The sequence below is a fragment of the Mesoplodon mirus genome (assembly GCF_964341445.2).
Source record: "Mesoplodon mirus genome assembly, chromosome: 5".
NCBI classification, from domain to species: domain Eukaryota; kingdom Metazoa; phylum Chordata; class Mammalia; order Artiodactyla; family Ziphiidae; genus Mesoplodon; species Mesoplodon mirus.
Window position 1 is genome coordinate 53,899,127 of NC_138980.1, and position 144,179 is coordinate 54,043,305.

A 144,179-nucleotide genomic window follows, 5' to 3' on the forward strand; every position below is an offset into this window, starting at 1 on the left:
TTACAGTGGAAGACAGTATTTCTCCAACATTCACATGCATAAGGATCACCTGGGAAGCCTATTTAAAAAATAACATTTCTCACCATACGATATCCCTTATACATGGACTCTACAGTACGATGCCAATGAACATATCTGCGAAACAGAAACAGACTCCCAGACATAGAAAAGAGACTTGGGGTTTTCAGTGGGGTTGGGGGCAGGGAAGGATTGGGAGTTTGGGATTAGCAGATGCAAACTACAGGGTGGATAAACAGCAGGGTCCTACTGTAGAGCACAGAGAACTATAGTCAGTATCCTGTGATAAACCATAATGGAAAAGAATAGGAAAAAGACTATACATGAAATACACAGAGAACACACATGAAACTGAATCAGAAATTAACGGAAGAAATTAACACAACAGAAATTAACACAACCTTGTAAATCGACTAGACGTCAATAAAAAAGAAGGGGGAAAAGAAAAAAAATAGAAGCCAAGGTTGGGTTCCGTTTGCGGGGAGGGAGCATGCAGAAGAGGGGCTGGCAGGCTTCTATTTCTTGCTCTGGGTGGCAGCTACAAGGGTGCTCACTTTCTTGTTACTCATTAAGCTATATATTTACGGTTTGTGCACTTTCATGAATGTGTGTTATATTTCACAATAAAAACAGTTTCTAAAACTGTAAAAAATATATATAAATATAAAAAGTTAGCCTCCCTGAAAAGAGAAAATGGGTGAGAAAATTCTCCATAACCTGGAAATGACAGTACCAATGGGACTCTGACAGGTAGCACTCTTTCTTCTTCTTCTTTTTTTTTTTTTTGCGGTATGCGGGCCTCTCACTGTTGTGGCCTCCCCTGTTGCGGAGCACACGCTCCGGACGCGCAGGACCAGCGGCCATGGCTCACGGTACCAGCCGCTCCGCGGCATATGGGATCCTCCCAGACCGGTTCACGAACCCGTATCCCCTGCATCGGCAGGCGGACTCTCAACCACTGCGCCACCAGGGAGGCCCAGGTAGCACTCTTTCTAAGCTCCTGCCAGCACTGTGCTATATACGCTGGGGGCACAGAGAACAGCAATCCCCATAGGATGCCTGCCCTCAGCAAATACATGGTCCACTTCCAGGATTTTATCCCCAGGACATCGTTCAGCAGAAGCGCCAAGATGATGGAGATTTGTAACAACAACAAGACTGGAAACCACCCAGATATTTACAAGAGCAGGAGGGTTTTCTCAACCGTTTGAGTAGAAAGACTATCTGGCCTACCCACACCTATACCCTGGCAGGGTCAGCCTGTTCCCTATGGACGTGGTGGTTGGTTTAGGGGGAGGCTGGTGAGCCTGCCCCAAGGGGGTGGGGGCTTGGAGGCTCAACAAAGGGGTGTGTGATGCGATGGTGACGGGTCACAAAGGGCTTGCGGTATAAATAGGGTCGGGTCAAGAGACTCTGGCAGAGTCCTGCAGGGAGGTGACGAGGTGCTTTCGTTCCCTCTCTCTCTCTCTCCGAGGCTCAACTTGTGGCTGGTGGCTCTGTCTTGAACGAAGAGAGCCATGAGCAGTGAGAGTTTACCTCATTACACGGCCAAGAGCTACTGTTCAGTGGGGGTGTCGAGGACCTCCATGGGGGTCCTGCAACGACAACTGTACGAGGGAGGAGAGTATGACATTTTCAAGTGCGCTCCCATGTTTGAGAGCGACTTTATCCAGGTCAGCAAGGAAGGAGAACTGATCGACCTAGACAACCGCGTCCAAACGGTGACTGTGGGCGTCGCATCCACCAGCCCCCTCTTCCCACTACCTGACGTCATGCTGCTGGCCCGAGCAAGGAAAGTCTGTGCCGGGATCACCAAGGGGAGAGGTTGCAAGCCCGTGAAGACCCTAGAGCTCACCAGGCTGCTCCCCTTGAAGTTTGTCAAGATCTCCATCCACAACCGGGAGAAACAGCAGCTGTGCCTGAGTCTTGCTACCGGCCGGACTTTCTACCTGCAGCTGTGCCCCTCTTCCGACGCACAAGAAGACCTCTTTTCCTATTGGGAAAAACTTGTCTATATCCTGAGACCACCGGTAGACAGTTACAGCAGTACCCCGATGCTCCAACCTGGAGATGCAGCGACTACAGAGGATGCCGACATCCTAGTGGTAAGCACCTACAGGGACTCAAGAACACGGGGCAGGGTGCTTTGGGAGAGCAAGGCAAAGCTGGTCCTTCATAGCCTTTGGTGCTCTCTGAGACTCGCCTGGGAAATACCTTCTACTGTTGAAAAGGGTCAGGGACACACGAGCTATCACTACAGGAGTCACCACACTGGAGAGGTTCCGAGTGCTGCACCACCTTGTCCCACGAGGCCGAATTTCAGAGACACCTTAGGTATCACCTCGGCTGCACTGGTCTCATCACTAGGGCTGTAATCCCTCCTACAGCATCCTGACTCTCTGGTCTCTGCTTGAACACTTACCCCAGCCCATGTAGTCTCAGGAGTTGGGGAACATCATTCACAGTTAGGAAGTCCTTCCTTCATTGTGTCTCCCCGGGACTCCGACATGCTGACTCAAATCAGCCCAACCCGTGGAGTCACCAAAACGTACAAGGTGTGCATCCCTTGACCCAGGAACCCCACTTCTAGGAATCTGCCCTGCAGGGAGAGAAGCACAAGGGTATAAAGTTAAAGTGTAGAGCATCATGGAGAATTGTATCAGTGCTCTCCCTGACCCTGGGACTGTTCAAGTAAAGTGGAGTGGCCGTTGGACAGGGGTGCAGTAGATGGGGTCTTGCATCCAATGGGAGCTTAGACTGGGTGATGTCAAAGGTTATTCTAAGTATAAGGCCTTGAGTTGCTCAGCTCCAGGATGAGAGAGGAGCGGACAGTTCTGAGCTCACTTTCTGTCATCTCTCTCTTACCTGTCTCTCCTCCCCTTGGCTCAGACCACAGAGCTCCACAGAGAAAGGGATCAGGATGAGGTTGGGCTTCACAAGCGTCGTGACGTGACTGGAGCCACGTCTTGGGCTTATGTGGGGGGAGAGGGAATCCATCATGCCCCCCATGGATCAACTGCAGCCCTGAAAGGCGCCGAAGGATCGGCGGCAGGGATGACCGTGGGCCTGGCGGGAGCCACCATCGAGGATCCAGGAGAAAGCGGATCCGGCCAGGCCACCGCAGGTGCTGCCCGCCTATCCCCGCAGGGCACGAACCTGGTCTCGGCGGATGTTGCCAGCACATCCTCGACGGGGGCAGATGGTCCAGAGAGCAGCACGAGCGTGGTGTTGCCAGGTGCAGTCACAACCAGCAAGCCTGCTGCTGGAAGAGCTGAAGGGAAGGTCGCAGCCCCCGTGGTCTCCACCTTGCAGAGTGAAGGCTACACGTCTGAACGGGATGGAAGCCAGAAGGTCTCCCACCCCAGGGATGAAGCCTGGAAGGAAAAAAAGGAAAGGAGGACACGTCTTCAGCGAGGAAACGTTCCCATCACCGCAGGACAGGTGAAGGTCACCACAGGACAGGAGGGGACAAGACCCAGAAAGCATCCTCCCACTGGTCCTCATGCGGCCATGAAAACTCCAAAGGTGACAAAGGAGGGGAGGACAGCTCGCAGACGGAGGAAGAGCCAGCCCGCCACCAGTTCGGGGACTCGAAGTAAGACATCCAGTGAGATCCTCTCCTTCTTTAGGCGCTTCAGTCATTCCTGATTCAGCACCAAGGCTCACACATGGCCACTGGGAGGTAGACAAAGCCCCGGTTGGCTTGCATCCTTCCCTAGAGAGGCAATTCCTACTTTCTCTAATAAAGGAAACCATACAACTCCAAAAGAAATGCTATCTTGTGTTTTCTATGTCCCCTCGCCTGGTAGTGACTTGACAGTGACTTCTGTGATGCGAATTGTGCTTTGGCCTGAGACCCCAGAATCAAAATTTTGTTGTAGAAGATATGTAGTAAGTATCATTAAGCCATTCACTAGGGCTGGAAATAGATGCACTATACAGAAATTTTCGCTGCGAGGTTGCGAATCTTTTGAAATAAGATTTAATATGTAAATAGTTTGGGGAGAAGATAAGCTGGGGGAAGTGACTGTGTGATGTGTATACTTGCGTTGCTGAATTAATTACTTAACTCATCAGGTATTTATTGGGTGTCTGTGCTGTGCCTAGCACGAGGCTATGTTATTGAAAAACGACCCTTTTCTCAGCAAAGCACTCTGGTTTGGTTATGGGCACTCTGCAGAAGGCAAGGAAATAAGCACAGAAAAAGGTTTTCGTCGCTTGCTCGAAGGTCACACGTGCATAGCCACTGCCAGAAAGAGAAGCCTGTTTTCCCCGCAAGGCTTCTCCAGGGCACGTAGGGTGGAGGGAGGACAAGTCTGCAGCCGGGGCTGAGCTTCAGGCCATAGCTGGGGTCAGAGGTTCACCTTATGAAAACAGAAACTCTCTCTGGCTTGTAAGGAAATCAAACCATTGGGAGTTATTTTACTTTGTGTAGGATAAAACAGAACACGGGGGGATCAGGGTTGTCATTGGCTCAACAAAGGGACACAATCTTTATGGTAGAAGCAGCACCAACGAGGAGTCCGGAAATCTGAGTTCCTATCATGTCTGGGCCACTGACTCTCCTGGGTCACTCTGCCTCTCTGTAATGGTACCTCTGTGGGCAGCCACGGGGTCCCCAACTGTAAAACCAATGGATTGGACCGCTGCAGTGATTCTTACCCTTGGTTGTATGTTGCGAGTTCCCTGGGGAGCTTAAAAACAAACAAAAAAAAACATTGATAGCCTGACCCCAATCCCAGAGATTCTGATGACATTTAGGTGGGGTAAGCCCTCCAGCACTGGGAGTTTTAAAAATCTCACCCAATAATTCTACTGTGCAGCAGCCAAGTTGGAAAACCACTGGGCTAGGAGGTCTGGGGGGGGGCCTCTTTCCGCCACAGTATGCCATAACTTTACAATGGAAGACAGTAGTTCTCCAACATTCACATGCATAAGGATCACCTGGGAAGCCTATTTAAAAAATAACATTTCTCACCATACGATATCCCTTATACATGGACTCTACAGTACGATGCCAATGAACATATCTGCGAAACAGAAACAGACTCCCAGACATAGAAAAGAGACTTGGGGTTTTCAGTGGGGTTGGGGGCAGGGAAGGATTGGGAGTTTGGGATTAGCAGATGCAAACTACAGGGAGGATAAACAGCAGGGTCCTACTGTAGAGCACAGAGAACTCTAGTCAGTATCCTGTGATAAACCATAATGGAAAAGAATAGGAAAAAGACTATACATGAAATACACAAAGAACACTCATGAAACTGAATCAGAAATTAACGGAAGAAATTAACACAACAGAAATTAACACAACCTTGTAAATCGACTAGACGTCAATAAAAAAGAAGGGGGAAAAGAAAAAAAATAGAAGCCAAGGTTGGGTTCCCTTTGCGGGGAGGGAGCATGCAGAAGAGGGGCTGGCAGGCTTCTATTTCTTGCTCTGGGTGGCAGCTACAAGGGTGCTCACTTTCTTGTTACTCATTAAGCTATATATTTACGGTTTGTGCACTTTCATGAATGTGTGTTATATTTCACAATAAAAACAGTTTCTAAAACTGTAAAAAATATATATAAATATAAAAAGTTAGCCTCCCTGAAAAGAGAAAATGGGTGAGAAAATTCTCCATATCCTGGAAATGACAGTACCAATGGGACTCTGACAGGTAGCACTCTTTCTAAGCTCCTGCCAGCACTGTGCTATATACGCTGGGGGCACAGAGAACAGCAATCCCCATAGGATGCCTGCCCTCAGCAAGTACACGGTCCACTTCCAGGATTTTATCCCCAGGACATTGTTCAGCAGAAGCGCCAAGATGATGGAGATTTGTAACAACAACAAGACTGGAAACCACCCAGATATTTACAAGAGCAGGAGGGTTTTCTCAACCGTTTGAGTAGAAAGACTATCCGGCCTACCCACACCTATACCCTGGCAGGGTCAGCCTGTTCCCTATGGACGTGGTGGTTGGTTTAGGGGGAGGCTGGTGAGCCTGCCCCAAGGGGGTGGGGGCTTGGAGGCTCAACAAAGGGGTGTGTGATGCGATGGTGACGGGTCACAAAGGGCTTGCGGTATAAATAGGGTCGGGTCAAGAGACTCTGGCAGAGTCCTGCAGGGAGGTGACGAGGTGCTTTCGTTCCCTCTCTCTCTCTCTCCGAGGCTCAACTTGTGGCTGGTGGCTCTGTCTTGAACGAAGAGAGCCATGAGCAGTGAGAGTTTACCTCATTACACGGCCAAGAGCTACTGTTCAGTGGGGGTGTCGAGGACCTCCATGGGGGTCCTGCAACGACAACTGTACGAGGGAGGAGAGTATGACATTTTCAAGTACGCTCCCATGTTTGAGAGCGACTTTATCCAGGTCAGCAAGGAAGGAGAACTGATCGACTTAGACAACCGCGTCCAAACGGTGACTGTGGGCGTCGCATCCACCAGCCCCCTCTTCCCACTACCTGACGTCATGCTGCTGGCCCGACCAAGGAAAGTCTGTGCCGGGATCACCAAGGGGAGAGGTTGCAAGCCCGTGAAGACCCTAGAGCTCACCAGGCTGCTCCCCTTGAAGTTTGTCAAGATCTCCATCCACAACCGGGAGAAACAGCAGCTGTGCCTGAGTCTTGCTACCGGCCGGACTTTCTACCTGCAGCTGTGCCCCTCTTCCGACGCACAAGAAGACCTCTTTTCCTATTGGGAAAAGCTTGTCTATATCCTGAGACCACCGGTAGACAGTTACAGCAGTACCCCGATGCTCCAAACTGGAGATGCAGCGACTACAGAGGATGCCGACATCCTAGTGGTAAGCACCTACAGGGACTCAAGAACACGGGGCAGGGTGCTTTGGGAGAGCAAGGCAAAGCTGGTCCTTCATAGCCTTTGGTGCTCTCTGAGACTCGCCTGGGAAATACCTTCTACTGTTGAAAAGCGTCAGGGACACACGAGCTATCACTACAGGAGTCACCACACTGGAGAGGTTCCGAGTGCTGCACCACCTTGTCCCACGAGGCTGAATTTCAGAGACACCTTAGGTATCACCTCGGCTGCACTGGTCTCATCACTAGGGCTGTAATCCCTCCTACAGCATCCTGACTGTCTGGTCTCTGCTTGAACACTTACCCCAGCCCATGTAGTCTCAGGAGTTGGGGAACATCATTCACAGTTAGGAAGTCCTTCCTTCATTGTGTCTCCCCGGGACTCCGACATGCTGACTCAAATCAGCCCAACCGGTGGAGTCACCAAAACGTACACGGTGTGCATCCCTTGACCCAGGAACCCCACTTCTAGGAATCTGCCCTGCAGGGAGAGAAGCACAAGGGTATAAAGTTAAAGTGTAGAGCATCATGGAGAATTGTATCAGTGCTCTCCCCGACCCTGGGAATGTTCAAGTAAAGTGGAGTGGCCGTTGGACAGGGGTGCAGTAGATGGGGTCTTGCATCCAATGGGAGCGTAGACTGGGTGATGTCAAAGGTTATTCTAAGTATAAGGCCTTGAGTTGCTCAGCTCCAGGATGAGAGAGGAGCGGACAGTTCTGAGCTCACTTTCTGTCATCTCTCTCTTACCTGTCTCTCCTCCCCTTGGCTCAGACCACAGAGCTCCACAGAGAAAGGGATCAGGATGAGGTTGGGCTTCACAAGCGTCGTGACGTGACTGGAGCCACGTCTTGGGCTTATGTGGGGGGAGAGGGAATCCATCATGCCCCCCATGGATCAACTGCAGCCCTGAAAGGCGCCGAAGGATCGGCGGCAGGGATGACCGTGGGCCTGGCGGGAGCCACCATCGAGGATCCAGGAGAAAGCGGATCCGGCCAGGCCACCGCAGGTGCTGCCCGCCTATCCCCGCAGGGCACGAACCTGGTCTCGGCGGATGTTGCCAGCACATCCTCGACGGGGGCAGATGGTCCAGAGAGCAGCACGAGCGTGGTGTTGCCAGGTGCAGTCACAACCAGCAAGCCTGCTGCTGGAAGAGCTGAAGGGAAGGTCGCAGCCCCCGTGGTCTCCACCTTGCAGAGTGAAGGCTACACGTCTGAACGGGATGGAAGCCAGAAGGTCTCCCACCCCAGGGATGAAGCCTGGAAGGAAAAAAAGGAAAGGAGGACACGTCTTCAGCGAGGAAACGTTCCCATCACCGCAGGACAGGTGAAGGTCACCACAGGACAGGAGGGGACAAGACCCAGAAAGCATCCTCCCACTGGTCCTCATGCGGCCATGAAAACTCCAAAGGTGACAAAGGAGGGGAGGACAGCTCGCAGACGGAGGAAGAGCCAGCCCGCCACCAGTTCGGGGACTCGAAGTAAGACATCCAGTGAGATCCTCTCCTTCTTTAGGCGCTTCAGTCATTCCTGATTCAGCACCAAGGCTCACACATGGCCACTGGGAGGTAGACAAAGCCCCGGTTGGCTTGCATCCTTCCCTAGAGAGGCAATTCCTACTTTCTCTAATAAAGGAAACCATACAACTCCAAAAGAAATGCTATCTTGTGTTTTCTATGTCCCCTCGCCTGGTAGTGACTTGACAGTGACTTCTGTGATGCGAATTGTGCTTTGGCCTGAGACCCCAGAATCAAAATTTTGTTGTAGAAGATATGTAGTAAGTATCATTAAGCCATTCACTAGGGCTGGAAATAGATGCACTATACAGAAATTTTCGCTGCGAGGTTGCGAATCTTTTGAAATAAGATTTAATATGTAAATAGTTTGGGGAGAAGATAAGCTGGGGGAAGTGACTGTGTGATGTGTATACTTGCGTTGCTGAATTAATTACTTAACTCATCAGGTATTTATTGGGTGTCTGTGCTGTGCCTAGCACGAGGCTATGTTATTGAAAAACGACCCTTTTCTCAGCAAAGCACTCTGGTTTGGTTATGGGCACTCTGCAGAAGGCAAGGAAATAAGCACAGAAAAAGGTTTTCGTCGCTTGCTCGAAGGTCACACGTGCATAGCCACTGCCAGAAAGAGAAGCCTGTTTTCCCCGCAAGGCTTCTCCAGGGCACGTAGGGTGGAGGGAGGACAAGTCTGCAGCCGGGGCTGAGCTTCAGGCCATAGCTGGGGTCAGAGGTTCACCTTATGAAAACAGAAACTCTCTCTGGCTTGTAAGGAAATCAAACCATTGGGAGTTATTTTACTTTGTGTAGGATAAAACAGAACACGGGGGGATCAGGGTTGTCATTGGCTCAACAAAGGGACACGATCTTTATGGTAGAAGCAGCACCAACGAGGAGTCCGGAAATCTGAGTTCCTATCATGTCTGGGCCACTGACTCTCCTGGGTCACTCTGCCTCTCTGTAATGGTACCTCTGTGGGCAGCCACGGGGTCCCCAACTGTAAAACCAATGGATTGGACCGCTGCAGTGATTCTTACCCTTGGTTGTATGTTGCGAGTTCCCTGGGGAGCTTAAAAACAAACAAAAAAAAACATTGATAGCCTGACCCCAATCCCAGAGATTCTGATGACATTTAGGTGGGGTAAGCCCTCCAGCACTGGGAGTTTTAAAAATCTCACCCAATAATTCTACTGTGCAGCAGCCAAGTTGGAAAACCACTGGGCTAGGAGGTCTGGGGGGGGGCCTCTTTCCGCCACAGTATGCCATAACTTTACAATGGAAGACAGTAGTTCTCCAACATTCACATGCATAAGGATCACCTGGGAAGCCTATTTAAAAAATAACATTTCTCACCATACGATATCCCTTATACATGGACTCTACAGTACGATGCCAATGAACATATCTGCGAAACAGAAACAGACTCCCAGACATAGAAAAGAGACTTGGGGTTTTCAGTGGGGTTGGGGGCAGGGAAGGATTGGGAGTTTGGGATTAGCAGATGCAAACTACAGGGAGGATAAACAGCAGGGTCCTACTGTAGAGCACAGAGAACTCTAGTCAGTATCCTGTGATAAACCATAATGGAAAAGAATAGGAAAAAGACTATACATGAAATACACAAAGAACACTCATGAAACTGAATCAGAAATTAACGGAAGAAATTAACACAACAGAAATTAACACAACCTTGTAAATCGACTAGACGTCAATAAAAAAGAAGGGGGAAAAGAAAAAAAATAGAAGCCAAGGTTGGGTTCCCTTTGCGGGGAGGGAGCATGCAGAAGAGGGGCTGGCAGGCTTCTATTTCTTGCTCTGGGTGGCAGCTACAAGGGTGCTCACTTTCTTGTTACTCATTAAGCTATATATTTACGGTTTGTGCACTTTCATGAATGTGTGTTATATTTCACAATAAAAACAGTTTCTAAAACTGTAAAAAATATATATAAATATAAAAAGTTAGCCTCCCTGAAAAGAGAAAATGGGTGAGAAAATTCTCCATATCCTGGAAATGACAGTACCAATGGGACTCTGACAGGTAGCACTCTTTCTAAGCTCCTGCCAGCACTGTGCTATATACGCTGGGGGCACAGAGAACAGCAATCCCCATAGGATGCCTGCCCTCAGCAAGTACACGGTCCACTTCCAGGATTTTATCCCCAGGACATTGTTCAGCAGAAGCGCCAAGATGATGGAGATTTGTAACAACAACAAGACTGGAAACCACCCAGATATTTACAAGAGCAGGAGGGTTTTCTCAACCGTTTGAGTAGAAAGACTATCCGGCCTACCCACACCTATACCCTGGCAGGGTCAGCCTGTTCCCTATGGACGTGGTGGTTGGTTTAGGGGGAGGCTGGTGAGCCTGCCCCAAGGGGGTGGGGGCTTGGAGGCTCAACAAAGGGGTGTGTGATGCGATGGTGACGGGTCACAAAGGGCTTGCGGTATAAATAGGGTCGGGTCAAGAGACTCTGGCAGAGTCCTGCAGGGAGGTGACGAGGTGCTTTCGTTCCCTCTCTCTCTCTCTCCGAGGCTCAACTTGTGGCTGGTGGCTCTGTCTTGAACGAAGAGAGCCATGAGCAGTGAGAGTTTACCTCATTACACGGCCAATAGCTACTGTTCAGTGGGGGTGTCGAGGACCTCCATGGGGGTCCTGCAACGACAACTGTACGAGGGAGGAGAGTATGACATTTTCAAGTACGCTCCCATGTTTGAGAGCGACTTTATCCAGGTCAGCAAGGAAGGAGAACTGATCGACTTAGACAACCGCGTCCAAACGGTGACTGTGGGCGTCGCATCCACCAGCCCCCTCTTCCCACTACCTGACGTCATGCTGCTGGCCCGACCAAGGAAAGTCTGTGCCGGGATCACCAAGGGGAGAGGTTGCAAGCCCGTGAAGACCCTAGAGCTCACCAGGCTGCTCCCCTTGAAGTTTGTCAAGATCTCCATCCACAACCGGGAGAAACAGCAGCTGTGCCTGAGTCTTGCTACCGGCCGGACTTTCTACCTGCAGCTGTGCCCCTCTTCCGACGCACAAGAAGACCTCTTTTCCTATTGGGAAAAGCTTGTCTATATCCTGAGACCACCGGTAGACAGTTACAGCAGTACCCCGATGCTCCAAACTGGAGATGCAGCGACTACAGAGGATGCCGACATCCTAGTGGTAAGCACCTACAGGGACTCAAGAACACGGGGCAGGGTGCTTTGGGAGAGCAAGGCAAAGCTGGTCCTTCATAGCCTTTGGTGCTCTCTGAGACTCGCCTGGGAAATACCTTCTACTGTTGAAAAGGGTCAGGGACACACGAGCTATCACTACAGGAGTCACCACACTGGAGAGGTTCCGAGTGCTGCACCACCTTGTCCCACGAGGCCGAATTTCAGAGACACCTTAGGTATCACCTCGGCTGCACTGGTCTCATCACTAGGGCTGTAATCCCTCCTACAGCATCCTGACTGTCTGGTCTCTGCTTGAACACTTACCCCAGCCCATGTAGTCTCAGGAGTTGGGGAACATCATTCACAGTTAGGAAGTCCTTCCTTCATTGTGTCTCCCCGGGACTCCGACATGCTGACTCAAATCAGCCCAACCGGTGGAGTCACCAAAACGTACACGGTGTGCATCCCTTGACCCAGGAACCCCACTTCTAGGAATCTGCCCTGCAGGGAGAGAAGCACAAGGGTATAAAGTTAAAGTGTAGAGCATCATGGAGAATTGTATCAGTGCTCTCCCCGACCCTGGGAATGTTCAAGTAAAGTGGAGTGGCCGTTGGACAGGGGTGCAGTAGATGGGGTCTTGCATCCAATGGGAGCTTAGACTGGGTGATGTCAAAGGTTATTCTAAGTATAAGGCCTTGAGTTGCTCAGCTCCAGGATGAGAGAGGAGCGGACAGTTCTGAGCTCACTTTCTGTCATCTCTCTCTTACCTGTCTCTCCTCCCCTTGGCTCAGACCACAGAGCTCCACAGAGAAAGGGATCAGGATGAGGTTGGGCTTCACAAGCGTCGTGACGTGACTGGAGCCACGTCTTGTGCTTATGTGGGGGGAGAGGGAATCCATCATGCCCCCCATGGATCAACTGCAGCCCTGAAAGGCGCCGAAGGATCGGCGGCAGGGATGACCGTGGGCCTGGCGGGAGCCACCATCGAGGATCCGGGAGAAAGCGGATCCGGCCAGGCCACCGCAGGTGCTGCCCGCCTATCCCCGCAGGACACGAACCTGGTCTCGGCGGATGTTGCCAGCACATCCTCGACGGGGGCAGATGGTCCAGAGAGCAGCACGAGCGTGGTGTTGCCAGGTGCAGTCACAACCAGCAAGCCTGTTGCTGGAAGAGCTGAAGGGAAGGTCGCAGCCTCCGTGGTCTCCACCTTGCAGAGTGAAGGCTACACGTCTGAACGGGATGGAAGCCAGAAGGTCTCCCACCCCAGGGATGAAGCCTGGAAGGAAAAAAAGGAAAGGAGGACACGTCTTCAGCGAGGAAACGTTCCCATCACCGCAGGACAGGTGAAGGTCACCACAGGACAGGAGGGGACAAGACCCAGAAAGCATCCTCCCACTGGTCCTCATGCGGCCATGAAAACTCCAAAGGTGACAAAGGAGGGGAGGACAGCTCGCAGACGGAGGAAGAGCCAGCCCGCCACCAGTTCGGGGACTCGAAGTAAGACATCCAGTGAGATCCTCTCCTTCTTTAGGCGCTTCAGTCATTCCTGATTCAGCACCAAGGCTCACACATGGCCACTGGGAGGTAGACAAAGCCCCGGTTGGCTTGCATCCTTCCCTAGAGAGGCAATTCCTACTTTCTCTAATAAAGGAAACCATACAACTCCAAAAGAAATGCTATCTTGTGTTTTCTATGTCCCCTCGCCTGGTAGTGACTTGACAGTGACTTCTGTGATGCGAATTGTGCTTTGGCCTGAGACCCCAGAATCAAAATTTTGTTGTAGAAGATATGTAGTAAGTATCATTAAGCCATTCACTAGGGCTGGAAATAGATGCACTATACAGAAATTTTCGCTGCGAGGTTGCGAATCTTTTGAAATAAGATTTAATATGTAAATAGTTTGGGGAGAAGATAAGCTGGGGGAAGTGACTGTGTGATGTGTATACTTGCGTTGCTGAATTAATTACTTAACTCATCAGGTATTTATTGGGTGTCTGTGCTGTGCCTAGCACGAGGCTATGTTATTGAAAAACGACCCTTTTCTCAGCAAAGCACTCTGGTTTGGTTATGGGCACTCTGCAGAAGGCAAGGAAATAAGCACAGGAAAAGGTTTTCGTCGCTTGCCCGAAGGTCACACGTGCATAGCCACTGCCAGAAAGAGAAGCCTGTTTTCCCCGCAAGGCTTCTCCAGGGCACGTAGGGTGGAGGGAGGACAAGTCTGCAGCCGGGGCTGAGCTTCAGGCCATAGCTGGGGTCAGAGGTTCACCTTATGAAAACAGAAACTCTCTCTGGCTTGTAAGGAAATCAAACCATTGGGAGTTATTTTACTTTGTGTAGGATAAAACAGAACACGGGGGGATCAGGGTTGTCATTGGCTCAACAAAGGGACACAATCTTTATGGTAGAAGCAGCACCAACGAGGAGTCCGGAAATCTGAGTTCCTATCCTGTCTGGGCCACTGACTCTCCTGGGTCACTCTGCCTCTCTGTAATGGTACCTCTGTGGGCAGCCACGGGGTCCCCAACTGTAAAACCAATGGATTGGACCGCTGCAGTGATTCTTACCCTTGGTTGTATGTTGCGTGTTCCCTGGGGAGCTTAAAAACAAACAAAAAAAAACATTGATAGCCTGACCCCAATCCCAGAGATTCTGATGACATTTAGGTGGGGTAAGCCCTCCAGCACTGGGAGTTTTAAAAATCTCACCCAATAATTCTACTGTGCAGCAGCCAAGTTGGAAAACCACTGGGCTAGGAGGTCTGGGGGGGGGCCCCTTTCCGCCCCAGTATGCCATAACTTTACAGTGGAAGACAGTAGTTCTCCAACATTCACATGCATAAGGATCACCTGGGAAGCCTATTTAAAAAATAACATTTCTCACCATACGATATCCCTTATACATGGACTCTACAGTACGATGCCAATGAACATATCTGCGAAACAGAAACAGACTCCCAGACATAGAAAAGAGACTTGGGGTTTTCAGTGGGGTTGGGGGCAGGGAAGGATTCGGAGTTTGGGATTAGCAGATGCAAACTACAGGGTGGATAAACAGCAGGGTCCTACTGTAGAGCACAGAGAACTCTAGTCAGTATCCTGTGATAAACCATAATGGAAAAGAATAGGAAAAAGACTATACATGAAATACACAAAGAACACTCATGAAACTGAATCAGAAATTAACGGAAGAAATTAACACAACAGAAATTAACACAACCTTGTAAATCGACTAGACGTCAATAAAAAAGAAGGGGGAAAAGAAAAAAAATAGAAGCCAAGGTTGGGTTCCCTTTGCGGGGAGGGAGCATGCAGAAGAGGGGCTGGCAGGCTTCTATTTCTTGCTCTGGGTGGCAGCTACAAGGGTGCTCACTTTCTTGTTACTCATTAAGCTATATATTTACGGTTTGTGCACTTTCATGAATGTGTGTTATATTTCACAATAAAAACAGTTTCTAAAACTGTAAAAAATATATATAAATATAAAAAGTTAGCCTCCCTGAAAAGAGAAAATGGGTGAGAAAATTCTCCATATCCTGGAAATGACAGTACCAATGGGACTCTGACAGGTAGCACTCTTTCTAAGCTCCTGCCAGCACTGTGCTATATACGCTGGGGGCACAGAGAACAGCAATCCCCATAGGATGCCTGCCCTCAGCAAGTACACGGTCCACTTCCAGGATTTTATCCCCAGGACATCGTTCAGCAGAAGCGCCAAGATGATGGAGATTTGTAACAACAAGACTGGAAACCACCCAGATATGTACAAGAGCAGGAGGGATTTCTCAACCGTTTGAGTAGAAAGACTATCCGGCCTACCCACACCTATACCCTGGCAGGGTCAGCCTGTTCCCTATGGACGTGGTGGTTGGTTTAGGGGGAGGCTGGTGAGCCTGCCCCAAGGGGGTGGGGGCTTGGAGGCTCAACAAAGGGGTGTGTGATGCGATGGTGACGGGTCACAAAGGGCTTGCGGTATAAATAGGGTCGGGTCAAGAGACTCTGGCAGAGTCCTGCAGGGAGGTGACGAGGTGCTTTCGTTCCCTCTCTCTCTCTCTCCGAGGCTCAACTTGTGGCTGGTGGCTCTGTCTTGAACGAAGAGAGCCATGAGCAGTGAGAGTTTACCTCATTACACGGCCAATAGCTACTGTTCAGTGGGGGTGTCGAGGACCTCCATGGGGGTCCTGCAACGACAACTGTACGAGGGAGGAGAGTATGACATTTTCAAGTACGCTCCCATGTTTGAGAGCGACTTTATCCAGGTCAGCAAGGAAGGAGAACTGATCGACCTAGACAACCGCGTCCAAACGGTGACTGTGGGCGTCGCATCCACCAGCCCCCTCTTCCCACTACCTGACGTCATGCTGCTGGCCCGACCAAGGAAAGTCTGTGCCGGGATCACCAAGGGGAGAGGTTGCAAGCCCGTGAAGACCCTAGAGCTCACCAGGCTGCTCCCCTTGAAGTTTGTCAAGATCTCCATCCACAACCGGGAGAAACAGCAGCTGTGCCTGAGTCTTGCTACCGGCCGGACTTTCTACCTGCAGCTGTGCCCCTCTTCCGACGCACAAGAAGACCTCTTTTCCTATTGGGAAAAGCTTGTCTATATCCTGAGACCACCGGTAGACAGTTACAGCAGTACCCCGATGCTCCAAACTGGAGATGCAGCGACTACAGAGGATGCCGACATCCTAGTGGTAAGCACCTACAGGGACTCAAGAACACGGGGCAGGGTGCTTTGGGAGAGCAAGGCAAAGCTGGTCCTTCATAGCCTTTGGTGCTCTCTGAGACTCGCCTGGGAAATACCTTCTACTGTTGAAAAGGGTCAGGGACACACAAGCTATCACTACAGGAGTCACCACACTGGAGAGATTCCGAGTGCTGCACCACCTTGTCCCACGAGGCCGAATTTCAGAGACACCTTAGGTATCACCTCGGCTGCACTGGTCTCATCACTAGGGCTGTAATCCCTCCTACAGCATCCTGACTGTCTGGTCTCTGCTTGAACACTTACCCCAGCCCATGTAGTCTCAGGAGTTGGGGAACATCATTCACAGTTAGGAAGTCCTTCCTTCATTGTGTCTCCCCGGGACTCCGACATGCTGACTCAAATCAGCCCAACCCGTGGAGTCACCAAAACGTACAAGGTGTGCATCCCTTGACCCAGGATCCCCACTTCTAGGAATCTGCCCTGCAGGGAGAGAAGCACAAGGGTATAAAGTTAAAGTGTAGAGCATCATGGAGAATTGTATCAGTGCTCTCCCTGACCCTGGGACTGTTCAAGTAAAGTGGAGTGGCCGTTGGACAGGGGTGCAGTAGATGGGGTCTTGCATCCAATGGGAGCTTAGACTGGGTGATGTCAAAGGTTATTCTAAGTATAAGGCCTTGAGTTGCTCAGCTCCAGGATGAGAGAGGAGCGGACAGTTCTGAGCTTACTTTCTGTCATCTCTCTCTTACCTGTCTCTCCTCCCCTTGGCTCAGACCACAGAGCTCCACAGAGAAAGGGATCAGGATGAGGTTGGGCTTCACAAGCGTCGTGACGTGACTGGAGCCACGTCTTGTGCTTATGTGGGGGGAGAGGGAATCCATCATGCCCCCCATGGATCAACTGCAGCCCTGAAAGGCGCCGAAGGATCGGCGGCAGGGATGACCGTGGGCCTGGCGGGAGCCACCATCGAGGATCCAGGAGAAAGCGGATCCGGCCAGGCCACCGCAGGTGCTGCCCGCCTATCCCCGCAGGACACGAACCTGGTCTCGGCGGATGTTGCCAGCACATCCTCGACGGGGGCAGATGGTCCAGAGAGCAGCACGAGCGTGGTGTTGCCAGGTGCAGTCACAACCAGCAAGCCTGCTGCTGGAAGAGCTGAAGGGAAGGTCGCAGCCCCCGTGGTCTCCACCTTGCAGAGTGAAGGCTACACGTCTGAACGGGATGGAAGCCAGAAGGTCTCCCAACCCAGGGATGAAGCCTGGAAGGAAAAAAAGGAAAGGAGGACACGTCTTCAGCGAGGAAACGTTCCCATCACCGCAGGACACGTGAAGGTCACCACAGGACAGGAGGGGACAAGACCCAGAAAGCATCCTCCCACTGGTCCTCATGCGGCCATGAAAACTCCAAAGGTGACAAAGGAGGGGAGGACAGCTCGCAGACGGAGGAAGAGCCAGCCCGCCACCAGTTCGGGGACTCGAAGTAAGACATCCAGTGAGATCCTCTCCTTCTTTAGGCGCTTCAGTCATTCCTGATTCAGCACCAAGGCTCACACATGGCCACTGGGAGGTAGACAAAGCCCCGGTTGGCTTGCATCCTTCCCTAGAGAGGCAATTCCTACTTTCTCTAATAAAGGAAACCATACAACTCCAAAAGAAATGCTATCTTGTGTTTTCTATGTCCCCTCGCCTGGTAGTGACTTGACAGTGACTTCTGTGATGCGAATTGTGCTTTGGCCTGAGACCCCAGAATCAAAATTTTGTTGTAGAAGATATGTAGTAAGTATCATTAAGCCATTCACTAGGGCTGGAAATAGATGCACTATACAGAAATTTTCGCTGCGAGGTTGCGAATCTTTTGAAATAAGATTTAATATGTAAATAGTTTGGGGAGAAGATAAGCTGGGGGAAGTGACTGTGTGATGTGTATACTTGCGTTGCTGAATTAATTACTTAACTCATCAGGTATTTATTGGGTGTCTGTGCTGTGCCTAGCACGAGGCTATGTTATTGAAAAACGACCCTTTTCTCAGCAAAGCACTCTGGTTTGGTTATGGGCACTCTGCAGAAGGCAAGGAAATAAGCACAGGAAAAGGTTTTCGTCGCTTGCCCGAAGGTCACACGTGCATAGCCACTGCCAGAAAGAGAAGCCTGTTTTCCCCGCAAGGCTTCTCCAGGGCACGTAGGGTGGAGGGAGGACAAGTCTGCAGCCGGGGCTGAGCTTCAGGCCATAGCTGGGGTCAGAGGTTCACCTTATGAAAACAGAAACTCTCTCTGGCTTGTAAGGAAATCAAACCATTGGGAGTTATTTTACTTTGTGTAGGATAAAACAGAACACGGGGGGATCAGGGTTGTCATTGGCTCAACAAAGGGACACAATCTTTATGGTAGAAGCAGCACCAACGAGGAGTCCGGAAATCTGAGTTCCTATCCTGTCTGGGCCACTGACTCTCCTGGGTCACTCTGCCTCTCTGTAATGGTACCTCTGTGGGCAGCCACGGGGTCCCCAACTGTAAAACCAATGGATTGGACCGCTGCAGTGATTCTTACCCTTGGTTGTATGTTGCGTGTTCCCTGGGGAGCTTAAAAACAAACAAAAAAAAACATTGATAGCCTGACCCCAATCCCAGAGATTCTGATGACATTTAGGTGGGGTAAGCCCTCCAGCACTGGGAGTTTTAAAAATCTCACCCAATAATTCTACTGTGCAGCAGCCAAGTTGGAAAACCACTGGGCTAGGAGGTCTGGGGGGGGACCTCTTTCGGCCCCAGTATGCCATAACTTTACAGTGGAAGACAGTAGTTCTCCAACATTCACATGCATAAGGATCACCTGGGAAGCCTATTTAAAAAATAACATTTCTCACCATACGATATCCCTTATACATGGACTCTACAGTACGATGCCAATGAACATATCTGCGAAACAGAAACAGACTCCCAGACATAGAAAAGAGACTTGGGGTTTTCAGTGGGGTTGGGGGCAGGGAAGGATTGGGTGTTTGGGATTAGCAGATGCAAACTACAGGGTGGATAAACAGCAGGGTCCTACTGTAGAGCACAGAGAACTCTAGTCAGTATCCTGTGATAAACCATAATGGAAAAGAATAGGAAAAAGACTATACATGAAATACACAAAGAACACTCATGAAACTGAATCAGAAATTAACGGAAGAAATTAACACAACAGAAATTAACACAACCTTGTAAATCGACTAGACGTCAATAAAAAAGAAGGGGGAAAAGAAAAAAAATAGAAGCCAAGGTTGGGTTCCCTTTGCGGGGAGGGAGCATGCAGAAGAGGGGCTGGCAGGCTTCTATTTCTTGCTCTGGGTGGCAGCTACAAGGGTGCTCACTTTCTTGTTACTCATTAAGCTATATATTTACGGTTTGTGCACTTTCATGAATGTGTGTTATATTTCACAATAAAAACAGTTTCTAAAACTGTAAAAAATATATATAAATATAAAAAGTTAGCCTCCCTGAAAAGAGAAAATTGGTGAGAAAATTCTCCATATCCTGGAAATGACAGTACCAATGGGACTCTGACAGGTAGCACTCTTTCTAAGCTCCTGCCAGCACTGTGCTATATACGCTGGGGGCACAGAGAACAGCAATCCCCATAGGATGCCTGCCCTCAGCAAGTACACGGTCCACTTCCAGGATTTTATCCCCAGGACATCATTCAGCAGAAGCGCCAAGATGATGGAGATTTGTAACAACAACAAGACTGGAAACCACCCAGATATTTACAAGAGCAGGAGGGTTTTCTCAACCGTTTGAGTAGAAAGACTATCCGGCCTACCCACACCTATACCCTGGCAGGGTCAGCCTGTTCCCTATGGACGTGGTGGTTGGTTTAGGGGGAGGCTGGTGAGCCTGCCCCAAGGGGGTGGGGGCTTGGAGGCTCAACAAAGGGGTGTGTGATGCGATGGTGACGGGTCACAAAGGGCTTGCGGTATAAATAGGGTCGGGTCAAGAGACTCTGGCAGAGTCCTGCAGGGAGGTGACGAGGTGCTTTCGTTCCCTCTCTCTCTCTCTCCGAGACTCAACTTGTGGCTGGTGGCTCTGTCTTGAACGAAGAGAGCCATGAGCAGTGAGAGTTTACCTCATTACACGGCCAATAGCTACTGTTCAGTGGGGGTGTCGAGGACCTCCATGGGGGTCCTGCAACGACAACTGTACGAGGGAGGAGAGTATGACATTTTCAAGTACGCTCCCATGTTGGAGAGCGACTTTATCCAGGTCAGCAAGGAAGGAGAACTGATCGACCTAGACAACCGCGTCCAAACGGTGACTGTGGGCGTCGCATCCACCAGCCCCCTCTTCCCACTACCTGACATCATGCTGCTGGCCCGACCAAGGAAAGTCTGTGCCGGGATCACCAAGGGGAGAGGTTGCAAGCCCGTGAAGACCCTAGAGCTCACCAGGCTGCTCCCCTTGAAGTTTGTCAAGATCTCCATCCACAACCGGGAGAAACAGCAGCTGTGCCTGAGTCTTGCTACCGGCCGGACTTTCTACCTGCAGCTGTGCCCCTCTTCCGACGCACAAGAAGACCTCTTTTCCTATTGGGAAAAGCTTGTCTATATCCTGAGACCACCGGTAGACAGTTACAGCAGTACCCCGATGCTCCAAACTGGAGATGCAGCGACTACAGAGGATGCCGACATCCTAGTGGTAAGCACCTACAGGGACTCAAGAACACGGGGCAGGGTGCTTTGGGAGAGCAAGGCAAAGCTGGTCCTTCATAGCCTTTGGTGCTCTCTGAGACTCGCCTGGGAAATACCTTCTACTGTTGAAAAGGGTCAGGGACACACAAGCTATCACTACAGGAGTCACCACACTGGAGAGATTCCGAGTGCTGCACCACCTTGTCCCACGAGGCCGAATTTCAGAGACACCTTAGGTATCACCTCGGCTGCACTGGTCTCATCACTAGGGCTGTAATCCCTCCTACAGCATCCTGACTGTCTGGTCTCTGCTTGAACACTTACCCCAGCCCATGTAGTCTCAGGAGTTGGGGAACATCATTCACAGTTAGGAAGTCCTTCCTTCATTGTGTCTCCCCGGGACTCCGACATGCTGACTCAAATCAGCCCAACCCGTGGAGTCACCAAAACGTACAAGGTGTGCATCCCTTGACCCAGGAACCCCACTTCTAGGAATCTGCCCTGCAGGGAGAGAAGCACAAGGGTATAAAGTTAAAGTGTAGAGCATCATGGAGAATTGTATCAGTGCTCTCCCTGACCCTGGGACTGTTCAAGTAAAGTGGAGTGGCCGTTTGACAGGGGTGCAGTAGATGGGGTCTTGCATCCAATGGGAGCTTAGACTGGGTGATGTCAAAGGTTATTCTAAGTATAAGGCCTTGAGTTGCTCAGCTCCAGGATGAGAGAGGAGCGGACAGTTCTGAGCTTACTTTCTGTCATCTCTCTCTTACCTGTCTCTCCTCCCCTTGGCTCAGACCACAGAGCTCCACAGAGAAAGGGATCAGGATGAGGTTGGGCTTCACAAGCGTCGTGACGTGACTGGAGCCACGTCTTGTGCTTATGTGGGGGGAGAGGGAATCCATCATGCCCCCCATGGATCAACTGCAGCCCTGAAAGGCGCCGAAGGATCGGCGGCAGGGATGACCGTGGGCCTGGCGGGAGCCACCATCGAGGATCCAGGAGAAAGCGGATCCGGCCAGGCCACCGCAGGTGCTGCCCGCCTATCCCCGCAGGACACGAACCTGGTCTCGGCGGATGTTGCCAGCACATCCTCGACGGGGGCAGATGGTCCAGAGAGCAGCACGAGCGTGGTGTTGCCAGGTGCAGTCACAACCAGCAAGCCTGCTGCTGGAAGAGCTGAAGGGAAGGTCGCAGCCCCCGTGGTCTCCACCTTGCAGAGTGAAGGCTACACGTCTGAACGGGATGGAAGCCAGAAGGTCTCCCACCCCAGGGATGAAGCCTGGAAGGAAGAAAAGGAAAGGAGGACACGTCTTCAGCGAGGAAACGTTCCCATCACCGCAGGACAGGTGAAGGTCACCACAGGACAGGAGGGGACAAGACCCAGAAAGCATCCTCCCACTGGTCCTCATGCGGCCATGAAAACTCCAAAGGTGACAAAGGAGGGGAGGACAGCTCGCAGACGGAGGAAGAGCCAGCCCGCCACCAGTTCGGGGACTCGAAGTAAGACATCCAGTGAGATCCTCTCCTTCTTTAGGCGCTTCAGTCATTCCTGATTCAGCACCAAGGCTCACACATGGCCACTGGGAGGTAGACAAAGCCCCGGTTGGCTTGCATCCTTCCCTAGAGAGGCAATTCCTACTTTCTCTAATAAAGGAAACCATACAACTCCAAAAGAAATGCTATCTTGTGTTTTCTATGTCCCCTCGCCTGGTAGTGACTTGACAGTGACTTCTGTGATGCGAATTGTGCTTTGGCCTGAGACCCCAGAATCAAAATTTTGTTGTAGAAGATATGTAGTAAGTATCATTAAGCCATTCACTAGGGCTGGAAATAGATGCACTATACAGAAATTTTCGCTGCGAGGTTGCGAATCTTTTGAAATAAGATTTAATATGTAAATAGTTTGGGGAGAAGATAAGCTGGGGGAAGTGACTGTGTGATGTGTATACTTGCGTTGCTGAATTAATTACTTAACTCATCAGGTATTTATTGGGTGTCTGTGCTGTGCCTAGCACGAGGCTATGTTATTGAAAAACGACCCTTTTCTCAGCAAAGCACTCTGGTTTGGTTATGGGCACTCTGCAGAAGGCAAGGAAATAAGCACAGGAAAAGGTTTTCGTCGCTTGCCCGAAGGTCACACGTGCATAGCCACTGCCAGAAAGAGAAGCCTGTTTTCCCCGCAAGGCTTCTCCAGGGCACGTAGGGTGGAGGGAGGACAAGTCTGCAGCCGGGGCTGAGCTTCAGGCCATAGCTGGGGTCAGAGGTTCACCTTATGAAAACAGAAACTCTCTCTGGCTTGTAAGGAAATCAAACCATTGGGAGTTATTTTACTTTGTGTAGGATAAAACAGAACACGGGGGGATCAGGGTTGTCATTGGCTCAACAAAGGGACACAATCTTTATGGTAGAAGCAGCACCAACGAGGAGTCCGGAAATCTGAGTTCCTATCCTGTCTGGGCCACTGACTCTCCTGGGTCACTCTGCCTCTCTGTAATGGTACCTCTGTGGGCAGCCACGGGGTCCCCAACTGTAAAACCAATGGATTGGACCGCTGCAGTGATTCTTACCCTTGGTTGTATGTTGCGTGTTCCCTGGGGAGCTTAAAAACAAACAAAAAAAACATTGATAGCCTGACCCCAATCCCAGAGATTCTGATGACATTTAGGTGGGGTAAGCCCTCCAGCACTGGGAGTTTTAAAAATCTCACCCAATAATTCTACTGTGCAGCAGCCAAGTTGGAAAACCACTGGGCTAGGAGGTCTGGGGGGGGACCTCTTTCGGCCCCAGTATGCCATAACTTTACAGTGGAAGACAGTAGTTCTCCAACATTCACATGCATAAGGATCACCTGGGAAGCCTATTTAAAAAATAACATTTCTCACCATACGATATCCCTTATACATGGACTCTACAGTACGATGCCAATGAACATATCTGCGAAACAGAAACAGACTCCCAGACATAGAAAAGAGACTTGGGGTTTTCAGTGGGGTTGGGGGCAGGGAAGGATTCGGAGTTTGGGATTAGCAGATGCAAACTACAGGGTGGATAAACAGCAGGGTCCTACTGTAGAGCACAGAGAACTCTAGTCAGTATCCTGTGATAAACCATAATGGAAAAGAATAGGAAAAAGACTATACATGAAATACACAAAGAACACTCATGAAACTGAATCAGAAATTAACGGAAGAAATTAACACAACAGAAATTAACACAACCTTGTAAATCGACTAGACGTCAATAAAAAAGAAGGGGGAAAAGAAAAAAAATAGAAGCCAAGGTTGGGTTCCCTTTGCGGGGAGGGAGCATGCAGAAGAGGGGCTGGCAGGCTTCTATTTCTTGCTCTGGGTGGCAGCTACAAGGGTGCTCACTTTCTTGTTACTCATTAAGCTATATATTTACGGTTTGTGCACTTTCATGAATGTGTGTTATATTTCACAATAAAAACAGTTTCTAAAACTGTAAAAAATATATATAAATATAAAAAGTTAGCCTCCCTGAAAAGAGAAAATTGGTGAGAAAATTCTCCATATCCTGGAAATGACAGTACCAATGGGACTCTGACAGGTAGCACTCTTTCTAAGCTCCTGCCAGCACTGTGCTATATACGCTGGGGGCACAGAGAACAGCAATCCCCATAGGATGCCTGCCCTCAGCAAGTACACGGTCCACTTCCAGGATTTTATCCCCAGGACATCGTTCAGCAGAAGCGCCAAGATGATGGAGATTTGTAACAACAACAAGACTGGAAACCACCCAGATATTTACAAGAGCAGGAGGGTTTTCTCAACCGTTTGAGTAGAAAGACTATCCGGCCTACCCACACCTATACCCTGGCAGGGTCAGCCTGTTCCCTATGGACGTGGTGGTTGGTTTAGGGGGAGGCTGGTGAGCCTGCCCCAAGGGGGTGGGGGCTTGGAGGCTCAACAAAGGGGTGTGTGATGCGATGGTGACGGGTCACAAAGGGCTTGCGGTATAAATAGGGTCGGGTCAAGAGACTCTGGCAGAGTCCTGCAGGGAGGTGACGAGGTGCTTTCGTTCCCTCTCTCTCTCTCTCCGAGGCTCAACTTGTGGCTGGTGGCTCTGTCTTGAACGAAGAGAGCCATGAGCAGTGAGAGTTTACCTCATTACACGGCCAATAGCTACTGTTCAGTGGGGGTGTCGAGGACCTCCATGGGGGTCCTGCAACGACAACTGTACGAGGGAGGAGAGTATGACATTTTCAAGTACGCTCCCATGTTTGAGAGCGACTTTATCCAGGTCAGCAAGGAAGGAGAACTGATCGACCTAGACAACCGCGTCCAAACGGTGACTGTGGGCGTCGCATCCACCAGCCCCCTCTTCCCACTACCTGACATCATGCTGCTGGCCCGACCAAGGAAAGTCTGTGCCGGGATCACCAAGGGGAGAGGTTGCAAGCCCGTGAAGACCCTAGAGCTCACCAGGCTGCTCCCCTTGAAGTTTGTCAAGATCTCCATCCACAACCGGGAGAAACAGCAGCTGTGCCTGAGTCTTGCTACCGGCCGGACTTTCTACCTGCAGCTGTGCCCCTCTTCCGACGCACAAGAAGACCTCTTTTCCTATTGGGAAAAGCTTGTCTATATCCTGAGACCACCGGTAGACAGTTACAGCAGTACCCCGATGCTCCAAACTGGAGATGCAGCGACTACAGAGGATGCCGACATCCTAGTGGTAAGCACCTACAGGGACTCAAGAACACGGGGCAGGGTGCTTTGGGAGAGCAAGGCAAAGCTGGTCCTTCATAGCCTTTGGTGCTCTCTGAGACTCGCCTGGGAAATACCTTCTACTGTTGAAAAGGGTCAGGGACACACAAGCTATCACTACAGGAGTCACCACACTGGAGAGATTCCGAGTGCTGCACCACCTTGTCCCACGAGGCCGAATTTCAGAGACACCTTAGGTATCACCTCGGCTGCACTGGTCTCATCACTAGGGCTGTAATCCCTCCTACAGCATCCTGACTGTCTGGTCTCTGCTTGAACACTTACCCCAGCCCATGTAGTCTCAGGAGTTGGGGAACATCATTCACAGTTAGGAAGTCCTTCCTTCATTGTGTCTCCCCGGGACTCCGACATGCTGACTCAAATCAGCCCAACCCGTGGAGTCACCAAAACGTACAAGGTGTGCATCCCTTGACCCAGGAACCCCACTTCTAGGAATCTGTCCTGCAGGGAGAGAAGCACAAGGGTATAAAGTTAAAGTGTATAGCATCATGGAGAATTGTATCAGTGCTCTCCCTGACCCTGGGACTGTTCAAGTAAAGTGGAGTGGCCGTTAGACAGGGGTGCAATAGATCGGGTCTTGCATCCAATGGGAGCTTAGACTGGGTGATGTCAAAGGTTATTCTAAGTATAAGGCCTTGAGTTGCTCAGCTCCAGGATGAGAGAGGAGCGGACAGTTCTGAGCTCACTTTCTGTCATCTCTCTCTTACCTGTCTCTCCTCCCCTTGGCTTAGACCACAGAGCTCCACAGAGAAAGGGATCAGGATGAGGTTGGGCTTCACAAGTGTCGTGACGTGACTGGAGCCACGTCTTGTGCTTATGTGGGGGGAGAGGGAATCCATCATGCCCCACATGGATCAACTGCAGCCCTGAAAGGCGCCGAAGGATCGGCGGCAGGGATGACCGTGGGCCTGGCGGGAGCCACCATCGAGGATCCAGGAGAAAGCGGATCCGGCCAGGCCACCGCAGGTGCTGCCCGCCTATCCCCGCAGGGCACGAACCTGGTCTCGGCGGATGTTGCCAGCACATCCTCGACGGGGGCAGATGGTCCAGAGAGCAGCACGAGCGTGGTGTTGCCAGGTGCAGTCACAACCAGCGAGCCTGCTGCTGGAAGAGCTGAAGGGAAGGTCGCAGCCCCCGTGGTCTCCACCTTGCAGAGTGAAGGCTACACGTCTGAACGGGATGGAAGCCAGAAGGTCTCCCACCCCAGGGATGAAGCCTGGAAGGAAAAAAAGGAAAGGAGGACACGTCTTCAGCGAGGAAACGTTCCCATCACCGCAGGACACGTGAAGGTCACCACAGGACAGGAGGGGACAAGACCCAGAAAGCATCCTCCCACTGGTCCTCATGCGGCCATGAAAACTCCAAAGGTGACAAAGGAGGGGAGGACAGCTCGCAGACGGAGGAAGAGCCAGCCCGCCACCAGTTCGGGGACTCGAAGTAAGACATCCAGTGAGATCCTCTCCTTCTTTAGGCGCTTCAGTCATTCCTGATTCAGCACCAAGGCTCACACATGGCCACTGGGAGGTAGACAAAGCCCCGGTTGGCTTGCATCCTTCCCTAGAGAGGCAATTCCTACTTTCTCTAATAAAGGAAACCATACAACTCCAAAAGAAATGCTATCTTGTGTTTTCTATGTCCCCTCGCCTGGTAGTGACTTGACAGTGACTTCTGTGATGCGAATTGTGCTTTGGCCTGAGACCCCAGAATCAAAATTTTGTTGTAGAAGATATGTAGTAAGTATCATTAAGCCATTCACTAGGGCTGGAAATAGATGCACTATACAGAAATTTTCGCTGCGAGGTTGCGAATCTTTTGAAATAAGATTTAATATGTAAATAGTTTGGGGAGAAGATAAGCTGGGGGAAGTGACTGTGTGGTGTGTATACTTGCGTTGCTGAATTAATTACTTAACTCATCAGGTATTTATTGGGTGTCTGTGCTGTGCCTAGCACGAGGCTATGTTATTGAAATACGACACTTTTCTCAGCAAAGCACTCTGGTTTGGTTATGGGCACTCTGCAGAAGGCAAGGAAATAAGCACAGAAAAAGGTTTTCGTCGCTTGCTCGAAGGTCACACGTGCATAGCCACTGCCAGAAAGAGAAGCCTGTTTTCCCCGCAAGGCTTCTCCAGGGCACGTAGGGTGGAGGGAGGACAAGTCTGCAGCCGGGGCTGAGCTTCAGGCCATAGCTGGGGTCAGAGGTTCACCTTATGAAAACAGAAACTCTCTCTGGCTTGTAAGGAAATCAAACCATTGGGAGTTATTTTACTTTGTGTAGGATAAAACAGAACACGGGGGGATCAGGGTTGTCATTGGCTCAACAAAGGCACACAATCTTTATGCTAGAAGCAGCACCAACGAGGAGTCCGGAAATCTGAGTTCCTATCCTGTCTGGGCCACTGACTCTCCTGGGTCACTCTGCCTCTCTGTAATGGTACCTCTGTGGGCAGCCACGGGGTCCCCAACTGTAAAACCAATGGATTGGACCGCTGCAGTGATTCTTACCCTTGGTTGTATGTTGCGAGTTCCCTGGGGAGCTTAAAAACAAACAAAAAAACATTGATAGCCTGACCCCAATCCCAGAGACTCTGATGACACTTAGGTGGGGTAAGCCCTCCAGCACTGGGAGTTTTAAAAATCTCACCCAATAATTCTACTGTGCAGCAGCCAAGTTGGAAAACCACTGGGCTAGGAGGTCTGGGGGGGGGGCCTCTTTCCGCCCCAGTATGCCATAACTTTACAGTGGAAGACAGTAGTTCTCCAACATTCACATGCACAAGGATCACCTGGGAAGCCTATTTAAAAAATAACATTTCTCACCATACGATATCCCTTATACATGGACTCTACAGTACGATGCCAATGAACATATCTGCGAAACAGAAACAGACTCCCAGACATAGAAAAGAGACTTGGGGTTTTCAGTGGGGTTGGGGGCAGGGAAGGATTGGGAGTTTGGGATTAGCAGATGCAAACTACAGGGTGGATAAACAGCAGGGTCCTACTGTAGAGCACAGAGAACTCTAGTCAGTATCCTGTGATAAACCATAATGGAAAAGAATAGGAAAAAGACTATACATGAAATACACAAAGAACACACATGAAACTGAATCAGAAATTAACGGAAGAAATTAACACAACAGAAATTAACACAACCTTGTAAATCGACTAGACGTCAATAAAAAAGAAGGGGGAAAAGAAAAAAAATAGAAGCCAAGGTTGGGTTCCCTTTGCGGGGAGGGAGCATGCAGAAGAGGGGCTGGCAGGCTTCTATTTCTTGCTCTGGGTGGCAGCTACAAGGGTGCTCACTTTCTTGTTACTCATTAAGCTATATATTTACGGTTTGTGCACTTTCATGAATGTGTGTTATATTTCACAATAAAAACAGTTTCTAAAACTGTAAAAAAATATATATAAATATAAAAAGTTAGCCTCCCTGAAAAGAGAAAATGGGTGAGAAAATTCTCCATATCCTGGAAATGACAGTACCAATGGGACTCTGACAGGTAGCACTCTTTCTAAGCTCCTGCCAGCACTGTGCTATATACGCTGGGGGCACAGAGAACAGCAATCCCCATAGGATGCCTGCCCTCAGCAAGTACACGGTCCACTTCCAGGATTTTATACCCAGGACATCATTCAGCAGAAGCGCCAAGATGATGGAGATTTGTAACAACATCAAGACTGGAAACCACCCAGATATTTACAAGAGCAGGAGGGTTTTCTCAACCGTTTGAGTAGAAAGACTATCCGGCCTACCCACACCTATACCCTGGCAGGGTCAGCCTGTTCCCTATGGACGTGGTGGTTGGTTTAGGGGGAGGCTGGTGAGCCTGCCCCAAGGGGGTGGGGGGTTGGAGGCTCAACAAAGGGGTGTGTGATGCGATGGTGACGGGTCACAAAGGGCTTGCGGTATAAATAGGGTCGGGTCAAGAGACTCTGGCAGAGTCCTGCAGGGAGGTGACGAGGTGCTTTCGTTCCCTCTCTCTCTCTCTCCGAGACTCAACTTGTGGCTGTTGGCTGTGTCTTGAACGAAGAGAGCCATGAGCAGTGAGAGTTTACCTCATTACACGGCCAATAGCTACTGTTCAGTGGGGGTGTCGAGGACCTCCATGGGGGTCCTGCAACGACAACTGTATGAGGGAGGAGAGTATGACATTTTCAAGTACGCTCCCATGTTTGAGAGCGACTTTATCCAGGTCAGCAAGGAAGGAGAACTGATCGACCTAGACAACCGCGTCCGAACGGTGACTGTGGGCGTCGCATCCACCAGCCCCCTCTTCCCACTACCTGACGTCATGCTGCTGGCCCGACCAAGGAAAGTCTGTGCCGGGATCACCAAGGGGAGAGGTTGCAAGCCCGTGAAGACCCTAGAGCTCACCAGGCTGCTCCCCTTGAAGTTTGTCAAGATCTCCATCCACAACCGGGAGAAACAGCAGCTGTGCCTGAGTCTTGCTACCGGCCGGACTTTCTACCTGCAGCTGTGCCCCTCTTCCGACGCACAAGAAGACCTCTTTTCCTATTGGGAAAAGCTTGTCTATATCCTGAGACCACCGGTAGACAGTTACAGCAGTACCCCGATGCTCCAAACTGGAGATGCAGCGACTACAGAGGATGCCGACTTCCTAGTGGTAAGCACCTACAGGGACTCAAGAACACGGGGCAGGGTGCTTTGGGAGAGCAGGGCAAAGCTGGTCCTTCATAGCCTTTGGTGCTCTCTGAGACTCGCCTGGGAAATACCTTCTACCGTTGAAAAGGGTCAGGGACAAACGAGCTATCACTACGGGAGTCACCACGCTGGAGAGGTTCCGAGTGCTTCTCCACCTTGTCCCACGAGGCCGAATTTCAGAGAGACCTTAGGTATCCTCTCGGCTGCACTGGTCTCATCACCAGGGCTGTAATCCCTCCTACAGCATCCTGACTCTCTGGTCTCTTCCTGAACACTTACCCCAGCCCAGGTAGTCTCAGCAGGTGGGGAACATCATTCACAGTTAGGAAGTCCTTCCTTCATTGTGTCTCCCCGGGACTCCGACATGCTGACTCAAATCAGCCCAACCCGTGGAGTCACCAAAACGTACAAGGTGTGCATCCCTTGACCCAGGAACCCCACTTCTAGGAATCTGCCCTGCAGGGAGAGAAGCACAAGGGTATAAAGTTAAAGTGTAGAGCATCATGGAGAATTGTATCAGTGCTCTCCCTGACCCTGGGACTGTTCAAGTAAAGTGGAGTGGCCGTTTGACAGGGGTGCAGTAGATGGGGTCTTGCATCCAATGGGAGCTTAGACTGGGTGATGTCAAAGGTTATTCTAAGTATAAGGCCTTGAGTTGCTCAGCTCCAGGATGAGAGAGGAGCGGACAGTTCTGAGCTTACTTTCTGTCATCTCTCTCTTACCTGTCTCTCCTCCCCTTGGCTCAGACCACAGAGCTCCACAGAGAAAGGGATCAGGATGAGGTTGGGCTTCACAAGCGTCGTGACGTGACTGGAGCCACGTCTTGTGCTTATGTGGGGGGAGAGGGAATCCATCATGCCCCCCATGGATCAACTGCAGCCCTGAAAGGCGCCGAAGGATCGGCGGCAGGGATGACCGTGGGCCTGGCGGGAGCCACCATCGAGGATCCAGGAGAAAGCGGATCCGGCCAGGCCACCGCAGGTGCTGCCCGCCTATCCCCGCAGGACACGAACCTGGTCTCGGCGGATGTTGCCAGCACATCCTCGACGGGGGCAGATGGTCCAGAGAGCAGCACGAGCGTGGTGTTGCCAGGTGCAGTCACAACCAGCAAGCCTGCTGCTGGAAGAGCTGAAGGGAAGGTCGCAGCCCCCGTGGTCTCCACCTTGCAGAGTGAAGGCTACACGTCTGAACGGGATGGAAGCCAGAAGGTCTCCCACCCCAGGGATGAAGCCTGGAAGGAAGAAAAGGAAAGGAGGACACGTCTTCAGCGAGGAAACGTTCCCATCACCGCAGGACAGGTGAAGGTCACCACAGGACAGGAGGGGACAAGACCCAGAAAGCATCCTCCCACTGGTCCTCATGCGGCCATGAAAACTCCAAAGGTGACAAAGGAGGGGAGGACAGCTCGCAGACGGAGGAAGAGCCAGCCCGCCACCAGTTCGGGGACTCGAAGTAAGACATCCAGTGAGATCCTCTCCTTCTTTAGGCGCTTCAGTCATTCCTGATTCAGCACCAAGGCTCACACATGGCCACTGGGAGGTAGACAAAGCCCCGGTTGGCTTGCATCCTTCCCTAGAGAGGCAATTCCTACTTTCTCTAATAAAGGAAACCATACAACTCCAAAAGAAATGCTATCTTGTGTTTTCTATGTCCCCTCGCCTGGTAGTGACTTGACAGTGACTTCTGTGATGCGAATTGTGCTTTGGCCTGAGACCCCAGAATCAAAATTTTGTTGTAGAAGATATGTAGTAAGTATCATTAAGCCATTCACTAGGGCTGGAAATAGATGCACTATACAGAAATTTTCGCTGCGAGGTTGCGAATCTTTTGAAATAAGATTTAATATGTAAATAGTTTGGGGAGAAGATAAGCTGGGGGAAGTGACTGTGTGATGTGTATACTTGCGTTGCTGAATTAATTACTTAACTCATCAGGTATTTATTGGGTGTCTGTGCTGTGCCTAGCACGAGGCTATGTTATTGAAAAACGACCCTTTTCTCAGCAAAGCACTCTGGTTTGGTTATGGGCACTCTGCAGAAGGCAAGGAAATAAGCACAGGAAAAGGTTTTCGTCGCTTGCCCGAAGGTCACACGTGCATAGCCACTGCCAGAAAGAGAAGCCTGTTTTCCCCGCAAGGCTTCTCCAGGGCACGTAGGGTGGAGGGAGGACAAGTCTGCAGCCGGGGCTGAGCTTCAGGCCATAGCTGGGGTCAGAGGTTCACCTTATGAAAACAGAAACTCTCTCTGGCTTGTAAGGAAATCAAACCATTGGGAGTTATTTTACTTTGTGTAGGATAAAACAGAACACGGGGGGATCAGGGTTGTCATTGGCTCAACAAAGGGACACAATCTTTATGGTAGAAGCAGCACCAACGAGGAGTCCGGAAATCTGAGTTCCTATCCTGTCTGGGCCACTGACTCTCCTGGGTCACTCTGCCTCTCTGTAATGGTACCTCTGTGGGCAGCCACGGGGTCCCCAACTGTAAAACCAATGGATTGGACCGCTGCAGTGATTCTTACCCTTGGTTGTATGTTGCGTGTTCCCTGGGGAGCTTAAAAACAAACAAAAAAAACATTGATAGCCTGACCCCAATCCCAGAGATTCTGATGACATTTAGGTGGGGTAAGCCCTCCAGCACTGGGAGTTTTAAAAATCTCACCCAATAATTCTACTGTGCAGCAGCCAAGTTGGAAAACCACTGGGCTAGGAGGTCTGGGGGGGGACCTCTTTCGGCCCCAGTATGCCATAACTTTACAGTGGAAGACAGTAGTTCTCCAACATTCACATGCATAAGGATCACCTGGGAAGCCTATTTAAAAAATAACATTTCTCACCATACGATATCCCTTATACATGGACTCTACAGTACGATGCCAATGAACATATCTGCGAAACAGAAACAGACTCCCAGACATAGAAAAGAGACTTGGGGTTTTCAGTGGGGTTGGGGGCAGGGAAGGATTGGGAGTTTGGGATTAGCAGATGCAAACTACAGGGTGGATAAACAGCAGGGTCCTACTGTAGAGCACAGAGAACTCTAGTCAGTATCCTGTGATAAACCATAATGGAAAAGAATAGGAAAAAGACTATACATGAAATACACAAAGAACACTCATGAAACTGAATCAGAAATTAACGGAAGAAATTAACACAACAGAAATTAACACAACCTTGTAAATCGACTAGACGTCAATAAAAAAGAAGGGGGAAAAGAAAAAAAATAGAAGCCAAGGTTGGGTTCCCTTTGCGGGGAGGGAGCATGCAGAAGAGGGGCTGGCAGGCTTCTATTTCTTGCTCTGGGTGGCAGCTACAAGGGTGCTCACTTTCTTGTTACTCATTAAGCTATATATTTACGGTTTGTGCACTTTCATGAATGTGTGTTATATTTCACAATAAAAACAGTTTCTAAAACTGTAAAAAATATATATAAATATAAAAAGTTAGCCTCCCTGAAAAGAGAAAATTGGTGAGAAAATTCTCCATATCCTGGAAATGACAGTACCAATGGGACTCTGACAGGTAGCACTCTTTCTAAGCTCCTGCCAGCACTGTGCTATATACGCTGGGGGCACAGAGAACAGCAATCCCCATAGGATGCCTGCCCTCAGCAAGTACACGGTCCACTTCCAGGATTTTATCCCCAGGACATCATTCAGCAGAAGCGCCAAGATGATGGAGATTTGTAACAACAACAAGACTGGAAACCACCCAGATATTTACAAGAGCAGGAGGGTTTTCTCAACCGTTTGAGTAGAAAGACTATCCGGCCTACCCACACCTATACCCTGGCAGGGTCAGCCTGTTCCCTATGGACGTGGTGGTTGGTTTAGGGGGAGGCTGGTGAGCCTGCCCCAAGGGGGTGGGGGCTTGGAGGCTCAACAAAGGGGTGTGTGATGCGATGGTGACGGGTCACAAAGGGCTTGCGGTATAAATAGGGTCGGGTCAAGAGACTCTGGCAGAGTCCTGCAGGGAGGTGACGAGGTGCTTTCGTTCCCTCTCTCTCTCTCTCCGAGACTCAACTTGTGGCTGGTGGCTCTGTCTTGAACGAAGAGAGCCATGAGCAGTGAGAGTTTACCTCATTACACGGCCAATAGCTACTGTTCAGTGGGGGTGTCGAGGACCTCCATGGGGGTCCTGCAACGACAACTGTACGAGGGAGGAGAGTATGACATTTTCAAGTACGCTCCCATGTTGGAGAGCGACTTTATCCAGGTCAGCAAGGAAGGAGAACTGATCGACCTAGACAACCGCGTCCAAACGGTGACTGTGGGCGTCGCATCCACCAGCCCCCTCTTCCCACTACCTGACATCATGCTGCTGGCCCGACCAAGGAAAGTCTGTGCCGGGATCACCAAGGGGAGAGGTTGCAAGCCCGTGAAGACCCTAGAGCTCACCAGGCTGCTCCCCTTGAAGTTTGTCAAGATCTCCATCCACAACCGGGAGAAACAGCAGCTGTGCCTGAGTCTTGCTACCGGCCGGACTTTCTACCTGCAGCTGTGCCCCTCTTCCGACGCACAAGAAGACCTCTTTTCCTATTGGGAAAAGCTTGTCTATATCCTGAGACCACCGGTAGACAGTTACAGCAGTACCCCGATGCTCCAAACTGGAGATGCAGCGACTACAGAGGATGCCGACATCCTAGTGGTAAGCACCTACAGGGACTCAAGAACACGGGGCAGGGTGCTTTGGGAGAGCAAGGCAAAGCTGGTCCTTCATAGCCTTTGGTGCTCTCTGAGACTCGCCTGGGAAATACCTTCTACTGTTGAAAAGGGTCAGGGACACACAAGCTATCACTACAGGAGTCACCACACTGGAGAGATTCCGAGTGCTGCACCACCTTGTCCCACGAGGCCGAATTTCAGAGACACCTTAGGTATCACCTCGGCTGCACTGGTCTCATCACTAGGGCTGTAATCCCTCCTACAGCATCCTGACTGTCTGGTCTCTGCTTGAACACTTACCCCAGCCCATGTAGTCTCAGGAGTTGGGGAACATCATTCACAGTTAGGAAGTCCTTCCTTCATTGTGTCTCCCCGGGACTCCGACATGCTGACTCAAATCAGCCCAACCCGTGGAGTCACCAAAACGTACAAGGTGTGCATCCCTTGACCCAGGAACCCCACTTCTAGGAATCTGCCCTGCAGGGAGAGAAGCACAAGGGTATAAAGTTAAAGTGTAGAGCATCATGGAGAATTGTATCAGTGCTCTCCCTGACCCTGGGACTGTTCAAGTAAAGTGGAGTGGCCGTTTGACAGGGGTGCAGTAGATGGGGTCTTGCATCCAATGGGAGCTTAGACTGGGTGATGTCAAAGGTTATTCTAAGTATAAGGCCTTGAGTTGCTCAGCTCCAGGATGAGAGAGGAGCGGACAGTTCTGAGCTTACTTTCTGTCATCTCTCTCTTACCTGTCTCTCCTCCCCTTGGCTCAGACCACAGAGCTCCACAGAGAAAGGGATCAGGATGAGGTTGGGCTTCACAAGCGTCGTGACGTGACTGGAGCCACGTCTTGTGCTTATGTGGGGGGAGAGGGAATCCATCATGCCCCCCATGGATCAACTGCAGCCCTGAAAGGCGCCGAAGGATCGGCGGCAGGGATGACCGTGGGCCTGGCGGGAGCCACCATCGAGGATCCAGGAGAAAGCGGATCCGGCCAGGCCACCGCAGGTGCTGCCCGCCTATCCCCGCAGGACACGAACCTGGTCTCGGCGGATGTTGCCAGCACATCCTCGACGGGGGCAGATGGTCCAGAGAGCAGCACGAGCGTGGTGTTGCCAGGTGCAGTCACAACCAGCAAGCCTGCTGCTGGAAGAGCTGAAGGGAAGGTCGCAGCCCCCGTGGTCTCCACCTTGCAGAGTGAAGGCTACACGTCTGAACGGGATGGAAGCCAGAAGGTCTCCCACCCCAGGGATGAAGCCTGGAAGGAAGAAAAGGAAAGGAGGACACGTCTTCAGCGAGGAAACGTTCCCATCACCGCAGGACAGGTGAAGGTCACCACAGGACAGGAGGGGACAAGACCCAGAAAGCATCCTCCCACTGGTCCTCATGCGGCCATGAAAACTCCAAAGGTGACAAAGGAGGGGAGGACAGCTCGCAGACGGAGGAAGAGCCAGCCCGCCACCAGTTCGGGGACTCGAAGTAAGACATCCAGTGAGATCCTCTCCTTCTTTAGGCGCTTCAGTCATTCCTGATTCAGCACCAAGGCTCACACATGGCCACTGGGAGGTAGACAAAGCCCCGGTTGGCTTGCATCCTTCCCTAGAGAGGCAATTCCTACTTTCTCTAATAAAGGAAACCATACAACTCCAAAAGAAATGCTATCTTGTGTTTTCTATGTCCCCTCGCCTGGTAGTGACTTGACAGTGACTTCTGTGATGCGAATTGTGCTTTGGCCTGAGACCCCAGAATCAAAATTTTGTTGTAGAAGATATGTAGTAAGTATCATTAAGCCATTCACTAGGGCTGGAAATAGATGCACTATACAGAAATTTTCGCTGCGAGGTTGCGAATCTTTTGAAATAAGATTTAATATGTAAATAGTTTGGGGAGAAGATAAGCTGGGGGAAGTGACTGTGTGATGTGTATACTTGCGTTGCTGAATTAATTACTTAACTCATCAGGTATTTATTGGGTGTCTGTGCTGTGCCTAGCACGAGGCTATGTTATTGAAAAACGACCCTTTTCTCAGCAAAGCACTCTGGTTTGGTTATGGGCACTCTGCAGAAGGCAAGGAACTAAGCACAGGAAAAGGTTTTCGTCGCTTGCCCGAAGGTCACACGTGCATAGCCACTGCCAGAAAGAGAAGCCTGTTTTCCCCGCAAGGCTTCTCCAGGGCACGTAGGGTGGAGGGAGGACAAGTCTGCAGCCGGGGCTGAGCTTCAGGCCATAGCTGGGGTCAGAGGTTCACCTTATGAAAACAGAAACTCTCTCTGGCTTGTAAGGAAATCAAACCATTGGGAGTTATTTTACTTTGTGTAGGATAAAACAGAACACGGGGGGATCAGGGTTGTCATTGGCTCAACAAAGGGACACAATCTTTATGGTAGAAGCAGCACCAACGAGGAGTCCGGAAATCTGAGTTCCTATCCTGTCTGGGCCACTGACTCTCCTGGGTCACTCTGCCTCTCTGTAATGGTACCTCTGTGGGCAGCCACGGGGTCCCCAACTGTAAAACCAATGGATTGGACCGCTGCAGTGATTCTTACCCTTGGTTGTATGTTGCGTGTTCCCTGGGGAGCTTAAAAACAAACAAAAAAAACATTGATAGCCTGACCCCAATCCCAGAGATTCTGATGACATTTAGGTGGGGTAAGCCCTCCAGCACTGGGAGTTTTAAAAATCTCACCCAATAATTCTACTGTGCAGCAGCCAAGTTGGAAAACCACTGGGCTAGGAGGTCTGGGGGGGGACCTCTTTCGGCCCCAGTATGCCATAACTTTACAGTGGAAGACAGTAGTTCTCCAACATTCACATGCATAAGGATCACCTGGGAAGCCTATTTAAAAAATAACATTTCTCACCATACGATATCCCTTATACATGGACTCTACAGTACGATGCCAATGAACATATCTGCGAAACAGAAACAGACTCCCAGACATAGAAAAGAGACTTGGGGTTTTCAGTGGGGTTGGGGGCAGGGAAGGATTCGGAGTTTGGGATTAGCAGATGCAAACTACAGGGTGGATAAACAGCAGGGTCCTACTGTAGAGCACAGAGAACTCTAGTCAGTATCCTGTGATAAACCATAATGGAAAAGAGTAGGAAAAAGACTATACATGAAATACACAAAGAACACTCATGAAACTGAATCAGAAATTAATGGAAGAAATTAACACAACAGAAATTAACACAACCTTGTAAATCGACTAGACGTCAATAAAAAAGAAGGGGGAAAAGAAAAAAAATAGAAGCCAAGGTTGGGTTCCCTTTGCGGGGAGGGAGCATGCAGAAGAGGGGCTGGCAGGCTTCTATTTCTTGCTCTGGGTGGCAGCTACAAGGGTGCTCACTTTCTTGTTACTCATTAAGCTATATATTTACGGTTTGTGCACTTTCATGAATGTGTGTTATATTTCACAATAAAAACAGTTTCTAAAACTGTAAAAAATATATATAAATATAAAAAGTTAGCCTCCCTGAAAAGAGAAAATTGGTGAGAAAATTCTCCATATCCTGGAAATGACAGTACCAATGGGACTCTGACAGGTAGCACTCTTTCTAAGCTCCTGCCAGCACTGTGCTATATACGCTGGGGGCACAGAGAACAGCAATCCCCATAGGATGCCTGCCCTCAGCAAGTACACGGTCCACTTCCAGGATTTTATCCCCAGGACATCGTTCAGCAGAAGCGCCAAGATGATGGAGATTTGTAACAACAACAAGACTGGAAACCACCCAGATATTTACAAGAGCAGGAGGGTTTTCTCAACCGTTTGAGTAGAAAGACTATCCGGCCTACCCACACCTATACCCTGGCAGGGTCAGCCTGTTCCCTATGGACGTGGTGGTTGGTTTAGGGGGAGGCTGGTGAGCCTGCCCCAAGGGGGTGGGGGCTTGGAGGCTCAACAAAGGGGTGTGTGATGCGATGGTGACGGGTCACAAAGGGCTTGCGGTATAAATAGGGTCGGGTCAAGAGACTCTGGCAGAGTCCTGCAGGGAGGTGACGAGGTGCTTTCGTTCCCTCTCTCTCTCTCTCCGAGGCTCAACTTGTGGCTGGTGGCTCTGTCTTGAACGAAGAGAGCCATGAGCAGTGAGAGTTTACCTCATTACACGGCCAATAGCTACTGTTCAGTGGGGGTGTCGAGGACCTCCATGGGGGTCCTGCAACGACAACTGTACGAGGGAGGAGAGTATGACATTTTCAAGTACGCTCCCATGTTTGAGAGCGACTTTATCCAGGTCAGCAAGGAAGGAGAACTGATCGACCTAGACAACCGCGTCCAAACGGTGACTGTGGGCGTCGCATCCACCAGCCCCCTCTTCCCACTACCTGACATCATGCTGCTGGCCCGACCAAGGAAAGTCTGTGCCGGGATCACCAAGGGGAGAGGTTGCAAGCCCGTGAAGACCCTAGAGCTCACCAGGCTGCTCCCCTTGAAGTTTGTCAAGATCTCCATCCACAACCGGGAGAAACAGCAGCTGTGCCTGAGTCTTGCTACCGGCCGGACTTTCTACCTGCAGCTGTGCCCCTCTTCCGACGCACAAGAAGACCTCTTTTCCTATTGGGAAAAGCTTGTCTATATCCTGAGACCACCGGTAGACAGTTACAGCAGTACCCCGATGCTCCAAACTGGAGATGCAGCGACTACAGAGGATGCCGACATCCTAGTGGTAAGCACCTACAGGGACTCAAGAACACGGGGCAGGGTGCTTTGGGAGAGCAAGGCAAAGCTGGTCCTTCATAGCCTTTGGTGCTCTCTGAGACTCGCCTGGGAAATACCTTCTACTGTTGAAAAGGGTCAGGGACACACAAGCTATCACTACAGGAGTCACCACACTGGAGAGATTCCGAGTGCTGCACCACCTTGTCCCACGAGGCCGAATTTCAGAGACACCTTAGGTATCACCTCGGCTGCACTGGTCTCATCACTAGGGCTGTAATCCCTCCTACAGCATCCTGACTGTCTGGTCTCTGCTTGAACACTTACCCCAGCCCATGTAGTCTCAGGAGTTGGGGAACATCATTCACAGTTAGGAAGTCCTTCCTTCATTGTGTCTCCCCGGGACTCCGACATGCTGACTCAAATCAGCCCAACCCGTGGAGTCACCAAAACGTACAAGGTGTGCATCCCTTGACCCAGGAACCCCACTTCTAGGAATCTGTCCTGCAGGGAGAGAAGCACAAGGGTATAAAGTTAAAGTGTATAGCATCATGGAGAATTGTATCAGTGCTCTCCCTGACCCTGGGACTGTTCAAGTAAAGTGGAGTGGCCTTTGGACAGGGGTGCAGTAGATGGGGTCTTGCATCCAATGGGAGCTTAGACTGGGTGATGTCAAAGGTTATTCTAAGTATAAGGCCTTGAGTTGCTCAGCTCCAGGATGAGAGAGGAGCGGACAGTTCTGAGCTCACTTTCTGTCATCTCTCTCTTACCTGTCTCTCCTCCCCTTGGCTTAGACCACAGAGCTCCACAGAGAAAGGGATCAGGATGAGGTTGGGCTTCACAAGTGTCGTGACGTGACTGGAGCCACGTCTTGTGCTTATGTGGGGGGAGAGGGAATCCATCATGCCCCACATGGATCAACTGCAGCCCTGAAAGGCGCCGAAGGATCGGCGGCAGGGATGACCGTGGGCCTGGCGGGAGCCACCATCGAGGATCCAGGAGAAAGCGGATCCGGCCAGGCCACCGCAGGTGCTGCCCGCCTATCCCCGCAGGGCACGAACCTGGTCTCGGCGGATGTTGCCAGCACATCCTCGACGGGGGCAGATGGTCCAGAGAGCAGCACGAGCGTGGTGTTGCCAGGTGCAGTCACAACCAGCGAGCCTGCTGCTGGAAGAGCTGAAGGGAAGGTCGCAGCCCCCGTGGTCTCCACCTTGCAGAGTGAAGGCTACACGTCTGAACGGGATGGAAGCCAGAAGGTCTCCCACCCCAGGGATGAAGCCTGGAAGGAAAAAAAGGAAAGGAGGACACGTCTTCAGCGAGGAAACGTTCCCATCACCGCAGGACACGTGAAGGTCACCACAGGACAGGAGGGGACAAGACCCAGAAAGCATCCTCCCACTGGTCCTCATGCGGCCATGAAAACTCCAAAGGTGACAAAGGAGGGGAGGACAGCTCGCAGACGGAGGAAGAGCCAGCCCGCCACCAGTTCGGGGACTCGAAGTAAGACATCCAGTGAGATCCTCTCCTTCTTTAGGCGCTTCAGTCATTCCTGATTCAGCACCAAGGCTCACACATGGCCACTGGGAGGTAGACAAAGCCCCGGTTGGCTTGCATCCTTCCCTAGAGAGGCAATTCCTACTTTCTCTAATAAAGGAAACCATACAACTCCAAAAGAAATGCTATCTTGTGTTTTCTATGTCCCCTCGCCTGGTAGTGACTTGACAGTGACTTCTGTGATGCGAATTGTGCTTTGGCCTGAGACCCCAGAATCAAAATTTTGTTGTAGAAGATATGTAGTAAGTATCATTAAGCCATTCACTAGGGCTGGAAATAGATGCACTATACAGAAATTTTCGCTGCGAGGTTGCGAATCTTTTGAAATAAGATTTAATATGTAAATAGTTTGGGGAGAAGATAAGCTGGGGGAAGTGACTGTGTGGTGTGTATACTTGCGTTGCTGAATTAATTACTTAACTCATCAGGTATTTATTGGGTGTCTGTGCTGTGCCTAGCACGAGGCTATGTTATTGAAATACGACACTTTTCTCAGCAAAGCACTCTGGTTTGGTTATGGGCACTCTGCAGAAGGCAAGGAAATAAGCACAGAAAAAGGTTTTCGTCGCTTGCTCGAAGGTCACACGTGCATAGCCACTGCCAGAAAGAGAAGCCTGTTTTCCCCGCAAGGCTTCTCCAGGGCACGTAGGGTGGAGGGAGGACAAGTCTGCAGCCGGGGCTGAGCTTCAGGCCATAGCTGGGGTCAGAGGTTCACCTTATGAAAACAGAAACTCTCTCTGGCTTGTAAGGAAATCAAACCATTGGGAGTTATTTTACTTTGTGTAGGATAAAACAGAACACGGGGGGATCAGGGTTGTCATTGGCTCAACAAAGGCACACAATCTTTATGCTAGAAGCAGCACCAACGAGGAGTCCGGAAATCTGAGTTCCTATCCTGTCTGGGCCACTGACTCTCCTGGGTCACTCTGCCTCTCTGTAATGGTACCTCTGTGGGCAGCCACGGGGTCCCCAACTGTAAAACCAATGGATTGGACCGCTGCAGTGATTCTTACCCTTGGTTGTATGTTGCGAGTTCCCTGGGGAGCTTAAAAACAAACAAAAAAACATTGATAGCCTGACCCCAATCCCAGAGACTCTGATGACACTTAGGTGGGGTAAGCCCTCCAGCACTGGGAGTTTTAAAAATCTCACCCAATAATTCTACTGTGCAGCAGCCAAGTTGGAAAACCACTGGGCTAGGAGGTCTGGGGGGGGGGCCTCTTTCCGCCCCAGTATGCCATAACTTTACAGTGGAAGACAGTAGTTCTCCAACATTCACATGCACAAGGATCACCTGGGAAGCCTATTTAAAAAATAACATTTCTCACCATACGATATCCCTTATACATGGACTCTACAGTACGATGCCAATGAACATATCTGCGAAACAGAAACAGACTCCCAGACATAGAAAAGAGACTTGGGGTTTTCAGTGGGGTTGGGGGCAGGGAAGGATTGGGAGTTTGGGATTAGCAGATGCAAACTACAGGGTGGATAAACAGCAGGGTCCTACTGTAGAGCACAGAGAACTCTAGTCAGTATCCTGTGATAAACCATAATGGAAAAGAATAGGAAAAAGACTATACATGAAATACACAAAGAACACACATGAAACTGAATCAGAAATTAACGGAAGAAATTAACACAACAGAAAGGAACACAACCTTGTAAATCGACTAGACGTCAATAAAAAAGAAGGGGGAAAAGAAAAAAAATAGAAGCCAAGGTTGGGTTCCCTTTGTGGGGAGGGAGCATGCAGAAGAGGGGCTGGCAGGCTTCTATTTCTTGCTCTGGGTGGCAGCTACAAGGGTGCTCACTTTCTTGTTACTCATTAAGCTATATATTTACGGTTTGTGCACTTTCATGAATGTGTGTTATATTTCACAATAAAAACAGTTTCTAAAACTGTAAAAAAATATATATAAATATAAAATGTTAGCCTCCCTGAAAAGAGAAAATGGGTGAGAAAATTCTCCATATCCTGGAAATGACAGTACCAATGGGACTCTGACAGGTAGCACTCTTTCTAAGCTCCTGCCAGCACTGTGCTATATACGCTGGGGGCACAGAGAACAGCAATCCCCATAGGATGCCTGCCCTCAGCAAGTACATGGTCCACTTCCAGGATTTTATCCCCAGGACATCGTTCAGCAGAAGTGCCAAGATGATGGAGATTTGTAACAACATCAAGACTGGAAACCACCCAGATATTTACAAGAGCAGGAGGGTTTTCTCAACCGTTTGAGTAGAAAGACTATCCGGCCTACCCACACCTATACCCTGGCAGGGTCAGCCTGTTCCCTATGGACGTGGTGGTTGGTTTAGGGGGAGGCTGGTGAGCCTGCCCCAAGGGGGTGGGGGCTTGGAGGCTCAACAAAGGGGTGTGTGATGCGATGGTGACGGGTCACAAAGGGCTTGCGGTATAAATAGGGTCGGGTCAAGAGACTCTGGCAGAGTCCTGCAGGGAGGTGACGAGGTGCTTTCGTTCCCTCTCTCTCTCTCTCCGAGACTCAACTTGTGGCTGGTGGCTCTGTCTTGAACGAAGAGAGCCATGAGCAGTGAGAGTTTACCTCATTACACGGCCAATAGCTACTGTTCAGTGGGGGTGTCGAGGACCTCCATGGGGGTCCTGCAACGACAACTGTATGAGGGAGGAGAGTATGACATTTTCAAGTACGCTCCCATGTTTGAGAGCGACTTTATCCAGGTCAGCAAGGAAGGAGAACTGATCGACCTAGACAACCGCGTCCGAACGGTGACTGTGGGCGTCGCATCCACCAGCCCCCTCTTCCCACTACCTGACGTCATGCTGCTGGCCCGACCAAGGAAAGTCTGTGCCGGGATCACCAAGGGGAGAGGTTGCAAGCCCGTGAAGACCCTAGAGCTCACCAGGCTGCTCCCCTTGAAGTTTGTCAAGATCTCCATCCACAACCGGGAGAAACAGCAGCTGTGCCTGAGTCTTGCTACCGGCCGGACTTTCTACCTGCAGCTGTGCCCCTCTTCCGACGCACAAGAAGACCTCTTTTCCTATTGGGAAAAGCTTGTCTATATCCTGAGACCACCGGTAGACAGTTACAGCAGTACCCCGATGCTCCAAACTGGAGATGCAGCGACTACAGAGGATGCCGACTTCCTAGTGGTAAGCACCTACAGGGACTCAAGAACACGGGGCAGGGTGCTTTGGGAGAGCAGGGCAAAGCTGGTCCTTCATAGCCTTTGGTGCTCTCTGAGACTCACCTGGGAAATACCTTCTACCGTTGAAAAGGGTCAGGGACAAACGAGCTATCACTACGGGAGTCACCACGCTGGAGAGGTTCCGAGTGCTTCTCCACCTTGTCCCACGAGGCCGAATTTCAGAGAGACCTTAGGTATCCTCTCGGCTGCACTGGTCTCATCACCAGGGCTGTAATCCCTCCTACAGCATCCTGACTCTCTGGTCTCTTCCTGAACACTTACCCCAGCCCAGGTAGTCTCAGCAGGTGGGGAACATCATTCACAGTTAGGAAGTCCTTCCTTCATTGTGTCTCCCCGGGACTCCGACATGCTGACTCAAATCAGCCCAACCCGTGGAGTCACCAAAACGTACAAGGTGTGCATCCCTTGACCCAGGAACCCCACTTCTAGGAATCTGTCCTGCAGGGAGAGAAGCACAAGGGTATAAAGTTAAAGTGTATAGCATCATGGAGAATTGTATCAGTGCTCTCCCTGACCCTGGGACTGTTCAAGTAAAGTGGAGTGGCCGTTGGACAGGGGTGCAGTAGATGGGGTCTTGCATCCAATGGGAGCTTAGACTGGGTGATGTCAAAGGTTATTCTAAGTATAAGGCCTTGAGTTGCTCAGCTCCAGGATGAGAGAGGAGCGGACAGTTCTGAGCTCACTTTCTGTCATCTCTCTCTTACCTGTCTCTCCTCCCCTTGGCTCAGACCACAGAGCTCCACAGAGAAAGGGATCAGGATGAGGTTGGGCTTCACAAGCGTCGTGACGTGACTGGAGCCACGTCTTGTGCTTATGTGGGGGGAGAGGGAATCCATCATGCCCCCCATGGATCAACTGCAGCCCTGAAAGGCGCCGAAGGATCGGCGGCAGGGATGACCGTGGGCCTGGCGGGAGCCACCATCGAGGATCCAGGAGAAAGCGGATCCGGCCAGGCCACCACAGGTGCTGCCCGCCTATCCCTGCAGGACACGAACCTGGTCTCGGCGGATGTTGCCAGCACATCCTCGACGGGGGCAGATGGTCCAGAGAGCAGCACGAGCGTGGTGTTGCCAGGTGCAGTCACAACCAGCGAGCCTGCTGCTGGAAGAGCTGAAGGGAAGGTCGCAGCCCCCGTGGTCTCCACCTTGCAGAGTGAAGGCTACACGTCTGAACGGGATGGAAGCCAGAAGGTCTCCCACCCCAGGGATGAAGCCTGGAAGGAAAAAAAGGAAAGGAGGACACGTCTTCAGCGAGGAAACGTTCCCATCACCACAGGACACGTGAAGGTCACCACAGGACAGGAGGGGACAAGACCCAGAAAGCATCCTCCCACTGGTCCTCATGCGGCCATGAAAACTCCAAAGGTGACAAAGGAGGGGAGGACAGCTCGCAGACGGAGGAAGAGCCAGCCCGCCACCAGTTCGGGGACTCGAAGTAAGACATCCAGTGAGATCCTCTCCTTCTTTAGGCGCTTCAGTCATTCCTGATTCAGCACCAAGGCTCACACATGGCCACTGGGAGGTAGACAAAGCCCCGGTTGGCTTGCATCCTTCCCTAGAGAGGCAATTCCTACTTTCTCTAATAAAGGAAACCATACAACTCCAAAAGAAATGCTATCTTGTGTTTTCTATGTCCCCTCGCCTGGTAGTGACTTGACAGTGACTTCTGTGATGCGAATTGTGCTTTGGCCTGAGACCCCAGAATCAAAATTTTGTTGTAGAAGATATGTAGTAAGTATCATTAAGCCATTCACTAGGGCTGGAAATAGATGCACTATACAGAAATTTTCGCTGCGAGGTTGCGAATCTTTTGAAATAAGATTTAATATGTAAATAGTTTGGGGAGAAGATAAGCTGGGGGAAGTGACTGTGTGGTGTGTATACTTGCGTTGCTGAATTAATTACTTAACTCATCAGGTATTTATTGGGTGTCTGTGCTGTGCCTAGCATGAGGCTATGTTATTGAAAAACGACCCTTTTCTCAGCAAAGCACTCTGGTTTGGTTATGGGCACTCTGCAGAAGGCAAGGAAATAAGCACAGAAAAAGGTTTTCGTCGCTTGCTCGAAGGTCACACGTGCATAGCCACTGCCAGAAAGAGAAGCCTGTTTTCCCCGCAAGGCTTCTCCAGGGCACGTAGGGTGGAGGGAGGACAAGTCTGCAGCCGGGGCTGAGCTTCAGGCCATAGCTGGGGTCAGAGGTTCACCTTATGAAAACAGAAACTCTCTGTGGCTTGTAAAGAAATCAAACCATTGGGAGTTATTTTACTTTGTGTAGGATAAAACAGAACACGGGGGGATCAGGGTTGTCATAGGCTCAACAAAGGGACACAATCTTTATGGTAGAAGCAGCACCAACGAGGAGTCCGGAAATCTGAGTTCCTATCCTGTCTGGGCCACTGACTCTCCTGGGTCACTCTGCCTCTCTGTAATGGTACCTCAGTGGGCAGCCACGGGGTCCCCAACTGTAAAACCAATGGATTGGACCGCTGCAGGGATTCTTACCCTTGGTTGTATGTTGCGAGTTCCCTGGGGAGCTTAAAAACAAACAAAAAAAACATTGATAGCCTGACCCCAATCCCAGAGACTCTGATGACACTTAGGTGGGTTAAGCCCTCCAGCACTGGGAGTTTTAAAAATCTCACCCAATAATTCTACTGTGCAGCAGCCAATTTGGAAATCCACTGGGCTAGGAGGTCTGGGGGAGGGGGCCTCTTTCCGCCCCAGTATGCCATAACTTTACAGTGGAAGACAGTAGTTCTCCAACATTCACATGCACAAGGATCACCTGGGAAGCCTATTTAAAAAATAACATTTCTCACCATACGATATCCCTTATACATGGACTCTACAGTACGATGCCAATGAACATATCTGCGAAACAGAAACAGACTCCCAGACATAGAAAAGAGACTTGGGGTTTTCAGTGGGGTTGGGGGCAGGGAAGGATTGGGAGTTTGGGATTAGCAGATGCAAACTACAGGGTGGATAAACAGCAGGGTCCTACTGTAGAGCACAGAGAACTCTAGTCAGTATCCTGTGATAAACCATAATGGAAAAGAATAGGAAAAAGACTATACATGAAATACACAAAGAACACACATGAAACTGAATCAGAAATTAACGGAAGAAATTAACACAACAGAAATTAACACAACCTTGTAAATCGACTAGACATCAATAAAAAAGAAGGGGGAAAAGAAAAAAAATAGAAGCCAAGGTTGGGTTCCCTTTGCGGGGAGGGAGCATGCAGAAGAGGGGCTGGCAGGCTTCTATTTCTTGCTCTGGGTGGCAGCTACAAGGGTGCTCACTTTCTTGTTACTCATTAAGCTATATATTTACGGTTTGTGCACTTTCATGAATGTGTGTTATATTTCACAATAAAAACAGTTTCTAAAACTGTAAAAAAATATATATAAATATAAAAAGTTAGCCTCCCTGAAAAGAGAAAATGGGTGAAAAAATTCTCCATATCCTGGAAATGACAGTACCAATGGGACTCTGACAGGTAGCACTCTTTCTAAGCTCCTGCCAGCACTGTGCTATATACGCTGGGGGCACAGAGAACAGCAATCCCCATAGGATGCCTGCCCTCAGCAAGTACACGGTCCACTTCCAGGATTTTATCCCCAGGACATCGTTCAGCAGAAGCGCCAAGATGATGGAGATTTGTAACAACATCAAGACTGGAAACCACCCAGATATTTACAAGAGCAGGAGGGTTTTCTCAACCGTTTGAGTAGAAAGACTATCCGGCCTACCCACACCTATACCCTGGCAGGGTCAGCCTGTTCCCTATGGACGTGGTGGTTGGTTTAGGGGGAGGCTGGTGAGCCTGCCCCAAGGGGGTGGGGGCTTGGAGGCTCAACAAAGGGGTGTGTGATGCGATGGTGACGGGTCACAAAGGGCTTGCGGTATAAATAGGGTCGGGTCAAGAGACTCTGGCAGAGTCCTGCAGGGAGGTGACGAGGTGCTTTCGTTCCCTCTCTCTCTCTCTCCGAGACTCAACTTGTGGCTGGTGGCTCTGTCTTGAACGAAGAGAGCCATGAGCAGTGAGAGTTTACCTCATTACACGGCCAATAGCTACTGTTCAGTGGGGGTGTCGAGGACCTCCATGGGGGTCCTGCAACGACAACTGTATGAGGGAGGAGAGTATGACATTTTCAAGTACGCTCCCATGTTGGAGAGCGACTTTATCCAGGTCAGCAAGGAAGGAGAACTGATCGACCTAGACAACCGCGTCCGAACGGTGACTGTGGGCGTCGCATCCACCAGCCCCCTCTTCCCACTACCTGACGTCATGCTGCTGGCCCGACCAAGGAAAGTCTGTGCCGGGATCACCAAGGGGAGAGGTTGCAAGCCCGTGAAGACCCTAGAGCTCACCAGGCTGCTCCCCTTGAAGTTTGTCAAGATCTCCATCCACAACCGGGAGAAACAGCAGCTGTGCCTGAGTCTTGCTACCGGCCGGACTTTCTACCTGCAGCTGTGCCCCTCTTCCGACGCACAAGAAGACCTCTTTTCCTATTGGGAAAAGCTTGTCTATATCCTGAGACCACCGGTAGACAGTTACAGCAGTACCCCGATGCTCCAAACTGGAGATGCAGCGACTACAGAGGATGCCGACTTCCTAGTGGTAAGCACCTACAGGGACTCAAGAACACGGGGCAGGGTGCTTTGGGAGAGCAGGGCAAAGCTGGTCCTTCATAGCCTTTGGTGCTCTCTGAGACTCGCCTGGGAAATACCTTCTACCGTTGAAAAGGGTCAGGGACAAACGAGCTATCACTACGGGAGTCACCACGCTGGAGAGGTTCCGAGTGCTTCTCCACCTTGTCCCACGAGGCCGAATTTCAGAGAGACCTTAGGTATCCTCTCGGCTGCACTGGTCTCATCACCAGGGCTGTAATCCCTCCTACAGCATCCTGACTCTCTGGTCTCTTCCTGAACACTTACCCCAGCCCAGGTAGTCTCAGCAGGTGGGGAACATCATTCACAGTTAGGAAGTCCTTCCTTCATTGTGTCTCCCCGGGACTCCGACATGCTGACTCAAATCAGCCCAACCCGTGGAGTCACCAAAACGTACAAGGTGTGCATCCCTTGACCCAGGAACCCCACTTCTAGGAATCTGTCCTGCAGGGAGAGAAGCACAAGGGTATAAAGTTAAAGTGTATAGCATCATGGAGAATTGTATCAGTGCTCACCCTGACCCTGGGACTGTTCAAGTAAAGTGGAGTGGCCTTTGGACAGGGGTGCAGTAGATGGGGTCTTGCATCCAATGGGAGCTTAGACTGGGTGATGTCAAAGGTTATTCTAAGTATAAGGCCTTGAGTTGCTCAGCTCCAGGATGAGAGAGGAGCGGACAGTTCTGAGCTCACTTTCTGTCATCTCTCTCTTACCTGTCTCTCCTCCCCTTGGCTCAGACCACAGAGCTCCACAGAGAAAGGGATCAGGATGAGGTTGGGCTTCACAAGCGTCGTGACGTGACTGGAGCCACGTCTTGTGCTTATGTGGGGGGAGAGGGAATCCATCATGCCCCCCATGGATCAACTGCAGCCCTGAAAGGCGCCGAAGGATCGGCGGCAGGGATGACCGTGGGCCTGGCGGGAGCCACCATCGAGGATCCAGGAGAAAGCGGATCCGGCCAGGCCACCACAGGTGCTGCCCGCCTATCCCTGCAGGACACGAACCTGGTCTCGGCGGATGTTGCCAGCACATCCTCGACGGGGGCAGATGGTCCAGAGAGCAGCACGAGCGTGGTGTTGCCAGGTGCAGTCACAACCAGCGAGCCTGCTGCTGGAAGAGCTGAAGGGAAGGTCGCAGCCCCCGTGGTCTCCACCTTGCAGAGTGAAGGCTACACGTCTGAACGGGATGGAAGCCAGAAGGTCTCCCACCCCAGGGATGAAGCCTGGAAGGAAAAAAAGGAAAGGAGGACACGTCTTCAGCGAGGAAACGTTCCCATCACCACAGGACACGTAAAGGTCACCACAGGACAGGAGGGGACAAGACCCAGAAAGCATCCTCCCACTGGTCCTCATGTGGCCATGAAAACTCCAAAGGTGACAAAGGAGGGGAGGACAGCTCGCAGACGGAGGAAGAGCCAGCCCGCCACCAGTTCGGGGACTCGAAGTAAGACATCCAGTGAGATCCTCTCCTTCTTTAGGCGCTTCAGTCATTCCTGATTCAGCACCAAGGCTCACACATGGCCACTGGGAGGTAGACAAAGCCCCGGTTGGCTTGCATCCTTCCCTAGAGAGGCAATTCCTACTTTCTCTAATAAAGGAAACCATACAACTCCAAAAGAAATGCTATCTTGTGTTTTCTATGTCCCCTCGCCTGGTAGTGACTTGACAGTGACTTCTGTGATGCGAATTGTGCTTTGGCCTGAGACCCCAGAATCAAAATTTTGTTGTAGAAGATATGTAGTAAGTATCATTAAGCCATTCACTAGGGCTGGAAATAGATGCACTATACAGAAATTTTCGCTGCGAGGTTGCGAATCTTTTGAAATAAGATTTAATATGTAAATAGTTTGGGGAGAAGATAAGCTGGGGGAAGTGACTGTGTGGTGTGTATACTTGCATTGCTGAATTAATTACTTAACTCATCAGGTATTTATTGGGTGTCTGTGCTGTGCCTAGCATGAGGCTATGTTATTGAAAAACGACCCTTTTCTCAGCAAAGCACTCTGGTTTGGTTATGGGCACTCTGCAGAAGGCAAGGAAATAAGCACAGAAAAAGGTTTTCGTCGCTTGCTCGAAGGTCACACGTGCATAGCCACTGCCAGAAAGAGAAGCCTGTTTTCCCCGCAAGGCTTCTCCAGGGCACGTAGGGTGGAGGGAGGACAAGTCTGCAGCCGGGGCTGAGCTTCAGGCCATAGCTGGGGTCAGAGGTTCACCTTATGAAAACAGAAACTCTCTGTGGCTTTTAAAGAAATCAAACCATTGGGAGTTATTTTACTTTGTGTAGGATAAAACAGAACACGGGGGGATCAGGGTTGTCATAGGCTCAACAAAGGGACACAATCTTTATGGTAGAAGCAGCACCAACGAGGAGTCCGGAAATCTGAGTTCCTATCCTGTCTGGGCCACTGACTCTCCTGGGTCACTCTGCCTCTCTGTAATGGTACCTCAGTGGGCAGCCACGGGGTCCCCAACTGTAAAACCAATGGATTGGACCGCTGCAGTGATTCTTACCCTTGGTTGTATGTTGCGAGTTCCCTGGGGAGCTTAAAAACAAACAAAAAAAACATTGATAGCCTGACCCCAATCCCAGAGACTCTGATGACACTTAGGTGGGGTAAGCCCTCCAGCACTGGGAGTTTTAAAAATCTCACCCAATAATTCTACTGTGCAGCAGCCAAGTTGGAAATCCACTGGGCTAGGAGGTCTGGGGGAGGGGGCCTCTTTCCGCCCCAGTATGCCATAACTTTACAGTGGAAGACAGTAGTTCTCCAACATTCACATGCACAAGGATCACCTGGGAAGCCTATTTAAAAAATAACATTTCTCACCATACGATATCCCTTATACATGGACTCTACAGTACGATGCCAATGAACATATCTGCGAAACAGAAACAGACTCCCAGACATAGAAAAGAGACTTGGGGTTTTCAGTGGGGTTGGGGGCAGGGAAGGATTGGGAGTTTGGGATTAGCAGATGCAAACTACAGGGTGGATAAACAGCAGGGTCCTACTGTAGAGCACAGAGAACTCTAGTCAGTATTCTGTGATAAACCATAATGGAAAAGAATAGGAAAAAGACTATACATGAAATACACAAAGAACACACATGAAACTGAATCAGAAATTAACGGAAGAAATTAACACAACAGAAATTAACACAACCTTGTAAATCTACTAGACGTCAATAAAAAAGAAGGGGGAAAAGAAAAAAAATAGAAGCCAAGGTTGGGTTCCCTTTGCGGGGAGGGAGCATGCAGAAGAGGGGCTGGCAGGCTTCTATTTCTTGCTCTGGGTGGCAGCTACAAGGGTGCTCACTTTCTTGTTACTCATTAAGCTATATATTTACGGTTTGTGCACTTTCATGAATGTGTGTTATATTTCACAATAAAAACAGTTTCTAAAACTGTAAAAAAATATATATAAATATAAAAAGTTAGCCTCCCTGAAAAGAGAAAATGGGTGAGAAAATTCTCCATATCCTGGAAATGACAGTACCAATGGGACTCTGACAGGTAGCACTCTTTCTAAGCTCCTGCCAGCACTGTGCTATATACGCTGGGGGCACAGAGAACAGCAATCCCCATAGGATGCCTGCCCTCAGCAAGTACACGGTCCACTTCCAGGATTTTATCCCCAGGACATCGTTCAGCAGAAGCGCCAAGATGATGGAGATTTGTAACAACATCAAGACTGGAAACCACCCAGATATTTACAAGAGCAGGAGGGTTTTCTCAACCGTTTGAGTAGAAAGACTATCCGGCCTACCCACACCTATACCCTGGCAGGGTCAGCCTGTTCCCTATGGACGTGGTGGTTGGTTTAGGGGGAGGCTGGTGAGCCTGCCCCAAGGGGGTGGGGGCTTGGAGGCTCAACAAAGGGGTGTGTGATGCGATGGTGACGGGTCACAAAGGGCTTGCGGTATAAATAGGGTCGGGTCAAGAGACTCTGGCAGAGTCCTGCAGGGAGGTGACGAGGTGCTTTCGTTCCCTCTCTCTCTCTCTCCGAGACTCAACTTGTGGCTGGTGGCTCTGTCTTGAACGAAGAGAGCCATGAGCAGTGAGAGTTTACCTCATTACACGGCCAATAGCTACTGTTCAGTGGGGGTGTCGAGGACCTCCATGGGGGTCCTGCAACGACAACTGTATGAGGGAGGAGAGTATGACATTTTCAAGTACGCTCCCATGTTGGAGAGCGACTTTATCCAGGTCAGCAAGGAAGGAGAACTGATCGACCTAGACAACCGCGTCCGAACGGTGACTGTGGGCGTCGCATCCACCAGCCCCCTCTTCCCACTACCTGACGTCATGCTGCTGGCCCGACCAAGGAAAGTCTGTGCCGGGATCACCAAGGGGAGAGGTTGCAAGCCCGTGAAGACCCTAGAGCTCACCAGGCTGCTCCCCTTGAAGTTTGTCAAGATCTCCATCCACAACCGGGAGAAACAGCAGCTGTGCCTGAGTCTTGCTACCGGCCGGACTTTCTACCTGCAGCTGTGCCCCTCTTCCGACGCACAAGAAGACCTCTTTTCCTATTGGGAAAAGCTTGTCTATATCCTGAGACCACCGGTAGACAGTTACAGCAGTACCCCGATGCTCCAAACTGGAGATGCAGCGACTACAGAGGATGCCGACATCCTAGTGGTAAGCACCTACAGGGACTCAAGAACACGGGGCAGGGTGCTTTGGGAGAGCAGGGCAAAGCTGGTCCTTCATAGCCTTTGGTGCTCTCTGAGACTCGCCTGGGAAATACCTTCTACCGTTGAAAAGGGTCAGGGACAAACGAGCTATCACTACGGGAGTCACCACGCTGGAGAGGTTCCGAGTGCTTCTCCACCTTGTCCCACGAGGCCGAATTTCAGAGAGACCTTAGGTATCCTCTCGGCTGCACTGGTCTCATCACCAGGGCTGTAATCCCTCCTACAGCATCCTGACTCTCTGGTCTCTTCCTGAACACTTACCCCAGCCCAGGTAGTCTCAGCAGGTGGGGAACATCATTCACAGTTAGGAAGTCCTTCCTTCATTGTGTCTCCCCGGGACTCCGACATGCTGACTCAAATCAGCCCAACCCGTGGAGTCACCAAAACGTACAAGGTGTGCATCCCTTGACCCAGGAACCCCACTTCTAGGAATCTGCCCTGCAGGGAGAGAAGCACAAGGGTATAAAGTTAAAGTGTAGAGCATCATGGAGAATTGTATCAGTGCTCTCCCTGACCCTGGGACTGTTCAAGTAAAGTGGAGTGGCCGTTGGACAGGGGTGCAGTAGATGGGGTCTTGCATCCAATGGGAGCTTAGACTGGGTGATGTCAAAGGTTATTCTAAGTATAAGGCCTTGAGTTGCTCAGCTCCAGGATGAGAGAGGAGCGGACAGTTCTGAGCTCACTTTCTGTCATCTCTCTCTTACCTGTCTCTCCTCCCCTTGGCTTACACCACAGAGCTCCACAGAGAAAGGGATCAGGATGAGGTTGGGCTTCACAAGCGTCGTGACGTGACTGGAGCCACGTCTTGTGCATATGTGGGGGGGAGAGGGAATCCATCATGCCCCCCATGGATCAACTGCAGCCCTGAAAGGCGCCGAAGGATCGGCGGCAGGGATGACCGTGGGCCTGGTGGGAGCCACCATCGAGGATCCAGGAGAAAGCGGATCCGGCCAGGCCACCGCAGGTGCTGCCCGCCTATCCCCGCAGGGCACGAACCTGGTCTCGGCGGATGTTGCCAGCACATCCTCGACGGGGGCAGATGGTCCAGAGAGCAGCACGAGCGTGGTGTTGCCAGGTGCAGTCACAATCAGCGAGCCTGCTGCTGGAAGAGCTGAAGGGAAGGTCGCAGCCCCCGTGGTCTCCACCTTGCAGAGTGAAGGCTACACGTCTGAACGGGATGGAAGCCAGAAGGTCTCCCACCCCAGGGATGAAGCCTGGAAGGAAAAAAAGGAAAGGAGGACACGTCTTCAGCGAGGAAACGTTCCCATCACCGCAGGACACGTGAAGGTCACCACAGGACAGGAGGGGACAAGACCCAGAAAGCATCCTCCCACTGGTCCTCATGCGGCCATGAAAACTCCAAAGGTGACAAAGGAGGGGAGGACAGCTCGCAGACGGAGGAAGAGCCAGCCCGCCACCAGTTCGGGGACTCGAAGTAAGACATCCAGTGAGATCCTCTCCTTCTTTAGGCGCTTCAGTCATTCCTGATTCAGCACCAAGGCTCACGCATGGCCACTGGGAGGTAGACAAAGCCCCGGTTGGCTTGCATCCTTCCCTAGAGAGGCAATTCCTACTTTCTCTAATAAAGGAAACCATACAACTCCAAAAGAAATGCTATCTTGTGTTTTCTATGTCCCCTCGCCTGGTAGTGACTTGACAGTGACTTCTGTGATGCGAATTGTGCTTTGGCCTGAGACCCCAGAATCAAAATTTTGTTGTAGAAGATATGTAGTAAGTATCATTAAGCCATTCACTAGGGCTGGAAATAGATGCACTATACAGAAATTTTCGCTGCGAGGTTGCGAATCTTTTGAAATAAGATTTAATATGTAAATAGTTTGGGGAGAAGATAAGCTGGGGGAAGTGACTGTGTGGTGTGTATACTTGCATTGCTGAATTAATTACTTAACTCATCAGGTATTTATTGGGTGTCTGTGCTGTGCCTAGCATGAGGCTATGTTATTGAAAAACGACCCTTTTCTCAGCAAAGCACTCTGGTTTGGTTATGGGCACTCTGCAGAAGGCAAGGAAATAAGCACAGAAAAAGGTTTTCGTCGCTTGCTCGAAGGTCACACGTGCATAGCCACTGCCAGAAAGAGAAGCCTGTTTTCCCCGCAAGGCTTCTCCAGGGCACGTAGGGTGGAGGGAGGACAAGTCTGCAGCCGGGGCTGAGCTTCAGGCCATAGCTGGGGTCAGAGGTTCACCTTATGAAAACAGAAACTCTCTGTGGCTTGTAAAGAAATCAAACCATTGGGAGTTATTTTACTTTGTGTAGGATAAAACAGAACACGGGGGGATCAGGGTTGTCATAGGCTCAACAAAGGGACACAATCTTTATGGTAGAAGCAGCACCAACGAGGAGTCCGGAAATCTGAGTTCCTATCCTGTCTGGGCCACTGACTCTCCTGGGTCACTCTGCCTCTCTGTAATGGTACCTCAGTGGGCAGCCACGGGGTCCCCAACTGTAAAACCAATGGATTGGACCGCTGCAGTGATTCTTACCCTTGGTTGTATGTTGCGAGTTCCCTGGGGAGCTTAAAAACAAACAAAAAAAACATTGATAGCCTGACCCCAATCCCAGAGACTCTGATGACACTTAGGTGGGGTAAGCCCTCCAGCACTGGGAGTTTTAAAAATCTCACCCAATAATTCTACTGTGCAGCAGCCAAGTTGGAAATCCACTGGGCTAGGAGGTCTGGGGGAGGGGGCCTCTTTCCGCCCCAGTATGCCATAACTTTACAGTGGAAGACAGTAGTTCTCCAACATTCACATGCACAAGGATCACCTGGGAAGCCTATTTAAAAAATAACATTTCTCACCATACGATATCCCTTATACATGGACTCTACAGTACGATGCCAATGAACATATCTGCGAAACAGAAACAGACTCCCAGACATAGAAAAGAGACTTGGGGTTTTCAGTGGGGTTGGGGGCAGGGAAGGATTGGGAGTTTGGGATTAGCAGATGCAAACTACAGGGTGGATAAACAGCAGGGTCCTACTGTAGAGCACAGAGAACTCTAGTCAGTATCCTGTGATAAACCATAATGGAAAAGAATAGGAAAAAGACTATACATGAAATACACAAAGAACACACATGAAACTGAATCAGAAATTAACGGAAGAAATTAACACAACAGAAATTAACACAACCTTGTAAATCGACTACACGTCAATAAAAAAGAAGGGGGAAAAGAAAAAAAATAGAAGCCAAGGTTGGGTTCCCTTTGCGGGGAGGGAGCATGCAGAAGAGGGGCTGGCAGGCTTCTATTTCTTGCTCTGGGTGGCAGCTACAAGGGTGCTCACTTTCTTGTTACTCATTAAGCTATATATTTACGGTTTGTGCACTTTCATGAATGTGTGTTATATTTCACAATAAAAACAGTTTCTAAAACTGTAAAAAAATATATATAAATATAAAATGTTAGCCTCCCTGAAAAGAGAAAATGGGTGAGAAAATTCTCCATATCCTGGAAATGACAGTACCAATGGGACTCTGACAGGTAGCACTCTTTCTAAGCTCCTGCCAGCACTGTGCTATATACGCTGGGGGCACAGAGAACAGCAATCCCCATAGGATGCCTGCCCTCAGCAAGTACACGGTCCACTTCCAGGATTTTATCCCCAGGACATCGTTCAGCAGAAGCGCCAAGATGATGGAGATTTGTAACAACATCAAGACTGGAAACCACCCAGATATTTACAAGAGCAGGAGGGTTTTCTCAACCGTTTGAGTAGAAAGACTATCCGGCCTACCCACACCTATACCCTGGCAGGGTCAGCCTGTTCCCTATGGACGTGGTGGTTGGTTTAGGGGGAGGCTGGTGAGCCTGCCCCAAGGGGGTGGGGGCTTGGAGGCTCAACAAAGGGGTGTGTGATGCGATGGTGACGGGTCACAAAGGGCTTGCGGTATAAATAGGGTCGGGTCAAGAGACTCTGGCAGAGTCCTGCAGGGAGGTGACGAGGTGCTTTCGTTCCCTCTCTCTCTCTCTCCGAGACTCAACTTGTGGCTGGTGGCTCTGTCTTGAACGAAGAGAGCCATGAGCAGTGAGAGTTTACCTCATTACACGGCCAATAGCTACTGTTCAGTGGGGGTGTCGAGGACCTCCATGGGGGTCCTGCAACGACAACTGTATGAGGGAGGAGAGTATGACATTTTCAAGTACGCTCCCATGTTGGAGAGCGACTTTATCCAGGTCAGCAAGGAAGGAGAACTGATCGACCTAGACAACCGCGTCCGAACGGTGACTGTGGGCGTCGCATCCACCAGCCCCCTCTTCCCACTACCTGACGTCATGCTGCTGGCCCGACCAAGGAAAGTCTGTGCCGGGATCACCAAGGGGAGAGGTTGCAAGCCCGTGAAGACCCTAGAGCTCACCAGGCTGCTCCCCTTGAAGTTTGTCAAGATCTCCATCCACAACCGGGAGAAACAGCAGCTGTGCCTGAGTCTTGCTACCGGCCGGACTTTCTACCTGCAGCTGTGCCCCTCTTCCGACGCACAAGAAGACCTCTTTTCCTATTGGGAAAAGCTTGTCTATATCCTGAGACCACCGGTAGACAGTTACAGCAGTACCCCGATGCTCCAAACTGGAGATGCAGCGACTACAGAGGATGCCGACATCCTAGTGGTAAGCACCTACAGGGACTCAAGAACACGGGGCAGGGTGCTTTGGGAGAGCAGGGCAAAGCTGGTCCTTCATAGCCTTTGGTGCTCTCTGAGACTCGCCTGGGAAATACCTTCTACCGTTGAAAAGGGTCAGGGACAAACGAGCTATCACTACGGGAGTCACCACGCTGGAGAGGTTCCGAGTGCTTCTCCACCTTGTCCCACGAGGCCGAATTTCAGAGAGACCTTAGGTATCCTCTCGGCTGCACTGGTCTCATCACCAGGGCTGTAATCCCTCCTACAGCATCCTGACTCTCTGGTCTCTTCCTGAACACTTACCCCAGCCCAGGTAGTCTCAGCAGGTGGGGAACATCATTCACAGTTAGGAAGTCCTTCCTTCATTGTGTCTCCCCGGGACTCCGACATGCTGACTCAAATCAGCCCAACCCGTGGAGTCACCAAAACGTACAAGGTGTGCATCCCTTGACCCAGGAACCCCACTTCTAGGAATCTGCCCTGCAGGGAGAGAAGCACAAGGGTATAAAGTTAAAGTGTAGAGCATCATGGAGAATTGTATCAGTGCTCTCCCTGACCCTGGGACTGTTCAAGTAAAGTGGAGTGGCCGTTGGACAGGGGTGCAGTAGATGGGGTCTTGCATCCAATGGGAGCTTAGACTGGGTGATGTCAAAGGTTATTCTAAGTATAAGGCCTTGAGTTGCTCAGCTCCAGGATGAGAGAGGAGCGGACAGTTCTGAGCTCACTTTCTGTCATCTCTCTCTTACCTGTCTCTCCTCCCCTTGGCTTACACCACAGAGCTCCACAGAGAAAGGGATCAGGATGAGGTTGGGCTTCACAAGCGTCGTGACGTGACTGGAGCCACGTCTTGTGCATATGTGGGGGGGAGAGGGAATCCATCATGCCCCCCATGGATCAACTGCAGCCCTGAAAGGCGCCGAAGGATCGGCGGCAGGGATGACCGTGGGCCTGGTGGGAGCCACCATCGAGGATCCAGGAGAAAGCGGATCCGGCCAGGCCACCGCAGGTGCTGCCCGCCTATCCCCGCAGGGCACGAACCTGGTCTCGGCGGATGTTGCCAGCACATCCTCGACGGGGGCAGATGGTCCAGAGAGCAGCACGAGCGTGGTGTTGCCAGGTGCAGTCACAATCAGCGAGCCTGCTGCTGGAAGAGCTGAAGGGAAGGTCGCAGCCCCCGTGGTCTCCACCTTGCAGAGTGAAGGCTACACGTCTGAACGGGATGGAAGCCAGAAGGTCTCCCACCCCAGGGATGAAGCCTGGAAGGAAAAAAAGGAAAGGAGGACACGTCTTCAGCGAGGAAACGTTCCCATCACCGCAGGACACGTGAAGGTCACCACAGGACAGGAGGGGACAAGACCCAGAAAGCATCCTCCCACTGGTCCTCATGCGGCCATGAAAACTCCAAAGGTGACAAAGGAGGGGAGGACAGCTCGCAGACGGAGGAAGAGCCAGCCCGCCACCAGTTCGGGGACTCGAAGTAAGACATCCAGTGAGATCCTCTCCTTCTTTAGGCGCTTCAGTCATTCCTGATTCAGCACCAAGGCTCACGCATGGCCACTGGGAGGTAGACAAAGCCCCGGTTGGCTTGCATCCTTCCCTAGAGAGGCAATTCCTACTTTCTCTAATAAAGGAAACCATACAACTCCAAAAGAAATGCTATCTTGTGTTTTCTATGTCCCCTCGCCTGGTAGTGACATGACAGTGACTTCTGTGATGCGAATTGTGCTTTGGCCTGAGACCCCAGAATCAAAATTTTGTTGTAGAAGATATGTAGTAAGTATCATTAAGCCATTCACTAGGGCTGGAAATAGATGCACTATACAGAAATTTTCGCTGCGAGGTTGCGAATCTTTTGAAATAAGATTTAATATGTAAATAGTTTGGGGAGAAGATAAGCTGGGGGAAGTGACTGTGTGGTGTGTATACTTGCGTTGCTGAATTAATTACTTAACTCATCAGGTATTTATTGGGTGTCTGTGCTGTGCCTAGCACGAGGCTATGTTATTGAAATACGACCCTTTTCTCAGCAAAGCACTCTGGTTTGGTTATGGGCACTCTGCAGAAGGCAAGGAAATAAGCACAGAAAAAGGTTTTCGTCGCTTGCTCGAAGGTCACACGTGCATAGCCACTGCCAGAAAGAGAAGCCTGTTTTCCCCGCAAGGCTTCTCCAGGGCACGTAGGGTGGAGGGAGGACAAGTCTGCAGCCGGGGCTGAGCTTCAGGCCATAGCTGGGGTCAGAGGTTCACCTTATGAAAACAGAAACTCTCTCTGGCTTGTAAAGAAATCAAACCATTGGGAGTTATTTTACTTTGTGTAGGATAAAACAGAACACGGGGGGATCAGGGTTGTCATAGGCTCAACAAAGGGACACAATCTTTATGGTAGAAGCAGCACCAACGAGGAGTCCGGAAATCTGAGTTCCTATCCTGTCTGGGCCACTGACTCTCCTGGGTCACTCTGCCTCTCTGTAATGGTACCTCTGTGGGCAGCCACGGGGTCCCCAACTGTAAAACCAATGGATTGGACCGCTGCAGTGATTCTTACCCTTGGTTGTATGTTGCGAGTTCCCTGGGGAGCTTAAAAACAAACAAAAAAAACATTGATAGCCTGACCCCAATCCCAGAGACTCTGATGACACTTAGGTGGGTTAAGCCCTCCAGCACTGGGAGTTTTAAAAATCTCACCCAATAATTCTACTGTGCAGCAGCCAAGTTGGAAAACCACTGGGCTAGGAGGTCTGGGGGGGGCCTCTTTCCGCCCCAGTATGCCATAACTTTACAGTGGAAGACAGTAGTTCTCCAACATTCACATGCACAAGGATCACCTGGGAAGCCTATTTAAAAAATAACATTTCTCACCATACGATATCCCTTATACATGGACTCTACAGTACGATGCCAATGAACATATCTGCGAAACAGAAACAGACTCCCAGACATAGAAAAGAGACTTGGGGTTTTCAGTGGGGTTGGGGGCAGGGAAGGATTGGGAGTTTGGGATTAGCAGATGCAAACTACAGGGTGGATAAACAGCAGGGTCCTACTGTAGAGCACAGAGAACTCTAGTCAGTATCCTGTGATAAACCATAATGGAAAAGAATAGGAAAAAGACTATACATGAAATACACAAAGAACACACATGAAACTGAATCAGAAATTAACGGAAGAAATTAACACAACAGAAATTAACACAACCTTGTAAATCGACTAGACGTCAATAAAAAAGAAGGGGGAAAAGAAAAAAAATAGAAGCCAAGGTTGGGTTCCCTTTGCGGGGAGGGAGCATGCAGAAGAGGGGCTGGCAGGCTTCTATTTCTTGCTCTGGGTGGCAGCTACAAGGGTGCTCACTTTCTTGTTACTCATTAAGCTATATATTTACGGTTTGTGCACTTTCATGAATGTGTGTTATATTTCACAATAAAAACAGTTTCTAAAACTGTAAAAAAATATATATAAATATAAAAAGTTAGCCTCCCTGAAAAGAGAAAATGGGTGAGAAAATTCTCCATATCCTGGAAATGACAGTACCAATGGGACTCTGACAGGTAGCACTCTTTCTAAGCTCCTGCCAGCACTGTGCTATATACGCTGGGGGCACAGAGAACAGCAATCCCCATAGGATGCCTGCCCTCAGCAAGTACACGGTCCACTTCCAGGATTTTATCCCCAGGACATCGTTCAGCAGAAGCGCCAAGATGATGGAGATTTGTAACAACATCAAGACTGGAAACCACCCAGATATTTACAAGAGCAGGAGGGTTTTCTCAACCGTTTGAGTAGAAAGACTATCCGGCCTACCCACACCTATACCCTGGCAGGGTCAGCCTGTTCCCTATGGACGTGGTGGTTGGTTTAGGGGGAGGCTGGTGAGCCTGCCCCAAGGGGGTGGGGGCTTGGAGGCTCAACAAAGGGGTGTGTGATGCGATGGTGACGGGTCACAAAGGGCTTGCGGTATAAATAGGGTCGGGTCAAGAGACTCTGGCAGAGTCCTGCAGGGAGGTGACGAGGTGCTTTCATTCCCTCTCTCTCTCTCTCCGAGACTCAACTTGTGGCTGGTGGCTCTGTCTTGAACGAAGAGAGCCATGAGCAGTGAGAGTTTACCTCATTACACGGCCAATAGCTACTGTTCAGTGGGGGTGTCGAGGACCTCCATGGGGGTCCTGCAACGACAACTGTATGAGGGAGGAGAGTATGACATTTTCAAGTACGCTCCCATGTTGGAGAGCGACTTTATCCAGGTCAGCAAGGAAGGAGAACTGATCGACCTAGACGACCGCGTCCGAACGGTGACTGTGGGCGTCGCATCCACCAGCCCCCTCTTCCCACTACCTGACGTCATGCTGCTGGCCCGACCAAGGAAAGTCTGTGCCGGGATCACCAAGGGGAGAGGTTGCAAGCCCGTGAAGACCCTAGAGCTCACCAGGCTGCTCCCCTTGAAGTTTGTCAAGATCTCCATCCACAACCGGGAGAAACAGCAGCTGTGCCTGAGTCTTGCTACCGGCCGGACTTTCTACCTGCAGCTGTGCCCCTCTTCCGACGCACAAGAAGACCTCTTTTCCTATTGGGAAAAGCTTGTCTATATCCTGAGACCACCGGTAGACAGTTACAGCAGTACCCCGATGCTCCAAACTGGAGATGCAGCGACTACAGAGGATGCCGACTTCCTAGTGGTAAGCACCTACAGGGACTCAAGAACACGGGGCAGGGTGCTTTGGGAGAGCAGGGCAAAGCTGGTCCTTCATAGCCTTTGGTGCTCTCTGAGACTCGCCTGGGAAATACCTTCTACCGTTGAAAAGGGTCAGGGACAAACGAGCTATCACTACGGGAGTCACCACGCTGGAGAGGTTCCGAGTGCTTCTCCACCTTGTCCCACGAGGCCGAATTTCAGAGAGACCTTAGGTATCCTCTCGGCTGCACTGGTCTCATCACCAGGGCTGTAATCCCTCCTACAGCATCCTGACTATCTGGTCTCTTCCTGAACACTTACCCCAGCCCAGGTAGTCTCAGCAGGTGGGGAACATCATTCACAGTTAGGAAGTCCTTCCTTCATTGTGTCTCCCCGGGACTCCGACATGCTGACTCAAATCAGCCCAACCCGTGGAGTCACCAAAACGTACAAGGTGTGCATCCCTTGACCCACGAACCCCACTTCTAGGAATCTGTCCTGCAGGGGGAGAAGCACAAGGGTATAAAGTTAAAGTGTATAGCATCATGGAGAATTGTATCAGTGCTCTCCCTGACCCTGGGACTGTTCAAGTAAAGTGGAGTGGCCGTTGGACAGGGGTGCAGTAGATGGGGTCTTGCACCCAATGGGAGCTTAGACTGGGTGATGTCAAAGGTTATTCTAAGTATAAGGCCTTGAGTTGCTCAGCTCCAGGATGAGAGAGGAGCGGACAGTTCTGAGCTCACTTTCTGTCATCTCTCTCTTACCTGTCTCTCCTCCCCTTGGCTCAGACCACAGAGCTCCACAGAGAAAGGGATCAGGATGAGGTTGGGCTTCACAAGCGTCGTGACGTGACTGGAGTCACGTCTTGTGCTTATGTGGGGGGAGAGGGAATCCATCATGCCCCCCATGGATCAACTGCAGCCCTGAAAGGCGCCGAAGGATCGGCGGCAGGGATGACCGTGGGCCTGGCGGGAGCCACCATCGAGGATCCAGGAGAAAGCGGATCCGGCCAGGCCACCGCAGGTGCTGCCCGCCTATCCCTGCAGGACACGAACCTGGTCTTCCCGGATGTTGCCAGCACATCCTCGACGGGGGCAGATGGTCCAGAGAGCAGCACGAGCATGGTGTTGCCAGGTGCAGTCACAACCAGCGAGCCTGCTGCTGGAAGAGCTGAAGGGAAGGTCGCAGCCCCCGTGGTCTCCACCTTGCAGAGTGAAGGCTACACGTCTGAACGGGATGGAAGCCAGAAGGTCTCCCACCCCAGGGATGAAGCCTGGAAGGAAAAAAAGGAAAGGAGGACACGTCTTCAGTGAGGAAACGTTCCCATCACCGCAGGACACGTGAAGGTCACCACAGGACAGGAGGGGACAAGACCCAGAAAGCATCCTCCCACTGGTCCTCATGTGGCCATGAAAACTCCAAAGGTGACAAAGGAGGGGAGGACAGCTCGCAGACGGAGGAAGAGCCAGCCCGCCACCAGTTCGGGGACTCGAAGTAAGACATCCAGTGAGATCCTCTCCTTCTTTAGGCGCTTCAGTCATTCCTGATTCAGCACCAAGGCTCACACATGGCCACTGGGAGGTAGACAAAGCCCCGGTTGGCTTGCATCCTTCCCTAGAGAGGCAATTCCTACTTTCTCTAATAAAGGAAACCATACAACTCCAAAAGAAATGCTATCTTGTGTTTTCTATGTCCCCTCGCCTGGTAGTGACTTGACAGTGACTTCTGTGATGCGAATTGTGCTTTGGCCTGAGACCCCAGAATCAAAATTTTGTTGTAGAAGATATGTAGTAAGTATCATTAAGCCATTCACTAGGGCTGGAAATAGATGCACTATACAGAAATTTTCGTTGCGAGGTTGCAAATCTTTTGAAATAAGATTTAATATGTAAATAGTTTGGGGAGAAGATAAGCTGGGGGAAGTGACTGTGTGGTGTGTATACTTGCGTTGCTGAATTAATTACTTAACTCATCAGGTATTTATTGGGTGTCTGTGCTGTGCCTAGCACGAGGCTATGTTATTGAAAAACGACCCTTTTCTCAGCAAAGCACTCTGGTTTGGTTATGGGCACTCTGCAGAAGGCAAGGAAATAAGCACAGAAAAAGGGTTTCGTCGCTTGCTCGAAGGTCACACGTGCATAGCCACTGCCAGAAAGAGAAGCCTGTTTTCCCCGCAAGGCTTCTCCAGGGCACGTAGGGTGGAGGGAGGACAAGTCTGCAGCCGGGGCTGAGCTTCAGGCCATAGCTGGGGTCAGAGGTTCACCTTATGAAAACAGAAACTCTCTCTGGCTTGTAAGGAAATCAAACCATTGGGAGTTATTTTACTTTGTGTAGGATAAAACAGAACACGGGGGGATCAGGGTTGTCATTGGCTCAACAAAGGGACCCAATCTTTATGGTAGAAGCAGCACCAACGACAAGTCCGGAAATCTGAGTTCCTATCCTGTCTGGGCCACTGACTCTCCTGGGTCACTCTGCCTCTCTGTAATGGTACCTCAGTGGGCAGCCACGGGGTCCCCAACTGTAAAACCAATGGATTGGACCGCTGCAGTGATTCTTACCCTTGGTTGTATGTTGCGAGTTCCCTGGGGAGCTTAAAAACAAACAAAAAAAACATTGATAGCCTGACCCCAATCCCAGAGACTCTGATGACACTTAGGTGGGGTAAGCCCTCCAGCACTGGGAGTTTTAAAAATCTCACCCAATAATTCTACTGTGCAGCAGCCAAGTTGGAAATCCACTGGGCTAGGAGGTCTGGGGGGGGCCTCTTTCCGCCCCAGTATGCCATAACTTTACAGTGGAAGACAGTAGTTCTCCAACATTCACATGCACAAGGATCACCTGGGAAGCCTATTTAAAAAATAACATTTCTCACCATACGATATCCCTTATACATGGACTCTACAGTACGATGCCAATGAACATATCTGCGAAACAGAAACAGACTCCCAGACATAGAAAAGAGACTTGGGGTTTTCAGTGGGGTTGGGGGCAGGGAAGGATTGGGAGTTTGGGATTAGCAGATGCAAACTACAGGGTGGATAAACAGCAGGGTCCTACTGTAGAGCACAGAGAACTCTAGTCAGTATCCTGTGATAAACCATAATGGAAAAGAATAGGAAAAAGACTATACATGAAATACACAAAGAACACACATGAAACTGAATCAGAAATTAACGGAAGAAATTAACACAACATAAATTAACACAACCTTGTAAATCGACTAGACATCAATAAAAAAGAAGGGGGAAAAGAAAAAAAATAGAAGCCAAGGTTGGGTTCCCTTTGCGGGGAGGGAGCATGCAGAAGAGGGGCTGGCAGGCTTCTATTTCTTGCTCTGGGTGGCAGCTACAAGGGTGCTCACTTTCTTGTTACTCATTAAGCTATATATTTACGGTTTGTGCACTTTCATGAATGTGTGTTATATTTCACAATAAAAACAGTTTCTAAAACTGTAAAAAAATATATATAAATATAAAAAGTTAGCCTCCCTGAAAAGAGAAAATGGGTGAGAAAATTCTCCATATCCTGGAAATGACAGTACCAATGGGACTCTGACAGGTAGCACTCTTTCTAAGCTCCTGCCAGCACTGTGCTATATACGCTGGGGGCACAGAGAACAGCAATCCCCATAGGATGCCTGCCCTCAGCAAGTACACGGTCCACTTCCAGGATTTTATCCCCAGGACATCGTTCAGCAGAAGCGCCAAGATGATGGAGATTTGTAACAACATCAAGACTGGAAACCACCCAGATATTTACAAGAGCAGGAGGGTTTTCTCAACCGTTTGAGTAGAAAGACTATCCGGCCTACCCACACCTATACCCTGGCAGGGTCAGCCTGTTCCCTATGGACGTGGTGGTTGGTTTAGGGGGAGGCTGGTGAGCCTGCCCCAAGGGGGTGGGGGCTTGGAGGCTCAACAAAGGGGTGTGTGATGCGATGGTGACGGGTCACAAAGGGCTTGCGGTATAAATAGGGTCGGGTCAAGAGACTCTGGCAGAGTCCTGCAGGGAGGTGACGAGGTGCTTTCATTCCCTCTCTCTCTCTCTCCGAGACTCAACTTGTGGCTGGTGGCTCTGTCTTGAACGAAGAGAGCCATGAGCAGTGAGAGTTTACCTCATTACACGGCCAATAGCTACTGTTCAGTGGGGGTGTCGAGGACCTCCATGGGGGTCCTGCAACGACAACTGTATGAGGGAGGAGAGTATGACATTTTCAAGTACGCTCCCATGTTGGAGAGCGACTTTATCCAGGTCAGCAAGGAAGGAGAACTGATCGACCTAGACGACCGCGTCCGAACGGTGACTGTGGGCGTCGCATCCACCAGCCCCCTCTTCCCACTACCTGACGTCATGCTGCTGGCCCGACCAAGGAAAGTCTGTGCCGGGATCACCAAGGGGAGAGGTTGCAAGCCCGTGAAGACCCTAGAGCTCACCAGGCTGCTCCCCTTGAAGTTTGTCAAGATCTCCATCCACAACCGGGAGAAACAGCAGCTGTGCCTGAGTCTTGCTACCGGCCGGACTTTCTACCTGCAGCTGTGCCCCTCTTCCGACGCACAAGAAGACCTCTTTTCCTATTGGGAAAAGCTTGTCTATATCCTGAGACCACCGGTAGACAGTTACAGCAGTACCCCGATGCTCCAAACTGGAGATGCAGCGACTACAGAGGATGCCGACTTCCTAGTGGTAAGCACCTACAGGGACTCAAGAACACGGGGCAGGGTGCTTTGGGAGAGCAGGGCAAAGCTGGTCCTTCATAGCCTTTGGTGCTCTCTGAGACTCGCCTGGGAAATACCTTCTACCGTTGAAAAGGGTCAGGGACAAACGAGCTATCACTACGGGAGTCACCACGCTGGAGAGGTTCCGAGTGCTTCTCCACCTTGTCCCACGAGGCCGAATTTCAGAGAGACCTTAGGTATCCTCTCGGCTGCACTGGTCTCATCACCAGGGCTGTAATCCCTCCTACAGCATCCTGACTATCTGGTCTCTTCCTGAACACTTACCCCAGCCCAGGTAGTCTCAGCAGGTGGGGAACATCATTCACAGTTAGGAAGTCCTTCCTTCATTGTGTCTCCCCGGGACTCCGACATGCTGACTCAAATCAGCCCAACCCGTGGAGTCACCAAAACGTACAAGGTGTGCATCCCTTGACCCACGAACCCCACTTCTAGGAATCTGTCCTGCAGGGGGAGAAGCACAAGGGTATAAAGTTAAAGTGTATAGCATCATGGAGAATTGTATCAGTGCTCTCCCTGACCCTGGGACTGTTCAAGTAAAGTGGAGTGGCCGTTGGACAGGGGTGCAGTAGATGGGGTCTTGCACCCAATGGGAGCTTAGACTGGGTGATGTCAAAGGTTATTCTAAGTATAAGGCCTTGAGTTGCTCAGCTCCAGGATGAGAGAGGAGCGGACAGTTCTGAGCTCACTTTCTGTCATCTCTCTCTTACCTGTCTCTCCTCCCCTTGGCTTAGACCACAGAGCTCCACAGAGAAAGGGATCAGGATGAGGTTGGGCTTCACAAGCGTCGTGACGTGACTGGAGTCACGTCTTGTGCTTATGTGGGGGGAGAGGGAATCCATCATGCCCCCCATGGATCAACTGCAGCCCTGAAAGGCGCCGAAGGATCGGCGGCAGGGATGACCGTGGGCCTGGCGGGAGCCACCATCGAGGATCCAGGAGAAAGCGGATCCGGCCAGGCCACCGCAGGTGCTGCCCGCCTATCCCTGCAGGACACGAACCTGGTCTTCCCGGATGTTGCCAGCACATCCTCGACGGGGGCAGATGGTCCAGAGAGCAGCACGAGCATGGTGTTGCCAGGTGCAGTCACAACCAGCGAGCCTGCTGCTGGAAGAGCTGAAGGGAAGGTCGCAGCCCCCGTGGTCTCCACCTTGCAGAGTGAAGGCTACACGTCTGAACGGGATGGAAGCCAGAAGGTCTCCCACCCCAGGGATGAAGCCTGGAAGGAAAAAAAGGAAAGGAGGACACGTCTTCAGTGAGGAAACGTTCCCATCACCGCAGGACACGTGAAGGTCACCACAGGACAGGAGGGGACAAGACCCAGAAAGCATCCTCCCACTGGTCCTCATGTGGCCATGAAAACTCCAAAGGTGACAAAGGAGGGGAGGACAGCTCGCAGACGGAGGAAGAGCCAGCCCGCCACCAGTTCGGGGACTCGAAGTAAGACATCCAGTGAGATCCTCTCCTTCTTTAGGCGCTTCAGTCATTCCTGATTCAGCACCAAGGCTCACACATGGCCACTGGGAGGTAGACAAAGCCCCGGTTGGCTTGCATCCTTCCCTAGAGAGGCAATTCCTACTTTCTCTAATAAAGGAAACCATACAACTCCAAAAGAAATGCTATCTTGTGTTTTCTATGTCCCCTCGCCTGGTAGTGACTTGACAGTGACTTCTGTGATGCGAATTGTGCTTTGGCCTGAGACCCCAGAATCAAAATTTTGTTGTAGAAGATATGTAGTAAGTATCATTAAGCCATTCACTAGGGCTGGAAATAGATGCACTATACAGAAATTTTCGTTGCGAGGTTGCAAATCTTTTGAAATAAGATTTAATATGTAAATAGTTTGGGGAGAAGATAAGCTGGGGGAAGTGACTGTGTGGTGTGTATACTTGCGTTGCTGAATTAATTACTTAACTCATCAGGTATTTATTGGGTGTCTGTGCTGTGCCTAGCACGAGGCTATGTTATTGAAAAACGACCCTTTTCTCAGCAAAGCACTCTGGTTTGGTTATGGGCACTCTGCAGAAGGCAAGGAAATAAGCACAGAAAAAGGTTTTCGTCGCTTGCTCGAAGGTCACACGTGCATAGCCACTGCCAGAAAGAGAAGCCTGTTTTCCCCGCAAGGCTTCTCCAGGGCACGTAGGGTGGAGGGAGGACAAGTCTGCAGCCGGGGCTGAGCTTCAGGCCATAGCTGGGGTCAGAGGTTCACCTTATGAAAACAGAAACTCTCTCTGGCTTGTAAGGAAATCAAACCATTGGGAGTTATTTTACTTTGTGTAGGATAAAACAGAACACGGGGGGATCAGGGTTGTCATTGGCTCAACAAAGGGACCCAATCTTTATGGTAGAAGCAGCACCAACGACAAGTCCGGAAATCTGAGTTCCTATCCTGTCTGGGCCACTGACTCTCCTGGGTCACTCTGCCTCTCTGTAATGGTACCTCAGTGGGCAGCCACGGGGTCCCCAACTGTAAAACCAATGGATTGGACCGCTGCAGTGATTCTTACCCTTGGTTGTATGTTGCGAGTTCCCTGGGGAGCTTAAAAACAAACAAAAAAAACATTGATAGCCTGACCCCAATCCCAGAGACTCTGATGACACTTAGGTGGGGTAAGCCCTCCAGCACTGGGAGTTTTAAAAATCTCACCCAATAATTCTACTGTGCAGCAGCCAAGTTGGAAATCCACTGGGTTAGGAGGTCTGGGGGGGGCCTCTTTCCGCCCCAGTATGCCATAACTTTACAGTGGAAGACAGTAGTTCTCCAACATTCACATGCACAAGGATCACCTGGGAAGCCTATTTAAAAAATAACATTTCTCACCATACGATATCCCTTATACATGGACTCTACAGTACGATGCCAATGAACATATCTGCGAAACAGAAACAGACTCCCAGACATAGAAAAGAGACTTGGGGTTTTCAGTGGGGTTGGGGGCAGGGAAGGATTGGGAGTTTGGGATTAGCAGATGCAAACTACAGGGTGGAGAAACAGCAGGGTCCTACTGTAGAGCACAGAGAACTCTAGTCAGTATCCTGTGATAAACCATAATGGAAAAGAATAGGAAAAAGACTATACATGAAATACACAAAGAACACACATGAAACTGAATCAGAAATTAACGGAAGAAATTAACACAACAGAAATTAACACAACCTTGTAAATCGACTACACGTCAATAAAAAAGAAGGGGGAAAAGAAAAAAAATAGAAGCCAAGGTTGGGTTCCCTTTGCGGGGAGGGAGCATGCAGAAGAGGGGCTGGCAGGCTTCTATTTCTTGCTCTGGGTGGCAGCTACAAGGGTGCTCACTTTCTTGTTACTCATTAAGCTATATATTTACGGTTTGTGCACTTTCATGAATGTGTGTTATATTTCACAATAAAAACAGTTTCTAAAACTGTAAAAAAATATATATAAATATAAAAAGTTAGCCTCCCTGAAAAGAGAAAATGGGTGAGAAAATTCTCCATATCCTGGAAATGACAGTACCAATGGGACTCTGACAGGTAGCACTCTTTCTAAGCTCCTGCCAGCACTGTGCTATATACGCTGGGGGCACAGAGAACAGCAATCCCCATAGGATGCCTGCCCTCAGCAAGTACACGGTCCACTTCCAGGATTTTATCCCCAGGACATCGTTCAGCAGAAGCGCCAAGATGATGGAGATTTGTAACAACATCAAGACTGGAAACCACCCAGATATTTACAAGAGCAGGAGGGTTTTCTCAACCGTTTGAGTAGAAAGACTATCCGGCCTACCCACACCTATACCCTGGCAGGGTCAGCCTGTTCCCTATGGACGTGGTGGTTGGTTTAGGGGGAGGCTGGTGAGCCTGCCCCAAGGGGGTGGGGGCTTGGAGGCTCAACAAAGGGGTGTGTGATGCGATGGTGACGGGTCACAAAGGGCTTGCGGTATAAATAGGGTCGGGTCAAGAGACTCTGGCAGAGTCCTGCAGGGAGGTGACGAGGTGCTTTCGTTCCCTCTCTCTCTCTCTCCGAGACTCAACTTGTGGCTGGTGGCTCTGTCTTGAACGAAGAGAGCCATGAGCAGTGAGAGTTTACCTCATTACACGGCCAATAGCTACTGTTCAGTGGGGGTGTCGAGGACCTCCATGGGGGTCCTGCAACGACAACTGTATGAGGGAGAAGAGTATGACATTTTCAAGTACGCTCCCATGTTGGAGAGCGACTTTATCCAGGTCAGCAAGGAAGGAGAACTGATCGACCTAGACAACCGCGTCCAAACGGTGACTGTGGGCGTCGCATCCACCAGCCCCCTCTTCCCACTACCTGACGTCATGCTGCTGGCCCGACCAAGGAAAGTCTGTGCCGGGATCACCAAGGGGAGAGGTTGCAAGCCCGTGAAGACCCTAGAGCTCACCAGGCTGCTCCCCTTGAAGTTTGTCAAGATCTCCATCCACAACCGGGAGAAACAGCAGCTGTGCCTGAGTCTTGCTACCGGCCGGACTTTCTACCTGCAGCTGTGCCCCTCTTCCGACGCACAAGAAGACCTCTTTTCCTATTGGGAAAAGCTTGTCTATATCCTGAGACCACCGGTAGACAGTTACAGCAGTACCCCGATGCTCCAAACTGGAGATGCAGCGACTACAGAGGATGCCGACTTCCTAGTGGTAAGCACCTACAGGGACTCAAGAACACGGGGCAGGGTGCTTTGGGAGAGCAGGGCAAAGCTGGTCCTTCATAGCCTTTGGTGCTCTCTGAGACTCGCCTGGGAAATACCTTCTACCGTTGAAAAGGGTCAGGGACAAACGAGCTATCACTACGGGAGTCACCACGCTGGAGAGGTTCCGAGTGCTTCTCCACCTTGTCCCACGAGGCCGAATTTCAGAGAGACCTTAGGTATCCTCTCGGCTGCACTGGTCTCATCACCAGGGCTGTAATCCCTCCTACAGCATCCTGACTCTCTGGTCTCTTCCTGAACACTTACCCCAGCCCAGGTAGTCTCAGGAGTTGGGGAACATCATTCACAGTTAGGAAGTCCTTCCTTCATTGTGTCTCCCCGGGACTCCGACATGCTGACTCAAATCAGCCCAACCCGTGGAGTCACCAAAACGTACAAGGTGTGCATCCCTTGACCCAGGAACCCCACTTCTAGGAATCTGTCCTGCAGGGAGAGAAGCACAAGGGTATAAAGTTAAAGTGTAGAGCATCATGGAGAATTGTATCAGTGCTCTCCCTGACCCTGGGACTGTTCAAGTAAAGTGGAGTGGCCGTTGGACAGGGGTGCAGTAGATGGGGTCTTGCACCCAATGGGAGCTTAGACTGGGTGATGTCAAAGGTTATTCTAAGTATAAGGCCTTGAGTTGCTCAGCTCCAGGATGAGAGAGGAGCGGACAGTTCTGAGCTCACTTTCTGTCATCTCTCTCTTACCTGTCTCTCCTCCCCTTGGCTTAGACCACAGAGCTCCACAGAGAAAGGGATCAGGATGAGGTTGGGCTTCACAAGCGTCGTGACGTGACTGGAGCCACGTCTTGTGCTTATGTGGGGGGAGAGGGAATCCATCATGCCCCCCATGGATCAACTGCAGCCCTGAAAGGCGCCGAAGGATCGGCGGCAGGGATGACCGTGGGCCTGGCGGGAGCCACCATCGAGGATCCAGGAGAAAGCGGATCTGGCCAGGCCACCGCAGGTGCTGCCTGCCTATCCCTGCAGGACACGAACCTGGTCTCACCGGATGTTGCCAGCACATCCTCGACGGGGGCAGATGGTCCAGAGAGCAGCACGAGCGTGGTGTTGCCAGGTGCAGTCACAACCAGCGAGCCTGCTGCTGGAAGAGCTGAAGGGAAGGTCGCAGCCCCCGTGGTCTCCACCTTGCAGAGTGAAGGCTCCACGTCTGAACGGGATGGAAGCCAGAAGGTCTCCCACCCCAGGGATGAAGCCTGGAAGGAAAAAAAGGAAAGGAGGACACGTCTTCAGCGAGGAAACGTTCCCATCACCGCAGGACAGGTGAAGGTCACCACAGGACAGGAGGGGACAAGGCCCAGATACCATCCTCCCACTGGTCCTCATGCGGCCATGGAAACTCCAAAGTTGACAAAGGAGGGGAGGACAGCTCGCACACTGAGGAAGAGCCAAGGCCGCCACCAGTTCGGGGACCCTAAGTAAGACATCCAGTGAGATCCTCTCCGTCTTTAGGTGCTTCAGTCATTCCTGATTGAGAAACAAGGCTCACACATGAACACTGAGAGGCAGACAAAGCCCCGGTTGGATTGGATCCTTCCCTAGAGAGGCAATTCCTACTTTCTCTAATAAAGGAAACCATACAACTCCAAAAGAAATGCTATCTTGTGTTTTCTATGTCCCCTCGCCTGGTAGTGACTTGACAGTGACTTCTGTGATGCGAATTGTGCTTTGGCCTGAGACCCCAGAATCAAAATTTTGTTGTAGAAGATATGTAGTAAGTATCATTAAGCCATTCACTAGGGCTGGAAATAGATGCACTATACAGAAATTTTCACTGCGATGTTGCGAATCTTTTGAAATAAGATTTAATATGTAAATAGTTTGGGGAGAAGATAAGCTGGGGGAAATGACTGTGTGGTGTGTATACTTGCGTTGCTGAATTAATTACTTAACTCATCAGGTATTTATTGGGTGTCTGTGCTGTGCCTAGCACGAGGCTATGTTATTGAAAAACGACCCTTTTCTCAGCAAAGCACTCTGGTTTGGTTATGGGCACTCTGCAGAAGGCAAGGAAATAAGCACAGAAAAAGGTTTTCGTCGCTTGCTCGAAGGTCACACGTGCATAGCCACTGCCAGAAAGAGAAGCCTGTTTTCCCCGCAAGGCTTCTCCAGGGCACGTAGGGTGGAGGGAGGACAAGTCTGCAGCCGGGGCTGAGCTTCAGGCCATAGCTGGGGTCAGAGGTTCACCTTATGAAAACAGAAACTCTCTCTGGCTTGTAAGGAAATCAAACCATTGGGAGTTATTTTACTTTGTGTAGGATAAAACAGAACACGGGGGGATCAGGGTTGTCATTGGCTCAACAAAGGGACCCAATCTTTATGGTGGAAGCAGCACCAACGAGGAGTCCGGAAATCTGAGTTCCTATCCTGTCTGGGCCACTGACTCTCCTGGGTCACTCTGCCTCTCTGTAATGGTACCTCTGTGGGCAGCCACGGGGTCCCCAACTGTAAAACCAATGGATTGGACCGCTGCAGTGATTCTTACCCTTGGTTGTATGTTGTGAGTTCCCTGGGGAGCTTAAAAACAAACAAAAAAAACATTGATAGCCTGACCCCAATCCCAGAGACTCTGATGACATTTAGGTGGGGTAAGCCCTCTAGCACTGGGAGTTTTAAAAATCTCACCCAATAATTCTACTGTGCAGCAGCCAAGTTGGAAAACCACTGGGCTAGGAGGTCTGGGGGGAGGCCTCTTTCCGCCCTAGTATGCCATAACTTTACAGTGGAAGACAGTAGTTCTCCAACATGCACATGCATAAGGATCACCTGGGAAGCCTATTTAAAAAATAACATTTCTCACCATACGATATCCCTTATACATGGACTCTACAGTACGATGCCAATGAACATATCTGCGAAACAGAAACAGACTCCCAGACATAGAAAAGAGACTTGGGGTTTTCAGTGGGGTTGGGGGCAGGGAAGGATTGGGAGTTTGGGATTAGCAGATGCAAACTACAGGGTGGATAAACAGCAGGGTCCTACTGTAGAGCACAGAGAACTCTAGTCAGTATCCTGTGATAAACCATAATGGAAAAGAATAGGAAAAAGACTATACATGAAATACACAAAGAACACACATGAAACTGAATCAGAAATTAACGGAAGAAATTAACACAACAGAAATTAACACAACATTGTAAATCGACTACACGTCAATAAAAAAGAAGGGGGAAAAGAAAAAATATAGAAGCCAAGGTTGGGTTCCCTTTGCGGGGAGGGAGCATGCAGAAGAGGGGCTGGCAGGCTTCTATTTCTTGCTCTGGGTGGCAGCTACAAGGGCGCTCACTTTCTTGTTACTCATTAAGCTATATATTTACGGTTTGTGCACTTTCATGAAGGTGTGTTATATTTCACAATAAAAACAGTTTCTAAAACTGTAAAAAAATATATATAAATATAAAAAGTTAGCCTCCCTGAAAAGAGAAAATGGGTGAGAAAATTCTCCATATCCTGGAAATGACAGTACCAATGGGACTCTGACAGGTAGCACTCTTTCTAAGCTCCTGCCAGCACTGTGCTATATACGCTGGGGGCACAGAGAACAGCAATCCCCATAGGATGCCTGCCCTCAGCAAGTACACGGTCCACTTCCAGGATTTTATCCCCAGGACATCGTTCAGCAGAAGCGCCAAGATGATGGAGATTTGTAACAACATCAAGACTGGAAACCACCCAGATATTTACAAGAGCAGGAGGGTTTTCTCAACCGTTTGAGTAGAAAGACTATCCGGCCTACCCACACCTATACCCTGGCAGGGTCAGCCTGTTCCCTATGGACGTGGTGGTTGGTTTAGGGGGAGGCTGGTGAGCCTGCCCCAAGGGGGTGGGGGCTTGGAGGCTCAACAAAGGGGTGTGTGATGCGATGGTGACGGGTCACAAAGGGCTTGCGGTATAAATAGGGTCGGGTCAAGAGACTCTGGCAGAGTCCTGCAGGGAGGTGACGAGGTGCTTTCGTTCCCTCTCTCTCTCTCTCCGAGACTCAACTTGTGGCTGGTGGCTCTGTCTTGAACGAAGAGAGCCATGAGCAGTGAGAGTTTACCTCATTACACGGCCAATAGCTACTGTTCAGTGGGGGTGTCGAGGACCTCCATGGGGGTCCTGCAACGACAACTGTATGAGGGAGGAGAGTATGACATTTTCAAGTACGCTCCCATGTTGGAGAGCGACTTTATCCAGGTCAGCAAGGAAGGAGAAGTGATCGACCTAGACAACCGCGTCCGAACGGTGACTGTGGGCGTCGCATCCACCAGCCCCCTCTTCCCACTACCTGACGTCATGCTGCTGGCCCGACCAAGGAAAGTCTGTGCCGGGATCACCAAGGGGAGAGGTTGCAAGCCCGTGAAGACCCTAGAGCTCACCAGGCTGCTCCCCTTGAAGTTTGTCAAGATCTCCATCCACAACCGGGAGAAACAGCAGCTGTGCCTGAGTCTTGCTACCGGCCGGACTTTCTACCTGCAGCTGTGCCCCTCTTCCGACGCACAAGAAGACCTCTTTTCCTATTGGGAAAAGCTTGTCTATATCCTGAGACCACCGGTAGACAGTTACAGCAGTACCCCGATGCTCCAAACTGGAGATGCAGCGACTACAGAGGATGCCGACTTCCTAGTGGTAAGCACCTACAGGGACTCAAGAACACGGGGCAGGGTGCTTTGGGAGAGCAGGGCAAAGCTGGTCCTTCATAGCCTTTGGTGCTCTCTGAGACTCGCCTGGGAAATACCTTCTACCGTTGAAAAGGGTCAGGGACAAACGAGCTATCACTACGGGAGTCACCACGCTGGAGAGGTTCTGAGTGCTTCTCCACCTTGTCCCACGAGGCCGAATTTCAGAGAGACCTTAGGTATCCTCTCGGCTGCACTGGTCTCATCACCAGGGCTGTAATCCCTCCTACAGCATTCTGACTCTCTGGTCTCTTCCTGAACACTTACCCCAGCCCAGGTAGTCTCAGCAGGTGGGGAACATCATTCACAGTTAGGAAGTCCTTCCTTCATTGTGTCTCCCCGGGACTCCGACATGCTGACTCAAATCAGCCCAACCCGTGGAGTCACCAAAACGTACAAGGTGTGCATCCCTTGACCCAGGAACCCCACTTCTAGGAATCTGCCCTGCAGGGAGAGAAGCACAAGGGTATAAAGTTAAAGTGTAGAGCATCATGGAGAATTGTATCAGTGCTCTCCCTGACCCTGGGACTGTTCAAGTAAAGTGGAGTGGCCGTTTGACAGGGGTGCAGTAGATGGGGTCTTGCATCCAATGGGAGCTTAGACTGGGTGATGTCAAAGGTTATTCTAAGTATAAGGCCTTGAGTTGCTCAGCTCCAGGATGAGAGAGGAGCGGACAGTTCTGAGCTCACTTTCTGTCATCTCTCTCTTACCTGTCTCTCCTCCCCTTGGCTCAGACCACAGAGCTCCACAGAGAAAGGGATCAGGATGAGGTTGGGCTTCACAAGCGTCGTGACGTGACTGGAGCCACGTCTTGTGCTTATGTGGGGGGAGAGGGAATCCATCATGCCCCCCATGGATCAACTGCAGCCCTGAAAGGCGCCGAAGGATCGGCGGCAGGGATGACCGTGGGCCTGGCGGGAGCCACCATCGAGGATCCAGGAGAAAGCGGATCCGGCCAGGCCACCGCAGGTGCTGCCCGCCTATCCCCGCAGGACACGAACCTGGTCTCGGCGGATGTTGCCAGCACATCCTCGACGGGGGCAGATGGTCCAGAGAGCAGCACGAGCGTGGTGTTGCCAGGTGCAGTCACAACCAGCGAGCCTGCTGCTGGAAGAGCTGAAGGGAAGGTCGCAGCCCCCGTGGTCTCCACCTTGCAGAGTGAAGGCTACACGTCTGAACGGGAAGGAAGCCAGACGGTCTCCCACCCCAGGGATGAAGCCTGGAAGGAAAAAAAGGAAAGGAGGACACGTCTTCAGCGAGGAAACGTTCCCATCACCGCAGGACAGGTGAAGGTCACCACAGGACAGGAGGGGACAAGGCCCAGATACCATCCTCCCACTGGTCCTCATGCGGCCATGGAAACTCCAAAGTTGACAAAGGAGGGGAGGACAGCTCGCACACTGAGGAAGAGCCAAGGCCGCCACCAGTTCGGGGACCCTAAGTAAGACATCCAGTGAGATCCTCTCCGTCTTTAGGTGCTTCAGTCATTCCTGATTGAGAAACAAGGCTCACACATGAACACTGAGAGGCAGACAAAACCCCGGTTGGCTTGGATCCTTCCCTAGAGAGGCAATTCCTACTTTCTCTAATAAAGGAAACCATACAACTCCAAAAGAAATGCTATCTTGTGTTTTCTATGTCCCCTCGCCTGGTAGTGACTTGACAGTGACTTCTGTGATGCGAATTGTGCTTTGGCCTGAGACCCCAGAATCAAAATTTTGTTGTAGAAGATATGTAGTAAGTATCATTAAGCCATTCACTAGGGCTGGAAATAGATGCACTATACAGAAATTTTCGCTGCGAGGTTGCGAATCTTTTGAAATAAGATTTAATATGTAAATAGTTTGGGGAGAAGATAAGCTGGGGGAAGTGACTGTGTGATGTTTATACTTGCGTTGCTGAATTAATTACTTAACTCATCAGGTATTTATTGGGTGTCTGTGCTGTGCCTAGCACGAGGCTATGTTATTGAAAAACGACCCTTTTCTCAGCAAAGCACTCTGGTTTGGTTATGGGCACTCTGCAGAAGGCAAGGAAATAAGCACAGAAAAAGGTTTTCGTCGCTTGCCCGAAGGTCACACGTGCATAGCCACTGCCAGAAAGAGAAGCCTGTTTTCCCCGCAAGGCTTCTCCAGGGCACGTAGGGTGGAGGGAGGACAAGTCTGCAGCCGGGGCTGAGCTTCAGGCCATAGCTGGGGTCAGAGGTTCACCTTATGAAAACAGAAACTCTCTCTGGCTTGTAAGGAAATCAAACCATTGGGAGTTATTTTACTTTGTGTAGGATAAAACAGAACACGGGGGGATCAGGGTTGTCATTGGCTCAACAAAGGGACCCAATCTTTATGGTAGAAGCAGCACCAACGAGGAGTCCGGAAATCTGAGTTCCTATCCTGTCTGGGCCACTGACTCTCCTGGGTCACTCTGCCTCTCTGTAATGGTACCTCTGTGGGCAGCCACGGGGTCCCCAACTGTAAAACCAATGGATTGGACCGCTGCAGTGATTCTTACCCTTGGTTGTATGTTGCGAGTTCCCTGGGGAGCTTAAAAACAAACAAAAAAAACATTGATAGCCTGACCCCAATCCCAGAGACTCTGATGACATTTAGGTGGGGTAAGCCCTCCAGCACTGGGAGTTTTAAAAATCTCACCCAATAATTCTACTGTGCAGCAGCCAAGTTGGAAAACCACTGGGCTAGGAGGTCTGGGGGGGGCGCCACTTTCAGCCCCAGTATGCCATAACTTTACAGTGGAAGACAGTAGTTCTCCAACATTCACATGCATAAGGATCACCTGGGAAGCCTATTTAAAAAATAACATTTCTCACCATACGATATCCCTTATACATGGACTCTACAGTACGATGCCAATGAACATATCTGCGAAACAGAAACAGACTCCCAGACATAGAAAAGAGACTTGGGGTTTTCAGTGGGGTTGGGGGCAGGGAAGGATTGGGAGTTTGGGATTAGCAGATGCAAACTACTGGGTGGATAAACAGCAGGGTCCTACTGTAGAGCAGAGAGAACTATAGTCAGTATCCTGTGATAAACCATAATGGAAAAGAATAGGAAAAAGACTATACATGAAATACACAAAGAACACACATGAAACTGAATCAGAAATTAACGGAAGAAGTTAACACAACAGAAATTAACACAACCTTGTAAATCGACTAGACGTCAATAAAAAAGAAGGGGGAAAAGAAAAAAAATAGAAGCCAAGGTTGGGTTCCCTTTGCGGGGAGGGAGCATGCAGAAGAGGGGCTGGCAGGCTTCTATTTCTTGCTCTGGGTGGCAGCTACAAGGGCGCTCACTTTCTTGTTACTCATTAAGCTATATATTTACGGTTTGTGCACTTTCATGAATGTGTGTTATATTTCACAATAAAAACAGTTTCTAAAACTGTAAAAAAATATATATAAATATAAAAAGTTAGCCTCCCTGAAAAGAGAAAATGGGTGAGAAAATTCTCCATATCCTGGAAATGACAGTACCAATGGGACTCTGACAGGTAGCACTCTTTCTAAGCTCCTGCCAGCACTGTGCTATATACGCTGGGGGCGCAGATAACAGCAATCCCCATAGGATGCCTGCCCTCAGCAAGTACACGGTCCACTTCCAGGATTTTATCCCCAGGACATCGTTCAGCAGAAGCGCCAAGATGATGGAGATTTGTAACAACATCAAGACTGGAAACCACCCAGATATTTACAAGAGCAGGAGGGTTTTCTCAACCGTTTGAGTAGAAAGACTATCCGGCCTACCCACACCTATACCCTGGCAGGGTCAGCCTGTTCCCTATGGACGTAGTGGTTGGTTTAGGGGGAGGCTGGTGAGCCTGCCCCAAGGGGGTGGGGGCTTGGAGGCTCAACAAAGGGGTGTGTGATGCGATGGTGATGGGTCACAAAGGGCTTGCGGTATAAATAGGGTCGGGTCAAGAGACTCTGGCAGAGTCCTGCAGGGAGGTGACGAGGTGCTTTCGTTCCCTCTCTCTCTCTCTCCGAGACTCAACTTGTGGCTGGTGGCTCTCTCTTGAACGAAGAGAGCCATGAGCAGTGAGAGTTTACCTCATTACACGGCCAATAGCTACTGTTCAGTGGGGGTGTCGAGGACCTCCATGGGGGTCCTGCAACGACAACTGTATGAGGGAGGAGAGTATGACATTTTCAAGTACGCTCCCATGTTGGAGAGCGACTTTATCCAGGTCAGCAAGGAAGGAGAAGTGATCGACCTAGACAACCGCGTCCGAACGGTGACTGTGGGCGTCGCATCCACCAGCCCCCTCTTCCCACTACCTGACGTCATGCTGCTGGCCCGACCAAGGAAAGTCTGTGCCGGGATCACCAAGGGGAGAGGTTGCAAGCCCGTGAAGACCCTAGAGCTCACCAGGCTGCTCCCCTTGAAGTTTGTCAAGATCTCCATCCACAACCGGGAGAAACAGCAGCTGTGCCTGAGTCTTGCTACCGGCCGGACTTTCTACCTGCAGCTGTGCCCCTCTTCCGACGCACAAGAAGACCTCTTTTCCTATTGGGAAAAGCTTGTCTATATCCTGAGACCACCGGTAGACAGTTACAGCAGTACCCCGATGCTCCAAACTGGAGATGCAGCGACTACAGAGGATGCCGACTTCCTAGTGGTAAGCACCTACAGGGACTCAAGAACACGGGGCAGGGTGCTTTGGGAGAGCAGGGCAAAGCTGGTCCTTCATAGCCTTTGGTGCTCTCTGAGACTCGCCTGGGAAATACCTTCTACCGTTGAAAAGGGTCAGGGACAAACGAGCTATCACTACGGGAGTCACCACGCTGGAGAGTTTCTGAGTGCTTCTCCACCTTGTCCCACGAGGCCGAATTTCAGAGAGACCTTAGGTATCCTCTCGGCTGCACTGGTCTCATCACCAGGGCTGTAATCCCTCCTACAGCATCCTGACTCTCTGGTCTCTTCCTGAACACTTACCCCAGCCCAGGTAGTCTCAGCAGGTGGGGAACATCATTCACAGTTAGGAAGTCCTTCCTTCATTGTGTCTCCCCGGGACTCCGACATGCTGACTCAAATCAGCCCAACCCGTGGAGTCACCAAAACGTACAAGGTGTGCATCCCTTGACCCAGGAACCCCACTTCTAGGAATCTGCCCTGCAGGGAGAGAAGCACAAGGGTATAAAGTTAAAGTGTAGAGCATCATGGAGAATTGTATCAGTGCTCTCCCTGACCCTGGGACTGTTCAAGTAAAGTGGAGTGGCCGTTTGACAGGGGTGCAGTAGAAGGGGTCTTGCATCCAATGGGAGCTTAGACTGGGTGATGTCAAAGGTTATTCTAAGTATAAGGCCTTGAGTTGCTCAGCTCCAGGATGAGAGAGGAGCGGACAGTTCTGAGCTCACTTTCTGTCATCTCTCTCTTACCTGTCTCTCCTCCCCTTGGCTCAGACCACAGAGCTCCACAGAGAAAGGGATCAGGATGAGGTTGGGCTTCACAAGCATCGTGACGTGACTGGAGCCACGTCTTGTGCTTATGTGGGGGGAGAGGGAATCCATCATGCCCCCCATGGATCAACTGCAGCCCTGAAAGGCGCCGAAGGATCGGCGGCAGGGATGACCGTGGGCCTGGCGGGAGCCACCATCGAGGATCCAGGAGAAAGCGGATCCGGCCAGGCCACCGCAGGTGCTGCCCGCCTATCCCCGCAGGACACGAACCTGGTCTCGGCGGATGTTGCCAGCACATCCTCGACGGGGGCAGATGGTCCAGAGAGCAGCACGAGCGTGGTGTTGCCAGGTGCAGTCACAACCAGCGAGCCTGCTGCTGGAAGAGCTGAAGGGAAGGTCGCAGCCCCCGTGGTCTCCACCTTGCAGAGTGAAGGCTACACGTCTGAACGGGAAGGAAGCCAGAAGGTCTCCCACCGCAGGGATGAAGCCTGGAAGGAGAAAAAAGGAAAGGAGGACACGTCTTCAGCGAGGAAACGTTCCCATCACCGCAGGACAGGTGAAGGTCACCACAGGACAGGAGGGGACAAGGCCCAGATACCATCCTCCCACTGGTCCTCATGCGGCCATGGAAACTCCAAAGTTGACAAAGGAGGGGAGGACAGCTCGCACACTGAGGAAGAGCCAAGGCCGCCACCAGTTCGGGGACCCTAAGTAAGACATCCAGTGAGATCCTCTCCGTCTTTAGGTGCTTCAGTCATTCCTGATTGAGAAACAAGGCTCACACATGAACACTGAGAGGCAGACAAAACCCCGGTTGCCTTGCATCCTTCCCTAGAGAGGCAATTCCTACTTTCTCTAATAAAGGAAACCATACAACTCCAAAAGAAATGCTATCTTGTGTTTTCTATGTCCCCTCGCCTGGTAGTGACTTGACAGTGACTTCTGTGATGCGAATTGTGCTTTGGCCTGAGACCCCAGAATCAAAATTTTGTTGTAGAAGATATGTAGTAAGTATCATTAAGCCATTCACTAGGGCTGGAAATAGATGCACTATACAGAAATTTTCGCTGCGAGGTTGCGAATCTTTTGAAATAAGATTTAATATGTAAATAGTTTGGGGAGAAGATAAGCTGGGGGAAGTGACTGTGTGATGTTTATACTTGCGTTGCTGAATTAATTACTTAACTCATCAGGTATTTATTGGGTGTCTGTGCTGTGCCTAGCACGAGGCTATGTTATTGAAAAACGACCCTTTTCTCAGCAAAGCACTCTGGTTTGGTTATGGGCACTCTGCAGAAGGCAAGGAAATAAGCACAGAAAAAGGTTTTCGTCGCTTGCCCGAAGGTCACACGTGCATAGCCACTGCCAGAAAGAGAAGCCTGTTTTCCCCGCAAGGCTTCTCCAGGGCACGTAGGGTGGAGGGAGGACAAGTCTGCAGCCGGGGCTGAGCTTCAGGCCATAGCTGGGGTCAGAGGTTCACCTTATGAAAACAGAAACTCTCTCTGGCTTGTAAGGAAATCAAACCATTGGGAGTTATTTTACTTTGTGTAGGATAAAACAGAACACGGGGGGATCAGGGTTGTCATTGGCTCAACAAAGGGACCCAATCTTTATGGTAGAAGCAGCACCAACGAGGAGTCCGGAAATCTGAGTTCCTATCCTGTCTGGGCCACTGACTCTCCTGGGTCACTCTGCCTCTCTGTAATGGTACCTCTGTGGGCAGCCACGGGGTCCCCAACTGTAAAACCAATGGATTGGACCGCTGCAGTGATTCTTACCCTTGGTTGTATGTTGCGAGTTCCCTGGGGAGCTTAAAAACAAACAAAAAAAACATTGATAGCCTGACCCCAATCCCAGAGACTCTGATGACATTTAGGTGGGGTAAGCCCTCCAGCACTGGGAGTTTTAAAAATCTCACCCAATAATTCTACTGTGCAGCAGCCAAGTTGGAAAACCACTGGGCTAGGAGGTCTGGGGGGGGCGCCACTTTCAGCCCCAGTATGCCATAACTTTACAGTGGAAGACAGTAGTTCTCCAACATTCACATGCATAAGGATCACCTGGGAAGCCTATTTAAAAAATAACATTTCTCACCATACGATATCCCTTATACATGGACTCTACAGTACGATGCCAATGAACATATCTGCGAAACAGAAACAGACTCCCAGACATAGAAAAGAGACTTGGGGTTTTCAGTGGGGTTGGGGGCAGGGAAGGATTGGGAGTTTGGGATTAGCAGATGCAAACTACTGGGTGGATAAACAGCAGGGTCCTACTGTAGAGCACAGAGAACTCTAGTCAGTATCCTGTGATAAACCATAATGGAAAAGAATAGGAAAAAGACTATACATGAAATACACAAAGAACACACATGAAACTGAATCAGAAATTAACGGAAGAAGTTAACACAACAGAAATTAACACAACCTTGTAAATCGACTAGACGTCAATAAAAAAGAAGGGGGAAAAGAAAAAAAATAGAAGCCAAGGTTGGGTTCCCTTTGCGGGGAGGGAGCATGCAGAAGAGGGGCTGGCAGGCTTCTATTTCTTGCTCTGGGTGGCAGCTACAAGGGTGCTCACTTTCTTGTTACTCATTAAGCTATATATTTACGGTTTGTGCACTTTCATGAATGTGTGTTATATTTCACAATAAAAACAGTTTCTAAAACTGTAAAAATATATATATAAATATAAAAAGTTAGCCTCCCTGAAAAGAGAAAATGGGTGAGAAAATTCTCCATATCCTGGAAATGACAGTACCAATGGGACTCTGACAGGTAGCACTCTTTCTAAGCTCCTGCCAGCACTGTGCTATATACGCTGGGGGCACAGAGAACAGCAATCCCCATAGGATGCCTGCCCTCAGCAAGTACACGGTCCACTTCCAGGATTTTATCCCCAGGACATCGTTCAGCAGAAGCGCCAAGATGATGGAGATTTGTAACAACATCAAGACTGGAAACCACCCAGATATTTACAAGAGCAGGAGGGTTTTCTCAACCGTTTGAGTAGAAAGACTATCCGGCCTACCCACACCTATACCCTGGCAGGGTCAGCCTGTTCCCTATGGACGTGGTGGTTGGTTTAGGGGGAGGCTGGTGAGCCTGCCCCAAGGGGGTGGGGGCTTGGAGGCTCAACAAAGGGGTGTGTGATGCGATGGTGACGGGTCACAAAGGGCTTGCGGTATAAATAGGGTCGGGTCAAGAGACTCTGGCAGAGTCCTGCAGGGAGGTGACGAGGTGCTTTCGTTCCCTCTCTCTCTCTCTCCGAGACTCAACTTGTGGCTGGTGGCTCTGTCTTGAACGAAGAGAGCCATGAGCAGTGAGAGTTTACCTCATTACACGGCCAATAGCTACTGTTCAGTGGGGGTGTCGAGGACCTCCATGGGGGTCCTGCAACGACAACTGTATGAGGGAGGAGAGTATGACATTTTCAAGTACGCTCCCATGTTTGAGAGCGACTTTATCCAGGTCAGCAAGGAAGGAGAACTGATCGACCTAGACAACCGCGTCCGAACGGTGACTGTGGGCGTCGCATCCACCAGCCCCCTCTTCCCACTACCTGACGTCATGCTGCTGGCCCGACCAAGGAAAGTCTGTGCCGGGATCACCAAGGGGAGAGGTTGCAAGCCCGTGAAGACCCTAGAGCTCACCAGGCTGCTCCCCTTGAAGTTTGTCAAGATCTCCATCCACAACCGGGAGAAACAGCAGCTGTGCCTGAGTCTTGCTACCGGCCGGACTTTCTACCTGCAGCTGTGCCCCTCTTCCGACGCACAAGAAGACCTCTTTTCCTATTGGGAAAAGCTTGTCTATATCCTGAGACCACCGGTAGACAGTTACAGCTGTACCCTGATGCTCCAAACTGGAGATGCAGCGACTACAGAGGATGCCGACTTCCTAGTGGTAAGCACCTACAGGGACTCAAGAACACGGGGCAGGGTGCTTTGGGAGAGCAGGGCAAAGCTGGTCCTTCATAGCCTTTGGTGCTCTCTGAGACTCGCCTGGGAAATACCTTCTACCGTTGAAAAGGGTCAGGGACAAACGAGCTATCACTACGGGAGTCACCACACTGGAGAGTTCCGAGTGCTTCTCCACCTTGTCCCACGAGGCCGAATTTCAGAGAGACCTTAGGTATCCTCTCGGCTGCACTGGTCTCATCACCAGGGCTGTAATCCCTCCTACAGCATCCTGACTCTCTGGTCTCTTCCTGAACACTTACCCCAGCCCAGGTAGTCTCAGCAGGTGGGGAACATCATTCACAGTTAGGAAGTCCTTCCTTCATTGTGTCTCCCCGGGACTCCGACATGCTGACTCAAATCAGCCCAACCCGTGGAGTCACCAAAACGTACAAGGTGTGCATCCCTTGACCCAGGAACCCCACTTCTAGGAATCTGCCCTGCAGGGAGAGAAGCACAAGGGTATAAAGTTAAAGTGTAGAGCATCATGGAGAATTGTATCAGTGCTCTCCCTGACCCTGGGACTGTTCAAGTAAAGTGGAGTGGCCGTTTGACAGGGGTGCAGTAGATGGGGTCTTGCATCCAATGGGAGCTTAGACTGGGTGATGTCAAAGGTTATTCTAAGTATAAGGCCTTGAGTTGCTCAGCTCCAGGATGAGAGAGGAGCGGACAGTTCTGAGCTCACTTTCTGTCATCTCTCTCTTACCTGTCTCTCCTCCCCTTGGCTCAGACCACAGAGCTCCACAGAGAAAGGGATCAGGATGAGGTTGGGCTTCACAAGCGTCGTGACGTGACTGGAGCCACGTCTTGTGCTTATGTGGGGGGAGAGGGAATCCATCATGCCGCCCATGGATCAACTGCAGCCCTGAAAGGCGCCGAAGGATCGGCGGCAGGGATGACCGTGGGCCTGGCGGGAGCCACCATCGAGGATCCAGGAGAAAGCGGATCCGGCCAGGCCACCGCAGGTGCTGCCCGCCTATCCCCGCAGGGCACGAACCTGGTCTCGGCGGATGTTGCCAGCACATCCTCGACGGGGGCAGATGGTCCAGAGAGCAGCACGAGCGTGGTGTTGCCAGGTGCAGTCACAACCAGCGAGCCTGCTGCTGGAAGAGCTGAAGGGAAGGTCGCAGCCCCCGTGGTCTCCACCTTGCAGAGTGAAGGCTACAGGTCTGAACGGGATGGAAGCCAGAAGGTCTCCCACCCCAGGGATGAAGCCTGGAAGGAAAAAAATGAAAGGAGGACACGTCTTCAGCTAGGAAACGTTCCCATCACCGCAGGACAGGTGAAGGTCACCACAGGACAGGAGGGCACCAGACCCAGAAAGCATCCTCCCACTGGTCCTCATGCGGCCATGAAAACTCCAAAGGTGACAAAGGAGGGGAGGACAGCTCGCAGACGGAGGAAGAGCCAGCCCGCCACCAGTTCGGGGACCCTAAGTAAGACATCCAGTGAGATCCTCTCCTTCTTTAGGCGCTTCAGTCATTCCTGATTCAGCACCAAGGCTCACACATGGCCACTGGGAGGTAGACAAAGCCCCGGTTGGCTTGCATCCTTCCCTAGAGAGGCAATTCCTACTTTCTCTAATAAAGGAAACCATACAACTCCAAAAGAAATGCTATCTTGTGTTTTCTATGTCCCCTCGCCTGGTAGTGACTTGACAGTGACTTCTGTGATGCGAATTGTGCTTTGGCCTGAGACCCCAGAATCAAAATTTTGTTGTAGAAGATATGTAGTAAGTATCATTAAGCCATTCACTAGGGCTGGAAATAGATGCACTATACAGAAATTTTCGCTGTGAGGTTGCGAATCTTTTGAAATAAGATTTAATATGTAAATAGTTTGGGGAGAAGATAAGCTGGGGGAAGTGACTGTGTGGTGTGTATACTTGCGTTGCTGAATTAATTACTTAACTCATCAGGTATTTATTGGGTGTCTGTGCTGTGCCTAGCACGAGGCTATGTTATTGAAAAACGACCCTTTTCTCAGCAAAGCACTCTGGTTTGGTTATGGGCACTCTGCAGAAGGCAAGGAAATAAGCACAGAAAAAGGTTTTCGTCGCTTGCTCGAAGGTCACACGTGCATAGCCACTGCCAGAAAGAGAAGCCTGTTTTCCCCGCAAGGCTTCTCCAGGGCACGTAGGGTGGAGGGAGGACAAGTCTGCAGCCGGGGCTGAGCTTCAGGCCATAGCTGGGGTCAGAGGTTCACCTTATGAAAACAGAAACTCTCTCTGGCTTGTAAGGAAATCAAACCATTGGGAGTTATTTTACTTTGTGTAGGATAAAACAGAACACGGGGGGATCAGGGTTGTCATTGGCTCAACAAAGGGACCCAATCTTTATGGTAGAAGCAGCACCAACGACGAGTCCGGAAATCTGAGTTCCTATCCTGTCTGGGCCACTGACTCTCCTGGGTCACTCTGCCTCTCTGTAATGGTACCTCTGTGGGCAGCCACGGGGTCCCCAACTGTAAAACCAATGGATTGGACCGCTGCAGTGATTCTTACCCTTGGTTGTATGTTGCGAGTTCCCTGGGGAGCTTAAAAACAAACAAAAAAAACATTGATAGCCTGACCCCAATCCCAGAGACTCTGATGACATTTAGGTGGGGTAAGCCCTCCAGCACTGGGAGTTTTAAAAATCTCACCCAATAGTTCTACTGTGCAGCAGCCAAGTTGGAAAACCACTGGGCTAGGAGGTCTGTGGGGGGCGCCTCTTTCCGCCCCAGTATGCCATAACTTTACAGTGGAAGACAGTAGTTCTCCAACATTCACATGCATAAGGATCACCTGGGAAGCCTATTTAAAAAATAACATTTCTCACCATACGATATCCCTTATACATGGACTCTACAGTACGATGCCAATGAACATATCTGCGAAACAGAAACAGACTCCCAGACATAGAAAAGAGACTTGGGGTTTTCAGTGGGGTTGGGGGCAGGGAAGGATTGGGAGTTTGGGATTAGCAGATGCAAACTACTGGGTGGATAAACAGCAGGGTCCTACTGTAGAGCACAGAGAACTCTAGTCAGTATCCTGTGATAAACCATAATGGAAAAGAATAGGAAAAAGACTATACATGAAATACACAAAGAACACACATGAAACTGAATCAGAAATTAACGGAAGAAATTAACACAACAGAAATTAACACAACCTTGTAAATCGACTAGACGTCAATAAAAAAGAAGGGGGAAAAGAAAAAAATAGAAGCCAAGGTTGGGTTCCCTTTGCGGGGAGGGAGCATGCAGAAGAGGGGCTGGCAGGCTTCTATTTCTTGCTCTGGGTGGCAGCTACAAGGGTGCTCACTTTCTTGTTACTCATTAAGCTATATATTTACGGTTTGTGCACTTTCATGAATGTGTGTTATATTTCACAATAAAAACGGTTTCTAAAACTGTAAAAAATATATATATAAATATAAAAAGTTAGCCTGCCTGAAAAGAGAAAATGGGTGAGAAAATTCTCCATATCCTGGAAATGACAGTACCAATGGGACTCTGAGAGGTAGCACTCTTTCTAAGCTCCTGCCAGCACTGTGCTATATACGCTGGGGGCACAGAGAACAGCAATCCCCATAGGATGCCTGCCCTCAGCAAGTACACGGTCCACTTCCAGGATTTTATCCCCAGGACATCGTTCAGCAGAAGCGCCAAGATGATGGAGATTTGTAACAACATCAAGACTGGAAACCACCCAGATATTTACAAGAGCAGGAGGGTTTTCTCAACCGTTTGAGTAGAAAGACTATCCGGCCTACCCACACCTATACCCTGGCAGGGTCAGCCTGTTCCCTATGGACGTGGTGGTTGGTTTAGGGGGAGGCTGGTGAGCCTGCCCCAAGGGGGTGGGGGCTTGGAGGCTCAACAAAGGGGTGTGTGATGCGATGGTGACGGGTCACAAAGGGCTTGCGGTATAAATAGGGTCGGGTCAAGAGACTCTGGCAGAGTCCTGCAGGGAGGTGACGAGGTGCTTTCGTTCCCTCTCTCTCTCTCTCCGAGACTCAACTTGTGGCTGGTGGCTCTGTCTTGAACGAAGAGAGCCATGAGCAGTGAGAGTTTACCTCATTACACGGCCAATAGCTACTGTTCAGTGGGGGTGTCGAGGACCTCCATGGGGGTCCTGCAACGACAACTGTATGAGGGAGGAGAGTATGACATTTTCAAGTACGCTCCCATGTTGGAGAGCGACTTTATCCAGGTCAGCAAGGAAGGAGAACTGATCGACCTAGACAACCGCGTCCGAACGGTGACTGTGGGCGTCGCGTCCACCAGCCCCCTCTTCCCACTACCTGACGACATGCTGCTGGCCCGACCAAGGAAAGTCTGTGCCGGGATCACCAAGGGGAGAGGTTGCAAGCCCGTGAAGACCCTAGAGCTCACCAGGCTGCTCCCCTTGAAGTTTGTCAAGATCTCCATCCACAACCGGGAGAAACAGCAGCTGTGCCTGAGTCTTGCTACCGGCCGGACTTTCTACCTGCAGCTGTGCCCCTCTTCCGACGCACAAGAAGACCTCTTTTCCTATTGGGAAAAGCTTGTCTATATCCTGAGACCACCGGTAGACAGTTACAGCAGTACCCCGATGCTCCAAACTGGAGATGCAGCGACTACAGAGGATGCCGACTTCCTAGTGGTAAGCACCTACAGGGACTCAAGAACACGGGGCAGGGTGCTTTGGGAGAGCAGGGCAAAGCTGGTCCTTCATAGCCTTTGGTGCTCTCTGAGACTCGCCTGGGAAATACCTTCTACCGTTGAAAAGGGTCAGGGACAAACGAGCTATCACTACGGGAGTCACCACGCTGGAGAGGTTCTGAGTGCTTCTCCACCTTGTCCCACGAGGCCGAATTTCAGAGAGACCTTAGGTATCCTCTCGGCTGCACTGGTCTCATCACCAGGGCTGTAATCCCTCCTACAGCATTCTGACTCTCTGGTCTCTTCCTGAACACTTACCCCAGCCCAGGTAGTCTCAGCAGGTGGGGAACATCATTCACAGTTAGGAAGTCCTTCCTTCATTGTGTCTCCCCGGGACTCCGACATGCTGACTCAAATCAGCCCAACCCGTGGAGTCACCAAAACGTACAAGGTGTGCATCCCTTGACCCAGGAACCCCACTTCTAGGAATCTGCCCTGCAGGGAGAGAAGCACAAGGGTATAAAGTTAAAGTGTATAGCATCATGGAGAATTGTATCAGTGCTCTCCCTGACCCTGGGACTGTTCAAGTAAAGTGGAGTGGCCGTTGGACAGGGGTGCAGTAGATGGGGTCTTGCATCCAATGGGAGCTTAGACTGGGTGATGTCAAAGGTTATTCTAAGTATAAGGCCTTGAGTTGCTCAGCTCCAGGATGAGAGAGGAGCGGACAGTTCTGAGCTCACTTTCTGTCATCTCTCTCTTACCTGTCTCTCCTCCCCTTGGCTCAGACCACAGAGCTCCACAGAGAAAGGGATCAGGATGAGGTTGGGCTTCACAAGCGTCGTGACGTGACTGGAGCCACGTCTTGTGCTTATGTGGGGGGAGAGGGAATCCATCATGCCCCCCATGGATCAACTGCAGCCCTGAAAGGCGCCGAAGGATCGGCGGCAGGGATGACCGTGGGCCTGGCGGGAGCCACCATCGAGGATCCAGGAGAAAGCGGATCCGGCCAGGCCACCGCAGGTGCTGCCCGCCTATCCCCGCAGGGCACGAACCTGGTCTCGGCGGATGTTGCCAGCACATCCTCGACGGGGGCAGATGGTCCAGAGAGCAGCACGAGCGTGGTGTTGCCAGGTGCAGTCACAACCAGCGAGCCTGCTGCTGGAAGAGCTGAAGGGAAGGTCGCAGCCCCCGTGGTCTCCACCTTGCAGAGTGAAGGCTACAGGTCTGAACGGGATGGAAGCCAGAAGGTCTCCCACCCCAGGGATGAAGCCTGGAAGGAAAAAAAGGAAAGGAGGACACGTCTTCAGCTAGGAAACGTTCCCATCACCGCAGGACACGTGAAGGTCACCACAGGACAGGAGGGGACCAGACCCAGAAAGCATCCTCCCACTGGTCCTCATGCGGCCATGAAAACTCCAAAGGTGACAAAGGAGGGGAGGACAGCTCGCAGACGGAGGAAGAGCCAGCCCGCCACCAGTTCGGGGACCCTAAGTAAGACATCCAGTGAGATCCTCTCCTTCTTTAGGCGCTTCAGTCATTCCTGATTCAGCACCAAGGCTCACACATGGCCACTGGGAGGTAGACAAAGCCCCGGTTGGCTTGCATCCTTCCCTAGAGAGGCAATTCCTACTTTCTCTAATAAAGGAAACCATACAACTCCAAAAGAAATGCTATCTTGTGTTTTCTATGTCCCCTCGCCTGGTAGTGACTTGACAGTGACTTCTGTGATGCGAATTGTGCTTTGGCCTGAGACCCCAGAATCAAAATTTTGTTGTAGAAGATATGTAGTAAGTATCATTAAGCCATTCACTAGGGCTGGAAATAGATGCACTATACAGAAATTTTCGCTGTGAGGTTGCGAATCTTTTGAAATAAGATTTAATATGTAAATAGTTTGGGGAGAAGATAAGCTGGGGGAAGTGACTGTGTGGTGTGTATACTTGCGTTGCTGAATTAATTACTTAACTCATCAGGTATTTATTGGGTGTCTGTGCTGTGCCTAGCACGAGGCTATGTTATTGAAAAACGACCCTTTTCTCAGCAAAGCACTCTGGTTTGGTTATGGGCACTCTGCAGAAGGCAAGGAAATAAGCACAGAAAAAGGTTTTCGTCGCTTGCTCGAAGGTCACACGTGCATAGCCACTGCCAGAAAGAGAAGCCTGTTTTCCCCGCAAGGCTTCTCCAGGGCACGTAGGGTGGAGGGAGGACAAGTCTGCAGCCGGGGCTGAGCTTCAGGCCATAGCTGGGGTCAGAGGTTCACCTTATGAAAACAGAAACTCTCTCTGGCTTGTAAGGAAATCAAACCATTGGGAGTTATTTTACTTTGTGTAGGATAAAACAGAACACGGGGGGATCAGGGTTGTCATTGGCTCAACAAAGGGACCCAATCTTTATGGTAGAAGCAGCACCAATGACGAGTCCGGAAATCTGAGTTCCTATCCTGTCTGGGCCACTGACTCTCCTGGGTCACTCTGCCTCTCTGTAATGGTACCTCTGTGGGCAGCCACGGGGTCCCCAACTGTAAAACCAATGGATTGGACCGCTGCAGTGATTCTTACCCTTGGTTGTATGTTGCGAGTTCCCTGGGGAGCTTAAAAACAAACAAAAAAAACATTGATAGCCTGACCCCAATCCCAGAGACTCTGATGACATTTAGGTGGGGTAAGCCCTCCAGCACTGGGAGTTTTAAAAATCTCACCCAATAGTTCTACTGTGCAGCAGCCAAGTTGGAAAACCACTGGGCTAGGAGGTCTGTGGGGGGGCCTCTTTCCACCCCAGTATGCCATAACTTTACAGTGGAAGACAGTAGTTCTCCAACATTCACATGCATAAGGATCACCTGGGAAGCCTATTTAAAAAATAACATTTCTCACCATACGATATCCCTTATACATGGACTCTACAGTACGATGCCAATGAACATATCTGCGAAACAGAAACAGACTCCCAGACATAGAAAAGAGACTTGGGGTTTTCAGTGGGGTTGGGGGCAGGGAAGGATTGGGAGTTTGGGATTAGCAGATGCAAACTACTGGGTGGATAAACAGCAGGGTCCTACTGTAGAGCACAGAGAACTCTAGTCAGTATCCTGTGATAAACCATAATGGAAAAGAATAGGAAAAAGACTATACATGAAATACACAAAGAACACACATGAAACTGAATCAGAAATTAACGGAAGAAATTAACACAACAGAAATTAACACAACCTTGTAAATCAACTAGACGTCAATAAAAAAGAAGGGGGAAAAGAAAAAAATAGAAGCCAAGGTTGGGTTCCCTTTGCGGGGAGGGAGCATGCAGAAGAGGGGCTGGCAGGCTTCTATTTCTTGCTCTGGGTGGCAGCTACAAGGGTGCTCACTTTCTTGTTACTCATTAAGCTATATATTTACGGTTTGTGCACTTTCATGAATGTGTGTTATATTTCACAATAAAAACGGTTTCTAAAACTGTAAAAAATATATATATAAATATAAAAAGTTAGCCTCCCTGAAAAGAGAAAATGGGTGAGAAAATTCTCCATATCCTGGAAATGACAGTACCAATGGGACTCTGAGAGGTAGCACTCTTTCTAAGCTCCTGCCAGCACTGTGCTATATACGCTGGGGGCACAGAGAACAGCAATCCCCATAGGATGCCTGCCCTCAGCAAGTACACGGTCCACTTCCAGGATTTTATCCCCAGGACATCGTTCAGCAGAAGCGCCAAGATGATGGAGATTTGTAACAACAACAAGACTGGAAACCACCCAGATATTTACAAGAGCAGGAGGGTTTTCTCAACCGTTTGAGTAGAAAGACTATCCGGCCTACCCACACCTATACCCTGGCAGGGTCAGCCTGTTCCCTATGGACGTGGTGGTTGGTTTAGGGGGAGGCTGGTGAGCCTGCCCCAAGGGGGTGGGGGCTTGGAGGCTCAACAAAGGGGTGTGTGATGCGATGGTGACGGGTCACAAAGGGCTTGCGGTATAAATAGGGTCGGGTCAAGAGACTCTGGCAGAGTCCTGCAGGGAGGTGACGAGGTGCTTTCGTTCCCTCTCTCTCTCTCTCCGAGACTCAACTTGTGGCTGGTGGCTCTGTCTTGAACGAAGAGAGCCATGAGCAGTGAGAGTTTACCTCATTACACGGCCAATAGCTACTGTTCAGTGGGGGTGTCGAGGACCTCCATGGGGGTCCTGCAACGACAACTGTATGAGGGAGGAGAGTATGACATTTTCAAGTACGCTCCCATGTTGGAGAGCGACTTTATCCAGGTCAGCAAGGAAGGAGAACTGATCGACCTAGACAACCGCGTCCGAACGGTGACTGTGGGCGTCGCGTCCACCAGCTCCCTCTTCCCACTACCTGACGTCATGCTTCTGGCCCGACCAAGGAAAGTCTGTGCCGGGATCACCAAGGGGAGAGGTTGCAAGCCCGTGAAGACCCTAGAGCTCACCAGGCTGCTCCCCTTGAAGTTTGTCAAGATCTCCATCCACAACCGGGAGAAACAGCAGCTGTGCCTGAGTCTTGCTACCGGCCGGACTTTCTACCTGCAGCTGTGCCCCTCTTCCGACGCACAAGAAGACCTCTTTTCCTATTGGGAAAAGCTTGTCTATATCCTGAGACCACCGGTAGACAGTTACAGCAGTACCCCGATGCTCCAAACTGGAGATGCAGCGACTACAGAGGATGCCGACTTCCTAGTGGTAAGCACCTACAGGGACTCAAGAACACGGGGCAGGGTGCTTTGGGAGAGCAGGGCAAAGCTGGTCCTTCATAGCCTTTGGTGCTCTCTGAGACTCGCCTGGGAAATACCTTCTACCGTTGAAAAGGGTCAGGGACAAACGAGCTATCACTACGGGAGTCACCACGCTGGAGAGGTTCTGAGTGCTTCTCCACCTTGTCCCACGAGGCCGAATTTCAGAGAGACCTTAGGTATCCTCTCGGCTGCACTGGTCTCATCACCAGGGCTGTAATCCCTCCTACAGCATTCTGACTCTCTGGTCTCTTCCTGAACACTTACCCCAGCCCAGGTAGTCTCAGCAGGTGGGGAACATCATTCACAGTTAGGAAGTCCTTCCTTCATTGTGTCTCCCCGGGACTCCGACATGCTGACTCAAATCAGCCCAACCCGTGGAGTCACCAAAACGTACAAGGTGTGCATCCCTTGACCCAGGAACCCCACTTCTAGGAATCTGCCCTGCAGGGAGAGAAGCACAAGGGTATAAAGTTAAAGTGTATAGCATCATGGAGAATTGTATCAGTGCTCTCCCTGACCCTGGGACTGTTCAAGTAAAGTGGAGTGGCCGTTTGACAGGGGTGCAGTAGATGGGGTCTTGCATCCAATGGGAGCTTAGACTGGGTGATGTCAAAGGTTATTCTAAGTATAAGGCCTTGAGTTGCTCAGCTCCAGGATGAGAGAGGAGCGGACAGTTCTGAGCTCACTTTCTGTCATCTCTCTCTTACCTGTCTCTCCTCCCCTTGGCTCAGACCACAGAGCTCCACAGAGAAAGGGATCAGGATGAGGTTGGGCTTCACAAGCATCGTGACGTGACTGGAGCCACGTCTTGTGCTTATGTGGGGGGAGAGGGAATCCATCATGCCCCCCATGGATCAACTGCAGCCCTGAAAGGCGCTGAAGGATCGGCGGCAGGGATGACCGTGGGCCTGGCGGGAGCCACCATCGAGGAACCAGGAGAAAGCGGATCCGGCCAGGCCACCGCAGGTGCTGCCCGCCTATCCCCGCAGGACACGAACCTGGTCTCGGCGGATGTTGCCAGCACATCCTCGACGGGGGCAGATGGTCCAGAGAGCAGCACGAGCGTGGTGTTGCCAGGTGCAGTCACAACCAGCGAGCCTGCTGCTGGAAGAGCTGAAGGGAAGGTCGCAGCCCCCGTGGTCTCCACCTTGCAGAGTGAAGGCTACACGTCTGAACGGGAAGGAAGCCAGAAGGTCTCCCACCCCAGGGATGAAGCCTGGAAGGAAAAAAAGGAAAGGAGGACACGTCTTCAGCGAGGAAACGTTCCCATCACCGCAGGACAGGTGAAGGTCACCACAGGACAGGAGGGGACAAGGCCCAGATACCATCCTCCCACTGGTCCTCATGCGGCCATGGAAACTCCAAAGTTGACAAAGGAGGGGAGGACAGCTCGCACACTGAGGAAGAGCCAAGGCCGCCACCAGTTCGGGGACCCTAAGTAAGACATCCAGTGAGATCCTCTCCGTCTTTAGGTGCTTCAGTCATTCCTGATTGAGAAACAAGGCTCACACATGAACACTGAGAGGCAGACAAAACCCCGGTTGGCTTGGATCCTTCCCTAGAGAGGCAATTCCTACTTTCTCTAATAAAGGAAACCATACAACTCCAAAAGAAATGCTATCTTGTGTTTTCTATGTCCCCTCGCCTGGTAGTGACTTGACAGTGACTTCTGTGATGCGAATTGTGCTTTGGCCTGAGACCCCAGAATCAAAATTTTGTTGTAGAAGATATGTAGTAAGTATCATTAAGCCATTCACTAGGGCTGGAAATAGATGCACTATACAGAAATTTTCGCTGCGAGGTTGCGAATCTTTTGAAATAAGATTTAATATGTAAATAGTTTGGGGAGAAGATAAGCTGGGGGAAGTGACTGTGTGATGTTTATACTTGCGTTGCTGAATTAATTACTTAACTCATCAGGTATTTATTGGGTGTCTGTGCTGTGCCTAGCACGAGGCTATGTTATTGAAAAACGACCCTTTTCTCAGCAAAGCACTCTGGTTTGGTTATGGGCACTCTGCAGAAGGCAAGGAAATAAGCACAGAAAAAGGTTTTCGTCGCTTGCCCGAAGGTCACACGTGCATAGCCACTGCCAGAAAGAGAAGCCTGTTTTCCCCGCAAGGCTTCTCCAGGGCACGTAGGGTGGAGGGAGGACAAGTCTGCAGCCGGGGCTGAGCTTCAGGCCATAGCTGGGGTCAGAGGTTCACCTTATGAAAACAGAAACTCTCTCTGGCTTGTAAGGAAATCAAACCATTGGGAGTTATTTTACTTTGTGTAGGATAAAACAGAACACGGGGGGATCAGGGTTGTCATTGGCTCAACAAAGGGACCCAATCTTTATGGTAGAAGCAGCACCAACGAGGAGTCCGGAAATCTGAGTTCCTATCCTGTCTGGGCCACTGACTCTCCTGGGTCACTCTGCCTCTCTGTAATGGTACCTCTGTGGGCAGCCACGGGGTCCCCAACTGTAAAACCAATGGATTGGACCGCTGCAGTGATTCTTACCCTTGGTTGTATGTTGCGAGTTCCCTGGGGAGCTTAAAAACAAACAAAAAAAACATTGATAGCCTGACCCCAATCCCAGAGACTCTGATGACATTTAGGTGGGGTAAGCCCTCCAGCACTGGGAGTTTTAAAAATCTCACCCAATAATTCTACTGTGCAGCAGCCAAGTTGGAAAACCACTGGGCTAGGAGGTCTGGGGGGGGCGCCTCTTTCCGCCCCAGTATGCCATAACTTTACAGTGGAAGACAGTAGTTCTCCAACATTCACATGCATAAGGATCACCTGGGAAGCCTATTTAAAAAATAACATTTCTCACCATACGATATCCCTTATACATGGACTCTACAGTACGATGCCAATGAACATATCTGCGAAACAGAAACAGACTCCCAGACATAGAAAAGAGACTTGGGGTTTTCAGTGGGGTTGGGGGCAGGGAAGGATTGGGAGTTTGGGATTAGCAGATGCAAACTACTGGGTGGATAAACAGCAGGGTCCTACTGTAGAGCAGAGAGAACTATAGTCAGTATCCTGTGATAAACCATAATGGAAAAGAATAGGAAAAAGACTATACATGAAATACACAAAGAACACACATGAAACTGAATCAGAAATTAACGGAAGAAGTTAACACAACAGAAATTAACACAACCTTGTAAATCGACTAGACGTCAATAAAAAAGAAGGGGGAAAAGAAAAAAATAGAAGCCAAGGTTGGGTTCCCTTTGCGGGGAGGGAGCATGCAGAAGAGGGGCTGGCAGGCTTCTATTTCTTGCTCTGGGTGGCAGCTACAAGGGTGCTCACTTTCTTGTTACTCATTAAGCTATATATTTACGGTTTGTGCACTTTCATGAATGTGTGTTATATTTCACAATAAAAACGGTTTCTAAAACTGTAAAAAATATATATATAAATATAAAAAGTTAGCCTCCCTGAAAAGAGAAAATGGGTGAGAAAATTCTCCATATCCTGGAAATGACAGTACCAATGGGACTCTGACAGGTAGCACTCTTTCTAAGCTCCTGCCAGCACTGTGCTATATACGCTGGGGGCACAGAGAACAGCAATCCCCATAGGATGCCTGCCCTCAGCAAGTACACGGTCCACTTCCAGGATTTTATCCCCAGGACATCGTTCAGCAGAAGCGCCAAGATGATGGAGATTTGTAACAACATCAAGACTGGAAACCACCCAGATATTTACAAGAGCAGGAGGGTTTTCTCAACCGTTTGAGTAGAAAGACTATCCGGCCTACCCACACCTATACCCTGGCAGGGTCAGCCTGTTCCCTATGGACGTGGTGGTTGGTTTATGGGGAGGCTGGTGAGCCTGCCCCAAGGGGGTGGGGGCTTGGAGGCTCAACAAAGGGGTGTGTGATGCGATGGTGACGGGTCACAAAGGGCTTGCGGTATAAATAGGGTCGGGTCAAGAGACTCTGGCAGAGTCCTGCAGGGAGGTGACGAGGTGCTTTCGTTCCCTCTCTCTCTCTCTCCGAGACTCAACTTGTGGCTGGTGGCTCTGTCTTGAACGAAGAGAGCCATGAGCAGTGAGAGTTTACCTCATTACACGGCCAATAGCTACTGTTCAGTGGGGGTGTCGAGGACCTCCATGAGGGTCCTGCAACGACAACTGTATGAGGGAGGAGAGTATGACATTTTCAAGTACGCTCCCATGTTGGAGAGCGACTTTATCCAGGTCAGCAAGGAAGGAGAACTGATCGACCTAGACAACCGCGTCCGAACGGTGACTGTGGGCGTCGCATCCACCAGCCCCCTCTTCCCACTACCTGATGTCATGCTGCTGGCCCGACCAAGGAAAGTCTGTGCCGGGATCACCAAGGGGAGAGGTTGCAAGCCCGTGAAGACCCTAGAGCTCACCAGGCTGCTCCCCTTGAAGTTTGTCAAGATCTCCATCCACAACCGGGAGAAACAGCAGCTGTGCCTGAGTCTTGCTACCGGCCGGACTTTCTACCTGCAGCTGTGCCCCTCTTCCGACGCACAAGAAGACCTCTTTTCCTATTGGGAAAAGCTTGTCTATATCCTGAGACCACCGGTAGACAGTTACAGCAGTACCCCGATGCTCCAAACTGGAGATGCAGCGACTACAGAGGATGCCGACTTCCTAGTGGTAAGCACCTACAGGGACTCAAGAACACGGGGCAGGGTGCTTTGGGAGAGCAGGGCAAAGCTGGTCCTTCATAGCCTTTGGTGCTCTCTGAGACTCGCCTGGGAAATACCTTCTACCATTGAAAAGGGTCAGGGACAAACGAGCTATCACTACGGGAGTCACCATGCTGGAGAGGTTCCGAGTGCTTCTCCACCTTGTCCCACGAGGCCGAATTTCAGAGAGACCTTAGGTATCCTCTCGGCTGCACTGGTCTCATCACCAGGGCTGTAATCCCTCCTACAGCATCCTGACTCTCTGGTCTCTTCCTGAACACTTACCCCAGCCCAGGTAGTCTCAGCAGGTGGGGAACATCATTCACAGTTAGGAAGTCCTTCCTTCATTGTGTCTCCCCGGGACTCCGACATGCTGACTCAAATCAGCCCAACCCGTGGAGTCACCAAAACGTACAAGGTGTGCATCCCTTGACCCAGGAACCCCACTTCTAGGAATCTGCCCTGCAGGGAGAGAAGCACAAGGGTATAAAGTTAAAGTGTATAGCATCATGGAGAATTGTATCAGTGCTCTCCCTGACCCTGGGACTGTTCAAGTAAAGTGGAGTGGCCGTTGGACAGGGGTGCAGTAGATGGGGTCTTGCATCCAATGGGAGCTTAGACTGGGTGATGTCAAAGGTTATTCTAAGTATAAGGCCTTGAGTTGCTCAGCTCCAGGATGAGAGAGGAGCGGACAGTTCTGAGCTCACTTTCTGTCATCTCTCTCTTACCTGTCTCTCCTCCCCTTGGCTCAGACCACAGAGCTCCACAGAGAAAGGGATCAGGATGAGGTTGGGCTTCACAAGCGTCGTGACGTGACTGGAGCCACGTCTTGTGCTTATGTGGGGGGAGAGGGAATCCATCATGCCCCCCATGGATCAACTGCAGCCCTGAAAGGCGCCGAAGGATCGGCGGCAGGGATGACCGTGGGCCTGGCGGGAGCCACCATCGAGGATCCAGGAGAAAGCGGATCCGGCCAGGCCACCGCAGGTGCTGCCCGCCTATCCCCGCAGGACACGAACCTGGTCTCGGCGGATGTTGCCAGCACATCCTCGACGGGGGCAGATGGTCCAGAGAGCAGCACGAGCGTGGTGTTGCCAGGTGCAGTCACAACCAGCAAGCCTGCTGCTGGAAGAGCTGAAGGGAAGGTCGCAGCCCCCATGGTCTCCACCTTGCAGAGTGAAGGCTACACGTCTGAACGGGATGGAAGCCAGAAGGTCTCCCACCCCAGGGATGAAGCCTGGAAGGAAAAAAAGGAAAGGAGGACACGTCTTCAGCGAGGAAACGTTCCCATCACCGCAGGACACGTGAAGGTCACCACAGGACAGGAGGGGACAAGACCCAGAAAGCATCCTCCCACTGGTCCTCATGCGGCCATGAAAACTCCAAAGGTGACAAAGGAGGGGAGGACAGCTCGCAGACGGAGGAAGAGCCAGCCCGCCACCAGTTCGGGGACTCGAAGTAAGACATCCAGTGAGATCCTCTCCTTCTTTAGGCGCTTCAGTCATTCCTGATTCAGCACCAAGGCTCACACATGGCCACTGGGAGGTAGACAAAGCCCCGGTTGGCTTGCATCCTTCCCTAGAGAGGCAATTCCTACTTTCTCTAATAAAGGAAACCATACAACTCCAAAAGAAATGCTATCTTGTGTTTTCTATGTCCCCTCGCCTGGTAGTGACTTGACAGTGACTTCTGTGATGCGAATTGTGCTTTGGCCTGAGACCCCAGAATCAAAATTTTGTTGTAGAAGATATGTAGTAAGTATCATTAAGCCATTCACTAGGGCTGGAAATAGATGCACTATACAGAAATTTTCGCTGTGAGGTTGCGAATCTTTTGAAATAAGATTTAATATGTAAATAGTTTGGGGAGAAGATAAGCTGGGGGAAGTGACTGTGTGGTGTGTATACTTGCGTTGCTGAATTAATTACTTAACTCATCAGGTATTTATTGGGTGTCTGTGCTGTGCCTAGCACGAGGCTATGTTATTGAAAAACGACCCTTTTCTCAGCAAAGCAATCTGGTTTGGTTATGGGCACTCTGCAGAAGGCAAGGAAATAAGCACAGAAAAAGGTTTTCGTCGCTTGCTCGAAGGTCACACGTGCATAGCCACTGCCAGAAAGAGAAGCCTGTTTTCCCCGCAAGGCTTCTCCAGGGCACGTAGGGTGGAGGGAGGACAAGTCTGCAGCCGGGGCTGAGCTTCAGGCCATAGCTGGGGTCAGAGGTTCACCTTATGAAAACAGAAACTCTCTCTGGCTTGTAAGGAAATCAAACCATTGGGAGTTATTTTACTTTGTGTAGGATAAAACAGAACACGGGGGGATCAGGGTTGTCATTGGCTCAACAAAGGGACCCAATCTTTATGGTAGAAGCAGCACCAACGACGAGTCCGGAAATCTGAGTTCCTATCCTGTCTGGGCCACTGACTCTCCTGGGTCACTCTGCCTCTCTGTAATGGTACCTCTGTGGGCAGCCACGGGGTCCCCAACTGTAAAACCAATGGATTGGACCGCTGCAGTGATTCTTACCCTTGGTTGTATGTTGCGAGTTCCCTGGGGAGCTTAAAAACAAACAAAAAAAACATTGATAGCCTGACCCCAATCCCAGAGACTCTGATGACATTTAGGTGGGGTAAGCCCTCCAGCACTGGGAGTTTTAAAAATCTCACCCAATAGTTCTACTGTGCAGCAGCCAAGTTGGAAAACCACTGGGCTAGGAGGTCTGTGGGGGGCGCCTCTTTCCGCCCCAGTATGCCATAACTTTACAGTGGAAGACAGTATTTCTCCAACATTCACATGCATAAGGATCACCTGGGAAGCCTATTTAAAAAATAACATTTCTCACCATACGATATCCCTTATACATGGACTCTACAGTACGATGCCAATGAACATATCTGCGAAACAGAAACAGACTCCCAGACATAGAAAAGAGACTTGGGGTTTTCAGTGGGGTTGGGGGCAGGGAAGGATTGGGAGTTTGGGATTAGCAGATGCAAACTACTGGGTGGATAAACAGCAGGGTCCTACTGTAGAGCACAGAGAACTCTAGTCAGTATCCTGTGATAAACCATAATGGAAAAGAATAGGAAAAAGACTATACATGAAATACACAAAGAACACACATGAAACTGAATCAGAAATTAACGGAAGAAATTAACACAACAGAAATTAACACAACCTTGTAAATCGACTAGACGTCAATAAAAAAGAAGGGGGAAAAGAAAAAAAATAGAAGCCAAGGTTGGGTTCCCTTTGCGGGGAGGGAGCATGCAGAAGAGGGGCTGGCAGGCTTCTATTTCTTGCTCTGGGTGGCAGCTACAAGGGTGCTCACTTTCTTGTTACTCATTAAGCTATATATTTACGGTTTGTGCACTTTCATGAATGTGTGTTATATTTCACAATAAAAACGGTTTCTAAAACTGTAAAAAATATATATATAAATATAAAAAGTTAGCCTCCCTGAAAAGAGAAAATGGGTGAGAAAATTCTCCATATCCTGGAAATGACAGTACCAATGGGACTCTGACAGGTAGCACTCTTTCTAAGCTCCTGCCAGCACTGTGCTATATACGCTGGGGGCACAGAGAACAGCAATCCCCATAGGATGCCTGCCCTCAGCAAGTACACGGTCCACTTCCAGGATTTTATCCCCAGGACATCGTTCAGCAGAAGCGCCAAGATGATGGAGATTTGTAACAACATCAAGACTGGAAACCACCCAGATATTTACAAGAGCAGGAGGGTTTTCTCAACCGTTTGAGTAGAAAGACTATCCGGCCTACCCACACCTATACCCTGGCAGGGTCAGCCTGTTCCCTATGGACGTGGTGGTTGGTTTAGGGGGAGGCTGGTGAGCCTGCCCCAAGGGGGTGGGGGCTTGGAGGCTCAACAAAGGGGTGTGTGATGCGATGGTGACGGGTCACAAAGGGCTTGCGGTATAAATAGGGTCGGGTCAAGAGACTCTGGCAGAGTCCTGCAGGGAGGTGACGAGGTGCTTTCGTTCCCTCTCTCTCTCTCTCCGAGACTCAACTTGTGGCTGGTGGCTCTGTCTTGAACGAAGAGAGCCATGAGCAGTGAGAGTTTACCTCATTACACGGCCAATAGCTACTGTTCAGTGGGGGTGTCGAGGACCTCCATGGGGGTCCTGCAACGACAACTGTATGAGGGAGGAGAGTATGACATTTTCAAGTACGCTCCCATGTTGGAGAGCGACTTTATCCAGGTCAGCAAGGAAGGAGAACTGATCGACCTAGACAACCGCGTCCAAACGGTGACTGTGGGCGTCGCATCCACCAGCCCCCTCTTCCCACTACCTGACGTCATGCTGCTGGCCCGACCAAGGAAAGTCTGTGCCGGGATCACCAAGGGGAGAGGTTGCAAGCCCGTGAAGACCCTAGAGCTCACCAGGCTGCTCCCCTTGAAGTTTGTCAAGATCTCCATCCACAACCGGGAGAAACAGCAGCTGTGCCTGAGTCTTGCTACCGGCCGGACTTTCTACCTGCAGCTGTGCCCCTCTTCCGACGCACAAGAAGACCTCTTTTCCTATTGGGAAAAGCTTGTCTATATCCTGAGACCACCGGTAGACAGTTACAGCAGTACCCCGATGCTCCAAACTGGAGATGCAGCGACTACAGAGGATGCCGACTTCCTAGTGGTAAGCACCTACAGGGACTCAAGAACACGGGGCAGGGTGCTTTGGGAGAGCAGGGCAAAGCTGGTCCTTCATAGCCTTTGGTGCTCTCTGAGACTCGCCTGGGAAATACCTTCTACCGTTGAAAAGGGTCAGGGACAAACGAGCTATCACTACGGGAGTCACCACGCTGGAGAGGTTCCGAGTGCTTCTCCACCTTGTCCCACGAGGCCGAATTTCAGAGAGACCTTAGGTATCCTCTCGGCTGCACTGGTCTCATCACCAGGGCTGTAATCCCTCCTACAGCATCCTGACTCTCTGGTCTCTTCCTGAACACTTACCCCAGCCCAGGTAGTCTCAGCAGGTGGGGAACATCATTCACAGTTAGGAAGTCCTTCCTTCATTGTGTCTCCCCGGGACTCCGACATGCTGACTCAAATCAGCCCAACCCGTGGAGTCACCAAAACGTACAAGGTGTGCATCCCTTGACCCAGGAACCCCACTTCTAGGAATCTGCCCTGCAGGGAGAGAAGCACAAGGGTATAAAGTTAAAGTGTATAGCATCATGGAGAATTGTATCAGTGCTCTCCCTGACCCTGGGACTGTTCAAGTAAAGTGGAGTGGCCGTTTGACAGGGGTACAGTAGATGGGGTCTTGCATCCAATGGGAGCTTAGACTGGGTGATGTCAAAGGTTATTCTAAGTATAAGGCCTTGAGTTGCTCAGCTCCAGGATGAGAGAGGGGCGGACAGTTCTGAGCTCACTTTCTGTCATCTCTCTCTTACCTGTCTCTCCTCCCCTTGGCTCAGACCACAGAGCTCCACAGAGAAAGGGATCAGAATGAGGTTGGGCTTCACAAGCGTCGTGATGTGACTGGAGCTACGTCTTGTGCTTATGTGGGGGGAAAGGGAATCCATCATGCCCCCCATGGATCAACTGCAGCCCTGAAAGGCGCCGAAGGATCGGCGGCAGGGATGACCGTGGGCCTGGCGGGAGCCACCATCGAGGATCCAGGAGAAAGCGGATCCGGCCAGGCCACCGCAGGTGCTGCCCGCCTATCCCCGCAGGGCACGAACCTGGTCTCGGCGGATGTTGCCAGCACATCCTCGACGGGGGCAGATGGTCCAGAGAGCAGCACGAGCGTGGTGTTGCCAGGTGCAGTCACAACCAGCGAGCCTGCTGCTGGAAGAGCTGAAGGGAAGGTCGCAGCCCCCGTGGTCTCCACCTTGCAGTGTGAAGGCTACACGTTTGAACGGGATGGAAGCCAGAAGGTCTCCCACCCCAGGGATGAAGCCTGGAAGGAAAAAAAGGAAAGGAGGACACCTCTTCAGCGAGGAAACGTTCCCATCACCGCAGGACACGTGAAGGTCACCACAGGACAGGAGGGGACAAGACCCAGAAAGCATCCTCCCACTGGTCCTCATGCGGCCATGAAAACTCCAAAGGTGACAAAGGAGGGGAGGACAGCTCGCAGACGGAGGAAGAGCCAGCCCGCCACCAGTTCGGGGACTCGAAGTAAGACATCCAGTGAGATCCTCTCCTTCTTTAGGCGCTTCAGTCATTCCTGATTCAGCACCAAGGCTCACACATGGCCACTGGGAGGTAGACAAAGCCCCGGTTGGCTTGCATCCTTCCCTAGAGAGGCAATTCCTACTTTCTCTAATAAAGGAAACCATACAACTCCAAAAGAAATGCTATCTTGTGTTTTCTATGTCCCCTCGCCTGGTAGTGACTTGACAGTGACTTCTGTGATGCGAATTGTGCTTTGGCCTGAGACCCCAGAATCAAAATTTTGTTGTAGAAGATATGTAGTAAGTATCATTAAGCCATTCACTAGGGCTGGAAATAGATGCACTATACAGAAATTTTCGCTGCGAGGTTGCGAATCTTTTGAAATAAGATTTAATATGTAAATAGTTTGGGGAGAAGATAAGCTGGGGGAAGTGACTGTGTGGTGTGTATACTTGCGTTGCTGAATTAATTACTTAACTCATCAGGTATTTATTGGGTGTCTGTGCTGTGCCTAGCATGTGGCTATGTTATTGAAAAACGACCCTTTTCTCAGCAAAGCACTCTGGTTTGGTTATGGGCACTCTGCAGAAGGCAAGGAAATAAGCACAGAAAAAGGTTTTCGTCGCTTGCTCGAAGGTCACACGTGCATAGCCACTGCCAGAAAGAGAAGCCTGTTTTCCCCGCAAGGCTTCTCCAGGGCACGTAGGGTGGAGGGAGGACAAGTCTGCAGCCGGGGCTGAGCTTCAGGCCATAGCTGGGGTCAGAGGTTCACCTTATGAAAACAGAAACTCTCTCTGGCTTGTAAGGAAATCAAACCATTGTGAGTTATTTTACTTTGTGTAGGATAAAACAGAACACGGGGGTTCAGGGTTGTCATTGGCTCAACAAAGGGACCCAATCTTTATGGTAGAAGCAGCACCAACGAGGAGTCCGGAAATCTGAGTTCCTATCCTGTCTGGGCCACTGACTCTCCTGGGTCACTCTGCCTCTCTGTAATGGTACCTCTGTGGGCAGCCACGGGGTCCCCAACTGTAAAACCAATGGATTGGACCGCTGCAGTGATTCTTACCCTTGGTTGTATGTTGCGAGTTCCCTGGGGAGCTTAAAAACAAATAAAAAAAACATTGATAGCCTGACCCCAATCCCAGAGACTCTGATGACATTTAGGTGGGGTAAGCCCTCCAGCACTGGGAGTTTTAAAAATCTCACCCGATAGTTCTACTGTGCAGCAGCCAAGTTGGAAAACCACTGGGCTAGGAGGTCTGTGGGGGGCGCCTCTTTCCGCCCCAGTATGCCATAACTTTACAGTGGAAGACAGTAGTTCTCCAACATTCACATGCATAAGGATCACCTGGGAAGCCTATTTAAAAAATAACATTTCTCACCATACGATATCCCTTATACATGGACTCTACAGTACGATGCCAATGAACATATCTGCGAAACAGAAACAGACTCCCAGACATAGAAAAGAGACTTGGGGTTTTCAGTGGGGTTGGGGGCAGGGAAGGATTGGGAGTTTGGGATTAGCAGATGCAAACTACTGGGTGGATAAACAGCAGGGTCCTACTGTAGAGCACAGAGAACTATAGTCAGTATCCTGTGATAAACCATAATGGAAAAGAATAGGAAAAAGACTATACATGAAATACACAAAGAACACACATGAAACTGAATCAGAAATTAACGGAAGAAATTCACACAACAGAAATTCACACAACCTTGTAAATCGACTAGACGTCAATAAAAAAGAAGGGGGAAAAGAAAAAAAATAGAAGCCAAGTTTGGGTTCCCTTTGCGGGGAGGGAGCATGCAGAAGAGGGGCTGGCAGGCTTCTATTTCTTGCTCTGGGTGGCAGCTACAAGGGTGCTCACTTTCTTGTTACTCATTAAGCTATATATTTACGGTTTGTGCACTTTCATGAATGTGTGTTATATTTCACAATAAAAACAGTTTCTAAAACTGTAAAAAAATATATATAAATATAAAAAGTTAGCCTCCCTGAAAAGAGAAAATGGGTGAGAAAATTCTCCATATCCTGGAAATGACAGTACCAATGGGACTCTGACAGGTAGCACTCTTTCTAAGCTCCTGCCAGCACTGTGCTATATACGCTGGGGGCACAGAGAACAGCAATCCCCATAGGATGCCTGCCCTCAGCAAGTACACGGTCCACTTCCAGGATTTTATCCCCAGGACATCGTTCAGCAGAAGCGCCAAGATGATGGAGATTTGTAACAACATCAAGACTGGAAACCACCCAGATATTTACAAGAGCAGGAGGGTTTTCTCAACCGTTTGAGTAGAAAGACTATCCGGCCTACCCACACCTATACCCTGGCAGGGTCAGCCTGTTCCCTATGGACGTGGTGGTTGGTTTAGGGGGAGGCTGGTGAGCCTGCCCCAAGGGGGTGGGGGCTTGGAGGCTCAACAAAGGGGTGTGTGATGCGATGGTGACGGGTCACAAAGGGCTTGCGGTATAAATAGGGTCGGGTCAAGAGACTCTGGCAGAGTCCTGCAGGGAGGTGACGAGGTGCTTTCGTTCCCTCTCTCTCTCTCTCCGAGACTCAACTTGTGGCTGGTGGCTCTGTCTTGAACGAAGAGAGCCATGAGCAGTGAGAGTTTACCTCATTACACGGCCAATAGCTACTGTTCAGTGGGGGTGTCGAGGACCTCCATGGGGGTCCTGCAACGACAACTGTATGAGGGAGGAGAGTATGACATTTTCAAGTACGCTCCCATGTTGGAGAGCGACCTTATCCAGGTCAGCAAGGAAGGAGAACTGATCGACCTAGACAACCGCGTCCGAACGGTGACTGTGGGCGTCGCATCCACCAGCCCCCTCTTCCCACTACCTGACGTCATGCTGCTGGCCCGACCAAGGAACGTCTGTGCCGGGATCACCAAGGGGAGAGGTTGCAAGCCCGTGAAGACCCTAGAGCTCACCAGGCTGCTCCCCTTGAAGTTTGTCAAGATCTCCATCCACAACCGGGAGAAACAGCAGCTGTGCCTGAGTCTTGCTACCGGCCGGACTTTCTACCTGCAGCTGTGCCCCTCTTCCGACGCACAAGAAGACCTCTTTTCCTATTGGGAAAAGCTTGTCTATATCCTGAGACCACCGGTAGACAGTTACAGCAGTACCCCGATGCTCCAAACTGGAGATGCAGCGACTACAGAGGATGCCGACTTCCAAGTGGTAAGCACCTACAGGGACTCAAGAACACGGGGCAGGGTGCTTTGGGAGAACAGGGCAAAGCTGGTCCTTCATAGCCTTTGGTGCTCTCTGAGACTCGCCTGGGAAATACCTTCTACCGTTGAAAAGGGTCAGGGACACACGAGCTATCACTACGGGAGTCACCACGCTGGAGAGGTTCCGAGTGCTTCTCCACCTTGTCCCACGAGGCCGAATTTCAGAGAGACCTTAGGTATCCTCTCGGCTGCACTGGTCTCATCACCAGGGCTGTAATCCCTCCTACAGCATCCTGACTCTCTGGTCTCTTCCTGAACACTTACCCCAGCCCAGGTAGTCTCAGCAGGTGGGGAACATCATTCACAGTTAGGAAGTCCTTCCTTCATTGTGTCTCCCCGGGACTCCGACATGCTGACTCAAATCAGCCCAACCCGTGGAGTCACCAAAACGTACAAGGTGTGCATCCCTTGACCCAGGAACCCCACTTCTAGGAATCTGCCCTGCAGGGAGAGAAGCACAAGGGTATAAAGTTAAAGTGTAGAGCATCATGGAGAATTGTATCAGTGCTCTCCCTGACCCTGGGACTGTTCAAGTAAAGTGGAGTGGCCGTTTGACAGGGGTGCAGTAGATGGGGTCTTGCATCCAATGGGAGCTTAGACTGGGTGATGTCAAAGGTTATTCTAAGTATAAGGCCTTGAGTTGCTCAGCTCCAGGATGAGAGAGGAGCGGACAGTTCTGAGCTCACTTTCTGTCATCTCTCTCTTACCTGTCTCTCCTCCCCTTGGCTCAGACCACAGAGCTCCACAGAGAAAGGGATCAGGATGAGGTTGGGCTTCACAAGCGTCGTGACGTGACTGGAGCCACGTCTTGTGCTTATGTGGGGGGAGAGGGAATCCATCATGCCCCCCATGGATCAACTGCAGCCCTGAAAGGCGCCGAAGGATGGGCGGCAGGGATGACCGTGGGCCTGGCGGGAGCCACCATCGAGGATCCAGGAGAAAGCGGATCCGGCCAGGCCACCGCAGGTGCTGCCCGCCTATCCCCGCAGGGCACGAACCTGGTCTCGGCGGATGTTGCCAGCACATCCTCGACGGGGGCAGATGGTCCAGAGAGCAGCACGAGCGTGGTGTTGCCAGGTGCAGTCACAACCAGCGAGCCTGCTGCTGGAAGAGCTGAAGGGAAGGTCGCAGCCCCCGTGGTCTCCACCTTGCAGAGTGAAGGCTACACGTCTGAACGGGAAGGAAGCCAGAAGGTCTCCCACACCAGGGATGAAGCCTGGAAGGAAAAAAAGGAAAGGAGGACACGTCTTCAGCGAGGAAACGTTCCCATCACCGCAGAGCAGGTGAAGGTCACCACAGGACAGGAGGGGACAAGGCCCAGATACCATCCTCCCACTGGTCCTCATGCAGCCATGGAAACTCCAAAGTTGACAAAGGAGGGGAGGACAGCTCGCACACTGAGGAAGAGCCAAGGCCGCCACCAGTTCGGGGACCCTAAGTAAGACATCCAGTGAGATCCTCTCCGTCTTTAGGTGCTTCAGTCATTCCTGATTGAGAAACAAGGCTCACACATGAACACTGAGAGGCAGACAAAACCCCGGTTGCCTTGCATCCTTCCCTAGAGAGGCAATTCCTACTTTCTCTAATAAAGGAAACCATACAACTCCAAAAGAAATGCTATCTTGTGTTTTCTATGTCCCCTCGCCTGGTAGTGACTTGACAGTGACTTCTGTGATGCGAATTGTGCTTTGGCCTGAGACCCCAGAATCAAAATTTTGTTGTAGAAGATATGTAGTAAGTATCATTAAGCCATTCACTAGGGCTGGAAATAGATGCACTATACAGAAATTTTCGCTGCGAGGTTGTGAATCTTTTGAAATAAGATTTAATATGTAAATAGTTTGGGGAGAAGATAAGCTGGGGGAAGTGACTGTGTGGTGTGTATACTTGCGTTGCTGAATTAATTACTTAACTCATCAGGTATTTATTGGGTGTCTGTGCTGTGCCTAGCACGAGGCTATGTTATTGAAAAACGACCCTTTTCTCAGCAAAGCACTCTGGTTTGGTTATGGGCACTCTGCAGAAGGCAAGGAAATAAGCACAGAAAAAGGTTTTCGTCGCTTGCTCGAAGGTCACACGTGCATAGCCACTGCCAGAAAGAGAAGCCTGTTTTCCCCGCAAGGCTTCTCCAGGGCACGTAGGGTGGAGGGAGGACAAGTCTGCAGCCGGGGCTGAGCTTCAGGCCATAGCTGGGGTCAGAGGTTCACCTTATGAAAACAGAAACTCTCTCTGGCTTGTAAGGAAATCAAACCATTGGGAGTTATTTTACTTTGTGTAGGATAAAACAGAACACGGGGGGATCAGGGTTGTCATTGGCTCAACAAAGGGACACAATCTTTATGGTAGAAGCAGCACCAATGAGGAGTCCGGAAATCTGAGTTCCTATCCTGTCTGGGCCACTGACTCTGCTGGGTCACTCTGCCTCTCTGTAATGGTACCTCTGTGGGCAGCCACGGGGTCCCCAACTGTAAAACCAATGGATTGGACCGCTGCAGTGATTCTTACCCTTGCTTGTATGTTGCGAGTTCCCTGGGGAGCTTAAAAACAAACAAAAAAAAACTTTGATAGCCTGACCCCAATCCCAGAGACTCTGATGACATTTAGGTGGGGTAAGCCCTCCAGCACTGGGAGTTTTAAAAATCTCACCCAATAATTCTACTGTGCAGCAGCCAAGTTGGAAAACCACTGGGCTAGGAGGTCTGGGGGGGGGGCCTCTTTCCGCCCCAGTATGCCATAACTTTACAGTGGAAGACAGTAGTTCTCCAACATTCACATGCACAAGGATCACCTGGGAAGCCTATTTAAAAAATAACATTTCTCACCATACGATATCCCTTATACATGGACTCTACAGTACGATGCCAATGAACATATCTGCGAAACAGAAACAGACTCCCAGACATAGAAAAGAGACTTGGGGTTTTCAGTGGGGTTGGGGGCAGGGAAGGATTGGGAGTTTGGGATTAGCAGATGCAAACTACTGGGTGGATAAACAGCAGGGTCCTACTGTAGAGCACAGAGAACTCTAGTCAGTATCCTGTGATAAACCATAATGGAAAAGAATAGGAAAAAGACTATACATGAAATACACAAAGAACACACATGAAACTGAATCAGAAATTAACGGAAGAAATTAACACAACAGAAAGGAACACAACCTTGTAAATCGACTAGACGTCAATAAAAAAGAAGGGGGAAAAGAAAAAAAATAGAAGCCAAGGTTGGGTTCCCTTTGTGGGGAGGGAGCATGCAGAAGAGGGGCTGGCAGGCTTCTATTTCTTGCTCTGGGTGGCAGCTACAAGGGTGCTCACTTTCTTGTTACTCATTAAGCTATATATTTACGGTTTGTGCACTTTCATGAATGTGTGTTATATTTCACAATAAAAACAGTTTCTAAAACTGTAAAAAAATATATATAAATATAAAAAGTTAGCCTCCCTGAAAAGAGAAAATGGGTGAGAAAATTCTCCATATCCTGGAAATGACAGTACCAATGGGACTCTGACAGGTAGCACTCTTTCTAAGCTCCTGCCAGCACTGTGCTATATACGCTGGGGGCACAGAGAACAGCAATCCCCATAGGATGCCTGCCCTCAGCAAGTACACGGTCCACTTCCAGGATTTTATCCCCAGGACATCGTTCAGCAGAAGCGCCAAGATGATGGAGATTTGTAACAACATCAAGACTGGAAACCACCCAGATATTTACAAGAGCAGGAGGGTTTTCTCAACCGTTTGAGTAGAAAGACTATCCGGCCTACCCACACCTATACCCTGGCAGGGTCAGCCTGTTCCCTATGGACGTGGTGGTTGGTTTAGGGGGAGGCTGGTGAGCCTGCCCCAAGGGGGTGGGGGCTTGGAGGCTCAACAAAGGGGTGTGTGATGCGATGGTGACGGGTCACAAAGGGCTTGCGGTATAAATAGGGTCGGGTCAAGAGACTCTGGCAGAGTCCTGCAGGGAGGTGACGAGGTGCTTTCGTTCCCTCTCTCTCTCTCTCCGAGACTCAACTTGTGGCTGGTGGCTCTGTCTTGAACGAAGAGAGCCATGAGCAGTGAGAGTTTACCTCATTACACGGCCAAGAGCTACTGTTCAGTGGGGGTGTCGAGGACCTCCATGGGGGTCCTGCAACGACAACTGTATGAGGGAGGAGAGTATGACATTTTCAAGTACGCTCCCATGTTTGAGAGCGACTTTATCCAGGTCAGCAAGGAAGGAGAACTGATCGACCTAGACAACCGCGTCCGAACGGTGACTGTGGGCGTCGCATCCACCAGCCCCCTCTTCCCACTACCTGACGTCATGCTGCTGGCCCGACCAAGGAAAGTCTGTGCCGGGATCACCAAGGGGAGAGGTTGCAAGCCCGTGAAGACCCTAGAGCTCACCAGGCTGCTCCCCTTGAAGTTTGTCAAGATCTCCATCCACAACCGGGAGAAACAGCAGCTGTGCCTGAGTCTTGCTACCGGCCGGACTTTCTACCTGCAGCTGTGCCCCTCTTCCGACGCACAAGAAGACCTCTTTTCCTATTGGGAAAAGCTTGTCTATATCCTGAGACCACCGGTAGACAGTTACAGCAGTACCCCGATGCTCCAACCTGGAGATGCAGCGACTACAGAGGATGCCGACTTCCTAGTGGTAAGCACCTACAGGGACTCAAGAACACGGGGCAGGGTGCTTTGGGAGAGCAGGGCAAAGCTGGTCCTTCATAGCCTTTGGTGCTCTCTGAGACTCGCCTGGGAAATACCTTCTACCGTTGAAAAGGGTCAGGGACAAACGAGCTATCACTACGGGAGTCACCACGCTGGAGAGGTTCCGAGTGCTTCTCCACCTTGTCCCACGAGGCCGAATTTCAGAGAGACCTTAGGTATCCTCTCGGCTGCACTGGTCTCATCACCAGGGCTGTAATCCCTCCTACAGCATCCTGACTCTCTGGTCTCTTCCTGAACACTTACCACAGCCCAGGTAGTCTCAGCAGGTGGGGAACATCATTCACAGTTAGGAAGTCCTTCCTTCATTGTGTCTCCCCGGGACTCCGACATGCTGACTCAAATCAGCCCAACCCGTGGAGTCACCAAAACGTACAAGGTGTGCATCCCTTGACCCAGGAACCCCACTTCTAGGAATCTGCCCTGCAGGGAGAGAAGCACAAGGGTATAAAGTTAAAGTGTATAGCATCATGGAGAATTGTATCAGTGCTCTCCCTGACCCTGGGACTGTTCAAGTAAAGTGGAGTGGCCGTTGGACAGGGGTGCAGTAGATGGGGTCTTGCATCCAATGGGAGCTTAGACTGGGTGATGTCAAAGGTTATTCTAAGTATAAGGCCTTGAGTTGCTCAGCTCCAGGATGAGAGAGGAGCGGACAGTTCTGAGCTCACTTTCTGTCATCTCTCTCTTACCTGTCTCTCCTCCCCTTGGCTCAGACCACAGAGCTCCACAGAGAAAGGGATCAGGATGAGGTTGGGCTTCACAAGCGTCGTGACGTGACTGGAGCCACGTCTTGTGCTTATGTGGGGGGAGAGGGAATCCATCATGCCCCCCATGGATCAACTGCAGCCCTGAAAGGCGCCGAAGGATGGGCGGCAGGGATGACCGTGGGCCTGGCGGGAGCCACCATCGAGGATCCAGGAGAAAGCGGATCCGGCCAGGCCACCGCAGGTGCTGCCCGCCTATCCCCGCAGGGCACGAACCTGGTCTCGGCGGATGTTGCCAGCACATCCTCGACGGGGGCAGATGGTCCAGAGAGCAGCACGAGCGTGGTGTTGCCAGGTGCAGTCACAACCAGTGAGCCTGCTGCTGGAAGAGCTGAAGGGAAGGTCGCAGCCCCCGTGGTCTCCAGCTTGCAGAGTGAAGGCTACACGTCTGAACGGGATGGAAGCCAGAAGGTCTCCCACCCCAGGGATGAAGCCTGGAAGGAAAAAAAGGAAAGGAGGACACGTCTTCAGCGAGGAAACGTTCCCATCACCGCAGGACACGTGAAGGTCACCACAGGACAGGAGGGGACAAGACCCAGAAAGCATCCTCCCACTGGTCCTCATGCGGCCATGAAAACTCCAAAGGTGACAAAGGAGGGGAGGACAGCTCGCAGACGGAGGAAGAGCCAGCCCGCCACCAGTTCGGGGACTCGAAGTAAGACATCCAGTGAGATCCTCTCCTTCTTTAGGCGCTTCAGTCATTCCTGATTCAGCACCAAGGCTCACACATGGCCACTGGGAGGTAGACAAAGCCCCGGTTGGCTTGCATCCTTCCCTAGAGAGGCAATTCCTACTTTCTCTAATAAAGGAAACCATACAACTCCAAAAGAAATGCTATCTTGTGTTTTCTATGTCCCCTCGCCTGGTAGTGACTTGACAGTGACTTCTGTGATGCGAATTGTGCTTTGGCCTGAGACCCCAGAATCAAAATTTTGTTGTAGAAGATATGTAGTAAGTATCATTAAGCCATTCACTAGGGCTGGAAATAGATGCACTATACAGAAATTTTCGCTGCGAGGTTGCGAATCTTTTGAAATAAGATTTAATATGTAAATAGTTTGGGGAGAAGATAAGCTGGGGGAAGTGACTGTGTGGTGTGTATACTTGCGTTGCTGAATTAATTACTTAACTCATCAGGTATTTATTGGGTGTCTGTGCTGTGCCTAGCACGAGGCTATGTTATTGAAAAACGACCCTTTTCTCAGCAAAGCACTCTGGTTTGGTTATGGGCACTCTGCAGAAGGCAAGGAAATAAGCACAGAAAAAGGTTTTCGTCGCTTGCTCGAAGGTCACACGTGCATAGCCACTGCCAGAAAGAGAAGCCTGTTTTCCCCGCAAGGCTTCTCCAGGGCACGTAGGGTGGAGGGAGGACAAGTCTGCAGCCGGGGCTGAGCTTCAGGCCATAGCTGGGGTCAGAGGTTCACCTTATGAAAACAGAAACTCTCTCTGGCTTGTAAGGAAATCAAACCATTGGGAGTTATTTTACTTTGTGTAGGATAAAACAGAACACGGGGGGATCAGGGTTGTCATTGGCTCAACAAAGGGACCCAATCTTTATGGTAGAAGCAGCACCAACGAGGAGTCCGGAAATCTGAGTTCCTATCCTGTCTGGGCTACTGACTCTCCTGGGTCACTCTGCCTCTCTGTAATGGTACCTCTGTGGGCAGCCACGGGGTCCCCAACTGTAAAACCAATGGATTGGACCGCTGCAGTGATTCTTACCCTTGGTTGTATGTTGCGAGTTCCCTGGGGAGCTTAAAAACAAACAAAAAAAACATTGATAGCCTGACCCCAATCCCAGATACTCTGATGACATTTAGGTGGGGTAAGCCCTCCAGCACTGGGAGTTTTAAAAATCTCACCCAATAATTCTACTGTGCAGGAGCCAAGTTGGAAAACCACTGGGCTAGGAGGTCTGGGGGGGGGCCTCTTTCCACCCCAGTATGCCATAACTTTACAGTGGAAGACAGTAGTTCTCCAACATTCACATGCATAAGGATCACCTGGGAAGCCTATTTAAAAAATAACATTTCTCACCATACGATATCCCTTATACATGGACTCTACAGTACGATGCCAATGAACATATCTGCGAAACAGAAACAGACTCCCAGACATAGAAAAGAGACTTGGGGTTTTCAGTGGGGTTGGGGGCAGGGAAGGATTGGGAGTTTGGGATTAGCAGATGCAAACTACTGGGTGGATAAACAGCAGGGTCCTACTGTAGAGCACAGAGAACTATAGTCAGTATCCTGTGATAAACCATAATGGAAAAGAATAGGAAAAAGACTATACATGAAATACACAAAGAACACACATGAAACTGAATCAGAAATTAACGGAAGAAATTCACACAACAGAAATTCACACAACCTTGTAAATCGACTAGACGTCAATAAAAAAGAAGGGGGAAAAGAAAAAAAATAGAAGCCAAGTTTGGGTTCCCTTTGCGGGGAGGGAGCATGCAGAAGAGGGGCTGGCAGGCTTCTATTTCTTGCTCTGGGTGGCAGCTACAAGGGTGCTCACTTTCTTGTTACTCATTAAGCTATATATTTACGGTTTGTGCACTTTCATGAATGTGTGTTATATTTCACAATAAAAACAGTTTCTAAAACTGTAAAAAAATATATATAAATATAAAAAGTTAGCCTCCCTGAAAAGAGAAAATGGGTGAGAAAATTCTCCATATCCTGGAAATGACAGTACCAATGGGACTCTGACAGGTAGCACTCTTTCTAAGCTCCTGCCAGCACTGTGCTATATACGCTGGGGGCACAGAGAACAGCAATCCCCATAGGATGCCTGCCCTCAGCAAGTACACGGTCCACTTCCAGGATTTTATCCCCAGGACATCGTTCAGCAGAAGCGCCAAGATGATGGAGATTTGTAACAACATCAAGACTGGAAACCACCCAGATATTTACAAGAGCAGGAGGGTTTTCTCAACCGTTTGAGTAGAAAGACTATCCGGCCTACCCACACCTATACCCTGGCAGGGTCAGCCTGTTCCCTATGGACGTGGTGGTTGGTTTAGGGGGAGGCTGGTGAGCCTGCCCCAAGGGGGTGGGGGCTTGGAGGCTCAACAAAGGGGTGTGTGATGCGATGGTGACGGGTCACAAAGGGCTTGCGGTATAAATAGGGTCGGGTCAAGAGACTCTGGCAGAGTCCTGCAGGGAGGTGACGAGGTGCTTTCGTTCCCTCTCTCTCTCTCTCCGAGACTCAACTTGTGGCTGGTGGCTCTGTCTTGAACGAAGAGAGCCATGAGCAGTGAGAGTTTACCTCATTACACGGCCAATAGCTACTGTTCAGTGGGGGTGTCGAGGACCTCCATGGGGGTCCTGCAACGACAACTGTATGAGGGAGGAGAGTATGACATTTTCAAGTACGCTCCCATGTTTGAGAGCGACTTTATCCAGGTCAGCAAGGAAGGAGAACTGATCGACCTAGACAACCGCGTCCGAACGGTGACTGTGGGCGTCGCATCCACCAGCCCCCTCTTCCCACTACCTGACGTCATGCTGCTGGCCCGACCAAGGAAAGTCTGTGCCGGGATCACCAAGGGGAGAGGTTGCAAGCCCGTGAAGACCCTAGAGCTCACCAGGCTGCTCCCCTTGAAGTTTGTCAAGATCTCCATCCACAACCGGGAGAAACAGCAGCTGTGCCTGAGTCTTGCTACCGGCCGGACTTTCTACCTGCAGCTGTGCCCCTCTTCCGACGCACAAGAAGACCTCTTTTCCTATTGGGAAAAGCTTGTCTATATCCTGAGACCACCGGTAGACAGTTACAGCAGTACCCCGATGCTCCAAACTGGAGATGCAGCGACTACAGAGGATGCCGACTTCCTAGTGGTAAGCACCTACAGGGACTCAAGAACACGGGGCAGGGTGCTTTGGGAGAGCAGGGCAAAGCTGGTCCTTCATAGCCTTTGGTGCTCTCTGAGACTCGCCTGGGAAATACCTTCTACCGTTGAAAAGGGTCAGGGACAAACGAGCTATCACTACGGGAGTCACCACGCTGGAGAGGTTCCGAGTGCTTCTCCACCTTGTCCCACGAGGCCGAATTTCAGAGAGACCTTAGGTATCCTCTCGGCTGCACTGGTCTCATCACCAGGGCTGTAATCCCTCCTACAGCATCCTGACTCTCTGGTCTCTTCCTGAACACTTACCCCAGCCCAGGTAGTCTCAGCAGGTGGGGAACATCATTCACAGTTAGGAAGTCCTTCCTTCATTGTGTCTCCCCGGGACTCCGACATGCTGACTCAAATCAGCCCAACCCGTGGAGTCACCAAAACGTACAAGGTGTGCATCCCTTGACCCAGGAACCCCACTTCTAGGAATCTGCCCTGCAGGGAGAGAAGCACAAGGGTATAAAGTTAAAGTGTAGAGCATCATGGAGAATTGTATCAGTGCTCTCCCTGACCCTGGGACTGTTCAAGTAAAGTGGAGTGGCCGTTTGACAGGGGTGCAGTAGATGGGGTCTTGCATCCAATGGGAGCTTAGACTGGGTGATGTCAAAGGTTATTCTAAGTATAAGGCCTTGAGTTGCTCAGCTCCAGGATGAGAGAGGAGCGGACAGTTCTGAGCTCACTTTCTGTCATCTCTCTCTTACCTGTCTCTCCTCCCCTTGGCTCAGACCACAGAGCTCCACAGAGAAAGGGATCAGGATGAGGTTGGGCTTCACAAGCGTCGTGACGTGACTGGAGCCACGTCTTGTGCTTATGTGGGGGGAGAGGGAATCCATCATGCCCCCCATGGATCAACTGCAGCCCTGAAAGGCGCCGAAGGATGGGCGGCAGGGATGACCGTGGGCCTGGCGGGAGCCACCATCGAGGATCCAGGAGAAAGCGGATCCGGCCAGGCCACCGCAGGTGCTGCCCGCCTATCCCCGCAGGGCACGAACCTGGTCTCGGCGGATGTTGCCAGCACATCCTCGACGGGGGCAGATGGTCCAGAGAGCAGCACGAGCGTGGTGTTGCCAGGTGCAGTCACAACCAGCGAGCCTGCTGCTGGAAGAGCTGAAGGGAAGGTCGCAGCCCCCGTGGTCTCCACCTTGCAGAGTGAAGGCTACACGTCTGAACGGGAAGGAAGCCAGAAGGTCTCCCACACCAGGGATGAAGCCTGGAAGGAAAAAAAGGAAAGGAGGACACGTCTTCAGCGAGGAAACGTTCCCATCACCGCAGAGCAGGTGAAGGTCACCACAGGACAGGAGGGGACAAGGCCCAGATACCATCCTCCCACTGGTCCTCATGCAGCCATGGAAACTCCAAAGTTGACAAAGGAGGGGAGGACAGCTCGCACACTGAGGAAGAGCCAAGGCCGCCACCAGTTCGGGGACCCTAAGTAAGACATCCAGTGAGATCCTCTCCGTCTTTAGGTGCTTCAGTCATTCCTGATTGAGAAACAAGGCTCACACATGAACACTGAGAGGCAGACAAAACCCCGGTTGCCTTGCATCCTTCCCTAGAGAGGCAATTCCTACTTTCTCTAATAAAGGAAACCATACAACTCCAAAAGAAATGCTATCTTGTGTTTTCTATGTCCCCTCGCCTGGTAGTGACTTGACAGTGACTTCTGTGATGCGAATTGTGCTTTGGCCTGAGACCCCAGAATCAAAATTTTGTTGTAGAAGATATGTAGTAAGTATCATTAAGCCATTCACTAGGGCTGGAAATAGATGCACTATACAGAAATTTTCGCTGCGAGGTTGCGAATCTTTTGAAATAAGATTTAATATGTAAATAGTTTGGGGAGAAGATAAGCTGGGGGAAGTGACTGTGTGGTGTGTATACTTGCGTTGCTGAATTAATTACTTAACTCATCAGGTATTTATTGGGTGTCTGTGCTGTGCCTAGCACGAGGCTATGTTATTGAAAAACGACCCTTTTCTCAGCAAAGCACTCTGGTTTGGTTATGGGCACTCTGCAGAAGGCAAGGAAATAAGCACAGAAAAAGGTTTTCGTCGCTTGCTCGAAGGTCACACGTGCATAGCCACTGCCAGAAAGAGAAGCCTGTTTTCCCCGCAAGGCTTCTCCAGGGCACGTAGGGTGGAGGGAGGACAAGTCTGCAGCCGGGGCTGAGCTTCAGGCCATAGCTGGGGTCAGAGGTTCACCTTATGAAAACAGAAACTCTCTCTGGCTTGTAAGGAAATCAAACCATTGGGAGTTATTTTACTTTGTGTAGGATAAAACAGAACACGGGGGGATCAGGGTTGTCATTGGCTCAACAAAGGGACACAATCTTTATGGTAGAAGCAGCACCAACGACGAGTCCGGAAATCTGAGTTCCTATCCTGTCTGGGCCACTGACTCTGCTGGGTCACTCTGCCTCTCTGTAATGGTACCTCTGTGGGCAGCCACGGGGTCCCCAACTGTAAAACCAATGGATTGGACCGCTGCAGTGATTCTTACCCTTGGTTGTATATTGCGAGTTCCCTGGGGAGCTTAAAAACAAACAAAAAAATCATTGATAGCCTGACACCAATCCCAGAGATTCTGATGATATTTAGGTGGGGTAAGCCCTCCAGCACTGGGAGTTTTAAAAATCTCACCCAATAATTCTACTGTGCAGCAGCCAAGTTGGAAAACCACTGGGCTAGGAGGTCTGGGGGGGGGCCTCTTTCCGCCCCAGTATGCCATAACTTTACAGTGGAAGACAGTAGTTCTCCAACATTCACATGCACAAGGATCACCTGGGAAGCCTATTTAAAAAATAACATTTCTCACCATACGATATCCCTTATACATGGACTCTACAGTACGATGCCAATGAACATATCTGCGAAACAGAAACAGACTCCCAGACATAGAAAAGAGACTTGGGGTTTTCAGTGGGGTTGGGGGCAGGGAAGGATTGGGAGTTTGGGATTAGCAGATGCAAACTACAGGGAGGATAAACAGCAGGGTCCTACTGTAGAACACAGAGAACTATAGTCAGTATCCTGTGATAAACCATAATGGAAAAGAATAGGAAAAAGACTATACATGAAATACACAAAGAACACACATGAAACTGAATCAGAAATTAACGGAAGAAATTAACACAACAGAAATGAACACAACCTTGTAAATCGACTAGACGTCAATAAAAAAGAAGGGGGAAAAGAAAAAAAATAGAAGCCAAGGTTGGGTTCCCTTTGCGGGGAGGGAGCATGCAGAAGAGGGGCTGGCAGGCTTCTATTTCTTGCTCTGGGTGGCAGCTACAAGGGTGCTCACTTTCTTGTTACTCATTAAGCTATATATTTACGGTTTGTGCACTTTCATGAATGTGTGTTATATTTCACAATAAAAACAGTTTCTAAAACTGTAAAAAAATATATATAAATATAAAAAGTTAGCCTCCCTGAAAAGAGAAAATGGGTGAGAAAATTCTCCATATCCTGGAAATGACAGTACCAATGGGACTCTGAGAGGTAGCACTCTTTCTAAGCTCCTGCCAGCACTGTGCTATATACGCTGGGGGCACAGAGAACAGCAATCCCCATAGGATGCCTGCCCTCAGCAAGTACACGGTCCACTTCCAGGATTTTATCCCCAGGACATCGTTCAGCAGAAGCGCCAAGATGATGGAGATTTGTAACAACATCAAGACTGGAAACCACCCAGATATTTACAAGAGCAGGAGGGTTTTCTCAACCGTTTGAGTAGAAAGACTATCCGGCCTACCCACACCTATACCCTGGCAGGGTCAGCCTGTTCCCTATGGACGTGGTGGTTGGTTTAGGGGGAGGCTGGTGAGCCTGCCCCAAGGGGGTGGGGGCTTGGAGGCTCAACAAAGGGGTGTGTGATGCGATGGTGACGGGTCACAAAGGGCTTGCGGTATAAATAGGGTCGGGTCAAGAGACTCTGGCAGAGTCCTGCAGGGAGGTGACGAGGTGCTTTCGTTCCCTCTCTCTCTCTCTCCGAGACTCAACTTGTGGCTGGTGGCTCTGTCTTGAACGAAGAGAGCCATGAGCAGTGAGAGTTTACCTCATTACACGGCCAAGAGCTACTGTTCAGTGGGGGTGTCGAGGACCTCCATGGGGGTCCTGCAACGACAACTGTATGAGGGAGGAGAGTATGACATTTTCAAGTACGCTCCCATGTTTGAGAGCGACTTTATCCAGGTCAGCAAGGAAGGAGAACTGATCGACCTAGACAACCGCGTCCGAACGGTGACTGTGGGCGTCGCATCCACCAGCCCCCTCTTCCCACTACCTGACGTCATGCTGCTGGCCCGACCAAGGAAAGTCTGTGCCGGGATCACCAAGGGGAGAGGTTGCAAGCCCGTGAAGACCCTAGAGCTCACCAGGCTGCTCCCCTTGAAGTTTGTCAAGATCTCCATCCACAACCGGGAGAAACAGCAGCTGTGCCTGAGTCTTGCTACCGGCCGGACTTTCTACCTGCAGCTGTGCCCCTCTTCCGACGCACAAGAAGACCTCTTTTCCTATTGGGAAAAGCTTGTCTATATCCTGAGACCACCGGTAGACAGTTACAGCAGTACCCCGATGCTCCAAACTGGAGATGCAGCGACTACAGAGGATGCCGACTTCCTAGTGGTAAGCACCTACAGGGACTCAAGAACACGGGGCAGGGTGCTTTGGGAGAGCAGGGCAAAGCTGGTCCTTCATAGCCTTTGGTGCTCTCTGAGACTCGCCTGGGAAATACCTTCTACCGTTGAAAAGGGTCAGGGACAAACGAGCTATCACTACGGGAGTCACCACGCTGGAGAGGTTCCGAGTGCTTCTCCACCTTGTCCCACGAGGCCGAATTTCAGAGAGACCTTAGGTATCCTCTCGGCTGCACTGGTCTCATCACCAGGGCTGTAATCCCTCCTACAGCATCCTGACTCTCTGGTCTCTTCCTGAACACTTACCACAGCCCAGGTAGTCTCAGCAGGTGGGGAACATCATTCACAGTTAGGAAGTCCTTCCTTCATTGTGTCTCCCCGGGACTCCGACATGCTGACTCAAATCAGCCCAACCCGTGGAGTCACCAAAACGTACAAGGTGTGCATCCCTTGACCCAGGAACCCCACTTCTAGGAATCTGCCCTGCAGGGAGAGAAGCACAAGGGTATAAAGTTAAAGTGTATAGCATCATGGAGAATTGTATCAGTGCTCTCCCTGACCCTGGGACTGTTCAAGTAAAGTGGAGTGGCCGTTGGACAGGGGTGCAGTAGATGGGGTCTTGCATCCAATGGGAGCTTAGACTGGGTGATGTCAAAGGTTATTCTAAGTATAAGGCCTTGAGTTGCTCAGCTCCAGGATGAGAGAGGAGCGGACAGTTCTGAGCTCACTTTCTGTCATCTCTCTCTTACCTGTCTCTCCTCCCCTTGGCTCAGACCACAGAGCTCCACAGAGAAAGGGATCAGGATGAGGTTGGGCTTCACAAGCGTCGTGACGTGACTGGAGCCACGTCTTGTGCTTATGTGGGGGGAGAGGGAATCCATCATGCCCCCCATGGATCAACTGCAGCCCTGAAAGGCGCCGAAGGATCGGCGGCAGGGATGACCGTGGGCCTGGCGGGAGCCACCATCGAGGATCCAGGAGAAAGCGGATCCGGCCAGGCCACCGCAGGTGCTGCCCGCCTATCCCCGCAGGGCACGAACCTGGTCTCGGCGGATGTTGCCAGCACATCCTCGACGGGGGCAGATGGTCCAGAGAGCAGCACGAGCGTGGTGTTGCCAGGTGCAGTCACAACCAGCGAGCCTGCTGCTGGAAGAGCTGAAGGGAAGGTCGCAGCCCCCGTGGTCTCCACCTTGCAGAGTGAAGGCTACACGTCTGAACGGGAAGGAAGCCAGAAGGTCTCCCACACCAGGGATGAAGCCTGGAAGGAAAAAAAGGAAAGGAGGACACGTCTTCAGCGAGGAAACGTTCCCATCACCGCAGAGCAGGTGAAGGTCACCACAGGACAGGAGGGGACAAGGCCCAGATACCATCCTCCCACTGGTCCTCATGCAGCCATGGAAACTCCAAAGTTGACAAAGGAGGGGAGGACAGCTCGCACACTGAGGAAGAGCCAAGGCCGCCACCAGTTCGGGGACCCTAAGTAAGACATCCAGTGAGATCCTCTCCGTCTTTAGGTGCTTCAGTCATTCCTGATTGAGAAACAAGGCTCACACATGAACACTGAGAGGCAGACAAAACCCCGGTTGCCTTGCATCCTTCCCTAGAGAGGCAATTCCTACTTTCTCTAATAAAGGAAACCATACAACTCCAAAAGAAATGCTATCTTGTGTTTTCTATGTCCCCTCGCCTGGTAGTGACTTGACAGTGACTTCTGTGATGCGAATTGTGCTTTGGCCTGAGACCCCAGAATCAAAATTTTGTTGTAGAAGATATGTAGTAAGTATCATTAAGCCATTCACTAGGGCTGGAAATAGATGCACTATACAGAAATTTTCGCTGCGAGGTTGCGAATCTTTTGAAATAAGATTTAATATGTAAATAGTTTGGGGAGAAGATAAGCTGGGGGAAGTGACTGTGTGGTGTGTATACTTGCGTTGCTGAATTAATTACTTAACTCATCAGGTATTTATTGGGTGTCTGTGCTGTGCCTAGCACGAGGCTATGTTATTGAAAAACGACCCTTTTCTCAGCAAAGCACTCTGGTTTGGTTATGGGCACTCTGCAGAAGGCAAGGAAATAAGCACAGAAAAAGGTTTTCGTCGCTTGCTCGAAGGTCACACGTGCATAGCCACTGCCAGAAAGAGAAGCCTGTTTTCCCCGCAAGGCTTCTCCAGGGCACGTAGGGTGGAGGGAGGACAAGTCTGCAGCCGGGGCTGAGCTTCAGGCCATAGCTGGGGTCAGAGGTTCACCTTATGAAAACAGAAACTCTCTCTGGCTTGTAAGGAAATCAAACCATTGGGAGTTATTTTACTTTGTGTAGGATAAAACAGAACACGGGGGGATCAGGGTTGTCATTGGCTCAACAAAGGGACACAATCTTTATGGTAGAAGCAGCACCAACGACGAGTCCGGAAATCTGAGTTCCTATCCTGTCTGGGCCACTGACTCTGCTGGGTCACTCTGCCTCTCTGTAATGGTACCTCTGTGGGCAGCCACGGCGTCCCCAACTGTAAAACCAATGGATTGGACCGCTGCAGTGATTCTTACCCTTGGTTGTATATTGCGAGTTCCCTGGGGAGCTTAAAAACAAACAAAAAAATCATTGATAGCCTGACACCAATCCCAGAGATTCTGATGATATTTAGGTGGGGTAAGCCCTCCAGCACTGGGAGTTTTAAAAATCTCACCCAATAATTCTACTGTGCAGCAGCCAAGTTGGAAAACCACTGGGCTAGGAGGTCTGGGGGGGGGCCTCTTTCCACCCCAGTATGCCATAACTTTACAGTGGAAGACAGTAGTTCTCCAACATTCACATGCACAAGGATCACCTGGGAAGCCTATTTAAAAAATAACATTTCTCACCATACGATATCCCTTATACATGGACTCTACAGTACGATGCCAATGAACATATCTGCGAAACAGAAACAGACTCCCAGACATAGAAAAGAGACTTGGGGTTTTCAGTGGGGTTGGGGGCACGGAAGGATTGGGAGTTTGGGATTAGCAGATGCAAACTACAGGGAGGATAAACAGCAGGGTCCTACTGTAGAACACAGAGAACTATAGTCAGTATCCTGTGATAAACCATAATGGAAAAGAATAGGAAAAAGACTATACATGAAATACACAAAGAACACACATGAAACTGAATCAGAAATTAACGGAAGAAATTAACACAACAGAAATGAACACAACCTTGTAAATCGACTAGACGTCAATAAAAAAGAAGGGGGAAAAGAAAAAAAATAGAAGCCAAGGTTGGGTTCCCTTTGCGGGGAGGGAGCATGCAGAAGAGGGGCTGGCAGGCTTCTATTTCTTGCTCTGGGTGGCAGCTACAAGGGTGCTCACTTTCTTGTTACTCATTAAGCTATATATTTACGGTTTGTGCACTTTCATGAATGTGTGTTATATTTCACAATAAAAACAGTTTCTAAAACTGTAAAAAAATATATATAAATATAAAAAGTTAGCCTCCCTGAAAAGAGAAAATGGGTGAGAAAATTCTCCATATCCTGGAAATGACAGTACCAATGGGACTCTGACAGGTAGCACTCTTTCTAAGCTCCTGCCAGCACTGTGCTATATACGCTGGGGGCACAGAGAACAGCAATCCCCATAGGATGCCTGCCCTCAGCAAGTACACGGTCCACTTCCAGGATTTTATCCCCAGGACATCGTTCAGCAGAAGCGCCAAGATGATGGAGATTTGTAACAACATCAAGACTGGAAACCACCCAGATATTTACAAGAGCAGGAGGGTTTTCTCAACCGTTTGAGTAGAAAGACTATCCGGCCTACCCACACCTATACCCTGGCAGGGTCAGCCTGTTCCCTATGGACGTGGTGGTTGGTTTAGGGGGAGGCTGGTGAGCCTGCCCCAAGGGGGTGGGGGCTTGGAGGCTCAACAAAGGGGTGTGTGATGCGATGGTGACGGGTCACAAAGGGCTTGCGGTATAAATAGGGTCGGGTCAAGAGACTCTGGCAGAGTCCTGCAGGGAGGTGACGAGGTGCTTTCGTTCCCTCTCTCTCTCTCTCCGAGACTCAACTTGTGGCTGGTGGCTCTGTCTTGAACGAAGAGAGCCATGAGCAGTGAGAGTTTACCTCATTACACGGCCAATAGCTACTGTTCAGTGGGGGTGTCGAGGACCTCCATGGGGGTCCTGCAACGACAACTGTATGAGGGAGGAGAGTATGACATTTTCAAGTACGCTCCCATGTTGGAGAGCGACTTTATCCAGGTCAGCAAGGAAGGAGAACTGATCGACCTAGACAACCGCGTCCGAACGGTGACTGTGGGCGTCGCATCCACCAGCCCCCTCTTCCCACTACCTGACGTCATGCTGCTGGCCCGACCAAGGAAAGTCTGTGCCGGGATCACCAAGGGGAGAGGTTGCAAGCCCGTGAAGACCCTAGAGCTCACCAGGCTGCTCCCCTTGAAGTTTGTCAAGATCTCCATCCACAACCGGGAGAAACAGCAGCTGTGCCTGAGTCTTGCTACCGGCCGGACTTTCTACCTGCAGCTGTGCCCCTCTTCCGACGCACAAGAAGACCTCTTTTCCTATTGGGAAAAGCTTGTCTATATCCTGAGACCACCGGTAGACAGTTACAGCAGTACCCCGATGCTCCAAACTGGAGATGCAGCGACTACAGAGGATGCCGACTTCCTAGTGGTAAGCACCTACAGGGACTCAAGAACACGGGGCAGGGTGCTTTGGGAGAGCAGGGCAAAGCTGGTCCTTCATAGCCTTTGGTGCTCTCTGAGACTCGCCTGGGAAATACCTTCTACCGTTGAAAAGGGTCAGGGACAAACGAGCTATCACTACGGGAGTCACCACGCTGGAGAGGTTCCGAGTGCTTCTCCACCTTGTCCCACGAGGCCGAATTTCAGAGAGACCTTAGGTATCCTCTCGGCTGCACTGGTCTCATCACCAGGGCTGTAATCCCTCCTACAGCATCCTGACTCTCTGGTCTCTTCCTGAACACTTACCACAGCCCAGGTAGTCTCAGCAGGTGGGGAACATCATTCACAGTTAGGAAGTCCTTCCTTCATTGTGTCTCCCCGGGACTCCGACATGCTGACTCAAATCAGCCCAACCCGTGGAGTCACCAAAACGTACAAGGTGTGCATCCCTTGACCCAGGAACCCCACTTCTAGGAATCTGCCCTGCAGGGAGAGAAGCACAAGGGTATAAAGTTAAAGTGTATAGCATCATGGAGAATTGTATCAGTGCTCTCCCTGACCCTGGGACTGTTCAAGTAAAGTGGAGTGGCCGTTGGACAGGGGTGCAGTAGATGGGGTCTTGCATCCAATGGGAGCTTAGACTGGGTGATGTCAAAGGTTATTCTAAGTATAAGGCCTTGAGTTGCTCAGCTCCAGGATGAGAGAGGAGCGGACAGTTCTGAGCTCACTTTCTGTCATCTCTCTCTTACCTGTCTCTCCTCCCCTTGGCTCAGACCACAGAGCTCCACAGAGAAAGGGATCAGGATGAGGTTGGGCTTCACAAGCGTCGTGACGTGACTGGAGCCACGTCTTGTGCTTATGTGGGGGGAGAGGGAATCCATCATGCCCCCCATGGATCAACTGCAGCCCTGAAAGGCGCCGAAGGATCGGCGGCAGGGATGACCGTGGGCCTGGCGGGAGCCACCATCGAGGATCCAGGAGAAAGCGGATCCGGCCAGGCCACCGCAGGTGCTGCCCGCCTATCCCCGCAGGGCACGAACCTGGTCTCGGCGGATGTTGCCAGCACATCCTCGACGGGGGCAGATGGTCCAGAGAGCAGCACGAGCGTGGTGTTGCCAGGTGCAGTCACAACCAGCGAGCCTGCTGCTGGAAGAGCTGAAGGGAAGGTCGCAGCCCCCGTGGTCTCCACCTTGCAGAGTGAAGGCTACACGTCTGAACGGGAAGGAAGCCAGAAGGTCTCCCACACCAGGGATGAAGCCTGGAAGGAAAAAAAGGAAAGGAGGACACGTCTTCAGCGAGGAAACGTTCCCATCACCGCAGAGCAGGTGAAGGTCACCACAGGACAGGAGGGGACAAGGCCCAGATACCATCCTCCCACTGGTCCTCATGCGGCCATGAAAACTCCAAAGGTGACAAAGGAGGGGAGGACAGCTCGCAGACGGAGGAAGAGCCAGCCCGCCACCAGTTCGGGGACTCGAAGTAAGACATCCAGTGAGATCCTCTCCTTCTTTAGGCGCTTCAGTCATTCCTGATTCAGCACCAAGGCTCACACATGGCCACTGGGAGGTAGACAAAGCCCCGGTTGGCTTGCATCCTTCCCTAGAGAGGCAATTCCTACTTTCTCTAATAAAGGAAACCATACAACTCCAAAAGAAATGCTATCTTGTGTTTTCTATGTCCCCTCGCCTGGTAGTGACTTGACAGTGACTTCTGTGATGCGAATTGTGCTTTGGCCTGAGACCCCAGAATCAAAATTTTGTTGTAGAAGATATGTAGTAAGTATCATTAAGCCATTCACTAGGGCTGGAAATAGATGCACTATACAGAAATTTTCGCTGCGAGGTTGCGAATCTTTTGAAATAAGATTTAATATGTAAATAGTTTGGGGAGAAGATAAGCTGGGGGAAGTGACTGTGTGGTGTGTATACTTGCGTTGCTGAATTAATTACTTAACTCATCAGGTATTTATTGGGTGTCTGTGCTGTGCCTAGCACGAGGCTATGTTATTGAAAAACGACCCTTTTCTCAGCAAAGCACTCTGGTTTGGTTATGGGCACTCTGCAGAAGGCAAGGAAATAAGCACAGAAAAAGGTTTTCGTCGCTTGCTCGAAGGTCACACGTGCATAGCCACTGCCAGAAAGAGAAGCCTGTTTTCCCCGCAAGGCTTCTCCAGGGCACGTAGGGTGGAGGGAGGACAAGTCTGCAGCCGGGGCTGAGCTTCAGGCCATAGCTGGGGTCAGAGGTTCACCTTATGAAAACAGAAACTCTCTCTGGCTTGTAAGGAAATCAAACCATTGGGAGTTATTTTACTTTGTGTAGGATAAAACAGAACACGGGGGGATCAGGGTTGTCATTGGCTCAACAAAGGGACCCAATCTTTATGGTAGAAGCAGCACCAACGAGGAGTCCGGAAATCTGAGTTCCTATCCTGTCTGGGCTACTGACTCTCCTGGGTCACTCTGCCTCTCTGTAATGGTACCTCTGTGGGCAGCCACGGGGTCCCCAACTGTAAAACCAATGGATTGGACCGCTGCAGTGATTCTTACCCTTGGTTGTATGTTGCGAGTTCCCTGGGGAGCTTAAAAACAAACAAAAAAAACATTGATAGCCTGACCCCAATCCCAGAGACTCTGATGACATTTAGGTGGGGTAAGCCCTCCAGCACTGGGAGTTTTAAAAATCTCACCCAATAATTCTACTGTGCAGGAGCCAAGTTGGAAAACCACTGGGCTAGGAGGTCTGGGGGGGGGCCTCTTTCCACCCCAGTATGCCATAACTTTACAGTGGAAGACAGTAGTTCTCCAACATTCACATGCACAAGGATCACCTGGGAAGCCTATTTAAAAAATAACATTTCTCACCATACGATATCCCTTATACATGGACTCTACAGTACGATGCCAATGAACATATCTGCGAAACAGAAACAGACTCCCAGACATAGAAAAGAGACTTGGGGTTTTCAGTGGGGTTGGGGGCAGGGAAGGATTGGGAGTTTGGGATTAGCAGATGCAAACTACAGGGAGGATAAACAGCAGGGTCCTACTGTAGAACACAGAGAACTATAGTCAGTATCCTGTGATAAACCATAATGGAAAAGAATAGGAAAAAGACTATACATGAAATACACAAAGAACACACATGAAACTGAATCAGAAATTAACGGAAGAAATTAACACAACAGAAATTCACACAACCTTGTAAATCGACTAGACGTCAATAAAAAAGAAGGGGGAAAAGAAAAAAAATAGAAGCCAAGGTTGGGTTCCCTTTGCGGGGAGGGAGCATGCAGAAGAGGGGCTGGCAGGCTTCTATTTCTTGCTCTGGGTGGCAGCTACAAGGGTGCTCACTTTCTTGTTACTCATTAAGCTATATATTTACGGTTTGTGCACTTTCATGAATGTGTGTTATATTTCACAATAAAAACAGTTTCTAAAACTGTAAAAAAATATATATAAATATAAAAAGTTAGCCTCCCTGAAAAGAGAAAATGGGTGAGAAAATTCTCCATATCCTGGAAATGACAGTACCAATGGGACTCTGACAGGTAGCACTCTTTCTAAGCTCCTGCCAGCACTGTGCTATATACGCTGGGGGCACAGAGAACAGCAATCCCCATAGGATGCCTGCCCTCAGCAAGTACACGGTCCACTTCCAGGATTTTATCCCCAGGACATCGTTCAGCAGAAGCGCCAAGATGATGGAGATTTGTAACAACATCAAGACTGGAAACCACCCAGATATTTACAAGAGCAGGAGGGTTTTCTCAACCGTTTGAGTAGAAAGACTATCCGGCCTACCCACACCTATACCCTGGCAGGGTCAGCCTGTTCCCTATGGACGTGGTGGTTGGTTTAGGGGGAGGCTGGTGAGCCTGCCCCAAGGGGGTGGGGGCTTGGAGGCTCAACAAAGGGGTGTGTGATGCGATGGTGACGGGTCACAAAGGGCTTGCGGTATAAATAGGGTCGGGTCAAGAGACTCTGGCAGAGTCCTGCAGGGAGGTGACGAGGTGCTTTCGTTCCCTCTCTCTCTCTCTCCGAGACTCAACTTGTGGCTGGTGGCTCTGTCTTGAACGAAGAGAGCCATGAGCAGTGAGAGTTTACCTCATTACACGGCCAATAGCTACTGTTCAGTGGGGGTGTCGAGGACCTCCATGGGGGTCCTGCAACGACAACTGTATGAGGGAGGAGAGTATGACATTTTCAAGTACGCTCCCATGTTGGAGAGCGACTTTATCCAGGTCAGCAAGGAAGGAGAACTGATCGACCTAGACAACCGCGTCCGAACGGTGACTGTGGGCGTCGCATCCACCAGCCCCCTCTTCCCACTACCTGACGTCATGCTGCTGGCCCGACCAAGGAAAGTCTGTGCCGGGATCACCAAGGGGAGAGGTTGCAAGCCCGTGAAGACCCTAGAGCTCACCAGGCTGCTCCCCTTGAAGTTTGTCAAGATCTCCATCCACAACCGGGAGAAACAGCAGCTGTGCCTGAGTCTTGCTACCGGCCGGACTTTCTACCTGCAGCTGTGCCCCTCTTCCGACGCACAAGAAGACCTCTTTTCCTATTGGGAAAAGCTTGTCTATATCCTGAGACCACCGGTAGACAGTTACAGCAGTACCCCGATGCTCCAAACTGGAGATGCAGCGACTACAGAGGATGCCGACTTCCTAGTGGTAAGCACCTACAGGGACTCAAGAACACGGGGCAGGGTGCTTTGGGAGAGCAGGGCAAAGCTGGTCCTTCATAGCCTTTGGTGCTCTCTGAGACTCGCCTGGGAAATACCTTCTACCGTTGAAAAGGGTCAGGGACAAACGAGCTATCACTACGGGAGTCACCACGCTGGAGAGGTTCCGAGTGCTTCTCCACCTTGTCCCACGAGGCCGAATTTCAGAGAGACCTTAGGTATCCTCTCGGCTGCACTGGTCTCATCACCAGGGCTGTAATCCCTCCTACAGCATCCTGACTCTCTGGTCTCTTCCTGAACACTTACCACAGCCCAGGTAGTCTCAGCAGGTGGGGAACATCATTCACAGTTAGGAAGTCCTTCCTTCATTGTGTCTCCCCGGGACTCCGACATGCTGACTCAAATCAGCCCAACCCGTGGAGTCACCAAAACGTACAAGGTGTGCATCCCTTGACCCAGGAACCCCACTTCTAGGAATCTGCCCTGCAGGGAGAGAAGCACAAGGGTATAAAGTTAAAGTGTATAGCATCATGGAGAATTGTATCAGTGCTCTCCCTGACCCTGGGACTGTTCAAGTAAAGTGGAGTGGCCGTTGGACAGGGGTGCAGTAGATGGGGTCTTGCATCCAATGGGAGCTTAGACTGGGTGATGTCAAAGGTTATTCTAAGTATAAGGCCTTGAGTTGCTCAGCTCCAGGATGAGAGAGGAGCGGAGAGTTCTGAGCTCACTTTCTGTCATCTCTCTCTTACCTGTCTCTCCTCCCCTTGGCTCAGACCACAGAGCTCCACAGAGAAAGGGATCAGGATGAGGTTGGGCTTCACAAGCGTCGTGACGTGACTGGAGCCACGTCTTGTGCTTATGTGGGGGGAGAGGGAATCCATCATGCCCCCCATGGATCAACTGCAGCCCTGAAAGGCGCCGAAGGATCGGCGGCAGGGATGACCGTGGGCCTGGCGGGAGCCACCATCGAGGATCCAGGAGAAAGCGGATCCGGCCAGGCCACCGCAGGTGCTGCCCGCCTATCCCCGCAGGGCACGAACCTGGTCTCGGCGGATGTTGCCAGCACATCCTCGACGGGGGCAGATGGTCCAGAGAGCAGCACGAGCGTGGTGTTGCCAGGTGCAGTCACAACCAGCGAGCCTGCTGCTGGAAGAGCTGAAGGGAAGGTCGCAGCCCCCGTGGTCTCCACCTTGCAGAGTGAAGGCTACACGTCTGAACGGGAAGGAAGCCAGAAGGTCTCCCACACCAGGGATGAAGCCTGGAAGGAAAAAAAGGAAAGGAGGACACGTCTTCAGCGAGGAAACGTTCCCATCACCGCAGAGCAGGTGAAGGTCACCACAGGACAGGAGGGGACAAGGCCCAGATACCATCCTCCCACTGGTCCTCATGCAGCCATGGAAACTCCAAAGTTGACAAAGGAGGGGAGGACAGCTCGCACACTGAGGAAGAGCCAAGGCCGCCACCAGTTCGGGGACCCTAAGTAAGACATCCAGTGAGATCCTCTCCGTCTTTAGGTGCTTCAGTCATTCCTGATTGAGAAACAAGGCTCACACATGAACACTGAGAGGCAGACAAAACCCCGGTTGCCTTGCATCCTTCCCTAGAGAGGCAATTCCTACTTTCTCTAATAAAGGAAACCATACAACTCCAAAAGAAATGCTATCTTGTGTTTTCTATGTCCCCTCGCCTGGTAGTGACTTGACAGTGACTTCTGTGATGCGAATTGTGCTTTGGCCTGAGACCCCAGAATCAAAATTTTGTTGTAGAAGATATGTAGTAAGTATCATTAAGCCATTCACTAGGGCTGGAAATAGATGCACTATACAGAAATTTTCGCTGCGAGGTTGCGAATCTTTTGAAATAAGATTTAATATGTAAATAGTTTGGGGAGAAGATAAGCTGGGGGAAGTGACTGTGTGGTGTGTATACTTGCGTTGCTGAATTAATTACTTAACTCATCAGGTATTTATTGGGTGTCTGTGCTGTGCCTAGCACGAGGCTATGTTATTGAAAAACGACCCTTTTCTCAGCAAAGCACTCTGGTTTGGTTATGGGCACTCTGCAGAAGGCAAGGAAATAAGCACAGAAAAAGGTTTTCGTCGCTTGCTCGAAGGTCACACGTGCATAGCCACTGCCAGAAAGAGAAGCCTGTTTTCCCCGCAAGGCTTCTCCAGGGCACGTAGGGTGGAGGGAGGACAAGTCTGCAGCCGGGGCTGAGCTTCAGGCCATAGCTGGGGTCAGAGGTTCACCTTATGAAAACAGAAACTCTCTCTGGCTTGTAAGGAAATCAAACCATTGGGAGTTATTTTACTTTGTGTAGGATAAAACAGAACACGGGGGGATCAGGGTTGTCATTGGCTCAACAAAGGGACACAATCTTTATGGTAGAAGCAGCACCAACGACGAGTCCGGAAATCTGAGTTCCTATCCTGTCTGGGCCACTGACTCTGCTGGGTCACTCTGCCTCTCTGTAATGGTACCTCTGTGGGCAGCCACGGGGTCCCCAACTGTAAAACCAATGGATTGGACCGCTGCAGTGATTCTTACCCTTGGTTGTATATTGCGAGTTCCCTGGGGGGCTTAAAAACAAACAAAAAAATCATTGATAGCCTGACACCAATCCCAGAGATTCTGATGATATTTAGGTGGGGTAAGCCCTCCAGCACTGGGAGTTTTAAAAATCTCACCCAATAATTCTACTGTGCAGCAGCCAAGTTGGAAAACCACTGGGCTAGGAGGTCTGGGGGGGGGCCTCTTTCCACCCCAGTATGCCATAACTTTACAGTGGAAGACAGTAGTTCTCCAACATTCACATGCACAAGGATCACCTGGGAAGCCTATTTAAAAAATAACATTTCTCACCATACGATATCCCTTATACATGGACTCTACAGTACGATGCCAATGAACATATCTGCGAAACAGAAACAGACTCCCAGACATAGAAAAGAGACTTGGGGTTTTCAGTGGGGTTGGGGGCAGGGAAGGATTGGGAGTTTGGGATTAGCAGATGCAAACTACAGGGAGGATAAACAGCAGGGTCCTACTGTAGAACACAGAGAACTATAGTCAGTATCCTGTGATAAACCATAATGGAAAAGAATAGGAAAAAGACTATACATGAAATACACAAAGAACACACATGAAACTGAATCAGAAATTAACGGAAGAAATTAACACAACAGAAATGAACACAACCTTGTAAATCGACTAGACGTCAATAAAAAAGAAGGGGGAAAAGAAAAAAAATAGAAGCCAAGGTTGGGTTCCCTTTGCGGGGAGGGAGCATGCAGAAGAGGGGCTGGCAGGCTTCTATTTCTTGCTCTGGGTGGCAGCTACAAGGGTGCTCACTTTCTTGTTACTCATTAAGCTATATATTTACGGTTTGTGCACTTTCATGAATGTGTGTTATATTTCACAATAAAAACAGTTTCTAAAACTGTAAAAAAATATATATAAATATAAAAAGTTAGCCTCCCTGAAAAGAGAAAATGGGTGAGAAAATTCTCCATATCCTGGAAATGACAGTACCAATGGGACTCTGACAGGTAGCACTCTTTCTAAGCTCCTGCCAGCACTGTGCTATATACGCTGGGGGCACAGAGAACAGCAATCCCCATAGGATGCCTGCCCTCAGCAAGTACACGGTCCACTTCCAGGATTTTATCCCCAGGACATCGTTCAGCAGAAGCGCCAAGATGATGGAGATTTGTAACAACATCAAGACTGGAAACCACCCAGATATTTACAAGAGCAGGAGGGTTTTCTCAACCGTTTGAGTAGAAAGACTATCCGGCCTACCCACACCTATACCCTGGCAGGGTCAGCCTGTTCCCTATGGACGTGGTGGTTGGTTTAGGGGGAGGCTGGTGAGCCTGCCCCAAGGGGGTGGGGGCTTGGAGGCTCAACAAAGGGGTGTGTGATGCGATGGTGACGGGTCACAAAGGGCTTGCGGTATAAATAGGGTCGGGTCAAGAGACTCTGGCAGAGTCCTGCAGGGAGGTGACGAGGTGCTTTCGTTCCCTCTCTCTCTCTCTCCGAGACTCAACTTGTGGCTGGTGGCTCTGTCTTGAACGAAGAGAGCCATGAGCAGTGAGAGTTTACCTCATTACACGGCCAATAGCTACTGTTCAGTGGGGGTGTCGAGGACCTCCATGGGGGTCCTGCAACGACAACTGTATGAGGGAGGAGAGTATGACATTTTCAAGTACGCTCCCATGTTTGAGAGCGACTTTATCCAGGTCAGCAAGGAAGGAGAACTGATCGACCTAGACAACCGCGTCCGAACGGTGACTGTGGGCGTCGCATCCACCAGCCCCCTCTTCCCACTACCTGACGTCATGCTGCTGGCCCGACCAAGGAAAGTCTGTGCCGGGATCACCAAGGGGAGAGGTTGCAAGCCCGTGAAGACCCTAGAGCTCACCAGGCTGCTCCCCTTGAAGTTTGTCAAGATCTCCATCCACAACCGGGAGAAACAGCAGCTGTGCCTGAGTCTTGCTACCGGCCGGACTTTCTACCTGCAGCTGTGCCCCTCTTCCGACGCACAAGAAGACCTCTTTTCCTATTGGGAAAAGCTTGTCTATATCCTGAGACCACCGGTAGACAGTTACAGCAGTACCCCGATGCTCCAAACTGGAGATGCAGCGACTACAGAGGATGCCGACTTCCTAGTGGTAAGCACCTACAGGGACTCAAGAACACGGGGCAGGGTGCTTTGGGAGAGCAGGGCAAAGCTGGTCCTTCATAGCCTTTGGTGCTCTCTGAGACTCGCCTGGGAAATACCTTCTACCGTTGAAAAGGGTCAGGGACAAACGAGCTATCACTACGGGAGTCACCACGCTGGAGAGGTTCCGAGTGCTTCTCCACCTTGTCCCACGAGGCCGAATTTCAGAGAGACCTTAGGTATCCTCTCGGCTGCACTGGTCTCATCACCAGGGCTGTAATCCCTCCTACAGCATCCTGACTCTCTGGTCTCTTCCTGAACACTTACCACAGCCCAGGTAGTCTCAGCAGGTGGGGAACATCATTCACAGTTAGGAAGTCCTTCCTTCATTGTGTCTCCCCGGGACTCCGACATGCTGACTCAAATCAGCCCAACCCGTGGAGTCACCAAAACGTACAAGGTGTGCATCCCTTGACCCAGGAACCCCACTTCTAGGAATCTGCCCTGCAGGGAGAGAAGCACAAGGGTATAAAGTTAAAGTGTATAGCATCATGGAGAATTGTATCAGTGCTCTCCCTGACCCTGGGACTGTTCAAGTAAAGTGGAGTGGCCGTTGGACAGGGGTGCAGTAGATGGGGTCTTGCATCCAATGGGAGCTTAGACTGGGTGATGTCAAAGGTTATTCTAAGTATAAGGCCTTGAGTTGCTCAGCTCCAGGATGAGAGAGGAGCGGACAGTTCTGAGCTCACTTTCTGTCATCTCTCTCTTACCTGTCTCTCCTCCCCTTGGCTCAGACCACAGAGCTCCACAGAGAAAGGGATCAGGATGAGGTTGGGCTTCACAAGCGTCGTGACGTGACTGGAGCCACGTCTTGTGCTTATGTGGGGGGAGAGGGAATCCATCATGCCCCCCATGGATCAACTGCAGCCCTGAAAGGCGCCGAAGGATCGGCGGCAGGGATGACCGTGGGCCTGGCGGGAGCCACCATCGAGGATCCAGGAGAAAGCGGATCCGGCCAGGCCACCGCAGGTGCTGCCCGCCTATCCCCGCAGGGCACGAACCTGGTCTCGGCGGATGTTGCCAGCACATCCTCGACGGGGGCAGATGGTCCAGAGAGCAGCACGAGCGTGGTGTTGCCAGGTGCAGTCACAACCAGCGAGCCTGCTGCTGGAAGAGCTGAAGGGAAGGTCGCAGCCCCCGTGGTCTCCACCTTGCAGAGTGAAGGCTACACGTCTGAACGGGAAGGAAGCCAGAAGGTCTCCCACACCAGGGATGAAGCCTGGAAGGAAAAAAAGGAAAGGAGGACACGTCTTCAGCGAGGAAACGTTCCCATCACCGCAGAGCAGGTGAAGGTCACCACAGGACAGGAGGGGACAAGGCCCAGATACCATCCTCCCACTGGTCCTCATGCGGCCATGAAAACTCCAAAGGTGACAAAGGAGGGGAGGACAGCTCGCAGACGGAGGAAGAGCCAGCCCGCCACCAGTTCGGGGACTCGAAGTAAGACATCCAGTGAGATCCTCTCCTTCTTTAGGCGCTTCAGTCATTCCTGATTCAGCACCAAGGCTCACACATGGCCACTGGGAGGTAGACAAAGCCCCGGTTGGCTTGCATCCTTCCCTAGAGAGGCAATTCCTACTTTCTCTAATAAAGGAAACCATACAACTCCAAAAGAAATGCTATCTTGTGTTTTCTATGTCCCCTCGCCTGGTAGTGACTTGACAGTGACTTCTGTGATGCGAATTGTGCTTTGGCCTGAGACCCCAGAATCAAAATTTTGTTGTAGAAGATATGTAGTAAGTATCATTAAGCCATTCACTAGGGCTGGAAATAGATGCACTATACAGAAATTTTCGCTGCGAGGTTGCGAATCTTTTGAAATAAGATTTAATATGTAAATAGTTTGGGGAGAAGATAAGCTGGGGGAAGTGACTGTGTGGTGTGTATACTTGCGTTGCTGAATTAATTACTTAACTCATCAGGTATTTATTGGGTGTCTGTGCTGTGCCTAGCACGAGGCTATGTTATTGAAAAACGACCCTTTTCTCAGCAAAGCACTCTGGTTTGGTTATGGGCACTCTGCAGAAGGCAAGGAAATAAGCACAGAAAAAGGTTTTCGTCGCTTGCTCGAAGGTCACACGTGCATAGCCACTGCCAGAAAGAGAAGCCTGTTTTCCCCGCAAGGCTTCTCCAGGGCACGTAGGGTGGAGGGAGGACAAGTCTGCAGCCGGGGCTGAGCTTCAGGCCATAGCTGGGGTCAGAGGTTCACCTTATGAAAACAGAAACTCTCTCTGGCTTGTAAGGAAATCAAACCATTGGGAGTTATTTTACTTTGTGTAGGATAAAACAGAACACGGGGGGATCAGGGTTGTCATTGGCTCAACAAAGGGACCCAATCTTTATGGTAGAAGCAGCACCAACGAGGAGTCCGGAAATCTGAGTTCCTATCCTGTCTGGGCTACTGACTCTCCTGGGTCACTCTGCCTCTCTGTAATGGTACCTCTGTGGGCAGCCACGGGGTCCCCAACTGTAAAACCAATGGATTGGACCGCTGCAGTGATTCTTACCCTTGGTTGTATGTTGCGAGTTCCCTGGGGAGCTTAAAAACAAACAAAAAAAACATTGATAGCCTGACCCCAATCCCAGAGACTCTGATGACATTTAGGTGGGGTAAGCCCTCCAGCACTGGGAGTTTTAAAAATCTCACCCAATAATTCTACTGTGCAGGAGCCAAGTTGGAAAACCACTGGGCTAGGAGGTCTGGGGGGGGGCCTCTTTCCACCCCAGTATGCCATAACTTTACAGTGGAAGACAGTAGTTCTCCAACATTCACATGCATAAGGATCACCTGGGAAGCCTATTTAAAAAATAACATTTCTCACCATACGATATCCCTTATACATGGACTCTACAGTACGATGCCAATGAACATATCTGCGAAACAGAAACAGACTCCCAGACATAGAAAAGAGACTTGGGGTTTTCAGTGGGGTTGGGGGCAGGGAAGGATTGGGAGTTTGGGATTAGCAGATGCAAACTACAGGGAGGATAAACAGCAGGGTCCTACTGTAGAACACAGAGAACTATAGTCAGTATCCTGTGATAAACCATAATGGAAAAGAATAGGAAAAAGACTATACATGAAATACACAAAGAACACACATGAAACTGAATCAGAAATTAACGGAAGAAATTAACACAACAGAAATGAACACAACCTTGTAAATCGACTAGACGTCAATAAAAAAGAAGGGGGAAAAGAAAAAAAATAGAAGCCAAGGTTGGGTTCCCTTTGCGGGGAGGGAGCATGCAGAAGAGGGGCTGGCAGGCTTCTATTTCTTGCTCTGGGTGGCAGCTACAAGGGTGCTCACTTTCTTGTTACTCATTAAGCTATATATTTACGGTTTGTGCACTTTCATGAATGTGTGTTATATTTCACAATAAAAACAGTTTCTAAAACTGTAAAAAAATATATATAAATATAAAAAGTTAGCCTCCCTGAAAAGAGAAAATGGGTGAGAAAATTCTCCATATCCTGGAAATGACAGTACCAATGGGACTCTGACAGGTAGCAGCACTCTTTCTAAGCTCCTGCCAGCACTGTGCTATATACGCTGGGGGCACAGAGAACAGCAATCCCCATAGGATGCCTGCCCTCAGCAAGTACACGGTCCACTTCCAGGATTTTATCCCCAGGACATCGTTCAGCAGAAGCGCCAAGATGATGGAGATTTGTAACAACATCAAGACTGGAAACCACCCAGATATTTACAAGAGCAGGAGGGTTTTCTCAACCGTTTGAGTAGAAAGACTATCCGGCCTACCCACACCTATACCCTGGCAGGGTCAGCCTGTTCCCTATGGACGTGGTGGTTGGTTTAGGGGGAGGCTGGTGAGCCTGCCCCAAGGGGGTGGGGGCTTGGAGGCTCAACAAAGGGGTGTGTGATGCGATGGTGACGGGTCACAAAGGGCTTGCGGTATAAATAGGGTCGGGTCAAGAGACTCTGGCAGAGTCCTGCAGGGAGGTGACGAGGTGCTTTCGTTCCCTCTCTCTCTCTCTCCGAGACTCAACTTGTGGCTGGTGGCTCTGTCTTGAACGAAGAGAGCCATGAGCAGTGAGAGTTTACCTCATTACACGGCCAATAGCTACTGTTCAGTGGGGGTGTCGAGGACCTCCATGGGGGTCCTGCAACGACAACTGTATGAGGGAGGAGAGTATGACATTTTCAAGTACGCTCCCATGTTTGAGAGCGACTTTATCCAGGTCAGCAAGGAAGGAGAACTGATCGACCTAGACAACCGCGTCCGAACGGTGACTGTGGGCGTCCTATCCACCAGCCCCCTCTTCCCACTACCTGACGTCATGCTGCTGGCCCGACCAAGGAAAGTCTGTGCCGGGATCACCAAGGGGAGAGGTTGCAAGCCCGTGAAGACCCTAGAGCTCACCAGGCTGCTCCCCTTGAAGTTTGTCAAGATCTCCATCCACAACCGGGAGAAACAGCAGCTGTGCCTGAGTCTTGCTACCGGCCGGACTTTCTACCTGCAGCTGTGCCCCTCTTCTGACGCACAAGAAGACCTCTTTTCCTATTGGGAAAAGCTTGTCTATATCCTGAGACCACCGGTAGACAGTTACAGCAGTACCCCGATGCTCCAAACTGGAGATGCAGCGACTACAGAGGATGCCGACTTCCTAGTGGTAAGCACCTACAGGGACTCAAGAACACGGGGCAGGGTGCTTTGGGAGAGCAGGGCAAAGCTGGTCCTTCATAGCCTTTGGCGCTCTCTGAGACTCGCCTGGGAAATACCTTCTACCGTTGAAAAGGGTCAGGGACAAACGAGCTATCACTACGGGAGTCACCACGCTGGAGAGGTTCCGAGTGCTTCTCCACCTTGTCCCACGAGGCCGAATTTCAGAGAGACCTTAGGTATCCTCTCGGCTGCACTGGTCTCATCACCAGGGCTGTAATCCCTCCTACAGCATCCTGACTCTCTGGTCTCTTCCTGAACACTTACCCCAGCCCAGGTAGTCTCAGCAGGTGGGGAACATCATTCACAGTTAGGAAGTCCTTCCTTCATTGTGTCTCCCCGGGACTCCGACATGCTGACTCAAATCAGCCCAACCCGTGGAGTCACCAAAACGTACAAGGTGTGCATCCCTTGACCCAGGAACCCCACTTCTAGGAATCTGCCCTGCAGGGAGAGAAGCACAAGGGTATAAAGTTAAAGTGTATAGCATCATGGAGAATTGTATCAGTGCTCTCCCTGACCCTGGGACTGTTCAAGTAAAGTGGAGTGGCCGTTTGACAGGGGTGCAGTAGATGGGGTCTTGCATCCAATGGGAGCTTAGACTGGGTGATGTCAAAGGTTATTCTAAGTATAAGGCCTTGAGTTGCTCAGCTCCAGGATGAGAGAGGAGCGGACAGTTCTGAGCTCACTTTCTGTCATCTCTCTCTTACCTGTCTCTCCTCCCCTTGGCTCAGACCACAGAGCTCCACAGAGAAAGGGATCAGGATGAGGTTGGGCTTCACAAGCGTCGTGACGTGACTGGAGCCACGTCTTGTGCTTATGTGGGGGGAGAGGGAATCCATCATGACCCCATGGATCAACTGCAGCCCTGAAAGGCGCCGAAGGATCGGCGGCAGGGATGACCGTGGGCCTGGCGGGAGCCACCATCGAGGATCCAGGAGAAAGCGGATCCGGCCAGGCCACCGCAGGTGCTGCCCGCCTATCCCCGCAGGGCACGAACCTGGTCTCGGCGGATGTTGCCATCACATCCTCGACGGGGGCAGATGGTCCAGAGAGCAGCACGAGCGTGGTGTTGCCAGGTGCAGTCACAACCAGCGAGCCTGCTGCTGGAAGAGCTGAAGGGAAGGTCGCAGCCCCCGTGGTCTCCAGCTTGCAGAGTGAAGGCTACACGTCTGAACGGGATGGAAGCCAGAAGGTCTCCCACCCCAGGGATGAAGCCTGGAAGGAAAAAAAGGAAAGGAGGACACGTCTTCAGCGAGGAAACGTTCCCATCACCGCAGAGCAGGTGAAGGTCACCACAGGACAGGAGGGGACAAGGCCCAGATACCATCCTCCCACTGGTCCTCATGCGGCCATGGAAACTCCAAAGTTGACAAAGGAGGGGAGGACAGCTCGCACACTGAGGAAGAGCCAAGGCCGCCACCAGTTCGGGGACCCTAAGTAAGACATCCAGTGAGATCCTCTCCGTCTTTAGGTGCTTCAGTCATTCCTGATTGAG

General features: G+C 50.6%; 2 protein-coding genes across 2 annotated transcripts; both read left to right on the forward strand.

Moving 5' to 3' along the window:
* Positions 1–12,030: 12,030 nt before the first annotated feature.
* Positions 12,031–83,352, forward strand: LOC309805349 (Golgi-associated RAB2B interactor protein 3-like; the record flags this gene model as incomplete). Its single annotated transcript, XM_082623277.1, has 4 exons — positions 12,031–12,075; positions 15,576–16,088; positions 22,042–22,098; positions 83,263–83,352. 4 exons carry the CDS (start codon positions 12,031–12,033, stop codon positions 83,350–83,352), a joined length of 705 nt encoding a protein of 234 aa, XP_082479403.1.
* Positions 83,353–85,827: 2,475 nt separating this feature from the next.
* Positions 85,828–95,451, forward strand: LOC309805350 (Golgi-associated RAB2 interactor protein 3-like; the record flags this gene model as incomplete). Its single annotated transcript, XM_082623278.1, has 5 exons — positions 85,828–86,101; positions 90,824–91,105; positions 91,890–91,997; positions 92,304–92,447; positions 95,431–95,451. Exons 1-5 carry the CDS (start codon positions 85,835–85,837, stop codon positions 95,449–95,451), a joined length of 822 nt encoding a protein of 273 aa, XP_082479404.1. The 5' UTR covers positions 85,828–85,834.
* Positions 95,452–144,179: the final 48,728 nt, after the last annotated feature.